At 43.7% G+C, this 123,502-nt stretch overlaps 2 protein-coding genes and 1 pseudogene across 2 annotated transcripts; 2 read left to right on the top strand and 1 right to left on the bottom strand.

The window, feature by feature from the left end:
• Window positions 1-7,269: 7,269 nt before the first annotated feature.
• LOC136659468 (scaffold attachment factor B2-like) lies at window positions 7,270-59,127 on the top strand. Its single transcript, XM_066636694.1, has 20 exons — window positions 7,270-7,558; window positions 8,957-9,044; window positions 11,744-11,808; window positions 15,297-15,359; window positions 18,419-18,446; window positions 19,452-19,968; window positions 20,411-20,457; window positions 23,605-23,705; window positions 26,231-26,380; window positions 33,570-33,673; window positions 34,638-34,789; window positions 37,623-37,714; window positions 38,824-38,960; window positions 49,745-50,050; window positions 50,845-50,982; window positions 51,946-51,985; window positions 55,358-55,479; window positions 56,601-56,713; window positions 57,679-57,745; window positions 58,797-59,127. The coding sequence occupies exons 1-20, from the start codon at window positions 7,364-7,366 to the stop codon at window positions 58,921-58,923; spliced, it is 2,652 nt and encodes an 883-aa protein (XP_066492791.1). The 5' UTR covers window positions 7,270-7,363; the 3' UTR covers window positions 58,924-59,127.
• A 101-nt stretch (window positions 59,128-59,228) lies between these two features.
• TINCR (TINCR ubiquitin domain containing) lies at window positions 59,229-108,300 on the top strand. The gene is made up of 3 exons (XM_066636700.1): window positions 59,229-60,957; window positions 98,063-98,345; window positions 108,251-108,300. The coding sequence occupies exons 2-3, from the start codon at window positions 98,086-98,088 to the stop codon at window positions 108,252-108,254; spliced, it is 264 nt and encodes an 87-aa protein (XP_066492797.1). The 5' UTR covers window positions 59,229-60,957; window positions 98,063-98,085; the 3' UTR covers window positions 108,255-108,300.
• Window positions 64,359-64,478, bottom strand: LOC136659506 (5S ribosomal RNA; annotated as a pseudogene).
• Window positions 108,301-123,502: the final 15,202 nt, after the last annotated feature.

Below are 123,502 nucleotides of genomic sequence, written 5' to 3'. Positions count from 1 at the left end.
CCCCAGGACCAGGCCGTGCTGCGAGGAGGGGCAGCTGGGGAGAGCCCTGCTCCAGGTCGCCTTTCTTGTCGTCTTTGTTTTTTAGTTATAGTTTTATTTTAAAAGATCAAAGATTAAAACTCACTAAACTCAGTAAATTAGAAATGCAAATGAGAAATAAATGAAAAGGGAAAAAAGAGGCATTGAAAGTTGTGTGGCAGCTGCAGAACTCTGTCTGCATTTCTCTGTTCCTTTGCAAAATCATCCATCTTAACACAGCCCCACACATTCTGCTTCCTCAAACGTTGCACCAATTCCTGGGTATATTTGGGGTGCTGATCCCCAAGATGGCATCTCTTTTGCCCTATCAATTCTCATTTTGGAGACACAGCATAACCCTATTAGTGAATGGTTCAAACAGCTTCCTCATGAGGGAGCCTACAGCATGGCAGATGGAATCTGAAGAAGCAAGATGAGTCAGAGGCTGTGTTATGCAAAGACCTTGCCACCATGTTGCAGGAGGAATATGTTTGGCAGAATCCCAGATTGCATTCCTGGACCAAATCTCTGAAGATGTTCTATATTCTGCAACATTTGAAAGTACTTTCCCAACATCAAGTCCTAAAGAACATCCTGATCAAAAACAGTGTTTCTCACACTCCTGGGTACTTTAAGATCTTCAACTTTTACTGTTTCTTGAAGATCTTCTTTGTTTTTTAGTAAACTTTCAAAGATCACCACTTCAGCCCACAGTTTGACTACAGAGCTTCAGTGTCATTTTATTCTTTGCATTTTTTTCTACTTACTTCTTGAAAACTACAGCTATGAGTACCTTTTACATGTTTTATAACTTCTTTTGCTCGTCTATAGATCATTTGAAGGGTGTCCCAGTTTCATATCATTAAGAAGCAAGCTGAGCCCATGAGATGCACATCCTATTGCAGTAATATGTGGATACTTCTCCATGAGGATCTCCCATGCTGCTTTCATATTGCTGGCATTGTCAGTCAGCACAGCAAATACTTTACCACTCCCAATTTTCTGTAGGACCACATATTTTACAGCTGATATACTCTGCAGTATGTCTGTTCTCTCCAGTTTCAATGCTGTTATAGCAAAATTTATAATTCCTTCTCTCACATTTGTCCATCCATCTGTAAGTAGTGCAAGACACAGTGCTTCATTAATTTTTCCTTGCACAGATTCCATGACACAGTCATATTCCGACTCCAAAAGAGGCTAGCTCAAAGAATGTCTGCTGGGCAAATGGTATGATGGTCTTAGTAATTTCAAAGCTTCCGGCCAGTATGTATTTTCAGTTATTGAAAATGGTGTTCCAGAAGAATACATTGCTCTTGCAAGACCTTGATCAATTTTTTTCCTGATCTTCAGGTGTCATCTTGTCTACAAATGAAGTTATTGAATAATTTTTGAATGCAGCTGTCTTCAGTTTACTTGAAGATGCTGCTGATGGGACAACACTTTGTGTTGCTGCTGATGTTACAGATGGAGTAGAATGAGGACTTCTTGAATGAGAAGGCTGAGAAAAACTATGTGCATTATCATCATTGTGGTCCTCTTCACTTAGATCCATGAAGGATTTTTTAATATCTACAGGACAATTGTTACATACAAGAATGTGTTTTGTCATCCTGGTAACATTTGGAAATGCATATTTCATCTGACAGTATTTGCAAATCACACTTTCCTTCTCAGAAGAACTTGTAATGTGAAAATGCCTCCATATGCTAGATGTTGATCTCACCATTTTCCTGAGGAGTAGGAAAGAAAAATAATTTAATGGTTAGTTTGCAAGAAGACACTAGTCTATGGTGGTGGGAAGGGGAAGCAAAGAACCAGATTAGTAGTAATTAAATCATTATTTACACAAAGGTTATAAAGATAAGCTAATGTAGCTAAATGGTTCAGTTTTCTGAAATCGAATAAATGTAAACTCTTACCTTTTTAAATTTTTAGGTCCTTTTTGTTGCTCTGTATTTTCTTCCAATGCTTTGAGACCTTGTGAAAAGGACAGAACAGAACCAAGCATACCCATGCAAAAACAACCATGCAAAAACAAAACTGAAACCTTTTTCTTTTTTTGTGACAATGGCAGCACCTCCTAAAGGAAGAAATGCATCTTGTCGTGCATTGGAGAGTTCAATTTGTAACCTAGGGCTTGCTTGTCCTCAGTATGCAGAAATTAGAATAATCTGATACTATTCATATTTTTTTAGAAATGATTTGGAAAATATTTGAACAGCTTGTCTTAAATATTTTATTCAACATGTTAAAATAAAACATTCCATAATCTTTTTTCTTTTTTCAATTTTTCCAACTTTTCAGAAAAAAAACAAAAAAGTCTTCAGGAAAAAACCAGAAAAAAACCGTTTTTTATCCAAATTTTTCCAGTTTTTTCCCGGGCATTCACATCTCTAAAGGTGGCACAAGCAGCAAAGCCTATCCCCCTGTTGGTGATCTGGGCGTAGTCTGGTGTGGTCCCAGCTGCATGCAGCTTGGCCAGGATGCCCCGCGTTGTTGAGAGTAGATGGGAATCAACACTTTTGGCCTTTGGCAGTAGCCACACCTGATGCACTTCATCCCACCCTGCCTCATCCTGCCACACCAAACACCACACCAAAGGTCCCATCAGTGACCCTCATTCCACCCAGAAATGCCTTCCCATGCCCTCCTGCCACCCTCCCTATGTCGCTCAGCACTTACCTGCTCCTTCCCAGCAGCTTGGGCTCCCACTGCAGTGTCAATGGGGTGGCGTAGGCCTGCCCACTGGTGCCACTTACTTCCTGGGTGGCACAAACATGCCTTACCAAACATTGCAGCACTGCCAGTAGGGTAGCATTGGATTGGGCTGTAAGGCAGCAAACATATAAATACACAATAAAAGCAACAGGCCAGATAAAAATAACTGGGAATATCCCACAGTTACCCATGTCCAAAAATGAATGTAAATAAAAATGTTTATTTTATGTAATTGAATATTTATGTAAGTAAAAAGTTTAAGTACACTTGTGCTATTGGTCTCTTCTAAAGAGCCATTTCATACAAGCCCTTACATATTGAACTGCATGAAAAAGGAAGCTATTCTACTATGTTGCTCTCAGAGCAAAAGAGACTACACCTCCCATATGCTTCTACAGGAAATTTACACTGATCAGATCTTTTGAACATGGTGGCAGGGGTGACATGAAGGCAAACAGGAGGTAAGTAAAAAATATGTTTACTTACCTCCATGGTTTACATATTTAAAAAAATATTTATTTATACTGGTATTTATATACCACCTTTCTTTGGTTGTCAGATTTCTCCTCAGACTTTAATCCAAGGTGGTTTACATAGGCAGGCTGTTCTAAACCCCCATAGGGATTTTTACAATTCAATAGTTCTAGTCTTTCATAGAACTCCTCGTTCCAGCTGGATTCCTTCCTGGTCTGGCCTCTCTCTGGCCCTTCGCCTCCCACGCTCCACTTGCCACCTAGGGTCAGCTCATCAGTATATCAGCATGTTGTCAGTTCTCTGGTACTTCCGGTTGTTTTGAACTGGCAGCCTCAGATCTTCAGGCATACAAGGCGGCAGCTCTACCAACTGAGCCAGACCTCCTGCCCAAAAAATATGTTTACTTACCTCAGGCTGCCTATGGGTCTCCTTGGACATACACCACCCATTTTGGTGGAGAAAAGAGGCAAGGAGGCTTTTAAAAAAGGAGATAAAATCTGGTGTGCTCAATGCTGCCAGATTCACCCCTTCCTTCCTCCCATTTCCTTCCTGTCCCTGCTCACAGCTCATTCTGCAGCTAACTTATTGGTGCCAGGGGATCTGGGAAGGCCACTGCTGTATGCCAGCACTGCTCGCTGTTTTCAGGAAGCACCTCATAGCAGTATGCAACAGATTTCATGAATGCCATTAGTTGACTGGGCTGCTAGAATGCAAGTTCTGGCAGCACAGCCCAGTGATATGATTGAGCCATCAAGGCCAGTACTGAAAAAGCTGAGAAACTCAGTTACCACTCAGTGAAATTTGTTTATTCAGAAGCTAAAAACACAAAGGGTTTTTCTGCTGTGAGGAATGAAACTGATTAAACATGCATGTGCGTGCATGCACACACATAGAGCCATATTATCCATTAGGCTGACAGGCTGAAGTCTAGGGGCTCTGCAGGAACTAGTGGGCCATCAATTTACATACCCCAATGTTGGGGCACAAGGCCCTGTTGCTCGCGGCAGGCAGCCATGAGCAGTCCACCCTAGCCACAGGGCGTCAAGCCATGGCAACATGAAGCACCCTTGAGGACCTGATCCAGTTTGCAGTGCTGGGGGCAGTCAGCTAGCCGGGGTTGAGCAGCTGCGTGGCTGGATGCCCAGCCCTGCTTCTGGGGGCAGGCAGAGTGGACACCACAGGCCCAGATGCATTCCATGCGCAAGGACTGAGCAGCACCTGTGCACTTGGCCACCTGCCAGCCCAGCTCACAGAGGCAGGTGGCACAACCTCCTCAGCTGACCAGGGCTCCCTACAGCACCAGTGAGACCTGTGGCACAAGCTGCCCACCGGCACACACCTTCCTCCTCAGCCAACCAGGGCTCCTCACAGTGCAGGAGTTGCTAAATGTATGTCCAGTTGAGAAGAAAATAAATTTATGAAATTTTCATCTCTGCTTGTGGGAGCTGACCAACCCCAGGTGCTGCCAAGCTTTAATTAAGAGTGTTGCACAAGACCTGAGGCCTGGCAAAGCTTTGGCAGCTTTAGGCTTGGACAAATGTTTATGAAAATATGTATAATAAAAAATATAGCAGGCAGCATCTCAGAATCGTATATAAAGTACACATTTACGGCACATGTATGTGTGTATATGCTGGAAACCTTGATAGTGAAGTTCAGATAAACAATTCTAGTTCCAGGTTGGTTCTGCTGATGTGGTTTAGGCTAAGACGCCTAGATGCCTTTAAAAGGGGATTGGACCAGTTTCTGGAGGAAAAATCCATTATGGGGTACAAGCCATGATGTGTATGCGCAACCTCCTGATTTTAGGAATGGGTTAAGTCAGAATGCCAGATGTAGGGGAGAGCACCAGGATGAGGTCTCTTGTTATCTGGTGTGCTCCCTGGGGCATTTGGTGGGCCGCTGTGAGATACAGGAAGCTGGACTAGATGGGCCTATGGCCTGATCCAGTGGGGCTGTTCTTATGTTCTTATGTTCTTAAGATTGTGAGCTGGGAAGGAAGAAATCTGATCAATTCTCATCTCAGCCATAAACTAGGCAAACCACTATTCCCTTAGCCCAGCGGTTTTCAAACTCTCAGGGAGAGTTTGAGCCACTCTTAAGTTCTTGCAGGGGAGGCAGCGGGGGCGGAGGGAAGGCAGTGGTGCGATCCTGAGGTTTGCACAGCTCAGGGGGGCTGCAGGGCCACTTACACAAACCTCCTGCAGCCTCCCCGGGAGTGTGGGGAGCCCTGCGCAACTTTCTGCAGGGCTCCCTACAGCTTCAGAAGTGAAAGTGGAGCAATTGTGCTCCACTTCCGCTTTAGTGGAGGCAGGGTGTGATCGATCCACTTTTGCTTTCCTGGGGATTGCGCTGCTGCCCCTTAAGGGGAAACAGGCCAGGGCCCACAGGCTGAGGCGTCATGACACCCCAGTTTGAAAAGCCCTGCCTTAGCTTCTCATTTGCTATATGAGGCAGTGGCCTTCTTTCTCTGCTCTCAAATGTGTGAAAAACTATTTACACTCTACGCTGAAAGATGAGGAACTTTAGGGTCAGCTGGGCCGGCATATGGATGCTGAATCCAGCCAGTGCACCTACCTTGACAGGGAGATTTGCATCTGCTGAGTTTGGCCCACGCAAGTGTCTGGAGTGGGTGAGGAGGAGGCAGGTGGAGGTGGTCCCAGGAGTTGGTGGGTGGGCAGGCAGGGAGCAGGAGGCAGGGCTGGGACCTGGCTGTTATAATGTCAGATCCCAACCCTGAGCAGTGCAGAGTGGCTGTAAGCTGCTCCACTCTCCTTGGACTTATGCCACCTGCAGACCCATTGGGGCTGCAGTGGTTTACCTGGGGGTAAGGGGAAGAGTTTCCCTTTGCCTCCAGCTGAGGCACTTTGGATCCCTATCCCATACCTCCTTGGCCTGCCTGTTCCAACACAAGATAGGATTGTGCTGCATGTCTGATGCATGTGGAATTGTCTGTGCTTAGGAAAAGTCAATTTCAGTCTTGTTTTTGATCAGTTTGTTGACCAAATTATGAGGTAAGTTTTAAATTGAAGATTGTTTTTTGTATACCTTGACTCAAAATATTATACTGTAATGTGTAAGTTTCAGCTGCCCAGCAGTGCATACAAGTCTGTGTTATTCAGGCTGCAATCCTAACCATGCTTTCCCGAGAGTAAGCCCCATTGAACAAAATGGGACTTACTTCTGAGTAGACCTGGCTAGGCTTGTGCCCTCACTTGAATATGTTGGGAAATGTTCTTGATCTTCCAACGGCAGAGTCCTAACCAGGTCTACTCAGAAGTATTGTGTTCAATGGGACTTACTCCCAGGAAAGCAAGGTTAGGACTGCAGCCTAAGGCTCTTGCATAGGAGAGCCAGGGCCCAGTCCCATCCAACTTTCCGATACCGTAGCAGCTGCAGTGCATCCTCAAGTATGGGAGCAAATGTTCCCTTGCCTTGAGGCCTCCGCCTGCCTCCCCACCACAGATGCAGCACACGCCCCACGCACTACCTCGTGGTCCTGGAAAGCCACGCCCTCAGACCCGCGCTTCTGGACCAGCGAGGCGGCTGCCGGGTCACGTCTGCACGTCGTTCCCCAGAGTTACGCAACCGAGAAGGAACAAGCGTGCTCGGCGCCTGGAAGGCTCCCCCGGCCTCTGCTCCGAACCGCGAGGCTCCGGCGCGTCTCTCTGGGGCGCGACCGCCGGCAGTTCTGCAACAGGACCCCGCGCAGCCCCAGAGAGCCCCACGGGAGGCGCTGAGGTCCTGAGGCGCCGCTCTGGGGGAGTGAGCGGCTCAGCATCCGGCCAGGCCGGACTCCGCACAGGTGGCGTCTCTTCAGCCGCGGAGGCTCCGGCTGGGCGCACTTCCGCGGGAGGGCGTTGACAGCGTCTCAGCGCGCGCCTGCCAGGTCCTCCTGTCACCAGCGTCTGCGCAGAAGTGCAGTCGCTGAGATGGGCCTCTTCCCAGGGAGCCAATCCGCCTCCCGCGTGGCCCCGCCCCCGCCCCACTCTCACATGCGCAGAAGTCGTCGGAGCCGGCGATTGGCGCGACGCGCGCGTGCGCATTTCGCCCTACCCGGGGCCGCGTAGCGCTTTGCCGCCATTTTGTCTGCTGCGGACGTCGAGAGGTTTCCTGAGCAGGGAGAAGGAGCTTTCTTCAGACGCGCTTCATGGCGATGGAAGCCTTCCCCGGGCCCACTGGAGAAGCGGCGGTCCCCCTCAGCGGCTCCGGCCCAGAGTGCCTCGCAGGCGGCGCGACGCGGCGCTTGGGCGACCTGCGGGTGATCGACCTGCGGGCCGAGCTGAAGCGCCGCAACTTGGACAGCGGCGGCAACAAGAGCGTCCTCCTCGAGCGTCTCCGGAGGGTAGGCGGGGCGCACCGGGGCGACGCAGACCAGCAGAGGCCTTCGCTGCCGCTCTGGTCTGGCCAGGCGAGGGAAATGGCGCCTGCCGCTGCCGCGCGCGGTCTCCTGTCCTCGGCGTGCCTCTTCCCTTCCCAGCCCTCTCGGACCTCTTTTAAGCAGCCGCCTGAGGACGCGCTGCTCCGCTTTCACAGGCCCGGCTTCTCTGAGCCGCCGCGGGGGTCTCGCGTCTGCAGCTGCCGCCGCCACGCGGGGTCCCCTGCGCGGCCTGAGCACGCAGGCGGTTCCCGGGCAACCTGGCGGGTGCTGAACCGCGGAACTCTTGGGCCAGCTCAGGGCTCTTCACCGGTCACTCTGCGAATCGGAAGCGTAGCTTGGTCAGGGGGTCCCGGTGCTCGCGAAGGCTCCTCGGCATCAGCGTCTGATGCTTCCTCCTCTGCCCCTCATCTCGTTGAGGGTTGCGAGGACTTCCTTCTGCTGGCTGCCCCCTCGCTCGCTGGAGGTTTGTGGCCTGAGAGTCCAGCAGTGGGGAGAGCTTCACCCGTCCTCTTCCTCCACATGCCTCTTGGCTCCTTCCTTGGGCCTGCCCCAGCCCCAGAGCAGCCCTCAGGTAGCCTTACAGAGACCTCTCATCACCAGGGTTATGAAGATTCAAGGCGGAGTCCCCAAGATGGTGGGGTAAGTCTGGAAGTGGATGATTCTCCACAGGCCAGTCCCAGTGTCCATTTGATGTGGAAGGCTGACCCAGTACAGATATTTGTTTAAAAAACGAGAAGCATAATTGTCTGGGTGCAGTTACTGCACCTTTTCCTCATTGGACCTGTACTGTACACTGTTTCTTCCTGTCCTCCCTACACAGCACTGGCACTGCCTTCTGCTCTTGAGGAAGCCACTGTCTCTTCTCTTCCCAAAACCTCCCCCTCCCCCACCTGCCTGCTCATAGCTCTACTGAGCCCCCACCCCCTCCCAAAAGCACTGGCACAATATTTACAGATAACAAGAACAGAGTTATTGATAACAAGCGGTAGGTTCTGTTTCTCACAGATAGTGAAATCAGGTATAAAGAAAACTGACTGTACTCTGTTACTGTTGGCTTTTCGGTTAAGAGAAAGGGGTAAAGAAGTTAGCTTGGTACTGTAACATGCATTCACAGCCAGTGGTATATCATCTCTATTATCTTATTGGGAGTCAGTACTAACCTTAAAACTGTTTCACTTGTGTGTGTGAAAAGTAAAACTGCGCTGGACTACATTGTGGGTAGGGGAGCTTCCTTAAGATCCTTGAGTATATATTTGCTGCAGATAGACTGTTATGGAATGGGTGGGGCTGTTTTTTTTTCTCTTGGATGATCTGTGCAGTGGTACTTGGTTAATAAACAGTGTCCTTATCTTTCTTTAATAGGCAATTGAGGAGGAAGGGGGTGACCCTGATGATATTACAGTGCCATCAGAAATAACTGCAAAGAAGACTGGCAAGAGAAGCAGCAAAGGTATGCAAGGGAGTAGAGTAGGAATTTAGTTTACTACAGTGGTGATCTTTGCAAGCCTGGAAGTGCCGCCCCCCTCCCCTTACAAGGCCTCTGGAGGACCTTAAAACATCACTTCTGGAAATGTCATTTGAAGGCCTTTAGAAGGCCCCTGGAAGCTCTTGCACCCACTGACACCCCCCTTCTAGTACACCTGTAGTTTCCTTATGGTACTTACTGTCACTTGTATTTAACTGAGAAATGAAATTTATTTATGGATGTTGGACTTCTGTGCCTGCTAAGTTGTTAAACTTTATAAGGGTGCAAGGTCCATACATTAGGTCCTGTTGTGTGAAGGATCACAGTTTAGGATGGTCTATGCCAAGACCATCTATGCCGCATTCATTGAAAGCTGTTTCCCAGATGCCCTTCACAGTTTGGCATTTCAATTAATGTAAATTTAATCTAGTTCAACCCCTGGGGGCTGGGGGATAAGAATAGGCCCTCAGTTTGGCTGTACTTGTTGTAAGAGGAGACTATAAACAGCCACTGGGTAGATGGGACTCGTCAGCCTGGGAAGGCAGCTCATCTGAGAGAAGGAAAACTCTGCTCCCAAACCTCCACTGCCTCATGGCTACATCCAGTTATGGAAAAGGCTTCAGGAGTCAACCTCGAGGCAAAATCCCGAGCCGGAGTCCCTGAGGCAGTTCATGGCTGAACACAGTCACGTTGTGGCAACTCCTGCGACGCCGCTAGAACCAACCGTATTGGCTTCTGTCTTTCCATTGGACCATTTCAGCGATGTAGAGAGGGGGGATTTGCTGCATGGGTAACAGCCTATCCTCCATATCTACTTTACCCAGGCTTTGCACACTGGAGAGGACACTCTGTTCCAGAACCACCATTCAGAGCGCAATACCATAGTCTTCTGAGACTGAAGAATGCCAACAATCTAATTCTCTTGAACAGCATGTAGATATTTAGACCCGTTTCATATTGCCCAATTTCAGGTTGCATGGGAGGAGGTTGCCTGATTGACTGGTCTGCCATACAAAAATGACAACAACAAAAAAACTTGCACATACAAAGCCAGGATGTTGAGGGAAAAGTTTCTATGTGAACCTACACCTTGGCACTATTGAATTTATATCTTTCATCCCACAGTCCTTTGATCTCACCCTTTATAGCTCCCTTGCCCCAGTTTTTGTGTGTGTTGTTGCCTTTGACTCACTTAAAGGCAGCATGAGGTTTGTTATCTCCAAATTTTTGCTACATCCCCATTTAACACTCAGAGGGAAGGTATAGCAGAAAACAGCTTGTTTATTGCTGGTACCAAAATAAGGCAGCAAGGAGGCCTGTTGCCTCAGATCATGCACAAGTGTAGCTAGATGCAGCTAGCTTTTTATACTCATTTCAAACATAGACAAGCTTAGACAAAGGGTCCTGTAAAATTCCATCCCTGCTACACTTAAACACCCCATTTACCCCTCCTGTCAGTTGTTGATTTGGCAAGATAACACAGACCAGCTCTGTCTGGTTTTCAAGGACTAGGGCACTAGAGAGCCAGGCACTGGGTCAGGGGTGGCTCACAGTTTCTTGCTAACAAGCATTTTAGGACCAGAGTCAGAACTGATGTTAAAATGGCGTTACTTTGGTGAGTTTAGTGAGAGTTCTTGGCCCACGGCATCAGTATGTATCAGAGGTTGCCAAACTTGCACAACATAAGAGCCACAAATAATAAACCAGATCTTTGAGAACCACAATATTTCAGAAGCATTTAAATTCTTAAATACACTTACTCACCAGGAACATTAAATTTAGGTTTTAATGTTAATGTACCATTTAATCCAATGTACTGTCCAATCCAATTATACCATACTGGTATAAACCCAGTAAATTAAAATGCTTGAAATTTTTTAATTTGCTTTTTACATTAATTGTGATGCAAAATGGAGCTCAGCCATCATATTGTAACATGCGGCTTGTGGAAATATTTTGGCTGAGCCCTACTTATCCAAGGGCTCCTCATAAGTGGATTTGATTATCCATGAATGTTGAGCCTGCAGCTGGAGGACTTCCCAGATGCAACTGGAAGTCACTTCTCAGAACACCTCCCAGATGTGATCAGGTGGGCAGGCCGCATGTGACTTCTGGAAAGCCAAACGTGGCCTTCAGGTAAGTAATTGTGGCACCACCTAAGCCCCCCCAATGTCATTAACTGTAGAATTTGGTAAGGGTCTTGGAACAGATCTCCCACTGATACTGAGGTCCCACTGTCAAAGAGCCATATGTGACTTGCGAGCTGTGGTTTGGCCACTCAATATATACTTTATTCTTGAGTGTTTCACTTTGCGTGTCTAATGAAGTGGATTGTAATCCAAAAAAACATGTGCCAGAACAAAATTTGTAAATGTTTTTAGGGTACTATAAATCTTTGTTCTTCCTGCCATTCTAGCTTGGAGATGATTTTGGACCCTTCCTTGATGAGCTGAAGTGGTACAACCAAGTAAAACATTAGCCAACTTGCAGTCCAATCCTATCCACACTTTCTTGGGAGTAAGCACCATTGATTCTAATGGGACTTACTTCTGAGTAGACATGCATAGGATTGGGCTATTATTTAATATTTGCAAGAACTGGACCTGATCCAATTCATGATTTTAGTTTGTATAGATCTTTGAATACGTGCTTGTTTTGTTTTAAATTAATTACTGTTTTATCAGGGCGTAAACTGGAGGGAGAGGGAGTTGAAGACAATGGGCTTGAAGAGGATTTTGGAGATGGTCAGGTATGACTAACTTGGCTTGGCACTGAAGTGCAACGATTTTGTGTTTGAGTCCCAGTGGTGGTTATATATGCTTTTTTTCTTTTCACAGGAGGATATTGAAGCAAGTTTGGATAACTTGCAGGATATTGACATGGATTTTAGTATGTTAGATGAAGCTGAAATAGATAACAGCAGTGCTGTAGACTGCCAAGAGGATGGCAGTGTTGATAGTAAACTTGACTCCCTCTCTGATAGTACGGAAAATGCTGGTGCAGAAAAGAGTGAACTTCCAGAACAGCTTGCAGGATGTCCTGTAGGTAACATGGAGGCACCTCCACATTTGTCACATATTAAAGAAAAACCAAGAGAAATACCAGTAACCGTGGTATGCATCTCTTAACGTGTACAGAATCAGATTAATAATCGTCATAAGTTTTATTTTTTAAATTTAAAATTGCAGACATAATTTGAGGATCTACCCAAAAATTACTGATTTTATTTCCTTTTTTTGTATCCACAGTCATGGCGTTTTTTACTAAAACCCATTAATAAATGCATGCCTTATAATCATTGTCTTATAAGGATCAAGAAAGTGTGGTGTTTTAGTGACTAAATGGTCTGTTTTTTTATATGCATTTCCATTTTTTTATTTTCCCGTGATTACAGTCCTAGGTGGATTGTAGCTCAACTGATGACTTGGCTGAACTGAAGTATTTAGATACAAGCAAGCATTAGCCCCATCTCTGGTTTGTTTTTATGATTAGGATACTCTGTTGGCTGCCAACCATATGCTTTGCAAATGAGATCAGAAATCCTACTTATAATCCTATTAAATAGGAGTAGTTCTGTTTAGTGTAGTCTTGTATGCAATTCTGAGTGTGTGAAACCCATACTTTGAAGTAAGTTGTGTTTTAGTTTGTAATTAAAGTGTTTTAAATTGGTGTGCCACTTCCACTAATTCATTGTTGAAATTCCAGTTCCTCTAAAGCATTTTACCTGCCTGAGATCTTGAGAGGGGGACAAGAGCCAACCTAGTTGAGTGAATACAAAGTTGAACTTGGATCTAGAAGTGGGTTTAAATCTCATCTCTACCTTGGGCAAATCTCTGAAAGTGCTATAGAAACTTTACTATAGAAAACTTTGCTATAAGAACAGAGAGGTAACGCCCAAGTGCACATGGTCCATAATAGTAAAACCATTGCTGCTATGTTTATTATAAAACATAAAGAGCTTGGTTGTTATGGGAAAGTATAATTTGGCTCCTGGATCTACATGTGGAGTATACTGCGACTCCTTGGCTGATAAATCTATGTGAAATGGGACTTAGGTTCCTCTTTTTCTGGTGAATATCTGTTGATGAGTGACTTCTTCCATCTACTTGTTGCTGAATGGGAGTTAGAAGGAAGAAAAATAAAAAATCTGTACCTTGAGGTTTCTTTCTGAAGCCTATAGGCTCAAATCACTCTGAAATTAAACAACCCTGTTTCATAAAATGGGGAGGGGGTGCCCGTTTCCCACCCATCAGGAATTAAGACTTCTGTAAGCCTTGCTTTTTACTACTGGATTTTTTCTTGCATTGGAAAGAAATGAGCATTCCTTGAAGGTAGAAGGTTTGAAAGCCTAGAAAATTGAATGGGTCCCTGTTCTGGTGAATAATTATTGACCTTGAATTTTATTGTGCCAGACATGATCTTCTTGAGTGGCCTTGATCAACCATTCCTGCTGCTTCTACTTGTCAAATTGCGAATGACAGCAACCTACTTTGCAGAGATGTTGAAAATAAATGGAAACAAACTGTAGGGCATCCTGTAGTTGACAATATGGAAAGAAATAATGCTATTATTATTAGGTGGTTAAGGGCGCAATCCTAACCTTGTGTTAGGCCGATGAAGTTGGCCCAAGGGGGTTGCAAATGTGCCACAAAACGTGTCATCACAAACATGCCATAAAGAGTGCCTCCACGCCAACCTGGAGAGGGAAGGTTGCATTGGCCAAGCTCGGCCAACACGGGTATGGGGAGGAGGCAGGAGGGAGGCATTCCAGGTTGGGCGGGGAGCAGGAGGCAGAACCTGGACCCAGCAGTTATGGTACACTCCACTGGTATGCCATGTGTTTATGCAGTTGCAAAAGTGCAATAAAGCGTTTTGCAACAGTGTGAAGCCTTCGCTCATTGATGAGAAATCCAGAATCTTCCTGCTGGCACCAGTGGACTGAGCAACAGCTGCTGAAGCAGGTGAGTCCAGTGCAGGGGCAGGGAGCAGGTGGAGGTGGGAGGATCAGGCCTGGGAGAAGGACAGGATTGGTGGTGCCAGCACATGCCCCTTTTCTGGGCATGCTCCACTGACACAGATCAACTTGGTCTTGTGCCAGCTGTTGCAGATCTGAATTGACAGCTGCAGTGGCTTACCCTGGGGCAAGGAGACACATGTCCCCTTACCTCCAGCAAGACCAGGTCTCCAGGAGACCTCCAGCAGCCAAAATTCCCCTGTGGGATGCAGCAGAAGCTGCACTGGCATCACTGCATCAGTGTGGGGGAATTTAGACAGGATTGAGTTGTAGGAGAGAATGTGTTTTAACTGGACTCCGTCTTGGGTGTAATCTGTTGATGCTGCATTTGCTTGGGTGCTGTTTTTTGGCTGTATGGTATTGGCAGAAAGGATCAAGCAAAACTTCTCTTTCTCATGCTGAATAGTGATGATTTTGTCTGTACTGATACAGTGTGAACCTTTTTTTTTAGATAAAAGCATTCTTCTTACTTGGATTTCTGTGATTTCTTAAAAAGCAACTCTAGTTTGAAGTTTTTGGCTGAATTGCAAATGGCATGTTGCATGCTAAATAGCTTAATTTTTTTGCATATGTCATAAAGCACAAGTAAAAGGTGGTGTAGAGAAAAAGTCTTTACTGCAGTGTGCTCCTGAGAATTAACCAATTGAAGTAAGAGTCCTACCAAAGAATTGCTATCTTTCATTGTGTTTTCCTCTCAGCTTCATTTATTGCTGTTTCTGAGAGCTAGCAAATGTTGGTCATTTATAAACAACTTTGGGGATAAGAGTGCAAAGAGAGGGCAATTGGTTTGCCTTTCTTCTAGTCTAGTGTTTCTCAAACTGTGTGTCAGGACACACCAGGTGGGTCGCGAGCCAATTTCAGGTGGGTCCACATTCATTTCAATATTTTATTTTTAATATATTAGACTTGATGCTACCATGGCATGTGACTGCATTTGGGAAAACAGGCTACTATATATATGCTTTTAACAACGATAGTAAATGAGACTAATTCCTGGGTAAGTGTGGGTGGGATTACAGCCTAGGATTGTTAAAAATATTCCTGTTTGATGATGTCACTTCTGTTCATGATGTCACTTCTAGTGGGTCCTGACATAATCGTTCTAAAAAGTGGGTTCCAGTGCTAAACCACTGAGAACCACTGATCTAGTCCATTATTCTGACTTCATCTTCAGTGGTAATGTGGTTTTTCAGTATGCTTCAAAGTGTTCTTATTGCTTTTAGGTAGACAATGAAGATGCTGGAAACACTTTGGAGCTGGCACCCTGTGCCTTTACAAATGTGAAGGTATTTTTTAAAACTTTATTTCCTCAAAATAAACTCTGAAGTTCACAAGTTAAAATTATACAGTATAAAGAGGCTGTGTTTTTAAACTTCAGGGTTTCTCAACGTTTGTCCCCCACTGATTACTTCGCATGGTCCAGCTATTGAAATTAGTCAGTTCATTTTATATGCAAATTCGCTATCTACAAATTTGCTTATCCATGAGGAGCAGAATTGTTACCTACCTTTCATTATCTGCGCCTCTATTCTTGTTATCCACTGTGCAGAGCTGGGACCTTCAAAATGACACCTATGGCCAGTGTTGACCCCTGCAAAATGGCTGGTAAAAGTTTCCGCTGGCCATTTTAAGGGGGTCCAAGGTGATCACCGGTGCCATTCTGGAGGTCCCTCCAATCTCTGCAGCATTCATAGATCTTCTGGCACTTCCTGCTGCACTCTGCTGGCTTCCTGAGTGCCTCTGCTGAATTCTTATGATGGCAGGTAAGGTACCCCTTGCACCTAACCCCATGGATCCCATAGGATCAATGGCTTGTTATCTGCAAACTCACTGTCAACTAGGGTTTCCAGGAACCTAACCCTAGGCAAATAATGAGAACTGACTATATCACCAAAGTAACTGGTGATGATATCATTGCCAGTTGCTTCCAAACTGGGAGGCCAGACAAGATGCAACAAACATTTGTATGAGGTGGGCAGATGAGAGGGCTTTCTCAAGTATGTGAAAAGTGCGTGCTGCCAAACCTCCTACCACTGCTTACCATGTTGAGTTGCTGGTCTCACAGCTAGGCGGCAGGGGTGTGCACGTTCTGTGTGTACCACCAGACACTGCTTCACGTACTACAAGAAACACTGTTCTAGTTTGAGGCTGCAGCAGATACAGTCTACTATTCCCCTGGAAGCGAATTATGAGCAATGATAAACTTAGCAAGGCAGCACTTAGCAAGGCAGCCCAGTGGTCTTCAACATTTTTCATGCCCTGCCTCCAACAAATAAATAAAATATGAGACTGAAACCCCACTGCTGATCCTACCTGCCTTCCATGACCGGATCCACCTACTCTCTGCCCCTGCCTGCCTTGTTTCCCGCTTCCTCTTACGTCATCACAACAATCCTGTGAAATAGCAGTCTGAGCAAAGATTCTCTTAGGAGCTGCTGGGCACGATGGCAAGAAGTAGCTGTGTAAGACAACATCAAGCACTCAATTTTGATAAGACAGTACTGTTATTGGATTGGATCCAAGCTCTCCTGCACAGGCTTTGAAAGGTTGCCATGACCCCCTAAGTGAGTCTTTGTGACTCCATTGGGGTCATGGCCCACAGGTTAAAGAATACTGTGTCTGATCACATAGGAACCCTCAGCAGATCCTGGATTAGTGGGTGTATTGCTTCTATTCTTAGACTAGGTGAGCACCACAATGCTGTATAGATTTTGAAGAAAAATTAACTGTTAGTAACATCTGTGTGAGGAATGAAAATTAATTGAAATTTTTGAAGTAGCTTGATGAATGATTCACTAATCACCCAATAAGTGATTTGTATTCTGAATTTTGTAAATACTTGACATCTTACCTCTGTAAATGAGCAGTAATGAAAATTGTATACTGAATAGAGGAGGTTTTCTGCTCATTTTTATCCTATGAAGGCAAATTGGCTGTTGTGCCATTCTAGTCTGCTACAGATGAAATGTTCTAGTCTTGAGCAAGTATTTGAAAGTACTTTGTGGGGGTGTCCACTTCTGTCCTCTGTGTGAGGGTTTTAGCGTTGAAGAAGATTATTGAGAATATTCATATAGTATACTGCTTTTCAACAAAAAATATTTTACAAAGTGATTTCTGTAGCTAGACAAATAAAGGGCTCACACTCCAATGGGTTTGCAATCTTAAAAATGGAGACCAGTGAAAGGCACTGGGAAAGCTGCCAGCTATAATTGGCATTCTGTATTTATTGTACTAGTGTTTTTAATCCCAAACTACAATTTACGAACCCATTTCTAACTATGCAGACACAACAAAAAGTCTGGTGATATCTTAATGCTTAATGTGATAGCTTAATGTGTGTGTTGTGGCATATGTATGCCTTCATTGGGCAGAGCTCCCTCTGCATATCGCAGTATTCTGACTGCATTGATGTACCTGAGGGGGGTCAGTGGGTGCAAGTGCTTCCAGGCAGCATGGCTGGGGGGGAGGCACACCACCATCCCCTGCCCCAAGCTGCAGCTCTGCCCTCTGAGCAGTTGCCCACTTTTTCCATCTTTTTCTTTAAAGTTTCAAAGAAGTTGAAAACATTCTGTTCTTTACATGAGCACAAAACAGGGACTAAAGCAGAGTATAAAGAACAGTTCACGGGAGTCGCTTTGAGCAGGGCCTGTGTGCTCTTTTCAAAGAAACAAATTATTGCAGGAGTGCATGGGTAGTGAAGATTTGCTTGGAATTATGGGAAAACGGAGAACTCTGGGATAGTTCCATAAGACTTCATTGAATTCAACTGCTGCAGTGGCACTGAGGCAAAAATTAAAAATATACTTGTATGTGCCATGTGTTCACATAATTCACATTAGTCTATGTATAGTCATTGCAGAAAATGTAATGCAGTCATTATAGCTTTCATCTGTTTGAACCAACACCTAAAATGTAGGTGGTTGAGAACTATACGCTAGTGACGGAGAGCAGGATTTTCTGTAATTCAAGCATTGTCTCACCCATTAGATCACCAGTTAGTTGTTGACAAGCAATTGTATGACAGCAGTTGACCTCAGCCTCCCATCTTTCTTATGGAGACATGATGTATCTTACTGAACTATTGGGAAGATTGGGGAAGTGGTTTGATACTTGAAGCATTCTGTATAAATGGCAAATATTAAAACGCACTTTTCAATATACTGTCAGTATAATGTTGATTCAGAAGTAAATAAATCCAATGAAGCTTTCTTCTCAAAATGTATGTTTTGAATTGTAGCATGGTTTATTTTGCTTTCTTTAACTAAGCTTGATTTCATCTTAACATTTTGATAGATTATGTTTTTGTAACATTTTTGTTGTTTCCCGTCCCCCCTTTTTACAATAGGAACGTGAAGAGTTTCCTTTGGAATCAGGTACTGTTCTTTAAAAACATTCTGCCCTAACCTTCCACATCAGCTGCACACACAAATCTCTTTAGTTACTCAAAATGTGGTTTTATTCCGTTAATATCTAATGGTACATAATTCTGCACAGTCATACATGCACTAAAAGCCACAGAGATTGGAACTCTGGTCGTATCACCAGATCTGCAACAGCACCCTCTCTTCTTGTGCAAGACTACTCTTCTGAGAGTGATGAACTGTCTCCTTTAAATTAATGCAGGGGTCTCCAAACTGTAGCCTAAGGGCCACATCCGATCCTCAACACCATGTTAAGATATATGATGTGGCCCTGGGTCCAAAAAGATTGGAGATGCCTACTCTAACGAATGAGTGAACAGAGCCTTGCAAGAAGCAGGGTCCATGTGTAGAGCAGATCTTGTGATATTGCACAGTGCTTTGATTCTGTAACTTTGGCTAGAAAAGTGCAGTTGAGTGTAAAAGCGGAGAGCAGGGAACTAAAACTTAAGTGGATCCTGAAGACAGAAGATGGGTTGTTCATGGAAACTTCTTCCACTTTGCTTTAAGGACTACAAAAACATTCCTATTACAACTGAAGGTGTTCTGGTTTTCACGCATGGACTCATCTTAAAGAATTTCAGTAAAACTTGGAAGTGGAACTGTCAAAGAATTGACACAATCTGTATAAGCATCCTGGACTCTGGAAGCTAGTTTCTGGAAGAATTGAAAAAATTGCAGCTATGTGAAGAGAGCCAAGAACCAAGCTGGGAATGTTTCACTTAAAGGTTTCTAGACGATTTTCTTCCTTCTCTCTTTCAGGCAGTGCTCTGCTAGCCATGTAAGACTGCAGTTAGTTTAGGCATGTGAATGTAATAGACACAAGAGTTTTCCAATCTCTGTGTAGTGTTAGCCATTCTCTCCATGTTAGTCTGGCAGCCATGCCCGTTCCGCATTTGTCTTTGCTGTATTTCCCTGGTGATTAAATCTTGTGCCATTCTATTCCTGTTAAATCCATAGAAAATGAGAAAATGCTCGACATTTTGGGTGACACTTGTAAAACTGAGCCCCTTAAAGAAGACGCTTCTGAAGTGGAGCAGGCACAGGAAGCGAATAACCCGTTGCCAGGCAAAAAGGCAGCCGAGGAAGACGCATTTGCCGCCGCCACTCAGTCAGAAGAAGACCTTTTAGTTATGGACAGTCAGGCCAAGCTGTGGCCAGAAATGAGGAAGGACGAAGAGGAGAAGGAAGCGAAGCATTTAGTGATAGCGAAAGGGGAGACAAGCAAGGAGACAGTAGAGGAAGCCAAACTGGACTCTGACTCGTTAGCAGTAGAGAGCAGGAATGGTGGAGGTGGTGAGAATAGCAAAGCAGCCCAGACTCTGGAGGCCGATAGTGAGGAAACTGCGAAGACGAACTCAGGTCCCCAAGTTGTTAGCCAAGATGCTGAGAAGATGGAAACGAAGGCTAATTGTGAGGAAGACTCCTCTGCCACTAGAGAGTCCTCTGCCAAAGAGGGTGGTGATCAGAACATGAGGTTTGTTTTTCTCCGTTTTAGACCAGATGCTGTATTTTTTTCTTCCCCGTTGGTCATTTATGAATGCAAATACTTTGTGATTCCTCAGGTGACCCTATAAAAGCATTAACAAAAATAATAGCTTATTCTGAATAGAACCTCTTTTTAGTTGTCCTTGCACACTTTTTTGTAGAAGATGGCTTGCATTTTTTTCCTTAAGATTTCTTTTATTTCTCAAGCTTCCAAGGTTTATTATTAACTTTTATCTTTTATAAGTAGTTAGCACTGTTAGTCACATCTGACCTTCTTGTCAAGTTTTAAAAGGCTTTTCCCCCAAAGGGTTAATTCTCCTTTCACAACTGATTTTTCTGGTAGGTATCTGATCTTAGCACATGCAGTCTTGCCTGCCAACTCTTGTGCTACCTGTTTCTAGTTGACTAATGTGTCTTTTTTCTGTTTCTAGCTCTAATGAGGATTCAGAGGCTAAAATTGCTTCAAAAGATGAAAAGGGTAGGTTATAGAAATGGGAATTCTTATTCCAGTGTTGCTAGGTGTAACTGATTAACTTGTCTGAACTTTGGGAGAAACAATACCAAATTATTTTTTTCAGTAATGTTATCCACCCAGTCTTTGTAGTTGGAAATTTCCTTAGAGCTGCATGGCACTGTGTTGATGCTATTGGTTTGTCTCTAACCCAATCTGTTTCATTGATCTTGACTTGATGGGATGGAGCTCATTTTGTACCCTGAAGGTGGTTCACACCAGTGGTGCCCCCCATTTTTATTTTTGGTAAAACTTTCTTAAAGCAAAGGAGAGACAAAGAAACAGGTGAGCAGACGGACAGAGCACCTTTATATTATAATTACTGTACATAGGTGTGTTCCATATCCTGAATCCACAGATATGGGGGGATGCCTGCCCCCACCCTCCAAAGAGCTCCCCTCGCCTCTGGAGGGTCCTCTGAGTCCAGCAGAGGCCACTGATGTCCTCTGCAAGGCTCAGACTAAGCCTTAGAGTTGAAAAACCTCACTTTTTGTTTTATAAATAAAACGAAGTGATTTTTTTTCGACTGAGGCTCAGTCTGAGCCTGGCAGTGGCCACAGATGGATGTCCACAGCCTCTGCTGGGCTCACAGGACCCTCCGGAGGCCAGGGGGCGTGCGTGCGGAATCGCCCGCAGACCTGATCCGCAGATAAGTGAATCTGGATACAGGAGACCCCGTAGTTAGTTGTGGTATAAAAGTGTCTAGCTTTGTTCTTAAGTTTTTCTTTCTGCATTTAGTGAATGAGTTTTGTATGTGCAACCTCTGACCACTAACTTTTAAAAGATTATTGGACAAACTCCTAGAGGGTGGATCCATCTTTGGCTATTGACCTTGATGGTTATTATGGAATCTTTATGTTCAGAGGCAGTTATTCCATGGAGTACCACAAATTTGGGAGCAACAGGGGAAGGCTGGTATCTTAATGCTTGCTTATTAGACTTCTAGTTGGTCACTTGGGAAACAAGACTAGATTGATCAGTCATCTGATTCAACAAGGCTGCTTTTAATAAAATTCTGAAAGCTAATGGTCCACTCTGTTTGGTGGTGACATTTGAATATCTCAGACATTACCTAATATTACCTAATTCTGCTCTTGGAAATGCCAAGTATTGAACCTCTAACCTTCTACACTAAGTCCTCTTGTTGAAGGAGAGGCGTGTTACTTGCCAGAACACCTCTGCAGAATCTACCTTCCTGTAAACAAGGAGTGCCCAAACTCCAACTCGGGGGCCATTTGCAACCCTCAGGGACTCCCAATCCAGCTCACGGAGAGCCCCCAGTCTCCAGTGAGCCTCTGGCCCTCTAGAGACTTGCTGGAGCCCATGCTGGCCTGACACAACTGTTCTCAGTATGAGGGCGACTGTTTGATCTCTTGCGTGAGCTGCGGGCCAAGGGCTCCCTCCACTGTTCGTTGTTTCATGTCTGTGATACAGCAGCGGCAGTGAAGGAAAGTCCGGTCTTGCTTTGTGCAAGGCCTTTTATGTAAATTTATTTGAATTCAAATTTGAATTGTTAATCTTCCCCCCCCCCGACCCTCGACTCAGAGAGATGATGTGACCCTCCTGCCAAAAAGTTTGGACACCCCTGCTGTAAATAAAACTAATTCAGTGGGAAGATACCTTTATGGATGGAAATGCATTTAAACAATATACAGGTCTAGGAAAGCTGGGCAATTCTGTATTTTAGTTAATAAAATAAATATCCAAAAATAACCATCCATTGCTACTACCCCTCCCTCATTTTATTTATTTTTTGGTGAGGGCTCAAAACATTTTATCTGTTATTTGGGTGCTGGGCTGACGTCTGGCCTCTAAGCCTCTGTAATAGTGATGTGGCTTCTCTGCTTCTTTCTGGACCAAATACTGGTGGAACCTTTTTATGCACAGGGGTTTGTTCCCTGAACTTATGCGATTGGGAAAATCCGCGTTGCACCAAAGCAACCAGAAACATGTGATTTTTCACAAATTGCATAGTTATGCAAATTGTGTGCAGTTAAGCAAATAGCACTACAACCTGACACTTAGGGATGGAAGAAAAGTAAGGCAGCAGTTCTCAATTGCCTCCCCCATCACCATGTCCCTGCTCACATGTCCCTCCCCTATTGGCAGGATGCTGAGCTTTTGAGTCCAGTCCTATGCATTCTACTTAGAAGTAAGTCCCAATTGGGTTTACTCCCAGGAAAGTGTGGAGAGGATTGTAGCCTAAATCTCATGCTTGGGATTGCTGGGAAGACTTGCTTGCTACGCTGTTTTGCTTGTGTAGGCTGGAGCGTAGAGAGCCTGCAGCATCTCAGTTTGAAGGAGGGGGGAATTCGGCAGAGGGTGCCTGGTTTTCTTTCTCATTTTTGGCTTTGAGAAAGGCAAACCAAACAAGCTGGAGGAAAGCGCTCCATGGGTTTTTTAAAGCAGAGTAACCCCTCTGTTACTACTGCATGTGTGTGAGAGAGAGAGTGAGTGCGAGAGAGTGCGCTTCTCTTGGCTGCACTCATTCTGACTACTGATGTTTTTCCCTTGGCTGCCCCTCTCCCCACAAGATTCTCATGGATTCTTGCAGAGTCTTCTGCACGTGCCTCTTTAATGGCTCAGGGGCTCCAACAAGGTACGCAGTGTTCCAGAGCTTCCAGGGCTGTGCCTGTGCAAGGCACAGCTTTTTTGCAATATTTTGGGCTGCCTTGAAATGGAGCAAGACACCAGGCAAAGGAGGCAAAGGTGTGTGTGACTTCGAATTCCCCCTCATTCACATTGAGATGAATCCCCAGATAAAAAAGTCCATGTATAAAAAGGTTGCACCTGTAGTTACTTACACACACACACCCTGGTTTTACTTATTGTTATACAGTGTTTATTGTGGAACTTTGTAAGCCACCTTGGGCATTTGCCTTGGCAAGGGAAAGGTTGGATATAAATTTTTCTGATATTTTATGAATTATAAACATCATAGTGTCATTCCCCCATTCCCCTGCCAGTTTCTTTTATTACTGAAATTCAAACAAGAGTTCTGTATTGTCTTTCATATGGGCTATAACTAAACAGCGCTTTCAGGGTTATTAAATTTTTTTTGCTACTTTATTTTCTTGATGTAAAAATGTCTCTCCTTCCCCCCTTCCCCCTTAGGCCGTTCCTGTAGTAGTTCTGGCAGAAATCTGTGGGTTAGTGGACTTTCCTCATTGACCAGAGCTACAGATCTGAAGAATCTATTCAGCAAATATGGAAAGGTATGGATTTCTGAAATAAACAGACTTGCTAGGCTAAATTTTAAAATGTATTAGGCTTCATTTAAATGATCTTTAAAGTTCAAGGGGTCTGTCTCTTCTTGTTTTCAATCTGTTTTCGTGCATTTAATTGAAATGAAAATGTCTGGTTACTGAAATGGAATTGGCTTTCTTCAAACCAGGACTTCTGATTAGCTTTGGAGCAGTGATTTGCTTTGAAGTAGTAGTATAGTTTGTTTTCTAATGGACACGTGTCTTGCTCCAGTTCCAGATGAGAGCTTTCTCTTCCAGTCCCCTTCTCTCGAGTAAGGGAAGCAGCCCCACAATGGGGCTACTCACTTTACTGCCGACCAAAAGGTCGGCAGTAAGGTAAAGCCGTTTGTGTAGGGCACCAAGCCCTCCACGAACAGACAGGATCCAGTGGAGCGGAGCTCCACGGGCCGGCCTCCCTGCTCCCTCACCCCAGCATGCCTCCCACCCTCCCCATCTCCCTGTCATGCCTTCCCCCGCCCTCTCTCCACCCCCCTGTCAGTCTCCCCCCTCCCCAGAATGCCTCCCCCCCACCCCTTTCCCTGCCTCTACTTACCGTGCTGCGACTCAGCAGTGCATGAGATTGCCAAGTGGCGGAGGCTGGGTGCCCGACCTGCACTAGCTGCATGAAAAAGAAACCCTTGCATTTAACTGTGGAAAGAAGCAGAAACCACCAAATCGTCTCATTTGGTGCTGAAAAAGGAAGTGATCTCCACTGTCAACAACTTTGAGTTCCCTCCAGTCATCCCATTTTGGTTAAGGAGACAATTTCTGTTTTGGTTTTTCCCTCCCTCCATTTTAAAAACAGGCAATATTTGGCTCTTCAGATCTGGATTACTCTGCTTCTGCCCTCCCCCTTAGGAAGAGAAACTCACCTTTTCTCTGGACAGTGTTGCTGAGTCTCTTAAATGGCACCCTTTCTCTTAGTTCTTTTATGGAAGCAGTTCTTGTGAGTGTCTTTTATTTTAAGGTGGAAGCATTAAGTAATTTGCTTTGAACAATCCCTCCAGATCACTGTTTTATTCTTGCTCATTTGTGTGCCCACCATGGGCGCCTTTTCTCACCTTCCCTCCCAGCTACTCTGCAGCTATAAAGATAGTGAAATGCATGCATCCACTACCCAATTGTTGCTATCCCTGTCCTTCTGTTTAAGGGCTGAGGGTGCTTTGTGCCTGCATGCAGTGGAGCAAAAGGCATCTGCATTTAGCTGAATGCTGGCTGGGGGACCTGCTTAAGGGGATCACAGAGGGTGGCACAGTGGAGCTGTGACTGCAGTGGAGCTGTGACTGCAGTGGAGCTGAAAATATTGTGTAGCTGTGGGAGGGGAGGGGAGAAAAAGTGCCCCTGGTGGGTATGCAAGTGCGCATGTACCAGATAATCCTCCCCACTTGCGTCAACCACTGTGGGAAGCTGAGCAACTCCTCAAATGGATTGGCACCACAGCTTACTTGGTAAGCACATACCTATGCTCTCCTCTAAACGCTCAGTCTTGCCTCAGGGCAAGGGGTCCCCTAGAGAAGACCTGTCCCCACTCTCCAGGTGGAGCTTTCCATGCTGCGGCTCTTCAGAGTATAGTTTGCACTTTTTTCCTGGGATTCCTCTGTCATCCCCATGACTTCTGTACCTGTGTAACAAAGTCAAAGCCTTAACTGATTCAGCTTTTATTCACAGAAGAGGTGAAATTGGGGAGAAAGCTTCACCTAGTGAATTTCTGCCTGTCATGTAACAAAACAGCAGCAGCCAGTGGCTGCCAATTGTCAAGAGAGCCATAGGACAAAAAATTTTGAGGAGCACTGCCCTATAGGGACTGGTGCGCCTTCCTATCTTATCAGATTTTCTCTTTGCTTCTTTTTCTCTCCCTTTGGTCTTTCTAACCCCCCCTTCCTCTGTCTGTCCTTTCTCTTTTCCTTCTCTTGTAGCCCTTTTTGAGGGCTGGTACCAGTACTCAGCTGTCATCAGCCCCTGCTGATTAGCAACTGAGGACCTGTCAGTTACAGTTATATTGGAATCACCTGGTTAATATGTAATCACTAAGCATCTCCAGGGCTGTTAGGAGCTGGACATGATAATGTGAAGTTTGTGCTCTTCTGCAGCGCTTCATAAAGCTGTGTTGTCTAGTTCAGTAATTCCCGAATTAGTGTCACGTAAGAATGAAAGGCTTTTGTGAGCATAAAGTGACCATTCACAGAGGAGGATGCTTGCTGAGTCTCTGTTCTGGCTTTCTTCTAGTCAAGAGGCATGTCCAGATCAGTAACTTGTGCAGAAACTTAGTATGGGCTTCTCTTAAGAGCTGACCATGTTTATTAGTAAGAATGAAGTATGCTTCCAAGTTTTATTTCGGTAAACTGGTTTCTTGGTTATGAGAGGTTTGAGAAACGCTGCCTCAGTCAGCTGGTTGAAACCAAATTCTATAACTGGTCTGTTATATTTAATAGACTATGTTTGGACTTACACAGGCCTTGCCATGCTCTACAGCTTCTTCTCTCAACCCCCTCCAGGTGGTGGGTGCAAAAGTGGTGACAAATGCCCGCAGCCCTGGTGCTCGTTGTTATGGCTTTGTCACAATGTCTTCATCTGAAGAAGCAACCAAGTGCATCAGTCATCTGCACAGAACAGAACTGCATGGGAAAATGATCTCTGTAGAGAAAGTAAGTGACTCCTTTTTCCATAACTAGCATCATGATGAGAATCCCGGAGTCTATGACCAGTGTTAATGGTTTCTTTTAGTCAACATAATTGATTAACCCTTTTCCTGGGCTGTAGGAGTGTTTAGTTTAGTAACCTTTATTGGCATAACACACATCAAAAACCTTGGCCCTGAATAATAATACTGAAATGATCAAAATTCTCCCACCAATGATCCCACGTACCTTGTAACCATACCTTCATTAGCGTTCACTAATCCAGCTTTTAACAATCTCCCACAGAAAAGCTCTCTCCACTATATCCACTAACTCTGTAGATAAAAGTAATCAAACCTTTTTGTGTTGTGATTTTCCTTTCATGTTAAGCAAGATCAAACCTAAATATTTAAAGCGCGCCTCCTCAAAGAGTGTACATTCTAAAAGTAAATGAGCTACTGCAGCAATTTTCAACCCCTGTGCCGCAGCACTTTGGTGTGCGGCAAATGTGCTATAGGTATGCCATGGGAGTTTTGAGAAGGTCTTTTATTAGTAGGGCCATTGGGGGATGTGACCTAACTGAGATTCAGAAATGCAAAGGGGAGCAGGTTTTGTTGGCCAGGTTCAACAGTTCATGCAGTTCAATATCCAATACTATTGTTTTAATTGTTTGAAATTCTTGTGTTTGGTTTAAATTCTTGTGTTTGACTTAAATGTCCTCATAAATCCAAATCAATACCCCAGTACTTGAGCTTGTTAATTAATGGGGGAACCTGGGATTACCAGGTCTGAGATTAGATAGAATGATTAATTATCTTTGTCTGCCGCGTACAATAAACATAGCTAGAACCTAACAGTGTTCAACCAGACCGTTTCCAGCCTGGGTTATCCTATCTCTAAGCACGATTCCGCGTAAGGAACACACCCTGGCATTCCTGGGGTTTTCCACAGAAATAATGGTTGTATCCTTTCAATGGTATGGTCTAGCCAGTGTTTCTCAAACTATGGGTCAGGACCCACTAGACTGTGTTGAGAGCTTAGCCACATTAACTACCATTTTCCAGTGAGGTACTTAATAAATACTTACCTTATGGTCCAGTTCTCACTTCTCCTTATCTCCGGGTCAATCAGAGGGCAGAGCCTTTCAACTCTGAACAGGTTCTTTCTCTGCTAAGCTTAGGCAGGCAGCTGGTTAGTTGCTATAGTTACTTTCCTGGGACATTTCAGCCAAAGTTAACCTTTTATTCCCCTCCATTCCGTCTTGCTGCTGCAACCCGATTCCCTTTTGCAAAGGCTTTGCATTTGGCAGAGGTCAAACAACAATTCCCAGGCTACAATTCAATGCAGCATTACTTAAGAATAACACCCATGGAAAGCAGTGGGTCTACTTCTAAGTAAAAAGGATTGCAAATATATGCAGCTGCATCTCTCTGCTGTGAATTGAATTGCACACTCTCAGTTATGTGTTATGGGTTGTATGTTGTATGTAGAGCTTCTGGCTTAACACACCAGACACCTTAAAGGTGGATTTGATTCATGGTTCTCCCGCAGTGGTTCCCAACCTTTTTCACTTGCATATCCCTTGGCAATAATAAATTGTACCCTTCATATTAGCAAAATGTTTGTAATAATACAAGCCCTCATTTCCTCTCTATGAAAACCCAGACCATGTATTCATCACTGTGTTTTCTCTTTTTATCTGTTTGAGGAACAGAAGATTCTGCCTTTGCACTGTTTTGCACCAGAAGTGTGCTGAGAAATTCTGGGTGATTGATTACATATTATGCTTCAGCTTTTTTACTGTGCTGGTTTTCAATCACTGGTTCATACATGAATTGATGACCAAAAACTAGCTATTGGTGGGGCTTTCAAAGCCAACTTGCTACTTCCCTTCCTGCCTTGCTGGTACCTTGCAAGGCATTCTGGAGCATGACCTGCCTTTTTCTACCATTACTCCATTCTTTTTCAAGTACCCCTAAAGGTCCTGTTGAGTGTCCCTGGGAGTACATGAATACCAGGTTGGGAACCACTGATTTACTGGTATGTTGTTTACAGTGCACTTACTCTGATAGTGTTTACAAAAAGGTGGTGAAGACCAGAATTTAAAAAGAATAAAAATGTATCTTGTGATCTTTTACTATGTTTTTAATAAATTAGAGGCTACAGTTCTTAGGTAACAATTAGTGGTAGGTTATTTTTCAGGATCTGGCCTCAAGCAAAATCAGACAAAACTATAGTCAGACACCCCTCTGAGTTTAACCCCCGATTTATCTGAGGGTCATAGAAAATTCCATGGTTGTTGGCTCAAAGCCTGCCCTCGACTTATCTGCGGGGTCAACTTATAGACGAGTATCTGCGGTAATTCTCAAGTGCTTAAATTTTACAAGATTTCTACAAGATTTCCTTTGAATTTCCAATTCAATTGAATTTCCCTTCTACCTCCTCCCCTTCCCCCTGGGAAGGTGCTTGAGGACAGTCTTGCCTTGTCTTGGCTCTCCCTCCCCCTTGGGAGCTCTTGGGAGATGCCTTGGGGCGTCTGCCCCTTCCAGCTGATTGCCGCCTGATCTCCCTCCCCACAGCTGTCCATTCCTCTCCCCCCCCCCCCGGCCTCGCCCTTCCCTCCTCCGCCCCAGAGGCTGCCAAGCAGGAGGCGGCAGGCTTTATAGCTGCATGGACTCCTCTGCCTTCCAAGGCAGGCGTACCGCAGGCGCTGGCGCCTCCCAAGCCTGGAGGCTTGCACCTGGCCATGGGGCTGGGCTTCCCCCCTGGCTCCAAAGTGGCTTTGGGTTTGTGGTGGAGGAGCACCCCTCGGCGGGTTGCCGGCATCACCCCATCCCCCCTGGACCAGGCAATGCCCCTGACTGCTTCCCAGGGCTCCTGACACAGGGTTGAAGGCTCCCCTCACTCCTGCTGTAAGGCGGGGCAGGCAGGGGACAGCTCACCCCAACAGTGGTATTCTCAGTTCATGTTCAAAACCTTTGCATATAATTCTCAGTATATATCTGGTCCTGGAGCTTTGTCTACATTTATTTTTTATCGTGTCAGTGTAATTCTATCATTTACTATGGCCCTTTGCTCCTCCATCACTTTCAGTAACTTTTGTTTTTTAATATATACCTCTAGTTTTACCAGGTCTACCCTTTGACAAGTTTACATTGACAAGTTTCTGATTACTTTTTGTAGACCCAGTTGATCTGTATACATTTGTCCATTTTCTTGGAAACTTAAAATTAATCTCTTCTCCTTTCTAAGTTTGTAGGCTAGCCATCTGCCTGGTTTATTTGCATGCGCAAAGTATTTTTGTTTTGCAAAGGTTAATTGTTTCTCCGTCTGTCTTGTGGTCATCGTTGCTAATTGTTTCTGTAAAACTTTAAGCTATTGTAGTATATTGAAATCTCTTGGCGATGCTACCAACTCTTGCTTCTTTTTCTTAATTTCCTCATTAAACTTTTGAAATATCTCTCACCCTTGTTTTGTCCATTCACCGTTTTTCTGTATAAACAGTATTCTCGTAAAGGCTAAAGCCTGGAATCCCAAATGGTATGCAAATCAGTGCTGTTCAGGTTGTTCTCCAAAAGTTCTTTCAATTTCTGCTTAGCCTCTTTTACTATTAATTCTTTTTGCAATAATATTTCATTTAACCTCTAATTCTTAATTTTCTTCTTTATTACCAATGTTATTGGATTATGATCTGAGAGTTTTTGGCAATATTTTTGCTTTTATAACATTAAGAACTAAGTTCTTGCATATCCAGAACTTGTCAATTCATGAGAAAGATTTGGTCTTTCAGAAAAATGAGTAATTCCTTTGCATTTCCATTTGTCTGTCTCTGGATATCCACTAGGTCTAAAGATTCGTCCAAATTAAAAAAAGTCTTGGGCAATTTTCCTTGAGTAATGTTTATCTCTTTATCAGATACTTTATCTTTCAATGAAGATATGCCTTTCCAATCCCCCATCAGGCAATAAGAGCTATATGAGTAATTTAATATTTTGTCCAGCAGTTCTTTAAAAAATTCGGTCCTCCCCTAATGTGGTACGTAAACTCCAACCACTAAAGTTCTAATTCCAGATAAAATCACTTGCACTGCTATCCACCTACCTTTCTGATCTGTGAAAAATAATACAGGTTTCAGATGGGTCTTAATGTACACTATATCATTTTTTTCTTCCTCTTATTTGCTGAGAAAAATTCTTCTCTCAAATCTTTACAGATTAAATATTTTGTGTCCACTCTTCTGATATGGGTTTCTTAAAGACAGATTATATCCTGTTTTAGTTTTTTTCAAATAATTAATGAAAAAATCTATTTCTGTTCTTTGAAGCATTTGCTCCATGATAACCATAGGCCCATCTAGTCCAACTTCCTGTATCTCACAGTGGCCCACCAAATACCTCAGGGAACACGCAAGACCACAAGAGACCTGCCTTCCCTTGCATCTGGCATTTTGACATAACCCATTTTTTAAATCAGGAGGTTGCACATACATGGCTTGTAACCCTTGATGAATTTTTCCTCCAGAAATTTATCCAATCCCCTTTTAAATGCATCTAGGCCCTATACCATCACCACATCCTGTGGTAAAGAGTTCCACAGATTAACTGCATGCTGAGTAAAGCATGTAGTTAAGCGTTAATATTCCATGATAAAAATTTGTAATTCATCTTAGTGATTTTGGGATTTAGCAACACTGTCCATCAAGATGTCTTCCTCCTGAGAAAGTTGAACCTGTTGTATTTCTTCTAGTTTTCCTCTTGTTCTCCTGAATCTTCCCATTCTTTTAAATTATTGCGTAAAATCTTGCCTTTTGAACTGTATCCATCCTGTAGGTTCTTTGTTGAAATCTGAAAATAACATCCTCCAACTTTCCCCATCTGAACATAATCTTCCTCTTTTTCAACTCCTCTACCAGGAATGCATAGTCCTTTTTCTTCCAGAAGATTCTGAGAGGAATCTCCTTTAAAATTATAATACATGTTCCTTCTATCTGCAGACTTACATTCTCCATCCAAACATGCCCTGTTTACACCTGGTATTACTATAATTGCGTATTGTCATATTATTTCCTACTGTATTACAAATATAGTCTATTAGTCCTCCTATTCTATATGATCCTCACTGGAGTGGCAAAGCTGTTCAAAACCACTACATCCTTTATCTATTAGCCTGGATGGAATCTCAAGACATTATAGCCGATATTCAGGTAGCCTTTTGCCCTGGAAGATCACCCCTTGATCAGACTTTGGTGCTGCAATTTCTTGTCGAGAAACATCTGGCCACTTAGGGGCTCTAGACATTTTTCCAGCCTTTGTTGATTTTAAGCCTGCTTTTGACCTAATCCCTAGATCAAGGCTATGGGATAAGTTTGCAGCTTCATCTATTGATCGTCGATTATTGTTGCTTATGGTTAGCTTATATAGCAACTCTGGCATAAGGATTAGGTGTTCATCTAGTGGTCATTTAACAAAACCAAATTTGGTTAATAAAGGGGTCAGACGGGGTCAGACTTCTTGCCCCCCTTTTATTTAATTTTTATATAAATTCACTGATTACTTCTTTTGATGATCTGGCCTTACATCCTCCAAAGCTTGCTGATCGTCATGTCCCTGTTCTGGCATATGCCGACAATGTACTTATATTATCGAGAACACAGGTCAGCATGAGGAGGGCTCTTTGCCATTTAGCCCTGGTCAGCTCACAGGAGAAATTGATCATTAATTCTGATAAAACAAAGGTGTTGGTCTGATAAAACAAAGGTATAGGCCCATCGATGGCTCCTAAATGGGAAACCCATTGAGCAGGTTAAATTAATAAAATACCTGGGGGTGATTTTTCACTATCAAGGTGGCCGCTTGGCCCATAAAAACTATGTCAGTCAATCAGCACAGAAAACATCCAGTGCCATTTATCATTTTTATTCATCCAAAGTTGCCAAATTTCTCCCTGCGGCTTTAAGGCTACATAATGCTAAAACCAGGGCTCAATTGCTTTATGGTTCTGAGATCGCCCCATACTTAAATACCAGGTCTCTAGAGGTGATCTAGACCAAATTTTTGCATCAGCTGATGTATGTTCTCTGATGTGTGCCAAATACTGTGGTTAGGCTGGAATCCGGTACCCCAGGTATAGAGATGTCGATATGGCTAAACGCCTTGCATTATTTTTTGAAGATTCTCTCGAGGCAGGATAACTTTACTTATTTGATCGTTTTGGATCATTTTGTAGGCACCTGGGAAAAGAGGTGCCTGGACTATTTTAATCTTTGCAATCTCTCCCCAGAGTCTTTAATGATGATGAGCCCGGGAGACGCAAAAGAAATTTTGTGTCAGAGGTTGGTGGGCCTTGAAATGAGATCTGCGAGAGCCAGACTTTCTGCATATGTTTTTCTTGGGGATCAAGCTCTTATACTTTCTCCTGCCAGATATTTTTATAATATCGTTATTCCAAAATTCAGGATTGCCTTTACTAAAGCCAGATGTAATGTACTCTTCTCAGCAGTCCTTTTGGGACATTATGCAAGGCGTCCCTATTCAGAGACTGTGCCCCTGCCATTATAATGTGGTGGAGACAACTGCCCACATTATTCTGCAATGTCCAAATTATGACAATTTGCTATCTAAATTTATTTCTCCAATTTTTGGCGCTATAATGGGGATGCAGGTGGAGGAGCAGCTTGCTTTTCTGCTATCTGATGTAAATTCTGATATATCATTCAGGGTGGCCCATTTCTGTCATGCTGCGCAGTTGGTAAGAAAGAAAATTGAGAGTATAAATCTATGATTTTATATATGTGTAAAGGGATGTTGGTTTAAATTTTGTGTATTTTTTTGTTTGTGAGTAGCTGGTTGGATGATCGTAAATAAAGTATCTTATCTATCTACATCCTTTATCTAGTATCAGTTACTGAAACCTAAGTGCCGCTGTAGGAGTGTATGTGGTCATGGTAGAGTGCTACAAAGCTGAATTACACTCTTGCACTTACAGTACATTGCAAAAGGTACTGCATGTTTGGAATGGGGTTTGGCCTTTCTGCATATCCTGCTGTGTTTTCTGTGTACAGGGAACATTCAGATATGCAACCTGAAGTGGTACAGCTTAGGACAAATTCTACTACTTGGTTTATGCAGTCAGCAAAATTAGTAAAAAACTGAACATCGTCTCAGTTTCAGCAAAATCATTGTAAAGAAAATTAAACATTTCTTTAATTTAATTCTAGGCCAAAAATGAACCTGCTGGGAAAAAGACATCATCTGACAAGAAAGAAAATGAAGGGAAGAAAGAAAAGGACAGACACCATTCTACAGACTCGAGACTGGAAAAGTAAAATGACTTCTAATAATCTCTTGCACGTTATTAAAGGAAAAAGGCTTTGCTAAGGGTTCCTTAATAGTAGATATCATTTAATAGCTCTCTTTTGTTAGTCTAGTTCTGCAGATGCCTTGCCAAAGGCTAATGCTGACCTAGTACTTGTGACTTTGATGCAAGCTATTTGGAACATAGATCTTGGTCTGAGGTGCATGTGATGTATTCTCTGGTTCTAATGCTATATTTGTGTGTGCACTTTTCTTCTGTTTTTCCTCACTTCTGCCTTTATTTGATTTGTGCAAGGCCTTGCTTGATGCAGTTGTGGTGGTGGTGTCAAACTAGTGCAGTTGCATTTGCTCATCAGTTCATGCAGGTACCTTCTCTTGGGTACAACACTGCTATTTGTGATTCTGCATTGGTGCCAGGGTCTGTGCATCTGATCTACTCATTTTATGTACATTTTGCCAGTATTCTATATAGTTAGACAGTTGGGTTTAACTGTGGTTGATAGTTACATTAGTACCTGAAGAGAGGAAGGGATTGTAACTGTGCATTCTAGCACTGCAAGGTAGAAAGGAATTAGGACTAGGGCTGTTTCTAGCATTACCAGATCCAAGCTGACTTGCATTAATATTTTACCTTGCATTCAGTTCCTCTTTGGTGAGTGAAGGCAAAGGCGTCTCTCCTATGGGTGAGTGAAGGCAAAGGCGCATTGGCTCAGAGGGAGAGGCACTCCTTTCCCCTAACATGGCCCTACTTGGTGTGTTACACATACTTTGCCAGCTCCTTCTTTGGGAACATCAGAAGTGCTCCATGGCCAAACTCCCTAGAGAATTGGAAGTGCAGTGCACCAGAATCCCCAGCCTTTCTCCAGTGTATTTAGCATTGCTGTGTCTTTAGATTGCAAGTTGTTTGAGTTGAGGTGTGTACGTGGGCATTTAGCCACTTTGGGACATTATAAGCATGTTCCGTTTGTTAGGTCTATCAACCTTAAGAAAGAAGAGAAAGCAGACAAAAAGGATGACTCCAAAAAGTCAGAAGGGACAGATGGTGGAGAAGAAAAAGATGGAAAAGAAGTGACAGATGAGCAGAAAATGGGATCTTCAGACCGTTCACGTTCTGTCAAATCAGGTCACTGACGCTTCTGTTGTAGTGTGGTTTAAGGTGCTGCTGGAGGCTTGATTCACCCTCTCACGTTAAGGGGATGTGGGTGGGTTAGACATTCAGAGACTTTCTGAATAATCTTTTGCTTTCCTTGGAAAAGTGAAGGAAGGATTGTTAGAAATCAGTTTGCAGCTTTTCCAAAAGGATGAGCAGGGGATTTAATCCCAGCCTCTGAACATATGCTCCAACTGTGATTCTTAAACTGCATACCATGGGAAATAAGTGTGCAACTTATTATAAGCTCCTATAGAAGCACCAAGGGGGGGCCACCTGCTGTATATTTTTTTGCTTTATTTATTGTTCTGGCCTTGTCTCTTTTCAGTCAGCCACTGCTGGGGACAAATAATTATGTCTCTGCATTGGTTGTGATTTGATCATCCTGATGCAGCTGAATTATCTGGCCTTGGAGGAGGCTATTTGTTTATGCAGGAGTTGCTGTTCTAGGCCTGACATCATCCAGTGAATTGACATGCTCAGCATATTGGCTTGCATGGAAATGCAATAGAGCCTTCTCTGAGAAGCAGGTAGTTCCTGCACACCTTAAAATCAGATTTTTCAGTATAAGAGCAGTCCTAATTCAGAAAAAACATGTATAGTTATTGCCCATTTGGGAAACGTTGTGCTGCATGCTTGAATGTGTCAGAGGTGTCCTCTGGATATTTGTTTTGACTTTTTTCATTTTAAATTATTGATTTGTCTCTAGAATCTGCTATTGTAAGATCAAGAAAGCAATACAGTTGGGCCTCGCGGGCGATCCATTTCTGGACTCCCCACAGATATCAAAACCTGTCTGAGGATATCAAAACGCAGGTCTGAGCCATCGAAGAACCCCTGGACCAGCCAGAAGTGCAGTCTTAGAAATCTCCAGCAGGCCTCCTAAAATGGAGTGGTGGTGGTTGCACGTGGCCTTCCTGTGCTTCAGAACACTTGCTGGAGCCTTCTGAGATGTTCTTTTGGTTTAGCAAAAATGCCTCCGAAGGCCTTCCTCCCAACATGACTCTTCCAGCCATGTTCAGGAAGTATAGTGGGGCCCTTCTGACCTGCACTGGGTCAAACCCACAGATTCCGAACCTGTGGATAAGGAGGGCTGACCTGTACACATTTTGTTTTAGCTCTCAGGTTTCATCTGCTTCATAGATTCCCTGCAGTTTATCTTGTTTGGTTTGCATCTGCTATCCATTTTCTCCTAAGCATAACTACCCTTGGAGATTAATAGCATTAGTTATTACAAATCAGGCCCCAGAATCTGTGGGCGTTCTTGTCCTAGAACCCCTGCAGATGCCGAAAACAGATAATAAAATCCACTGTCCTATTTTCTGAGGCGCAGGAAGGCCACATTCGACCTTCCCTGCAACTCAGAATGTCTGCCGGAGCCTTCTGAAACAGGTGTGTCAAATTCATTTCATGTAGTAGGCCACATAGCATTCACAGCACTTGCTAAGGGCCAGAAGTGACATCATTAAAAAAAGAAGTGACATTATGAAGCAGATGATGGCCAGAAATAAGCACTTTGTTCTCACACAGAAACTCATTAGCTACAAATGACAGAAGAGAAAATGTGCAAATCTTGTTCATATTTTCAAGGTATAAGAGATCTCATTTATCAAGCTGGGGTGAGCCCAAATAAATTGTTCCCAGGGGCTGCATCTGGCCCACAGGCCTTATGTTTGACACCCCTGTTCTAGATGCTTCTAGAAAGGTTCTCGGAGGTCCTCTGTGATTTCTCCAGATGCAGATTCAGAACCCACGGTGGGTCAAATCTGCAGGTTCCTAATCTGCAGATAAAGAGGACCCACTATATTAGTAAGTTCTTGCTGGTGCCACATCCATGCTGTTAGTCTACTCCAGTATGTGTATCCCCAGGGGTACCTTTAGGGTTACTTGAATAAGAACTGGAATTATCCAGTTGGCCATTAGGTGGAAAGAGGCTGGTGTGTATTAAAATATCTTGCAGGGCTGGCAAAGTGGGAAGAAAGGCAGCTAGCTAGCTGCAAAACCCCTGGCAGCTGCTAGTTTCTAGTCATCAATTTGTTATTATCAGACATGGATCAGTGGTTGAAAACACATAAATTTGAAAAAACAGCAACTATATTAATTACAAACATTTTGCTAATACGAGGGGTACAATCTATAGAAATGAGCTGTCAAGGGGGTACGCAAGTGAAAAAACACTGGTAAGCACTAGTCTACTCAAAAATATTGAATATGGGTTTGAACAGGAGTGTCCAAAGTTTTTGCAGGAGGGCCACGTCATCACTGACACTTGTGTCGGGGGGCCAGGGTAGAAAATAATTAATTTACATTTAAAATTTGAATAAATGTACATAAGTTTACATAAATGAGAATATTAAAGATGGACTTAAATGAATGAATGAAGGTCTTGCCTATTTTTATTGCTTGCTCAGAGCAAGGCTGGCCTTTCCTTTGCTGCTGCTACTGTATCACAGACGTGAAACAGCAACCAGTGGAGGGAGCCCTCATCCCACAGCTCATGCGAGAGGTCAAACATCCACCCTCACACTGAGAGCAGTTGCGCCAGGCCAGTGCGGGCTCCAGCAAGTCTCCGGAGGGCCAGAGGCTCATTGGAGACTGGGGGCTCCCTAAGGGCCACATTGGGAGTCCTCAAGGGCTGCAAGTGGCCAGCGTTTGGGCACCCCTGGGTTTGAAGATAAGCAGATAATCTTAATTGGTTGTGTGTTCCACGAGGCTCATCTCCCTAACTTTTGCATTTGTTTAGAGAATACCATGTCTCATGATATCCTAAACATGCCTAATATGTTATCCTTTTGTGTTGATACAGCATGCCAAGGAACTGAGCGGACAGTTGTCATGGATAAGTCCAAAGGAGAACCAGTTATCAGTGTGAAAACAACAAGTGCATCAAAAGAGAGAGTGTGTTTTTAGTTTTATTTCTGAATGTTGGGTATCTGGAACAAAAGCTGGGGAAAGTTCCAACATTATTGTGGCTCTAAGTGATGAAAACATACTTTTTGACAGCACAAAAGTTATCAGAGGTGGCAGAGTGTTTATTTATTTCAATTTCTTTAAGTACTAGGTAGGTGATAATCATGTCAGCAGATGCAACCACAGTATTATTTCTAAGTGGAAAAGTAATCTATTTTAACTTCTGGAAAATATGTTAAAACACCAACATACAGAGTTTTGTGTTTTTGACCAAAAAAAACCCACACATCTCTAGTAATTAGATGGGTTACAGCCATACTAACATGGTGTGACTATGAGGAACTCCTGCTTGGCCAACAAGTGATTGGCCAACAAGTTAAGATTGAATGTTGTAATGTTCGTCAATGTGCTTCTAAAACTCAGATGTGGGACTAGATGGGTGTTGATCTTGCCTAGTATGACTCTGCCTTCATTCAGAAATGCTACTTATCAAAATTTCCCCTTGAGTCTAACACCACTGTTTATGGAAGGAACTCTGGAGCGTGACTCCTGTGTTGTTCCTCACAGTAGGAAAATGCGTACAGGGTTAAATGTTACCTCAAAAAATCATACTTAGTAATTATTCAGCAATTTAATATATCCTTATTCAGGTGAGAAGACCATGGTTGTGTCAAAGAATTAGAATTCATGTTGTTAAAAGTCCGTTTTGTTCTGTAACTTTTTCAGAACTTCATCAGGGAAACTCACCTAGTCAGGGCACATTACTAGAGAGCAAGCCAGAAACAGCAATTCAAAAACCAGTACCCTCCAGGTACATAGAGTTCCATTTTACTGCTGCATTCTTAAAGCAAACTCAGCCTAATCGCAGTATCCCATCTCTGCTGGAAACCTCTTCCTTATAAAACTCTTTCATGTCTGTTCTTTTTAGGAAATGTTGGACATTTTAACAGCATGAATTCGAATTCTTTGACACAACCATTGCTTTCTTACTCAATGTTAAATTGTTAGATTATTGCTGGCCATGAAAACCTACAAACATACTTAGTAATTATTAGATTTCGAGCATATGGTTTTGTTTTTTTTCTGCCTAACCTCAGAGCACAAAGAGCCATGATCGTAAGTCGGAGAGCAAAGAGAAACAAGATATTCTATCTTTTGATAAAATCAAAGAGCAGCGTGAACGTGAGCGGCAGAGACAGCGAGAGAGAGAAATCCGAGAGACTGAACGCCGCAGGTAGGTTGAAACCCCCCTTCCATTCTGCAGAATTTTGTTTTTTCCAAAATGGGTACCAATTCTTTAGCAAAATTATCCACCCTGACATTAGCAGGTGATTCAAGCAGCCCCAGTCCATGAATTTCTTCTGGTGTTAGTGGAGCTGGGCTTCTTATATTTGTTCACATTGATCCAAGATTATATGAACCCTGGAGGTAAGCTTAAGCAAGAGTGTACCATGATTCTTATGCTTGTGACTTTCAAGAGTACTTAAAAGGCCCCACAATATAGTCATTGGATTGGAAAGAACTTTTGGGTCATCTCTCCGGCCCTGCCTTGAAGCTGAACATCCTACCCAAGAAAGTGTGTGTTAATGGGGAAAGAGTTACTACAAGCACTGTTTTAATATCAGAAGGAAAATGGAGAAGGTACAGGTGAACCTTGGTTTCCAGACCTCCATGGCTATTGAATCCATATGTGGGGTCCATCAGAGGACCTCCAGAATCATCTTCTGGTCACAACTGGAGGAGTTCTGAGACCCAGAGGGGCCACACATGGCCTTCCCAGGTCTCAGAAAGCCTCCCAGATGTGACCAGAAGGTGCTTCCAGTCACAACTGGGACGTCAGGTGAGAGACTCCAGTATGGGATCTGGCACCCATGCGAAGTCAAATCCATGGATAAAGAAGCCCCACCTGTATAAACTTTGCTAGCAAACTAGTCAGGTTGTCACTACCTGAAGATAATATTCCGGTGATGAGTAGAGGTGCTGGTCCCCTGGTTGGTAACTTATAGAGGTTACTTCAAGAAGAGTTTGGTGGAGAACTGTGCCCAGGCCTCAACAGTTATAATAGCCTGCTGGCAAACCATATTGCTATATAATAGCTGCCCTTCTCTGTGCCTTTTTTCCAATTGGTAGGGGGAGCACAATTCATCCTTTGAGAGCTGGTTTTGGCTCAGAAGTCTCCAGTAGCCAACCTTCACATTAGTTCTTTTTGAACACTGTCTCACATTGGAGTGAATATCATTGGTGGAACAACCCTGGAGAAATATTTGCTGCTTCTCCTTTGTAATTGCCATTTGAACTTATTTTACCTTTGCTGCACAGCACTTAGTGGTGCTGCTGGCTACTATGGTACTTGGCTATTTGTGTGTTTTCAATTTTGAGATACGGACACTGATGTTATACTGCCAGTGTTAATTACGCTTGTAAGCAAACAGAAGTCAAATTTAAAATTTCACAAACGCAAGTCTCTCTTTAAAAAGCAGGGATGTTTTCTGTGTAGCTTGTAGTGTTTCTTCTGAGGGACATGGCTATTTTTTTAGGATGTGCTTAAATCTAAAAACCTGTGAAAACAGTGTTGGAATGACAGTGTCACTATTAGGAGCAAATCTGGGGAGCAGTTCCAAAGGCTAGTCCTCTTCTCTAGGGACAGCTGATCTCTGTGTTCCCCAGAGCCAGAAGAGTGTGTTACAAATACAGTATTTAGACTTCCTAATAAAGTTTGGGTCATCTAACTCTGGGGGTCTTTGCAGTTATGCATGAACCTGCTTTTTCCTGAGTCCACGTAGCTCAGTCTACACTGACCGGTAGCAGCTCTCCAGGGTCTCAGGCAGGGGTTTTTCTTATTGCCAAGTACCAGATCCTTCTTTTCAACAGAAGTTGCCAAGAATTAAACAAGGGATTGTCTGTATCCAAAGCATGTTTTCTATCACTGAGCCTCTTGCTTGAGCTCCTTCATGCATGCACAGCTGAGTTATTTCCTACAGCTTATTGCATACAGAAACCCATGGGTGATGTCATGTTAAGGTTTGGGCTTCTTTCTCTTAGAACTTGGAAATCTCTTTCTATTCCTTATAAGTGAAACTGTGGGTGGATATTTTCCTGCCGTGTGACTTAAAATTTGGTGGGGCCTCAGGATGGAGGAACCAGAGAAAATGGCAGGGCTCGCCACCTATGCTATGGAAGTCTGGTACCCTCAGTTTCTTCCAAAGATAATATGAAAAGCAGTTATCGGCCAACACACTGTACAAATGGTAACAGCATGTCTCCATGAGCATATTGATTCAAGTCTCCAGCTTTATCACAAAGGAGGAACTGAACAGATTTTTTTGCACCGAGTGGAACTGGAATGCTTCTTTAAAGCTGTCTCTTTATTTTGCCCTTGTTGTCATGCTTTGTCAGGATTTTCATTTATTTGTGTAGCGTATACTAAGTCTCTAACATATAAGAAAAGACCCCCTGGATCAGGCCAAAGGCCCATCTAGTTCAGCTTCCTGCATCTCACAGTGACCCACCAAATGCTTCAGGGAGCACACAAGACAACAAGACACAACCTGTGTCCTTTTGCCCTCCCCTGCTTCTGATGTAGCCTAAAATCAGGAGATATACATGATAGGTATACATGATACATATGATACATGATACATGATACATATACACGATAGGTATTATCATGACCTGTAACCTGTAATGGAGTTCTCCACCAGAAATGTGTCCGATCCCCTGTCCAATTTGTCGATTAGGTCTGAAACATCTTCTCTTTTAACCTCTATCTGACTTAATTCCTTACTCAAGAGGGGCTGTTTGGACAGTGGTATCTGCTCAAGGTCTTCTGCCATAAAGATAGATGCAAATAACTCATTTAATTTCTCTGCCATCTCTCCACCACCAATGCGCCCCTCTCTGTCCCTCCTATAGAGTTCATAGCCTGGGATTGTGGTGTCCCACTGGTTACAAAATTATGTATGGGAAGGATAGAATGGATAGAGTGACTCTTTTCCCTCTCACACAACACCAGAACCAGGGGACACCCACTAAAATTGAGTGTTAGGAGAGTTAGGACAGACAAAAAAAAATATTTCTTTACTCAGCATGTAATTGGTCTGTGGAACTCCTTGCCTCAGGATGTGGTGATGGCATCCGGCCTAGACGCCTTTAAAAAGGAGTTGGACAAATTTCTGGAGGAAAAATCCATCATGCGTTACAAGCCATGATGTGTATGTGCAAACTCCTGATTTTAGAAATGGGTTATGTCAGAAAGCCAGATGCAAGAGAGGGCACCAGGATGCAGGTCTTTTGCTGTCTTGTGTGCTCCCTGGGGCATTTGGTGGGCTACTGTGAGATACAGGAAGCTGGACTAGATGGGCCTATGGCCTGATCCAGCAGGGCTGTTTTTATGTTCTCCGCATTCCACCATGTTTCCGTTTTACCCACTATATCAATGTTTTCCCTAGCCACCAAATATTCCAGTTTTCCCATCTTTGCTTGGAGACTTATTATTATTAACAGTATTTATATCCCTTTTCAACAAAAAGTTCACAAAGCGGATTACAGAGGAAATCAAACAACTAATGGTTCCCTTTCCCAGAAGGGCTCACAATCTAAAAAGATGCAAAAGAACACCAGCAGACAGTCACTGGAAAAGACACTGCTGGGGTGAGGAGGGCTAGTTATTCTCCTCCTGCTAAATAAAAGAGAGCACTTACTTGAAATAGTGCATCTTACCCAGTTAGAAGGGACTTTGGGCATTAGCATAAAAACAATTGTATAAGAAGTCCCCCAAGATGGGCTGCTTATTCGCTCCTTTATCCCTGCAGTCTCTTGTTCTGTTGGATGTGCTATCGCATCCCATCATGCTTCCACTCCCAATTCCTACTCCTGCTGTCCCTGCCTTGCTCTCTAACCTCCTCATCCTCATTTCATAGGGATGAGGAGTCCCAAACTGGATGCCCCTCAGCTCATATTGGCTTTCCCCAAGGAATCAACTTAAAAGCTGCTCTTTTTAATACTTAACATTAAAAAGGTGGCACCTTTTATTATTAATATAATATAAAAATATAAATTAATAATAATTTATTATTAAGCAGTCTGGTTCCGTTTTGGTTCAAGTGAAGCCTGTCCCTCTTGTACAGGCTCCGCTTGTCCCAAAAACATGTCCCCAGTGCCTAACAAATTTAAACCCCTCCTCCCACCAATGTCTCATCCACACACTGAGACCCCTGATCTCAGCCTGCCTTGTGCAGGAACAGGCAGCACTTCCAAGAATGCTACCTTTGGGGTCCTAGCTTTAAGGTTCCTACCTAGCAGCCTAAATTTGGCCTCCTGGACCTCCCAGATACATTTCCTCATATTTTATTGGTGCTGACCTGCACTGCAAACTCTACCTCCTCCCCAGCACTCTGTACCAGTCTGTCTAGACTAGACATGATGTCTGCAACCTTCACAACAATCAGGCAAGTCCTCACATCCATCACAGACCCCCCCATGTTCCTGACAATCTAATCGCCCACTACAAGAAAGCCCCCACCCCACCACCACAGAGGAAAGTCCTTAGTGCAACAGAATACAGACTGAATACAACCATCCCCTGAAGAAGGTGTCCCCTCACGGGATCGTTTCCCTCCTCTCCAGAATGAAGTCCTCCAGCCCTGAAACTTCCTAGTCCAGCAGCTAGGGAGCTGCCCACCTGAGGGTGGGATGAAGCCTGAACATCCCTGAAAGTCTCCCCATGGTCCCTCTCTTCCTGCCTCTGCTTCTCCAGCTTAGCAACCAAGGGTTCAAGGGAGCAGACCCCTGGAGCTCCTTGCACCGTGGGCACACCCCACACCCATGACCCCAGAGGCATATAGTCATACATGTGACACGCAGTGCCAAACACTGAATAGCCTCCTACCTGCTGCTGGCTGTCTGACTGCATAGTTTTATGTCTTTGTTTGGGGATCCTTAGAACAGATGCTTACCGCCTCCAATTGCTCTGGAGTTCACAGGCTCTAATCCACGGCCGAAGAGCCACAGGCAAAGAGCCATTTAGCTCTTTTTGGTTCTAACCTCTGGCAGACCTTTGTGAGGGATATTCACCTGGTATACAGGAGGAGAACACTTAATTCCCATGGCAGCAGGTGTGGAGCCCCAGCGGTCTTGCTTGCTCTCTTGCAGCTGTTCTGCAATGGAGTCTCTTCCTACTTCTCTCAGTCTCTGGCAGACCTTTGTAAGAGATATTCACCTGGCATACAGGAGGAAAATGGAAAACAATCAATCCCCCCAACAACAGGCCCCACCCCCAGCAGTTTTGCTTGCTCTCCTACAGTTGATCTACAGTGTAGTGTCTTCCTCCTTTTTCCAGCCTCTGGCAGACCTTTGTACTGGTTCATTTGTCTAGAAGTCAGAACAAATGCTACTATGGTGGTTTTCCTGAAGTTATTTTATTGGTACTATGCTTGTGTATGCAACCATGGACAATATATTATTTGGTGCCAGGTAGCTCCACTCATGGCAACTACTTGCCGTCATGAACTTGGCATGAACTACTTGCCATCACGTAGTGCAGGGGTGTCAAACTCGTTTCATACAGTGAACTGAATAGCATTCATGGCACCTGTTGAGGGCCAGAAGTGATGTCATTAAACAGGAAGTGATGTCATTAAACGAGTGAGGACCAGATATGAGCACTTTGTTCTTTGTTAGAAACTGATTAATTGCAAATAACAGAAGAGAAAATATGCAAATATTGAGCCATCGTAAAGTAACTACAAGTCAGCAACTTGATGACGCCTCAAAGAAAGCAAAGGGGAACTTCCCAGTGAGTTAACAGTATAGTACACAGTGATGGTTTCATGAAGACTGTTTAGCTTCTTTTGCATAAGATGGAACATCAAAGTCATTCTTACTGAATAGTGGGAAACAGAACAAAAAATGCTATTTATGACAACCTCCTCTTAACCTCTCCCTCCAGAATTTCAATCAGTTGAAGGCTACTACAATCAATATGCTCCATATAATTTCAAAGCATAAAATTGTACAAATGAAATGTTTTTCACCCTTCCATGAAAGCTCAATTCCTAAAAAACTGAGATTTGCCAAGAATGCTCAACTTTGAGATTTTGAGAAACTGTCCTGGGCCCAGTTCTTTTGCTATTTCTCACTCAGACTGGAGGCTTTGATGCTAGGACACCAAACAGGTTTGCTCAGGCTACAATCTTGCATGCCTGGGAGTAAGTCCCACTGAAATAGTGGGCAGGCATATGATTGTACTATCAGTGACATGTAGGGTGTCAGAAATTCCTTGCCAGCTCTGTAAATAACCCAGCACAGATATTGCCTTTACTACTTTGTACTTGTCAATCTTTGTAATTTCCATTATGTAGTCTGACATTTTTTGGACATGCAGACTGGAGCAGTGACCTGCCCAGAGCCAAGAAAAGGTTTTTGAAAACTTTTGCTGGTTGTTTCCTGGTCTGAGCTGAAGCTATTTGCTTCCTGCTGGCTGTGAGCAGGAAAGAAAATCTGGAGAGGTGGTGAGGGTGGAGGAGGACATAAAGCTTTTCCAGATTTTTCATGAAAACAACCTCAGTCATACTCACCCTGCATGCCTGTCTATGTGTTTGGACCCTCTCTTTCTGCCTGGTTACTGCAAGCAACTTTTCCTGCTCTCCCTGTCATTTTTCACAAAGTCTGGGTCATTTTTCACAAAGTCTACCTCGGTCTTGCTGCTTCTGTGTTCGCACGCACGCGCACGCACACACATGCCTTCCCCTTTTGCCTGGTTGCTATTAGCAACTTCTCCTTGGCTCCCCCTGCTTATCAGCATGGCAAATCGCTATCAGTGTATGCAAACAGAGATTGCTGGTGCTGCTTCTGCTGTTGCTAGCTGGGAAAGGAGCCATGCACCACAGGGGTCAAATTATTAGCTTCCGTGGGCCACATGTTTGATATCCCTGGTATAATGGATCAATATGTGGCTTCTCCAGGCCTCAGAACATCTCCAAATGTGACCAGAATGTGTTTCCAGTCACATCCAGAGGTCCTCTATGGCCCATACCCATGAATTCTCTTATCTGCAGGTTTTGGTATCCGCAGGGAGTCCAGAAAAGGATTCCCGCAGATACAGAGGGTCTACTGTGCTCCAAAATTGACAATATGAACACTGAACACTGGTTTCCTTGAAAGTCATTCAGGTCAAGCCCAAGAACTCTGTTTGCCATCTCATGCTGCACACCCTAGGAAGAGAAGATAATCCCATCATGCAACCTCCAGCTTCCAGTGTCACCTTTCAATACATCTGTTTCGTATTGTCCCCCCTAAATGCAGTATTTCAGTAGCTTGTAATTTCCACATCCTGCCTGCAACTCTGTATCAAGACATCTGCATTCTTCCTGTACATCAATGGAAATTGATGTAACCTCTTGCTTGTACCTTCACTTTGCATGCAACTCCTTGAATGATGTAACCCCATTCCACTTTGCTACAATAGTTTTCACCATCTCTTGGTATCTATCATCCCTATCACATCTGCATTATGAAACTGTATTTGTCTTTTGCATCTGCATTTTAGTTGTTACTATGAAAGTGTTGGATTGATCCCTGAGGCAATATCCCCATCTATCTGTGTTCTGATTAGAAGGGTTTCCCTTGATTATGTGCCAAGAACAGGCACTCTTGTCCATTCATCTGTCAAGTTACGTAATTGCATGTTACTGCAGAAGACTCCAGAGCCCCTTTCTCACCTTGATAGCAAGATTCATCTGCTCACTCCCAGAGTTGTGTGTACATAAGAAGAGCCCCACTGGATCAGCCCAAAGGCCCACCTAATCCAGGTTCCTGTATCTCACAGTGCCCAACCAAGTGCTTCAGGGAGCACACAAGACAAACACCACCTGTGTCCTGGCGCCTTCCCCTGTATCTGGCATTCTGAGGTAACCTAAAATCAGGAGGTTGCACATTGCCTGACCCATGAAATTCCAACCCGTCCAATTCCCTCTTAAAGCATCTAGGTGAGATGTGGCAACTTCCTGTGGCAAGGAGTTCCAGAGACTGATTACACACTAGGTAAAGAAATATTTTCTTTTTTCTGTCCTGACTCTCCCAACACTCAATTTTCATGGGTGTCCCCTGGTTCTGGTGTTGTATGAGAGGGAAAAGAACTTCTCTCTATCCATCCCCTGCGTAATTCTATATGCCTCAATCATGTCCCTCTTTTCTAGACTGAAGAGCCCGAAATGCGGTAGCCTTTCCTCGTAAGGGAGGTGTTCCAGCCCAGTAATCATTTTGGTCGCTCTCTTCTGCACCTTTTCCATTTTCACTATATCTTTTTTGAGATGTGGTGATCAGAACGACACAATACTCCAGTTGTGGCCTTACCATCAATTTATACAACAGCATTATAATATTAGCCGTCTTATTCTCAGTACCTATTCTAATGATCCCCAACATGGAATTAGTCTTCTTCACTACCACTGCACATTGGGTTGACAGCTTCATCAAGCTGTCCACCATTACCCCAAGATTTCTCTCCTGATCTGTCACAGACAGCTCAGAACACATTAGCCTATATGTAAAGTTTTAATTCTTTGCCCCAATGTGCATGACTTTACATTTACTTAAATTGAAATGCACCTGCCATTTTGCTACCCATTCTCCCAGTTTAGATAGATCCTTCTGGAACACTTCACATTCTCTTCTAGTCTTCACCACTCAGAAAAGTTCGGTGTTGTCTGCCTACTGGGCCACCTCACTGCTTAACCTTGTCTCCAGGTCATTTATGGACAGGTTGAAAAGCACCAGTCCCAGGACAGATCCTTGGGGCACACCGCTTTTCTGCTCTCTCCACTGTGAAAGTTGTCTGTGCTTCCTGGTCCTCAACTAGTTCCTAGTTCCTAATCCAGGAGAGAACCTGCCCTCTAATTCCCTGACTATGGAGTTTTCTCAGTTGTCTTTGGTGAGGGACCATGTCAAACTCCTTCTGAAAGTTCAGATATATAATGTCCATGGGTTCTCCCGCATCCACATGCCTGTTGACCTTTTCAAAGAATTCTAAAAGTTTTGTGAGGCAAGACTTACCCGTACAGAAGCCATGCTGATTCTCCCTCAGCAAGGCTTGTTCATCTATGTGTTTTGAGATTGTGTGTTCTATGTGTTTTGAGATCTTCATCCTCTTAATATATTCATTACTAATCTTCCTTTTAACTTCTGCATGTTTAATGGCTTCTGCCTGAAAAATGCCTAAATACTTGTAGTGATCTTCTTCTTTTCCTGTCTCACTTCTTTTTCCTGTCTTGAGTTTAGACACGATGATAGAAATGTAGGGTTCCCTAAGCCTCCTTCCCTGAAAATCATTCCTTTTCCTTTCTTACAGTTGCATTAATTACAGGTGCATACACACACGCCATAGCCATTCCGCACAAATGCACCTGTTTAGGGTGTCTAGACTGTTTTATTGAATCTGTATCTTTGCAGTTGCAGGTTCCTTTAATCTCATAACTTTGCAGATGGTCCCTTGCCTATCTTTTGAATTGATTCTTGCTGATGCTGGTTTTTGCTGATGCTGATCCCTTTTTTCACTGGCTGCTCCTTTAAGGAAAGTATAATCTTGCCCAGTTAGCCATCACAGTCTGTTGACACCAGCTCTGCGCCAAATAAATAATTTGAGCCCCAGTAACACATGCATACCTTGAAATGATCAACTCTTTCTGGTTCAGCACTGTATTTGTACAAAAGCAACAGAAAGGACATACGGGGGGGATCCCTCTATCTGGAGATCCTGTATGCGCAGTTTCACTTAATCCCGGATGCAGGAGGGCCTCCCACCCTCTGGACACAAGGGGAGCTGTAGGGAGGGTATTTTGAACCCTGCAGATGCCGTGCGTGTCCATCCATGGTCTCGGTGGGCCTCAGAATGGCTGTTTAGACCAGGGGTCTCCAAGTTTTTTGGCCAGAAAGCCGCATCAAATATCTGGCGTGGTGTTGAGGGCCAGAAAAAAAAGTAAATATAAAATTTAAATAAATAAATTAGAGATAGAACTTAGATGAATGAATGAATGAATGGGTTCATTCATTCAACCTCTCTGACCCTCAGAACACCCTCCAGACACAACCAGAGCACAGCTGTGGTCATTTTCAGTTGAGTGGGCCAGAGGTTTTCAGGGGACAAGAAGCTGGCTGTGGGCCGGCTAGAGGCTTGCTGTGGGCCTCACCTGGCCCCTGGGCCGAGGTTTGGAGACCTCTGGTTTAGACCAAAAAAGTCACTTCTGGTTTCTTTTGTAAAACCAAAAGTGATTTTTTTCTACCTTTAAATTGTATTAAGAGGACCTAATATAATATACACTGTAGATACTCGTCTAAAAGGTGAGAAATTTCTACCAATAAATCAGGCATAGATTGACACCTCGTCTAATCTGCGGGTCACTTGGGGCAGGGCTGTTCAGGTGTGTCTCAGCAGCCAGAAGAAACCTGCAGAAGGTTTAAAAGTGTCTGTGAAGCATCTGAGAAATATTCTGAGTGATTACAGAAAGCTTACAAACACACAGTATTGTTTACATTTATCAAGCTTTGTTGTAGAGTCTTCTCAGCAAGCTTGTTAACTCCAAACCCAGAAGAACACACAGTATTATATAAGCACCTTGTTAATGTCTTCAAAAACTGGTGTGGCTCAGATTCATTACCCCCTTTCAATCAGGCTCCAGGGTGATCAGGCTTTGCAGCTCCTTTTCACTCCCCAAGTGAAACTCCTTTTCACTCCCCATCATTCCCCAAGTTTTCCCTCCCCCTCCCCACCACTGACTTATCCGAGGTTCATGGAACATGCCATTAATTTTGGCTGAAAACCTGTGCTCGCCTGATATATGACTTATAGGCGAGTATCTACAGTATTGTACTATAAGGGATTAAAATTGTAATGAACAATAAATTTACAGCATTAATGAATACCATTTCAAAAACAAAACATCTTTAATTGCAGCAAATTATCCTAACACTGAAAGCTAATAAATACTTTCATGCATATAAAAAGTTGGCATTTGTGTTAAACAGGGAGCGGGAACGGCGGGAGCGAGAGCAGCGTATCCAGTTTGTCCGTGAACGGGATGAAAGGCAAAGGCTTCAGCGAGAAGTTTCACTCCAACGGGAGCGCCTCGAATTTCAAAGGCAGCGATTGGAGCGAGAGCGGATGGCACGGGAGCGACTGGAGAGGGAGCGAATGCATATTGAGCAAGAAAGGAGGCGAGAGCAGGAACGCATCCAGCGGGAGAGGGATGAATTGCGGCGACAGCAAGAGCAGCTGCGCTTTGAGCAAGAGCGCCGCTCTGCATTGAGGAGGCCGTATGATACAGATGGGAGGTGAGAGCAATTGGGCTGAGATCCCAAAGACAGAGAGAGTCTCTTGGGAGTATGGGGTGGGGGTAATATGGCTGTGAGAGTAACATTAAAGTAGAACTCCAGTTTCTTTAGAACCATTGGATATAGTTAGATACAGTTATCTTTAGGTTGGAATATGTCTGCAGCTGGTCTTGTTCCCTAAGGGTACCTCTTCTGAAATTTCATTTTTCTCTTTTTGGTTGGATCCTATGTCCTCCCTTAAAACTGTTGTCTTGAGACTTTATCAGTAATTGCACATATTCCCACAGCATGTCCTTGCTATCAGTGGCTTGGATATATGTAATGACCAGAGCAGATCAAGCATCCAGTTGCCACAGAAATTTGTATGCACAAATATCGAAATCCAAAGCAAAGGTATATTCTGAATTATAGAGGAATGGTTGTCTACTTCTCTTCTTTCACTTTAGAACATTGATTGTATTTCTCTCAAACCCATTTATCAATAATTCAGTTCTACATGAAACCTCCCAGTAGTAGATCCAATAGTAGATCTCTTCCCATGATGTCTTGCTTCCCGTGCAATTCAATTGGCACCTCCCATTTCCATCTGAATGTAGACGGTGAAGTGGCAACCATTACCAAGGCAAAAAGCCTTTGCATGAACAAAGAGACTGTCTTGAAGAATTATAGTTTTGCTGTCAAATGGCAGATTTTGGATGGGAGAGATGTATTGCTGTTCCCTGTCATTGCTTCAGCACTTTTTAAGCGGAAGAAATAAAAAGTCTAAGCTGGTGTTGAATTTCCATTTATTGCAGGCGTGATGATTCATACTGGCCTGAAGCAAAGCGGATGGCCACAGATGATCACTACCATTCTGACTTCAGTCGACAAAATCGCTTCCACAATTTTGATCACAGAGATCGTGGCCGGTACCAGAATCATGCAGTGGACAGGTCAGCAACACCCTACCTTTATTATTATTAACAGTACTGATTTTCAACTAAAAGTTCACAAGCGGTTACAGAGAAAAATCAAATAACTAAATGGCTCCATGCCACTCTTGGCACTTCAAATAGAATTGGCCATGTTGTAGAGGCTGGTAAGCCACTCTTGGCTTTGACTATCAGGCTAAGGAATTTCCCTACATCAGTTTTTTTAGTTGTATATTTAAAAGATGTGATGTGTGAATGTGGTAGTGGTTTCAAAACATTTATGCCTACAAATGAGCTTTATTTCCTCAGTAAATGTTTGCAGGGGAGGGACTAGAAATGCGAGAGGGGGTGCTTTGCGCTTACTTTTAAACTAGGTAGATCTACTGGAAGCAGCAGGAGATGCAGGGAGCCCTGCACAGCCCTTCGCAGCACTCCCTGAGGCTTGGAATCCTCAGTAAAAGCAGGCACAAAGCACTTCTGTTTTTGCACAGGGCTCCCCGCAGCTCCTGCAGCCCTACCTACTTGAATGTAAGTGAAAGCACCCCCTGCCCCCCCCTTAGCGATGCGATCCTGGGGATAGTGTCAGTCCCTTCCCCCACCCCTTCACACCTTAAAGGGACAGGGGAAGCATTACACAAACTGGAGGGTCAGGACCCACCAGTTTGAGAACCACTGAATCAGAGAATCAGATGTGTCTTTGTTCTTTGCTTTGTAATGTGTGAAACAGTCTTAAGTTGTTTTACTAATATTAGATGGAAGAGGCCATTATGGCACACACTGGCTTATTGGAAGACTAAGGGTATAAGAATTACCAAGTTCGCCTGTTGCAACAGTGTCTGGCCCTGAAAGGCGGTCAAATAGGACAGGATGGCATTAGCAGTTTCCTGTTAGTTTATTCCAAGAAACCGGGCACACAGCAGCATAACTCTGTTTCAAGGCCTATCCATCTCTGTGTGTAATGTTTAATTCTCTCTTTCTCTATAGGAGAGAAAGTTCAAGAACAGTGCCAGATCGAGATGGACAGGTATGCACTCCTTAAGCATAGAGTTTAACTAGAGTTTTCACAAATGCTTCTGGTCTGGCCCAGGAGGCTCCCACAATTTTCTGTCAAGATCCAAGTCAGCAGTTCCCAGACTGTGTGTGCCACAAGAACAGAATTCATTAAATCAGTATTTCTCAACCAGTGGTACTTCAGGTGGTGTTTAGTGCAGGGGTGTCCAAACTTTTTGGCAGGAGGGCCGCATCATCTCTCTGACACTGTGTCGGGGGCCGGGGGGTGGGAATTTACTTTTCAAGTTTGAATAAATTTACATAAATGAATATATTAGAGATGTAACTTTTATGAATGAATGAATTTTACTGAGCTTTTTTGTAATACACATGAGATCCAGAAAATGGGGGTTGTTAAAATAATTCCTGACGCATATAACATACCTCTTCTTAGGGAAAAGTACAGAACAAACTTAAGAGGAGTCAGAGTGGGCTCCTTCCCCCCCATGCAGGAGCATGTTTTTACTCTCACTCTCCCCCCCCCCCCAATCCTGGCAACAAGCAACAGCAAAGGAACACAGTCAGTCGGAGCTGGTGGGCACCTGCCCCCTCAGGACAGGAGTTTGTTTCTCCTCATTCACACAGAGAAGGGAGCTGCCTGTCTCCCTCTTTCAGTCCCTCCCCCAGCCTGCACCCAGCACCAAACAAACTTAGAAGCAGGCAGAGAGCTATGTGTATTTCCCCATCCCCCACCTTCCTCCCTCCCTGCCAGCAACCCCAACAAGCAAAAGCAGTAGGTTTCCTCCCCATTTAAACATCCCATGAGTTCTTTTTCATGCCCAATCAGATCCACACTTTCCTGGGAGTAAACCCCACTGAGTCTGATCGGATTTACTGCTGAGTAGACATGCTCTCCAGCAGCATTCAAACATCCCACAATTTCTCCCTTGCAGTACCCGCCCCAGCACACGCAAGCAGCACAAATAGACTCACAGTTTCCCCTCCCTCCTCAGTGCCTGCCCCCCCCAAGCCAAACTCAAGTAGGACAAACAGACCCAGGACTTCTCACCCCCATCCGATGCCTGCACTCAGCTGCAGCCTCCCCAGACTAATGGGAGGGTTGTGGGTGGGCAGGGCTCCTGCTCTCCTGTGAGTGCTTAGCCTTTTCCTCGCTGTAGCTTCGAAGAGCAGTCGCGTGGGGGCAGTGAGGGCTCCAGTGGGTTGAGTGCTCATTGGAGATGGGGGGCTCCCTGGAGCCCTGGATTAGGGCCCTCTGCAGGCCGCAAGTGGCCCGGGGGCTGGGGTTTGGGCGGCCCTGGTCTAGTGGTACAGATGGGATCCCCCAGACCCCTGCTGCAAGTCCAACAAGACCAGCAACACAATGCAACAAGCAGTGATAGGAGGCTTGGCTCAGCAGGCAAGTGTGTGCTTTCCTCATGCTTGAAAAAGCCCTCCCTTCCACTCTGAGCCTCTAACCAGTGTTTGTTGCTTTGTGTCTGGCCTCTAATCAGGAGGTAACTGGTAGTGACACCAGTTACTTCCAGTGTGGTACTTACCGAAGTGGTACAGAAGACTGTACAAAGTGGTACAACAGGACAAACATTGAGAAAAGCTGCATTAAATCATTAAGGACTGCTGCATCAAAGTGCCCACTCACCCACGGGATTTGTCACTACATCTCTGCATTAGCTCTTGCCTGCCTCCTTCCCATCATGATTCTACCACCTCTGTATCAGTTGTGACTGAATCATTCAGTTGCTCCTGATTCTACAGAGTTACCTGCTCCAGTATGCTTGGATCAGTGACTTCTGTAGAATCTTCTGTAAGAAAGCATTCCTCTGGTGATTTAGTTCTTGCACTCTATAAATAAACCCATTGAGATATAAGAATGAAGCATGACCTCCAAATGAGGAAAGAGAGTGCTTCTGATATCAGAAGCTTGGAAAATGCTGAACATTTTCTGATACAGAAAGTGTTTTCTGTATTTGAGAAGTGTTTTCCAGTCACATTTTGTGAAGTACAGGTGCAACCTTTTTATACACGGATTTTTTATCTTCAGATTTATCTCAAAGCGATTGGGGGGGGATTTAAAGTCACACACACCTTTGCCTGCATTATGCCACACAGGTGTCTTGCTCTGTTTCAAAGTAGCCCAAAACAATGAAAAAAGGCTGCTCCTCACACAGGCACAGAAATAGCCCTGGAGCCATGGAAGAGGCTCCCTTCCTGCCTTGTGAAGGAACAGATACCTGTAGTCCCTGAGCCAGCAAAAAGGCTGAAGAGGGGAAGCCAAGGGAAAAACCTCTGCAGCAAGGTGGAGTGTTCTTGCCCTCTATCTCTCTCTCTCTCTCTCTCTTTCACACACACACACACACACACACACGCACACACACACACACACACACGTAGGTGCAGTAGTGACAGAGTGGATTGCTTTTTAAAACCCACTGTGTTTGCTTAATTCCCCCCTCCTTCAGACTGAGATGGTGCATTCTCTCTGTGCTCCAAACTGCACAAACAAAGCAGCCCAGGAGGCAAGTCTTCCCAGCAAGCCAAAGCATGAGATTTAGGCTACAATCCAATCCACACTTTCCTGGGAGTAAGCCCCATTGACTAGAATGGGACTTACTTCTGAGTAGACAGGCATAGGAGTGGGCTCACAGGCTACAGTCTGATCCACACTTTCCTGGGAGTAAGCCCCATTGACTAGAATAGGACTTACTTCTGAGTAGAAATGCATAGGACTGGACTCTTAAAAGTATCCCAACTGTGGTGAAAGAAGCTGGGGACAGCAGGCATCAAGGAGGGCTGAGTACAGAGCAGAGGGGGGAGGCGATTGAGAACTGCTGCTACAGTTTCCTTCCATCCCCAAGTGTTAGTCTGTAGCGCTATTAACCTAACTACGCAATTTGCGTAACTCTATGCAATTTGTGTAAAATCACGTTGTTTCTTGGTCTGATTTAGCAAAACACGAATTTTCCCAATCATGATGGGTCAGGGAATGGAACTCCTGCATATAAAAAGGTTCCACCTGTTTGTGTCCCTATTGCATCCAAAATACCTGAGAATGAAACCTCATGTGCAAGACTGAGATTCATGAAAGAGAGAAACATATGACAGGACTGTACAAGGATATGTTTTCTCTCAGCTTACAGCAGTTCTCACTACTGAAGAAATCTTTTTTTTTTTTAAGTTCCCAAAACAAATAGTAGCTAGTCTCTGGGAATTATACGCATCAAAAAGGGAACATGACCCTCTGGTTGTACATGTGGCGAGCTGTCTCAGGGAGAGGCAGAGGTCTGGGTTGTTGTGTCTGTCCAATGGCATGGATATAGCATCCCATTTGATACATCCTTGCTCCAACTTGGATTGGGGAGTTTCATCCTCTTGTGGTTCTCCTTTTCAGCACTACCCTGAGGAGCGGCATGGAGGACCCGATCGCCACTCACGAGACTCCAGGGGTGGCTGGGGAAGTTATGGGTCTGACAGGAGGCTAAGTGAAGGACGTGGACTACCTCCACAGTCCCGGTGAGTGCACTTTGAGGAAAGCAGTTGTGCTGGTGTGATAGTGCCTCTAGATCAAACTGTGTGAGCCAGTTTCAGATGGGTTTCCATTCATTTCAATGTTTTTATTTTAATATATTAGACTTGATGCTGCCATGGTATATGACTGCATTTGGGGAAATGTTATATATCTGTATATCTGAACAGGCTACTATGTATATGCTTTTAACAATGATAGTCAGTGGGACTTACTCCTGGGTAAGTGTGGGTTACAGCCTAGGATTGTTGAAAATTTACCTGCCTAATGATGCCATATTGGGTCATGACATCACTTCCAGTGGGTCCTGACAGATTCTCATTCTAAAAAGTGGGTCCCAGTGCTAAATGTGTGAGAACCACTGCTCTAGATGGTTCCTGGTGTTCTAGTGTAGACCTTGACTTTCCTACCCATAAACAAATCAAGTTATGAGGATTGTAGTTGGAATCAGATCATGAAGTCTCTTGCTTGTGGGTGTCTGCTCTAGAAGAGGTTGCTGTAAGTACAGGATGCACTTTCACCATGAGTCAGGTTCATGGGAAATTACAGGTCCAACCTTCTTATACAAGGATTTTTTATACACAAATTTGATTCAACCTGAATGGCCACTACAAATGAGAAGGAATGTGATAAAAAATGCATCTCTTTAAAATCACAGTTTAAAAAACCGCTTTTCTTATTGTTAGAGAGAGAGTCATGCAAGCAATCATTCCATTCTTCAGCTGAGTCAGGCAAAGGCAGGGGGTCCTGCTAACTGCCTCTCTACACTAGTAAGAAAAGCTGTTTTTAAACCACAGATGTAAAGGAATGCACTCTTTAATTTTTTTTTAAACTGCTTTTATTTAGCACGCTTTATGGTATCCGCAGGGATTCCCAGAATCAAACCCCTGCAAATGTGAGACACAACCTTATTCTTGTGCAAGAAACCTGGAGGGGCAAGAAACCTGGAAGTGGGTCTTTAAATCTATTTTTCTGGGGGTTTTTTATTCACTGGTTTGTTTTTTTTATCCACTACGGTTTCTAGAACGGAACCCTAGCAGATAAGGAGGGGCGACCTGTACTGTTAATGATGCATCTAGATCTCCTTCTGGGTTTTCCTCCCCTGCAGAGATGGACATGACTGGAGTGATCATAGCCACAAGCTTGAAGGGCACCAAGATCGATCCTGGCAGGGCAATGCAGATGGAGGGATGATGGGACGTGACCATGAAAGATGGCAAGGTATGTTTCTGGCAATGTTTTTTCCTAGTTCAACATGGCATCTCAGGTCGGAAGACACATCTCAAGGCTGAGTACACTGCATATTCAGGTTGCAGAGGCTGGGTAAGATGGTGTTCTTGATGGTACATGCATTTGAAAAGGATTCCCCCCTCCCAGTGTGTTCATGGATCTGCTGGCAATAAGTTTCAAATTGTAGCAGTGCTGTTCGTAAGCCCATGTCCTCGCCTCTCATTGGATCCATCAGAAAACAGCACTCTAAACTTTCCCAAGCTGGTTCATGCCCACCTGACAGCGTTGGGAGTGGGTTGATGACCCTTTTGAAGGAGCAGGAGAGTGGATAAGCCTTAAATATTTAAGGATACAAAGTTATGCAGGGAATTGACAGAGTGGATAGAGAGATGCTCTTTACACTCTCACATAACACCAAAACCAGGGGACATCCACAAAAACTGAGAGTTGGGAGAGTTAGAACAGACAAAAGAAAATATTTCTTAGTATGTGGTTGGTCTGTGGAACTCCTTGCCACAGGATGTGGTGATGGCATCTGGCCTGGACGTCTTTTAAAGGGGATTGGACATGTTTCTGGAGAAAAAATCCATTACAGGTTACAAGCCATGATGTGTATGTGCAACCTCCTGATTTTAGAAATGGGCTATGTCAGAATGCCAGATGCAAGGGAGGGCACCAGGATGCAGGTCTCTTGTTATCTGGTGTGCTCCCTGGGGCATTTGGTGGGCCGTTGTGAGATACAGGATAGATGGGCCTATGGCCTGATCCAGTGGGGCTGTTCGTATGTTCTTACGATTAAAGGCTTGAATTGTGCTCAGAAGACTGTAGGAAGTTAGTACAGCCCTTGGAGAACCAGTATTGTATTACGTTTGTGATTTCCCACTTCCTGCCGTTTAACAAAATACAGGAATATATTGGTGTTTTTACCTGCCCTGTGATATCTCTTCATTTTTTAGCTAGCGACAAAGGAGTTGCTGGCCAGTCAGAACCCAGTCATGTGATGAGCAGAGGAGGAATGTCTGGGTAAGAGCTCTCAAATGGTTCTGCTGATCCTATTCCCATGTGAAATTCTTCCTCAATTTGAGGGGATCCCAGATCACAAATTCTGTAAATCTCCAATGGAAAAATTCAGTAGGCTCACAGTGATGGGGGGGAGGATTCAAGAGACTGTCAAGTTATACAACTGTTGACTTGATTTAGAAGAGGGTATTCAAGACAAGACGATGCTCATATGTCTTTCCTCCAGGCCTCCTTTTGAGGTTTTCTGTAATTATCTACATGCCTGTATTTGGGCTACATGTAAAAAGGACCCTTCATGCTGTTGTTGTACTATGCCCAAGTGGGCGTGCACTCTCCTTTCAGGTGCTGGCATTTGTGCCAGCAATGGCTCTTGAACTGGATTCAGGACAAAGAAGGAAAACAGCAAGATAGACAACTAAGGGAGCCTTCTTGCACCAGTGGGTCAAAGCAAGTTGTATCACCTTCCCTGATTCTTATGAAACTTTTTGATCAGGCTTTCTCATTTACCTAAGAAACTGACTGACTTGTTCTTTCAAAAGCAGGCTGCATTCAGCTTTTCTTCCTTGCTGTGATTGCCTCACCTTTCCCTCAATGGCACAAGAGCCAGTTCTGACAGCAGGCTGCTATAGCCACATCTCTGCCCAGTGGCATGGGATCGGTTGCCTCATGGCATTATCCCGTATCACTGGAGTGAGCTTATGTGTGTGGGGGCAAAGTGTAATGGTGCATTTTATCTTGCCCTTTCTCCAAGGAGCTTAGGGCAACAAGAATGGTCCTCTTGCCCCTTTTATTCTCACAACTTTGAAGTAAGTCAGGCTGAAAAATTGAGATTTTATTTTTACGTATGTATTTAAACTCTGCTTTTCTCCTGTAGCTATAAAATATAGCAACCAATTAGTTCTGACTTTTCAGAAAATATATGAATTAAGGAAGGTAGAAAACAAGGTTTTAATCAAAGTGCTACTTAATTCATATTTGTTTGTGATCAAGAGAATGCAGGCTCTTAGGGTGAAAAGGAGGAGGTTAACAGAAAACTAAGCATTTTTGTCCTTAGGCGTGGAGGGTTTGAACAAGGCGAATCAGAGAACACAGCGGTTGAAGGATCTGGTGTACAAGGCGGCTTTGCAAGCCAGGATAGAACAAACCGGCCCAGCGACCCTCGTTTCACCCGGCGTTATTGAAGACTTTCATACAACATTACATTTCTCTGCTTGGTTACCTTGAACTTTTGTCACTGAAAAAGAAAAACATGGCACCTGTCGTAGCTTGCATATGATGTGAACTCTATCTTTTTCTTTTCCAATATGTTATATCTGAACACCACTCAACTGTTACTGAGGAAGCATTCCATTTTCCATAAACAATAAAATCTGTATTTTATTGCACTTGTAGTGAAACCTTTTGTTTCTGATTGGTTTTGCTGGTGTGATGACTTGGAATGCTTGATTGCTCAGGAAACTCAACTGTTTACAGCCCATCCTCTGTGAGGGCAGGGGAAGTTTGGCTGGGAATAAAACATCTAATACTGAGTACTTGGAAGAAGTCCAAAGGACAGGGACTCCAGAGTTAAGGATCCAAAAGTGGAGAGAGCAAAGTAGGTATGTGTGGTTTTTTTTCCATGTTTTGCTGTATTTTATACTGTTTTGTGTAATTCATCTGGCCCCAGGTAGCCCTACCAAATTTAACTCATAGTGAGGTTTCATTTGCACGGCAGAGGGAATTTTGTTCGCTTGTTCCTGGGGTGTCTGTGACTTAATGTTGCATCCCTCTTGATTTGGGATGCAGTTTCTCCCTGCCCCAAATCTTTTGAAACACTGGGAGTTAGCCAAGTGGTTTTCTTTGGGAAGAAATGCTGAAGGTGGTGTGTTGCAACCAAGCAAGCTCTTATACCAGCAGGCAGCCATGACAATGATTTGAAAGGCTTCTCAACAGCTTGTGAAGAACATGAGGGAGGGAGCAACTCCAGGCCGGAGGAGGGGGAAATTAGGACAAAACAATTAAAATTGTGGCCACCCTTTGAAAATTCCATGTGTTGCAGCATTTGCAGAAATGTTATGTTTCACTAAATGCAAATATGTATCAATTGAAAGAGAATTTAATGCTGAATTAAATCCAAAAAACAGTTCAAATATCTACAGTACAAAAAAAGTTATGCTGTGAATCTACGCTGATAAATCTACACTACTATCAGTATTTAGTAGGGTAGCCTTTGTTTAAAATAGCGATGTCTCCTTGAGCCAACAAGTGGCAGGATTGTTGTATTATGTTGACTCAATGCTGAAATTGCAAGGCAAGTAGCAATCGGATCATGACCCACGGTTTGGCAAACACTGCTCTAGATGTACCAAGGACATACTGTGTTTTACTTCTGACACTTACTTATACTTTTTTTATTCTAATTCCACATTTTACTGGGTCACAATTTAAAACAACTTGGATGGATGTCAAGATTTTAATTTTCAGGAAGTGTTTAATACTTTCAGGATTTGGGCAATACTTCATAAAATACAAAATCTGTTGGATTACTCTGAAATATTTTAATTCAATATTTCCATGTTCTGGCTTAAATAATTTTATGAACCTCAATCTGCCTGTATTTTAGGTGGTGCGTCACTATGCCAAAGGTTTTCTTTGCCAAAGGTTTTTTTTTCACTGAAGTCGTCTTTCTAGGTTAATGGGAAATCTGTGTGTCATGAATATTTACATGTTAGGCCTAGGTTAGCATGTGAAGCCTGAACCAAACTAAGTCAGTAACGGAGAAGTGGCTAGCAGTTGCTAGCTGCAAGAATAAACAAACAAAAAGATTGTTGTCGCTCCTTTGCTAGCCAGAAAGGACAGACAACAAGAATTACAACCCATTGGAATGTTTAACACCTCAGTAGACTGAGAGGCGCCTGATCAAGCGGAATGGAATGCAGCTATGGATCTCCAGTTGGGAGGGGTAAAGAACTATGAGGGGCTAGCAACCAGGCCAACTTTAAGAAGATTTTGTCCTCAAAAGTTTCTGATTGGACAGTCACCAAGTATGAAGTCACCTCAGCACTATTAGCATAAGAAGTATAATAATGAGTGCCCCAAGGGGTGTGTGTGTTCCTTCTTGTACAGAGTTTTTGGGTGCAACATCCTGCACGCTTGTGAGCTCCAATTGTCCACCATGGGCACCTGGCCTCACAGGTAGCCTGGAGCTAAAAGATCTACAAGAGAAGCTGACCCAGGTGAGAGATAGGGATTAATAGAGATAGCCAGCTAGCTTTATTATTTTATTGCTGATATGTTTCCTAGATGTTTATGCCTCTAGCATTTGCTGCCTTATGTACTTAATAAACTAAAATCTGTTTTGCTAAGTTATTCATTGTTGGGGACAAAGGTTCAGAATCCTGCCTAGCCATTCAGCAAGCTACCAAGTACTCATTGAGGTCTAGTAACTTGAGGACTGAAGCTTTAATTGGAGAAAGTGCTCAGTGCCTGCAAGGGATAGAATTAAGCCTAGAGGGTCTCACTGTCCCTTGAGGGCTTTAGGGTTCGAGAACCAAGAACTCTGAGCACACCAAGCCCCCCTAAGTTTGTGACATGGTGGCCTAGCGCTGGGATTTTGACTGAACTTTGTTCCCAAAAGTGGTTAAGGCAAACCTCTACAAAGATTTCAGTGGTTTGTTATTTTGGCAGTAAGGGCTGTTCTGCCTCAGCAACATTAAGCAAAAGTAGCATAGAGTAGAAGACTGCTGTCTTCTGAACATGATGTTCAGAAATCAGTTGCTTGATTTTCAAGAGGTGGAGACCAATGTCAGTCAACATACTGGATTTCCAAGCCCTAGTAGAAGAGGCTAACAGATATGAGTCTGTACCACCTATGACCATGGAGGATGAGAGGCCCCTGAGAGGACACTCAGGGATGTGCTGAGCTCAACTCGTGGAGGAAGAAAGACAGTGGTTCAAAGTACATGCGTCATGGAGTACAGAGAACCAGAGCAATCCGCAGAGGCACAACATGCCAAGTTCGGCTGCCAGCAGGTCTGCTCTCAAATTTCAACAAGAGTTGGAGTGAGAAAGTTTTGCAGAAAGTGATGAGGACCCTTGGATGTTGCTCATGGGAAGGAACTATTGTAAAAGGACAAAAGGATGAGTGGCCTGCCATGCAAAAGCCAGCATCGCGTTCCACGGTAAGAGCACAACAGACATCTGAGCCTGCTGTTGTGGACCCTGTGTTGCCAGCGGCAGTGCAAACAGTTTCCACACCATCTCCACCCACTCCTGCACCAACAGCCCCACCACCAACACATGTGGCGGGGGATGGGAATGCTGCTAGAGCTTCCCAGGAACAGCAATGCCCTCTGCAGGAGACTGGGCTACAGTTATTGCCATGCAGCAGCGCCTCATAGAAATGCAGATGGAGGATCGGAGAGGAAAAAGGAAGCATCTCAGAGCAATGGGACCAACACGTTTCCAAGGTACGTCCCTGATGGGGATGCGATGTCTTATCTTGCTATGTTTGAACAAGCATGTGAGGATGAGCAAGTTCCTAAGAAGTTATGGCTGCGTGTACTCCGTTCACAATGTGTGGGTATAGAACTAGCATATACACTTGCAGGACTACGTAAAGAACAAAGGCACAATTACAAACTGTTTAAGTCATTAGTCAAGGAGAATCTGGCCATAAATGAGCAAATGGCAAGGCAGAAGTTCTGCAATGAAACCAGATGAAACATATACTAATTTCCAACTGTGTTTAGAGAGAGTTTTGACAATTTGGGCAGAGACTGCAAGAGCAGAAACAGCAGCAGTGGAGAGAGTTGATGGTGTAAACACTTTTTCTCATATTTACCGCCAGCATTGTCAGACTGGGTAGCTCAAAGACAGCCTGCCACCGCTCTGCAAGCTGCAAGAATCGCAGATGAAATTGCATCATGAAGGCAGCATCAATGAGCCAGCATCAGAAGCCAACCAAATGGGCAGCCTAAAAGCTTTCAGCAGCAAAGAAAGGAGGGGGAGGTGAGCAGCAGAGATCCTGGCCAGCCAACAAAGAAACAGTCGTTGCCAGGCAACCAAAGCCAGCTGACTTCTGCAAATTCCCAGGAAATACTATAAGTAAACTGTTAGGGCCCTGGGTAAAGCTTGTTGCAGGATATGCCCCAAAAATTAGCTTGTTGCAGGAGCCCAAAAATTAGCAAGAGAAGACCAGCCTTAAACAGACTGCTTTTAGCTGCAGCAGGCCCCTGAGGGAAGATAGGGAGGGGCCAGGCCAGACCTCCCTTGGGAGAATTTCCCAAGTACTTGTAAGCGCCCTAGTAGGGGGAGGGAGGAGTGAAACCATCTCAGAAAACAATAGAGAAAACTCTACCTGTTGCTATGGCAACATATTGGTCTACAGAGCCACTGCCAGGATGCTAAGTATTGGAGATGGACAACTTAATTTTCCAGGAGCAGCAAAAATGGGTGAATGACAAGCAAAAGCAACCCATTTCACTGTGGAGGAAAAATTCAAACCATAGGGTATGAAGATTTTGGCAGTGACTTTTCATTCGTTTCTCAAGAGTTGTTAGACTCTTTAGGGAATGAAACAGCACAAAAATCCAAGTATTGTACAGCCGTATATTTGTTTGACTCACTAATTCCCCGCTTCTATAAGTTAATAACTTTAAATTGTGAGTATAAAGCAGAACCCTACTTCTTTCTAGTTCATGCATCTAGCTCTCCTTCAGTGCTGATTGGGTCAGACCTAGCGTTCACAGATGAACAAGCATGAAACCAAGCAGAGGGAACAGATATCCTGGGCTGTACAGTCTGTACAGACCAGAAGTCAACTAAAAATGCAACAACAGCCAGCTAACGAGTCTGATGAGACTGACCTCCAATTGCCGGGAAGTATCAGCCTTACAGTGCTTACAAGACCCTGAAAAAAAGCAGGTTTATTGCAGCCACTAAATCCGACCCTGCCTTAAAAGACTGGGTGGAAAAAGCACAGAAGGGGGAGGGAGAGTCCGAAGATGCTCATTTCTTCTTCCAGAATGATTTGCTCTATAGAAGTTATGTGTTAGCCGGCACTGCCCCCTCGTGGTAAAGGAAAATACAGCTTGTAGTTCTAACTCCATATAGAAATCTGGTGTTACAGCAAGCGCATGATTTGTTGTTTGGAGGGCATATGGGTCAAAAAAGAACTTATCACAGAGTGACTGAGTTCTATTGGCCAAAATGCAGGCAATCAGGCAAAGAGTACATTAGGAGCTGGAAACATGCCAAATTGTTGGAAGAAATGCAGATGAAGAGGCAAGGCTTGCAACAAGTAAAATTTTTCAAGCTTGTGATGTAGTCTGCTACTTATCTTTCATATCCTGTAATGAGCTGGAGACAAAAAATTTCATTACACTCATTGACCTTTGGATGCCCTGTACATAGCTTGAAAACAAATCTTTTTTTTTTTTTTTACATTAAGCTCACGCCAAAAGCTCAGCTCAACCTCAATGTAGCAGCAGCCACCTGTCAACACCATGGCTAGAAGCAGAAAACACAATAATACAAGTCTGAAAGGAGGGGGTGGCTTGACTTGTGAATGCCCTGGGAACAACTTGGGGGGAGGCTCTATGGTTGGCAACCTTCAGTCTCGAAAGACTATGGTATAAGCCTACAGCACCTGGTATTCCCAGGTAGTCTCCCATCCAAGTACTAACCAGGCCTGACCCTGCTTAGCTTCCGAGATCAGACGAGATTGGGCATGTGCAAGGTAACAGTTGCTGTTGGTGAGGCTCTATGTGATGATACATTGCTATCTGCTGCAAACCTTGTTGAGTCCCTTTCTGCAGCCTGAGAAATGTACCATCCAAGTACTTTTGCTCACCTTGTCTTTTGCTGGACACAGATTCCTTCAATAAAGCAAGGGTGCACCAGTTTGACTTCTGTAGAACCTGTAAACAGCCTTAGGGTGGGGAAAAAAACTTGGTATTGTACATAGAGCTGCCTAATCTGTTTTGCTGCCTCAGAGTAAGAAACAAACTCATCAGCCTGTCATTTGGTGGAAACTGAAGTCTGCAGTGAGGCAAACCTAGAAATTCCCCCTGAGAAACCTGCACATTGCTGTAAGCATAAGTTTTCAATAAAGAACTCTGTTCAATGTGATGATATTGAGGGGGTGCTTATTTCTTTTGCAGATACCTCTGTGTACCTGTTTCACTGAGAGGGGGTGATTGTTAGTCATTTCAGATGTGCTTGTAAGAAGTTTAGCCTGGCATCTTCATCCAGTTTCATTGCTGGTGTGAGGCTACTGAGGACCTGAAACTCTGCTTGCTCTAACCCTAACTCTAATCTGATAACATGACAATAGAGGTGATAAAATACCTTCTCACTGAAGCTAGATCCTGAAACTGAGGCTGATTTCACATTGTGCTCCCCAAATGTAACCAGGTTATAACCAGCACAATTTGCCCAAGCAACAAGAGGAAATTATGAAAAGTAAAAATATGACTGAGTCTTGCAGGTTTTCTAAATTTCTCCAGCTGTTGCATTTGCATGCAAGTTCCAAAATTGATTACAAGCTTTTCAGCCAAGTCCTGGACCTCCTTCTGGTGGAGAACCGGGACAAACACAAAGTGCTCCCCGTGACCTGTGAGGACACTAGCAAGTCTGGCACGTCCTTTAACTCCTTTCATTCCATCTTTTGTCCCAAAGACACCCCTGCCTGAAAGCATAGATGGGGCAAATCCAGATACTTCCCTAAGGGCATTCCTTCCACAGGAGGTGAGTCTACCTCCCTGGTAAGTTCAGCAAGTTCGCTCACCTGTCCTGATGCCAGGACACAGTGGGGAGGGGGGGCTCCCAATAGACAACCCTCTTCACCCCCCAGTGGCACAGGGTCACCTCAGATGCCTCGGTCCTGGAGATGGTAACCAAGGGGTTTGCCGTAGAGTTCAGAACCAAGCCCAAGAATCACTTCTGAAAGGTGCCATTATCCAGGGACCCCCCAGAAGCATCAGGGCTTGCAGGATGCCATGCAACACCTATTGGTAGAGATGCAAAGGCCTGGAAAAACAGAAAAATTCCCCCCAAAAAACTTTTTTTCCTGAAGCCTTTTTAATTTTTTTCTGAAAAAATGAGAGAAAATTGAATATGGAATGTTTTATTTTAACATGATGAATAAAATGTTTTAAGACAAGGTGTTCAAATATTTTCCAAATCATTTCTAAAAAATACATATGGTATCAGATTATTCTGATTTCTGTGCGCTGAGGACAAGCAAGTCACATTTAGGACTTGATGTTGGGAAGGTACTTTTAAATGTTACAAACTATAGAACATCTTCAGGGATTTGGTTCAGGAATGCAATCTGGGATTCTGCCAAACATATTCCTCCTGCAACATGGTGGCAAGGTCTTTGCACAACACAGTCTCTGAGTCCTTTTCTCGCCTTCTTCAGATTCCTCCATCTTCTGCAGCATGTCTATGTTTGGAATCTGTTCTATGTTTGGAAACACAGTAAATCAAGAAATAAACTGATGTGAAAGTGTAGAGAAGCTTGTTTCAATCTCGGCAAACCTTCAGTTTTTAGCAATCCATAATAGCTGTGATAATGACAGACACAACAGAGTAGCTGCAGAAGCAGATTGGTAGTACTGGCTGCCACCGGATCCTGCACGCTTAGGGCTATTGCAGGCAGCACCTCAGGAGAAGGGGACTTTTCTCCTGGGTAAGGGAAGGAGCCCCGCAATGGGAAAGCTGTTTGTGCAGGGCGCCGAGCCTTCCATGAACAGACAGGATCCGGTGGAGCAGAGCTCCCACCGTCCCCCTAGCATGCCTCCCACCACCAGCAGAGGCTGGGCGCCCAACCCTGCACTAGCCCAGCACTAGTCTAGCAGCACTAAGCCCAGGATTGGGCTCTGACACTGATCATTACACCTCAGAAAATGATTCTGATTAGATTCAGATTCAGATTCAGACACCTTTATTAGGCATTATTGAGCATACAACAACAACAACAAAAACATACAAAAGTGCACAAGCATAACATAGCAAACTACAAATATCACCTATAACCAAACACTTCAGAGAGTAGGGGCACGCTTCAGATTAGTCGCCACGATTTGTGAGATAAATTTAGCTATCTGAGAAACAATGTCAAAATCAGTGGAGGCTAATAAAAATTGCAATCTAGCAAAATCCTCAGCAAGGGTGTTAAGGGGAAATTGAAGGGCCAGACATTTCCTTCTGGCCTCATTGTGAAGCGGACAATGAAGAAGAAGGTGATCTAACGTTTCTACAGCCCGCTGAGGACAGGGACAAATTCTTTCCTGGAAAGGAATGCCATTAAATCTACCCCAAAGAACAGAAGATGGAATAGAATTACAACGGGCCATAGAAAAGGCCCTTCTAATCTTTGGGCATTCCAAAATATAGAGATAATTGGGAATTTCGCCTACTTTAACTGGTAAGTGATAAAATAAAGGTGAACAAGTTTTATTGGCTGCAGATAAAATATTGGAGGAGTGACTATCCAGGAGTCTCCCTTTAATGAGCCTAAAAGCCTCGGCTTGGGGCAAATGACCAAGTAAGTCAGGCTCAACTCCCAATTGTTTTATTTTTGCACTCCAAAGTTTATCAGAGAAGTAAGGGTCAACAAGGAGGTGATATAAAAGAGTGTTAGGGTCAGAATTATAGAATATTTTGAGCCAAAATTTAATCGCTCTAATCCACGCAAGTGTTTCAAGTTGGATTTGGCCTGATTCAAGACAGAGCACCGCATAAGACACACACCGGGGCAAACCCAGTGTGCTTCTTAAGAAAGTTGATTGAATCTGCTCTAGTGAATTATTGAATGACCCAATCCAAAGTGGAACCCCATGTAATAATTGGGGGGAGCATTTCGCATTGAAGGCCTTCAACGCCGCCGGAATAAACTTGCCACCTTTACTGTGAAAGAAGCTGACAATGGCTTGCGAAGAGGCTTTAGCAAGAGAACGAGCCATATAACAATGGGACGTCCATGCTAAATTGTACGCAAAAAGAATGCCCAAATATTTAAATGTTTTAACCTGTTCTATAATTTGGCCATTGAATCTCCAAACACTTGGACTCCAGGATCTTCCAAAAACTATAATTTTAGATTTGGTATAGTTAATTTGTAACTTGTTAGCACAAAAAAATTCTATACACTTACCGATCAGACGTTTGAGACCCAGGCTAGAACGGGATAAAATGACCGCATCATCAGCGTAAAGTAAAATTGGAACCTGCAAATCCCCCAACCTAGGGGGGTGACCGTCAACAGTAGCCAGGGAAGGAGCCAGGTCATTTAAAAAAAGATTAAACAGTGTGGGAGCCAGCACACAGCCTTGCTTCACCCCCTTGTTGGTGGGGAATTCATCAGTATAGTTGCCTCCTGGGGTGTATCTGACCTGGGCAGATGTGTTGGAATATAGGCCCCGAATAAGAGCAAGTAGTTTAGAATCTAGCCCCATACTAGCTAGTTTTGTCCATAAGAGATTTCTATTCACATTGTCAAAAGCCCCTTTAAGGTCCAAAAATGCGACAAAAAGTTTTGATTTCATTTGAATAGAATACTTTTGTGCTAGATGTTGAAGAATAAGGGCATGGTCCATAGTGGATTGCCCCTGTCTAAAGCCTATTTGTTCTATACCCATGATATTAGAATGGGTAATCCATTAGGTAAGGCGCTGAAGAAGAAATTTAGCGTACAACTTACCAACTACAGAGATAAGACTAATGGGTCTGTAGTTATCCGGCTTACTAGGGTCGCCTTTTTTAAAAATGGGAATCACTGTGGCTTTAAGCCAAACTTTAGGGAAACAACCAGAGGCATTAATGGATGAAAAAAGCGGGGCGAGAATAGATGTCCAGAACGAAGGATCTTCTTTGAGCCAGATGGTAGGAATGGCATCAGGCCCCGGAGCCTTGCCCGACTTTAAGGCTACAATTAAATCAAGGATTTCCTCTTCCGATACGTCACACATTTTAGGAATTTTTAGGAACACATTTTAGGAATTTTAATATAATTATTCAGAGAACTTTTTTACAGTCCGGTAGCCAAATGCTTTTCAATTCTAAACCTCACAAGCAATCTGTTCCAACTAGGAGATCGTCTTCCAGTTCTCAAACAAATGTTTCTTCCAGGATCCCCTCATGCAATTTAGTGCACAACATTAGTCGAACCTCACCTGTGGTGGATCCTGTGGATACAGGTATTATGTCCATGAAATGTCAACATACGAAGACCCTCTCCTGTCCTCAACAGGACTCCCTGTTTCATCCCCCTCGTGCTGGTCCAGGAACGCTTCCTTAGGATGATCCTCTTTTGGTCTCAAACTCACAGACTTCAGACAAGCCTTTGATGCCCAATATAGCTGACAGGCTGCTACTTCCGCCTTCCTTGTCTAATTCAACCTCTGACAACCTGATTAATTTTATGGGCCCTAATCTACAACTAGAGAGGACCAGTGTGCATTTAGCCGGAAATGATCCAGGGAATTTGCACACTAATGTGTTCGGGGTGTGTGAGTTCCAGCAGTGTGAGTGTCTCCCTTCTTCAGAGATCGTGGCGGGTCAGCCTTTGCCAATTGCAACTTCTTCGATCACACCTGATTTGGATGCCCGTCCCAAGGCATCTTTTTATCGATCTCCTCCTAGACAATCCTTCTGCCCAACTTCTCCAGTGCAGAAGGAACTGTTAGGTGGTTCTAATATGTTTATTATGAAGTCTGATCCAGCTGGAAGTTATCTTGATCCAGTAATAACTAATTCTGGCCGGCTCTTCAAACGCCCTGCTACGCCTTCACTGAACTCTAATGTCTCGCAACAGTGACTAAGGCAACTTTCGGCTGATAGCCATTCTTTTAATAGCCCCGATGTTGCCATATACTTACCCAAGCAGGTAAAGCTGGTGTCCTGGAACATTGCGGGCTGGAAACGGAAGTGCCTCGACAAGGAATTTTTAACTTATTTAGCATCCTTTGACATTATACTTTTGCAAGAAACGTGGTCTACTGAACCAATTTTCTTTGAGGATTATCAAACTTTCTATCTACCAGCATATAGACTTAATAAGATGGGCCGCGCTCAAGCGGGTTTAGCAGTACTAATTAACCCGCTTCTGCCAGCGACTCTGGTGGAGGCATCAAAAAACTTATGTAATTTATTAATCATCAAATTGGTTGTTCAGCAGCGGACATTTCTTGTTTTTAATGTTTATTTACCCCCTTGTCAAAATAGTTCACAGAGGGAGCAAGCTTGGAATTTTCTTTCAGAACAATGTAATGCGATGACTAGTATTTTTCCCAATGCTATAGTAATTCTTGGCGCAGATTTTAACTCAAGAGTTGGGGTTGGTAATGAGATTTTTCTTAAGATGGCTTGTGAGGACTGTGAACCTTTTTTTATCTACTCATGGACACTTAGTGAGATTTTCTAAAGACACCAGTTTTAATGCTGCCGGGTTTTTTCTGGCAAATTTTAGTCTCCAGTTTAATTTGATTTGGCTTAATGGCCTATGTAATTTTTCTGGGGCTTCGGAATTTACCTATGTTTCCCCAGCAGGTACCAGTGTCATTGATTATGTTTTAATCTCAGCTTCTTTTTTGCCTTTTGTTTCTACTTTTAAAGTTGATGATTTTAAATTGAGTGACCATCTGCCTCTATGTACTGTTTTTAACGTAGGTCTACCTTGTATTGAGCCTCCTTTGTGTGATAGGGATAGTTCTATTCGTTTGGCTAAAATTAGGTGGAATGACTCCACTCTTTCTGAAATTCAATTATTGTTGAACAACTCGAGTGGTAAGATTTTATGGGAACATGTTCTGACTTTAACAGATCCTGAACTTATTGTGTCTGCCTTTGAATCCTTAATGAACTATGTTCATGTTAACATTGCCAATTCTTCGGCCGTGACTGAGGCTAAAGGCAGACCCAATAATGATAACCCAGGATGGTATGATCAGGACTGCAAACATGCTAAGGCCCATGCCAGGGTGTGTTTTGGGAACTTTAGAGCCAGCAATTCTAAGGATGATTTAAAAACTTATTTTACAGCCCTTGCTTTCCTAAAGGATCTGACTCAGTCCAAGCGACATGAGTTTATTAAAAAGTCCTGGGGAAGATTGATTCAAGCCACAATTAGCAATAACCATAAGTTATTCTGGGACATTGTCGCTAGAGCCTCCAATAAAGGTATAGGTAAGCCTAATTTGATCTCTAATCACATCTGGCGCCAACATTTTTCGGATCTTTTTTATGATCCAGCGGATGTCTGCAACGGGGGCCCAGAGATTTCTTTCTCTAATTTTGATTCTGATTAAATTTCATGCCCTTTCATTGTAACCTAGTCCCATTCCCTATACATTTCCCCCTCTTCAATTCTTTTTAGGAGAATGGGTTTTTTATTTTTATTTAATACTGGTGGAGAGGAAATATGAATAATTGTTACTTCTGGGTATTTAAAAATTGTTTTGAGGTGGGTTTTTGTCTGTTCCACATAAACTAGTAAACAGTTCAGGAGATTGTTGCTCCATTTGTTAAAATTACAAGAATATTAAAAAATAAATTCTGTTGTAATAATTGTTTGGATACACTATATTTTTAATGTGCTAGTTGTGATAATTTTATGCCAAGTCAAATTGTCCATAATCATATTTTATGTTCTAAAATGACTTTCAATCTGGAAAAGAAAGAAAAAAGTACCAATGCATTTTTTTTCAATTTTTCAAAAAATTTCCGTTTTCTTCCGGAAAAAAAGCCAGAAAAAAACTGGATTTTTTTTCTGATTTTCAAAATTTCTGGAAATTTTACATCTCTACCTATTGGACATCAAGGCCATAGAACCAGTGCTGATTTTGCAGAAGAGCAAGGGTGTTTACTCCATCTTCTTCCTCATTTCAAAGAAAAACGAGGATGTAAGAGCAATCCTCGACATTAAGTGGCTGAACAGGTTCCTGCTGAGACTGCAATTCAAGATGGAGACCTAGACGTCTATAGTCCTAGCTCTGGAGACGAGTGACTACCTGGTGTCGATCAACTTACCAGAAGCTTACCTGCACATTCCCATCCTTTACGCAGCATGTGGTTGGTCTGTGGAACTCATTGCCACAGGATGTGGTGATGGCTTCTGGCCTAGATGCCTTTAAAAGGGGATTGAACAAATTTCTGGAGGAAAAATCAGTTACGGGTTACAAGCCATGATGTATATGTGCAACCTCCTGTGTTTGACAGATACATAGCCCTCATAGAGATATGCAGGGTGGCGATGTGGGCCTCAGTGCACATGTTTGCCAAACACTGCAGGGTAACCACAGCTACCTCATCAAACGCCACACTGGGATGTAAGGTGTTGCAACAGGTGGTGAGACCTTGAGTAAGCCTGGTCCCACCCATCTGTACGGCTCTAGTATAGCAGTCAGGAATGCCACCCCCTTCCTCCTCCAGAGAAAAACAGAATTTCTTGTCGAGAATTCAGGAAGAGGAAGGGTGGCATTCTGCCCATGCTGGGGGGGGGGGCTCCAGCCACCTGTTTACACATAGGAGAAGGCAGAGCAAAGCCTGGCCTCAGTCTCCACAGCGTATCACCTCCCTCAGTCTGCCTCAAGTGAGCAGGGGTGAATAGTTAAATGTTTTCTAGTTATAGTTGAGTTGCTGCAACCCTTGAAGCGTGGAACAGTGACCTGCTGCAAGTCAAGGATTGTTGCGGTCCTGCTTTTCCAAGCCCAGTCTGGGGAAGAGAGGGACACCCAAAGGGAGGCTCCTTCTTCAAGAACTGACCCTGCCTCCTAAGGAGAGGGGCATCCCAGCAGTCAGGAATGCCACACTTTCCCAGAACAGTCAGTCAGTCAGTCAATTTTATGGTCAAAGACCAGCATAAACAAAATGTAACAACATTGCCTGTACAACAAAATTTAAAAATTTTTAACAATTAAATACTGAAAACAGAGAAGATAACCATTAGAATTTTTTCTCATAACAAATGATACCCTTGCGGGTTTTACAGGTGGCTGCCAAGAAACTAGCACTCCCTCTTGTTTAGTGCGGTTTAGCTCCCTTCCTTGGCTTTCTCCTCATCGGGCAGGCCTGAAAATTTCCTAGTCAGGGGAGTAATAAACATAGCACGTATCCCGTGATAAAATGAGCAAAGGAACAAAACATGTTCAATTGTTTCCACCTTGCCTGAGTCACAAGGCAAATCCTTTCAGGGATAGGGATCTTTCTATAACAACCCTCAACATATGCTGAGGGGAGAGCTCTCCATCAAGCTAAAAAGAAAGTTATCTTATGCCCTGGAAGCTCAAAAAGCGAGAGATAGGTCTAGATACCTTGGGTATGCCACTGTCTGAGGCGGCAGAGCAAATGGGTGGCGAGCTACTGGGGGGAGGAGGTGGGTTTCCCTCAATTTTCATTTTTTAAAAAGCCCAGGTGTGACATCACTTCTGGTTGTGTTGTCACTTCTGGGGCATCATTTTAAACTTGGCACCGGGCTACATGATCATTAGCTACACCACTGCTTACAATCCAAGGAGTGGGGGGGGGGGGGGTGAGCAGCAGCAGAGATGAATGCATTGGCTGAAGTTCGTGCCCAAACCAATTTGCTTCCTGAGGTGATTGCCTGAGGTGGACTGGCCCTGCCCTTGTTTGTGAAATGTTGTTAGGTATGCTACCAGTGTTCAGTCGCACAGAATGACCTCATCCACTTCTGAATTTTTCCAGTTGGGTGGATTTCCTCCATTATTTCCTGATCAGACACCAGATGGCACTGTGTATTAACAAATCTTGTCCATTTATACTTAAACAGATATTTATCTGTTTATGTTTGGCAAAGTATACAACAATCTCTTTCTCCCACAAAGAAATTAGCAGCCTAAATTATATCTAGCTATAAAACAGTAGCCATTCAAAAGGGCTTCCAGAACTGTCAGGACAAAGAATGTAAGCAAGACAAAGAAGCATTTATTGGCATATTTAAAATACAAACAGTGTAAAACAAAAGATTGGATGGAAGGATGCTCTGTTTTCACATATAAGTAAAATGTAAGAAAAGTCCCACTGGTTCAAGGCTAAAGGCCTATTAGACCAGCTTCCTGTATGCCTCAACCCACCAGTTCTCTGGAAGCAATAAGATAGCAAAATGCCTGTATCCTGTTGGCATACAGGATACAGGCATACAGGATACATATGGTATTCAGAGATAGGCTACCTAAAGCTGGAGGCTGCACAGAGTCTTGTAACCAGTGACTGACTTTCCCTTCATAAATCTGCCCAACATTTTGTGCCTTAATTCACTAGAGTTACAGTAAAAACTGACCTATCCTAATAGTTAGCTTAGTAAGACTTAGCACCTATACTTTGTAACCCTTTTAGAGGATACAAAACATTTTGCTTCCATTGGCTCCATCATCCTGACCACAACCCCACAAGGTTAGTCTGTCTACCACCCTTCTAACCTGGTGCATCATTACACAGAAGTGCATTATTGTAAAATGCAGTACTGGACAACCTTTCAGATTGTCTTCAATTTATTTTTAAAAAGTCGTTTCATCCTTTGGACATATATATCCAGTGAGCTGTAGGCATATGCAAAAAAATTTTTTGTTCAATCTACACTTTTTTTCTTATTTGTTAGTAGTCTTTTGGTTTTGATGTACTTCCATTGACCTGTGTGTCTTTTACCAGTAGCAGCTCCCCTGCAAAGCTACTTTTTTGTAGTGACTACTTATGACCTGGGCTGCAGTTTTGTTGCAAGGCAGGGGGACAGCACCACCAGTGAACTTCTGTTATTTACCATTTGTTCCAGGGCATGTTCTGTTCAAAATGAACAGAACCAGATATGATAGTGCATCACTATGGTTGGTGTCACCCAGTGTTCCATTTCCAAGTTCTTCCAGGTGCTGCCATCTTGGTTAGGCTGAGATCTCCCAAGAGTGCTTTGAGATCTCAATTTGAGATCTCTGTTTGCAAGATCTTAGCAGAGTATTGTTCAGCTCCTGTGGGGCAGCACCACTACAACACAGAGTGGCTTAGGCAGAGACTAATCTTTTCCCTTTACCCCTGGGTTAAGGGCTGCTTGCCCCAGTGGTCCTAATGGGTCTCCTTGGACTGAGACCAATGGGTCTCCTCATCTGGAGGTGGCACAAGGAGAGCAGAACAGCTTGAAGCTGCTCTGTTCTCCCCGGGAACAGGGATTGGATTCAGCATAACCATTGGGTCCCAGCCCCACCTCCCTCTCCCTGCCCGTTGGCCCTTGGGGCTGCCCACAGCCTGCCCAGGAAAGCCTCCCTCCTTCCTCCTTCCCATCTCCCCCGTGCCTACCTTTCATCCTTGTGTCGGCTCATCTGAGCCAACTCAAGGAGCTCGGGGGAAGACGGCACAGAAGTATATGTCAGCCTCCGCAGGCCGGGGCTTCTTGGAGCACCGACCCAGCTTCCCCTTGAGGAGGCGCAAATGTGCTGTACAAGGCCAGCAAAGGGTGCAGTTAGGATTGTGTCGTTTGGCTGTCACTTCCTCTGATGGTGTCACAAGATGTGGTGACAATCACTAATTAGAATGGTTTTAAAAGAGGATTCATGGAGGACCAATCTATCAGTGGCTCTAGTTTTCATGATGATGTGCTACTTCTAGATCCATTGGGAGTATGCAGCAGCTGCAGGGGAGTTATGATGGGCTGAGTAGGCCTTTTTCTCCTGCTTATGGCCTTCTCAGAGGCAGCTGCTGTGCCACTGTGGGAAACAGGAAGCTGGAACAGATGGGCATTTGGTCTGATCCAGCAGGGTTTTACTTATGTTCTCCATTTTCAGTTAGCATTTAGGCAATATAGCGTTTGGGGGATTGCTACCTAGCAACCTCTTTGCTCCACCCTAGGACTAGAAAAATAAAAATAAATTATGTAAGCAGAAAAAATAGAACACTGAGATACAAAGTTGTGTATTTGCATAATTCCGGTCCACTGGTTTAGAATGCCTTTGTGTCATGTTGGAGGGGTGAGACAGAACAGGGATTTTGTTGGTGTACTGCCTGCCTCTCTGCCTGAGTTGACCAGGGTGGTCTCAGTTGTGGTGTTGGAGTGCTAGACCCTGAAAGGGTCCATCACTGACTACCACTGTAAGTTGTATGTTCCCTGGGGAGGTTAATCCCTGATGTCATTCCCCCATCAAAACAGCTAAGTCAAGCAGGCAATTGTCTGTCCCCTTGCTTCCAGCCCTCATACTGAAATTTGTTTATATACAGCAGACCTGGCCAACACCCTGCAAGAACGTTGTATATACAGTTCTCCCCAGAATCCTCTGCACCATGCTAAAGTTCCAGGGTAGATATTACATCTAGAAAGCTTTCCCCAAAGGTAGTACATTTTAAAAGTATTTGCAATAATTGGGGTACAGGATCAATAATTGTAATAATTGGGGTACAGGGTGCATGGGAGGCCTGAAGTTTGGAAAATGGTGACTTCTCTAAGCATACCCCCAATGGTTTCCAGAAATCATTTTCACCCTTCTTGCTTTTCATGTTCTGAGGGGAAAATCTAGCTTGAAAAACAGTAATCTCATTTCAAGGCTTAAACAGGTCTAAAGTTCATGGCCAGACATATGTTGTTTTGTTATGCAAGCTTCGTCCAATGATTTTTTTCTTATTAGTATTTCTGCAGTATGGTGAGAATAATTTTCTCTTACCTCAGCTGCCCCTGCAATCTTTGCTCCTTTTTAAATCTTGCAACTGCCATGGTTTGCAACAGTTTTTATGCATTCCCAAACCATACCCATAAAGTATATATAAACCTATACCTATAAAGCTGTAAGCTGTAAATATCACCCATATTGCATTATTGGAGTCTTTTTATCTTTACTTTATAAATGTATTTTTAATGTTGTTTGTAAAAAAACAAACATTAAAATTTTTTATTTATTATTTTATTTTGTGTTTTATTTTTCTTTTCTTTTTTCTTTTATTATAATAAATAAAGAAAAAAAATAAAAAAGAGATTCAAAGCTTCCCTCTAAAACTGCCATCACCCCAAAGTGATAATGAGAGGAAATGGGGAAGGGGGAGTAGACTGGAAAGACAACAACCCTTTCCAATAATGCAGTAGTTCTCAAAACTTTTAGTACCAAACCCACTGTTTAAAATGACAAACGTTCAGGACCCAAGTAGCTTTACAAGTCTAAAAAAAGAAAAAGAAATTAACCTTACCAGTTCAAGTAAAGGTAGAGCTTTATCCCCATAGGATGTATAAGGAATGCTCAGTCTGAATATCAGAAGGGGCCTGCATAGGGGGCAACTTCCCAGGGGTGTGTCAAACTTGGGTTGGCAGCAGGCCTTGGTAGGCCAGGCCATCCCTGGGAGTCAGGAACCACCTGTATTCCCTGGTGGTGGAACCTGCATGCTAAAGGCCAGGGGCCTGCTAGGCCAGCAATGACTGGGCCAAATTGGGCTCAAACAACCCTCCAGTGGACAAATCCAGGACAAACCAGGAGGGAAGTACCCCTGACACTCTGGGTAGGGAAAAAACCAGGGGTGTGTCAACCCCACACACTCCTGTTCATCCTGGAGACTCTGCCAAGGACTAAAGCCACGACCTTCTGCATGGAAAGACTTTCCCACTGAGCTGCAGTTCCTCTCCTCCCCGTTGGTTGGTTTCTGTTTCTGTTGGACTAGAATTTTTCTTTTTAGTTGTTATGATGTTTTTGTTGGTGGTTACATGTAAGCAGCTTTGGGGACTTCTTTGTGGGAGCTGAAAAACAGTGTAAAACGTCAATAAATAAATACATATACGTGTTTTAAAAATGTCTTGAAGAGGGGCAGCCCAACCCTGAGCTCCTGGTGGCACGCAGCTTCGGTGGCACCAAAAACGGCTGCCGCCAGATCCTGCACACCACAGGCTACCACATGCAGCACCTCGGGAGAGCCCTGCAATGGGAACGCCGCAATGGGTTCATGTAGGGCACCGAAACCCACACGAATGGACAGGATCATGTGGAGCTCTCCACTCCACTGGACACGCCTCCCTCCCTCCCAGCTCCCTCCTCCCTGGCCCACCCCCGCCTCCCTGTCACACCTCCTCCCTGCCCTCTCGCTGCCCTACACCTGCCTCCCCCCTTCCTGGAACGCCTCCTCCCTGGAGCACTCACCGTACTGCAGCTGTGTGGCAGAGGCTGGGCGCCTGCCCAATGCTAGCCCACCACCAGCCAGCCCCTTGGTAGCATGGGTGGTAGCATGGGCATACCCAGCAGTATGGCTTGCAAACATGCCTTACGGCACATTTGTGACAGTGCGAGCCAGCAGTAAGCCAGCCCCAGAGAAGATAAAGAAGAGAAGATGCAGTTGCTAATCTGGTGATGTTTTTATGTTTGTGCATGAGATTAGGAGAGACTGTGGATTCTAGGCAGCCTTGAAATCTGGTGACCCTCATCTCTGAAATTAAGTACACTGGACCTTAACTCAACCAACTCTCTCTCTCTCTCTCTCTCTCTCTCTCTCTCTGCTACAAAAGATTATTCTTCCTTTTCCCAGGGGACTGAGATGTACATGTACAGTATCAAACTTCTTTTTGTTTTATGAATATTGATGTGTTGTTCCCCCTGCCCCCTGTGTATAAATACATAAATACATACCATGTGTTGTCTCCTAGGCTCTAAATTGCTTTTGTTTTTGTAATGTATGTTTCTCCTGTGATGCTCACACCCATATCTTGTTTGTAAGATGGGGAAAGTATTAAGTCAATAAGGTTGGATTTGATTTGTAAATAACACCAAAGCAGAGGGAGGAAAGGAGGGATGCAATCACACCAGCTTCAGGTTTGTTCTTCCAGTCTTACACTGAATGTGCAACACATTCTATAGCAAGAAGAAGGAAATCGAAAATGCACACTATGAGAGCAATATCAAACTTCTGTGTTCAAGTATAGTCTACTTCAGAAGACTCCTGATTGCTTCAGGGAACACTTTCCACATTGACTTTGCCTTCATTTGCGGAGTATTCTGCGAAATGGGCTGTGCAGGGCCAGCTCAAGCTTCAAGCTATGCCTGTGGCAGCCTCTTGGAATGTTAAGTGCACCTGGAATGCTCCCTTCTCTCTCCGTTCAAAGAGGATGCAGGGAAGCAACAGATGCCACCCTACACACACTGACTGAGTGATAACTTCCCCTTGCATAATGGAAAGCCCCAGGTTTTGTGACTGTATTTTTTGTTTATGCAAGGCCTAAACCAAACCTATTGAATTTCCCTTTTGTCCTGCTGAACCAATAAATTCTCAGAGAAGAATTCTGAGCCAAATTGGGATGGCAAGCAAAATATGGTAAGACCAACTGCCATTATTTCCCTCCAGCAAGCTATATAAATGACTGCATCATGAGAAAGTGTCATTCTGAAGGGGGTTCTGGAGAAAAAAATGACCCCTACCGGTGGGCTGTGGCCTGATAAACTGTGCAGTTCCCCCTGAAAAACTGCCAGAAATGGCACCTCATTTTTGCAGCCTGAGAATGGGGGCAGGGGGAGAAAAAGGGGCATATTCCAGATCACACTTATCAAGGCTTTTCAAAGGAAAGCCAGTTTGTGTGGGTTAGTCGGAGACAGCATGACCAGCAATGGCACTTGATGCCACCTCAGGTCTGCTGCAGCCACCTCTGGGGTGTGTGTGTGAGTGAGTGAGTGAGAAAATCCCCTCACAGCACACTCCTTGTGCAGTTTCTTCTAATGCGAGTGTGCAGGATTGCAGCGTTTAAACAGGGACTGTATAAATGAAGGAGCTCCTTCATTCATGGGATAGTTGTAAATCAAACCAGAAGCCCCATACTTCTGCAATTGAATAAACTCTGTGGCACAGTAAAGATTACACAGGTCAACACACATTTTGCTTCCTTAAACAGTACACCAATTCCTGGGTATATTTGGGATGCTGATTCAAAAAATGACATCCATTTTGCCCTATCACATCTAGTTTTGGAGACATGGCATAGCCTCTTTAGTGAATGGTTCAAGCAGCTTCCTCATGAGGAAGCCTAATGAGGCTCCTCCACCACCACCTTCTCTACAATCTACTGCTGATATACTGCCACATCACCTTGCCTAGGCCATCCCTAGGGGCAACCCCTAGGGCCAGGTGTCTCACAGTGAAGATTGATCTCCTCACTGATCTTTTCACTGAGGATCCTCTTCACTTCAGAAGAATCACAAGGTATCCCAGGCCATGAAAATAACAATGGTTTTAAATAATACAGCAGCCCAAATGCTCCTTCCTCTCCTGTACCGCCAGTTAACCTGAGAAACCATCAGGACAGTCACATAAGAACAGCCCTACTGGATCAGGCCATAGGCCCATCTAGTCCAGCTTCCTGTATCTCACAGCGGCCCACCAAATGCCCCAGGGAGCACACCTGATAACAAGAGACCTGCATCCTGGTGCCCCCCCCTTGCAACTGGCATTCCGACATAGCCCATTTCTAAAATCAGGAGGTTGCACATACACATCATGGCTTGTAACCCATAATGGATTTTTCCTCCAGAAACTTGTCCAAATCCAATTTTTTAAGGCATCTAGGCCAGATACCATCACGACATCCTGCAGCAAGGAGTTCCACAGACCAACCACACGCTGAGTAAATAAATATTTTCTTTTGTCTGTCCTAACCCTCCCAACACTCAATTTTAGTGGATGTCCCCTGGTTCTGTTGTTATGTGGGAGTGTAAAGAGCATCTCGCTATCCACTTTATCCTTCCCATGCATAATTTTGTATGTCTCAATCATGTCCCCCCTCAGGTGTCTCTTTTCTAGGCTGAAGAGGCCCAAACAAGAGGCCTTTCCTCATAAGGAAGGTGCCCCAGCCCAGTAATCATCTTAGTCACTCTCTTTTGCACCTTTTCCATTTCCACTATGTCCTTTTTGAGATGTGGCAACCAGAACTGGACACAATACTCCAGGTGTGGCCTTACCATCGATTTGTACAACGGCATTATAATATTAGCTGTTTTGTTCTCAATACCCTCAATACTCTATTGTTCTCAATAGATCAATTTTCTAATGATCCCAAGCATAGAATTGGCCTTCTTTACTGCTGCCGCACATTGAGTCAACACTTTCATTGAACTGTCCACCACCACCCCAAGATCTCTCCCCTGATCTGTCACAGACAGCTTAGAACCCATTAGCCAATAGGATTTCTGCATAGAAAATCCTATGCACCCTGAGACGCCCTGTGGTGCTGGCAGATGCTGTAGTGCCCACACTTCTCCTGGCTGAGCCTCTCCTGGCTGAGCGTGTGCCAGGAGAGATGTCTGCACTCAGCCTCCACCGCCACCAACGGGCTCCACATCAGGGTGCTTCTCCACACTCCCTCTTGCTTGGGTTGCCTTGAGTGCGGTTGCTGCCACTGCTGCCCTCCTAAGGGCTCCATGGATGCACATCTCCCTGCAAGCGAGGGAGCCTGAAGGGGCACCCGGTTGGTCCCTGGTCCATCACCAGGTGTGCCCCTTGCCTGTTGCTGCTGCTGGTGGTGGTCATGGTCCTTGCAGCCCCCCCCCCACCGCCCTCTGCAAAGCTGACCCTGCTGCTACTGCTGCGAAGGGGAGCCCTTGTCCCTATGTGCTTGTATCTTGCCAGCTAGGCTATCATGGAGACCCCTCAGTCTTTGCGCCTCGCCACCTCTCCCAGCCACAAGCGAGTGCTCCCTTCCAATGTAGCTACCCCACTGTTTGGCTTCTTTTAGCAACTGGGAGGAGAAGAGTAGGCACCCCTATCTTCCTTCTTCAACTGTGAGGGGGATGCTTTACTTCCCCCCCCCCCGCTTTGATGCACACTATTAAAAGTAAAACAGGTGTGATACATCTCTCCTACTTGGCCATCTTGGCACTGAGCAGAAAAGAAAGGGGGTTGGCCTAAATGACGTTTTAGGTCATTCCATGATTTTGGTGATCTTCAGGGATGTATGTGAAATGGGCTGAAAGTTAAGTCAAAGTGTGTGACTGAGAGCATTTTGGTGATCTTCAGGGTTGTATGTCAAATGGGTTGAAAGTAAGCACTGAGCATATATCTAAGAAGCTACAGCTAGGGGGTTGGACTAGATTACCTCTTACATCCCTTCCAGTTTGTTGATATTTGGGGTTGTAAGTGAAATTGAATGAAAGTAAAGTCAGTGTGTGGCAGAGGAGTATTTCGAATCTTCAGGGTAATTTGTAAAATAGGGTTCGTTTCTGATAATGGGAATGGTGGTTGTCCTGGCAGCTGAGTGATTTCATAGCCCACACTCCTTGCTTATATCTCTAGTTCAATCTTCAGAGAACTACAGTTCTGCCATGGTCTTTCACCATGGCTGAACCTTTGTTTTTTGTTGTTATTTTTTTGCAACAAAGTTTATTTATTTATTTATTAGAGATACAGGTAAGGAAAATAGGTTAGACTTAGGGCTGGGACTACACAGGTTATACATGAGGGTATTGGCCATCGATTACAACATACATTAGTAAAAAAAAAAAATTAATGTCTAAAAACAAAATTATTCATCAATACAAAAATTATCATATTTTTAAGCTACTGATTAATAATTAACTAAACCATCAATATTTTTTATCTAAAATTATCTATCCAAATCATAAAAAGGCTTCAAATTTTACTTATACACTATTCTTGCCACTAAACTAATATTTAAAATAAAATATTTCTTATCTGATTCTTAATTTCTGATGTCACATTTAAGAGGAATGTTTCCAGTTTGAATGGTAATACATAATTCAATATGTAACAGTTTATATATCATTTTCCAATATTTCTTTGCTTTTTCGCATATCCACCACATATAATAAAAGGTTCCCTCAATTCTTTACTTATCCAACATTTGTTTGATGATCCAGGATACATTTTTACTATTTTCTCTGGAATTAAATACCATCTATAAAACATTTTATATAATTTCTCTTTTAAAAAATAACCCTTTTAGTTATCTTAATAGCACTCTAATTATCGCAATATTTATGTTCCAAGTTTGTTTTCATTTACATCTGCTTTGATTTGATATAATTAATGGGATACTCTTCACTTCTAAAGAGAGTTTGGGCCATTAATACCTACCAAAAAATAAAAATAAAAAATTCTACTTGTTGTTCAGCCATTTTCACGTTCTGTCTTAGTACTTTCTTTGTTTTCTGTCTTGTGGTGTTTTCCTTCTTGCTCTTCCCACTGCTCCTTCCACTTCTTTTTCTTCTTAACTCTTAAATTTCTTAATCTGTCTCTTTTCTTCTTTATTTTTCTTCATTCTGTTCTTTTTGGATTTAATCCAAAAATTCTTCCTCTTCTTGAAACGACGTGCTCTCTGAAAGTTCCGTTTGTTCTTGTTAAAATTCTTAATTCTGATAATAATGGTTGCTTTTTTCCATCTCCTGTCTCATTTAAAAAATCTCCACTTCTTTAGTTTCATCCGACATTTGATCCATTCTTTTTTCTTGTCTGTTATTTGTAATCTGCTATTTGTAATGCTCAGGGAGGAGTTTATTTGCTTCAGATAATTTTCTGACCTGTTGCTTCATTTCACTTCTGAAATCCCACAACAAATCCATTAATAAGGACTGGCTTTTACTAACATCCTTTAAATTTTGTAATGCCATTCTTATCAATATCAAAACAAGCCAATATGCTTCTGGCTGTAAAAATAGAGATAAAATTGTCCAACAATTAAAAAAAATCAACCAACTCTCATTATCTTGTTTCACCTTCTTGTAAGGCTACTTTCCAATTTTTATATCCAAAAGGGATAAGAAAATATTCCACTTCCAGTCAATAAACATGTCAAATCAGTCAAACAATTAAAGAGTCATCCAAATCTTATTATCTTGCATCCCATCTTCTCCGAGGTAATCCTTAATTTTTAATATCCAAAAGGGGTGGATAAGTAATCCAGGTCAATAACACTGTCAAATTAAGTTAATATGCCTTTAAATGACCAAGCCTGAATAGAGCCTTCTTGCTAGGAAAGTGAAAGCAGCAGTTAAAAGCAGTTAAAAGTTATTTATTTCTTTTCCATGCATACCATTTCAGCCAGGTGATCTTTAATCATCTTATCATCCTTTTCTTCCAGTCACCCTTATTACAAAAAAGAAAAAAAATACTCCAGCAAGGGTTTCTTTAAATCCGGGTTCGCTCTTTTCCCTTCTGGGTGGCTACCAGCCAACTTAAATAATCTTAATCTTTCCCTCCTTCCAACCTCTTGATTGCAGTTCTTTTTATAGCCTTTTACTGAACTGGTTACTAACAGTTTAAAGCTTTTTTAGCTGTCATGTTGTTGTGATAGGCCGTGGGGGGGGGGGGTACCCAGTTATTCGAATCTGTCTTCTCCATTTGCCCATTCAACTATCCCTAGCTCCTCCCCTTTTCATGTCTTCGCCTAAGAAATCTTCATTACAGCCTCCGCCCCGCATTAAATGGTCCCTTAGGACAGAGGACGCCTATTATCATTGGACCATATTGGATGAGTCCATTAATTTAAGTCGTATGTTGGCAGAGACTGACTTTCCTTCTACTGGTGTTCTAACCTATGACTCCCTCTCCGAATCACTAATCCAATTTCTCAGAGCTTCTCTTACCCCTCACTCTGATAACCGTGTCCCTACTTGGTTTGATTTGGAGTGCTGGTTAGCCAAGGCTCAAGTCAGGCATTCTTTCCTTTTAGTACATTGTAACCCTACTCTTGACTCTTTAAGATCCTACTTTTACTTGAGGAAATGTTGCTAGACCCTTTTGGAGGAAAAAAAACACTATTTTGCCCAGCACAAATGGCTACGTCTTTATGAGGCAATTTTATCCAATGACCATAAATCCTTTTGGTTTCTAGTTACCCATTCCAACTCGCCTTCCTTTAGCAATGTTCCCTCCCCTATCTCTCCGCCAATTTGGGTAGCCCATTTTCCAGAAATTTTCTCTGCTACTGACTCTTGTGATCCCCCTATCCTTATTCCATCAAATTTCCCGGAATGGCCTCCCGTGACCCCAGACGAGGTGGTGGGGCTAATGACCGCAGACACTCGCCTATAAGATGATCTCACAGATAAGACGAGGGCAGGTTTTGAGCCAAAAATCATGGAATTTGCTATGTCCCTTGGATAAGTCAGGGGTTTAACTTAGGGAGGTGTCTGACTATAATTTTGTCTGATTTTACTCGAGGCCAGATCCTGAAAAATAACCTCCCAGTAATTGTTACCTAAGAAATGTACAGTCACTAATTTATTAAAAACACAGTATATATACATAGTATACATACATACATACATACATACATACATACATACATACATACATACATACACTATTTTTATCTAGTGTACTATGTAATTGTATATATTATTATATGTAATATATGTAATAATATTATATGTATTATATGTAATATAATTGTATATATTTATTTATGTGAATGCTCAGCAGCACCCCAGCCTGCATAGCTTCTTCTCAGCAGAAGATCACTTGCTCCCTTCCTCCCTCCCTCCCACAATAGTGATTGGCTGGCTCACTCGCCTCCCCCCCCCTCGCTGCTTGCCTGCCCCAGAGATAAGGCGGGGCAATGATTCAGGCTGCTTTTCTGGGAAGAAATTTTTCGCCTTATAGGTGAGTATCTATGGTAGTAACTTGAAACCCAGGAAAGCTCCCGGCCCCGATAACATTCCATGTGAAATTTTAACCAGCAACCATTCCTGGTGGTTGGAACCCCATCTAACCTTTTCACCTTAATTACTCAATCTGGTCTTTTTCCCGTTTCCTGGCTTTCTTCAACTCTCGTCTCTATTTTTAAGAAGGTTGACCCTTCCCACCTGGGAAATTATCTACCAAACAGCCTTCTTTCCTTTATTGGGAAGCCTTATTCTAAACACTTACCAGACTATCATCTTGGACTCTCTCTAAAGCCCTTCTGGGTAGAGAACAAATTGGCTTTCGTCCTGGTGCTTCCACTGTAGATCACGCCTTTCTGCTTTCTTACGTGGCCGAGAAGTAAGCATCTGTCCACCATGGTGCCAAACTCTTCGTGGCTTTTATAGACCTCTGTGGAGCGTTTAATTCCATCAATAGGGCCATGTTGTGGAAAAAATTGGCCAGCTTTGGGATAGATCCCCACCTACTTTTTCTAATTCGCCACCTTCACTCATCTAATTTTTGTAGGGTTCAGCTTGACGGCCGGGGTACCACACCAATAAAATTTCCATCGATAAAGGAATACACCAAGGCTGTATACTCACCCCTCTCCTTTTTAATTTATTTTTGGCAGATTTACCCCCTCACCTCTCTAGTGGCCAGAATTCTGCTCCCTGCCTCAATGGTGTCCTTCTTCCTATGCTTCTTTGTGCAGATGATGCAGTCTTCTTATCCGTTACAAGATTGGGCCTCCGTCACTCATTGTCTTCCTTTCAAGATTATTGTTTAGCTAATGATTTCTGGGCCGATTGGCCGAGTTGGGAGTTGGAGGCACTGTTTTGCGGTGGTTCCGCTCCTACTTGGAAGGTCGGTCCCAGATGGTGGTGCTGGGGGATGCCTGTTCGACACCCTGGCCATTGAGGTGCGGGGTGCCACAGGGCTCAATTCTGTCCCCCATGCTATTTAATATCTACATGAAACCGCTGGGAGAGGTCATCTGGGGGTTTGGAGTGGGATGTCATCAATATGCTGATGACACCCAGCTTTATCTCTCCTTTCCTCCAGACTCCAGGGTGGCGGTTGAGGGCCTGGAGCGCTGCCTGGAAGCAGTAAGGATCTGGATGGGAGCTAACAAGCTGAAATTAAATCCGGATAAGACAGAGGCTTTCCTGGTTCAGAAATCCTCGATGCAGGTGCTGGATTATCAGCTTGCTCTGAATGGGGTTGCACTCCCTCTGAAGGAGCAGGTCCGCAGCTTGGGGGTCCACCTGGACTCGCAGCTGCTCCTGGATTCCCAGGTGGCGGCTGTGGCTAGGGGGGCCTTTGCTCAGCTTCGGCTGGTGCGCCAGCTGTGTCCGTACTTGGATCGTGCAGACCTGGCCACGGTGATCCATGCCACGGTGACATCGAGGTTAGATTATTGTAACGCGCTTTATGTGGGGCTGCCCCTGAAGACGGTTCGGAAACTGCAATTAGTGCAGAATGCGTCGGCCCGTGTGGTCACTGGAGCTAGGCGGTTTGACTCTGTCAGCCCGCTTCTCCGGGGGCTACATTGGCTGCCCATTCGTTTCCGGGCCCAATTCAAGGTGCTGGTTTTGACCTTTAAAGCCCTATACTGCTCTGGGCCAGGTTATCTTAGAGATCGCCTACTCCCATACAATCCGGCTCGTCCTCTCAGGTCATCAGAGAAGGCCTTTTTACAAGTGCCGCCGCCTAAGGAGGTACGTGGGGCGGCGGCAAGAAATAGGGCCTTCTCAGTAGTGGCACCAACGTTGTGGAACTCCCTTCCCCTTGACTTGAGAATGGCTCCCTCTCTTGAGTCCTTTCGGCGAGGCCTGAAGACCTTGTTGTTTAACCAAGCCTTCTGACGTTCTGGCCTTTTTAACATCTTTTATATATCTTTTAGTTGCTTTTTTACAGGCCCGATTCCTCTAAGAACTGCTGTTTTATGCTCTTTTATTCTGACTCTTCTGACTACTGTTTTTATCGGTTCTGCTAATGTGTTTTTTAATATGTTTTTATCTGTGAAATTATGTTTTAATTTGTTTTATATGTTGTTAGCCGCCCTGGGTCCCTTTTTGGGAGAAGGGCGGGATAAAAATAAAGTTTTATTATTATTTATTATGATGATGATGATTTAATAATTAATTCGGAGAAAACTAAAATGTTAGTTTTCGCTAAATCCTGGGCCCCGTCTCCCTGGAAGATAGGTAATCTTCTTTTCAGCAAGTCCAAACTTTTAAATATCTGGGGATTACCTTCCGGCACAGCTGGCTCCCTCACTGTTATCTCTTTAACATCACTACACTTAAACGTGATTGCCCGTTTTCACTATTCTAGCAGCAACCAGTATGTCCCCGCTGCTCTCCATATATTTAAAACTAAAATCCTTTCCCAATTGTGGTATGGTGTCCCTATTTGGATAGAGGCCGCAAATCTTGATTTGGATAAAGTCGCAGCCTCTTTCCTTAGACGAATTCTTGGGGTCCCCAACTCAATTAGATTATCCACCCTCATGCTTGAATTAGGGATCCACCTTCCTTCCACCATCTCGTGGTCCCTTTTAAATTTTGGCTTCGCTTACTTTTAACACTCACTCTGAGTCCCTTTTAAAAGACCTATTAAAGGACTCATATCTCAAGTGGACTCAAGTGGTTCCAACTTATTGATCTCAAGTTTTTATCTTTGGATTTGTCCCCTGAATTTCTCACCAATATTAATCTCCATAGGGCCCATTCAATCATTAAATCCAAACTTTGGGAATCTGAATCCAATCAATTCTTTTCCAATCTTAATCCTATCTGTTCCCCTCAGTTTTTTGGCCTTCTCCCCTCACTCGGCCGCCCTTTTAACTATTTTAGTAATTAACCCTTAACTTATTTAAGGGAGAGTGTTTATGCTCACGAGATTTAACATCAGCTGTTCACTCTAGCAGATTCTCCAAGATCCCACATGATTACAGATTATGCCCTTTCTGTTCTCTAGAACCGGACACAGTGGCTCACATACTACTTCGTTGTCCAGCCCACCAAGCTCTTCGAGACACATATCTGAACCCTTTCCTGTCTTCTTTCTCTGGTTTCTCCACTGAACCTTTACTTGTCCTTTTAAATGATAGCTCTGTGGCTATCACTCATGCTGTAGCAGATTGTCTTTCCGCTGTTTCCAAGTTAAAATTCCCCCCTGGCCTTATATTTTTTCCTTGTTTCCCTCCTTTCTCCCCTCATTAGTTCCTTGTTGTGATTTTTTATTTGGTAACATAGCCACTGTGTTGGCTCTTATTATTGTTATTACTGTTATTAACTGTTTTTAATGCCAATAAAGGATGGATGGATGGATGGATGGATGGATGGATGGATGGATGGATGGATGGATGGATTGTCATTCTCAGAAGTGCATCCCAGGCTGAAAAGGGTGAGAACCACTGCCTTGGGGGGGCCTCCTCAAGCTAAGGACATGTTTGTGAGCTTAACTTGGGGGCTGCCTGTTAGGACTACCATATATTTAATCATATGCAGAAATTCAATAGGCTAATGTACCTCAATAGGTACAGAAAGAGCAAATTTGAATTCCAACAACCTTTATTGGCATCATGCATAGTCAAGTCAACCTTTATATGGCTAATAAAGAGCAATTCATGTTTGAATCATACATAATAAATACACGGTCGCAATGAACCCACTAATAAAAACACAAAAAACAACAAACCACATATAAAATGCACACTCAACCTTACCAGACAGGGCTACCTTAGAAATAAAAACTTTTGCAAGAAACTTGGCAACAAGTGACGTTGTTTCTTGCGAAAAGTGGTGTAGAAGAAATGCTGCAAGAAGATGGGAGGGGCCAGAATAGCTAGAAAGAACATGGTCTAGAATAGAGCTGCGGAGCTTGCTGAACGCAGGACAAATGCAGAAGAAATTAATAACAGAATCAGGCTCAATGCCGCAATGGTTACAACACCTTTGGTCAAGGGTATCCGCGAGTAGCGACCGCTCAACACTGCAGAGGGGAAGATATTCAACCGGGCTAACATAAAAGCCCTCCTCTCGAGGGGATTTGTAAGGGAATGAAGAATACCGATTGGCAAAGGAAGGGAAAATACCATAATAAATATGAGAACATACCCAATTCAGATCAGACGATAACCATAAAAATTCAGACTCACCAAGTCTTTCATAAATAAGAGATAGCGCCTGGTTGAAGTCACTGTTAAAAAGAGAGACTAGAGAAATACCAATAGATGCTAATTTAGATGTACAGAACAAAGACCAAGAGGATTGGAAGGGGTCTTTAAGAAAGTGGGCAAGAAAGGAATCAGGATCAGACTTAACCAAACCAAACCAAACCTAAGCCGTAACCAAAATTTAAAAGTAAATTTCCAGGCCAAAATTGAAGGGGGATGTGTACCCAACTCAAAAGACAAAGTAGACAATTTGATATAATTAGGAACCCCAAGAATTCATCTGTAAAAGGAGGCGGCCAACTGATCAACTTTATTAGACATGGCATGGATCCAAATAGGAACCCCATAAAGCAGGCGGCTAACCAATATTGTATTAAAGATATGAAGCGCAGTACTGGTTCCCGGCTATATGGTGAAATTTGGTAATTGCCCCAATTAGGTGTAAAGAAGAGGCTGTCACAGACTTTCTATGAAAGGACCACTTAAGTTTGTAATGTTAATGAATGCCAAGAGATTTAAATGATTGATCAATAGGCAATATTGATTGCCCAGTGGCCTCCAAGACTTGGAAAAAACTAATATTTTGGTTTTTTCCTCATTGATAGATAAATTGTTCTGCAGACAGTAAGTTTGAAATAGAACCAAAAAGTGCCTAAGACCTGAAGTAGAAACAGAGAGAAGGGCAGCAGCATCTGCGTATAATAAAATAGGGACAGGCATTTTGTTCAAAAAAGGGGCATTTCTGAGATTTCTCAGCCACTGATAAGAGAGCCCGAAGATCAGCTAAAAAATTAAACAAAAAAGGGGCTGGAATACAACCTTGTCTGACCCCTTTAGTAATTGAAATCTTCCCAGTGAAAAAGTAAACGGGGAGGGATATCCCACGAAGCTAATTTCTCCAATAAAATGTCTCTGCAGATTGAATCAAATGCAGCTCTTAAGTCTATAAAGGCAACAAACAAATTTCCCTTAAAATGGATAGAATATTTCTCAGCTAAATAAGAGAGAATAAAGACATGATCCAATGTAGTGGAACCAGACCAAAATCCAATTTGTTCACCCACTGGCAGGTTCTTAGAGGAGGCCCAGTTGGCAAGGTGGACTAAGAGGTACTTAGCATATAACTTCCCAAGAGCCGAAAATAGACAGATAGGCCTATAATTACCAGGGACTGAGGGGTCACCTTTTTTAAAAAGAGGGACTAAGATGGAAGTGAGCCAGTCGTCTGGAATAACCCCATACATATTAATAAGGGTGAACAAATTTGCCAATGGGGCAGCCCACCAGTGGGTGTTGTTAATTAAAAGATCATTGGCGATCCCATCTGGGCCAGGGGCCTTACCCACCTTCAGTGAAGAGATAAGCTCAATAATTTCCTCACTAGTGACAGGAAGCCACTGTGGGAGCTCTTGGGGTAAAGCACGCAATACCAATGATGGCGATTGAGATGAAAAAACCTTAGAGTAATAAGATGACCAATCACAGGGAGAAATAAATATAGGAGAATGAAAGGGAGCTCTAAGATTAGAGTTTCCAAAAAAGTTTACTGTTGTTGGATGAGATCGCCCAAAGTAGCTGATCCCAATTACGTAAAGCAAAGTCATGTTTCTTAGTGGCTAAAAGTTGTCAACAATACCTTCTGGCACGAAAATCAAAAGCTCAATAGAGTTATGGGACTGGGATAAGAGAAACAGAAGATGAACAGAGCATTTAGCGGCCCAGCATTCGGCATCAAACCATGAGGGGTTGGTAACCTTGCTGTTAGAGACAGCTGCAGACCTGAGAAGATCTGCCAACGAGTGGGTAATCAAATGGTATGATGTGTCAGCCAGCGACAGGATAGTGGTATAGCTAATTATTAGCCTTAAAAACGCTATATCCGGGTTAGAGGACCATTGTTCGACAACTAAGTTAATCCTAGGGGACCATCTGGGCCAAAGACAGGACTGATTAATAGATTCCTTGTTTAATAGATTCCTTGTTTAATAGATTCCTTGTTTAATAGATTCCCTGGCTATCCATGGGGAAAAATTCCTAAGCTTAATTGACAAGGGGAAATGATCACTTTCCACACAGGCATCAACTGAATTTCCTGAATAATTTCCTGAATTTCCTGAATAACAGGAAAATAATAATTCAGAAGAAACCAAAACATAATCAATCACACTAGAGCCAATAGGGGGAAAAATGCCAGTCGAAATAATGGACCCATTAATAATGTGAAGGTCATAAGATGAGCAAAGAGAAGCTAAAAAGTGGGCATTTTCATTAAAAAATTTGTCTTGGGACCATCTATCAGAGCAAAGCCAGGCCGGGGGGGGGGGTATATCTTCGGAATCCCAATTCCGAAATTTAGCCAAAGTCTCATTGCTAGGGCCAATTCTGGAGTTAAAATCAGCCATTAAGATAAAGGGAATTGCTGGGTGGGAAACCAACACTGGGTCTAACAGAGTCATCAAATCAGACCAAATAGCAGAGGCCAAAGGCCCACTAGGAGGAATATATACATTGACAAGGAACATAGTTAACTCAGTACCATTAAAAATGAACGATTGACTATATGATGACTTACAAGGGAAGGGAGTCATAACAGAACTCAGGGAAGAATGAGTAAAACACCAGAGTGATGACGACCCATCTGGTGAGATTTAAAAGCAGGAACATGGCAAGTAATAAAACCTGGGAAATACGGGATAGTCGGGGACCAGGTTTCCTGCAAAAGAATGATATTAAACTTTTCCAAAAAGTTAACAAAATCAGGATCCAGCGATATGTTCCCCAAACCCGCAATATTCCAGAACAAAAGCAAATCCATATGGGCGAACGCAAGGGAAGATCTAGGCTTAATCAGTCAACCATTAGGGTCTGGAATCTCTTCCGGTCCACTTCCAGTTTCTTGAGATGCCTGAGTAAGATGTACCAGGTCCATTACAGGATCAGGAGATACCACTGAACAAGGTTGGTTAATCGTGGAAGGGGTTTGCTTAGAGGAAATATAATCAAAATTTAGTGGAGGCTCAGTTTGAGCATTAGCATCCACCAAAGTAAAACTCCCCCCCCCCCAAGGACCTTTGTCAATAATACAAACTGGAGAGAGTACGGAATTTGAAGGAAAAGAGGCAGAGGGAAACTCCAGGCAGGTCTCCTGGTCACAGGTCGTCCCGTCGCGCAGGAGGCCAGGTCTAAAGGCAAGGCTCACCTAGGAGATAAGATCTGCTCCAGAAATTGAAGGGGGAGCCACTTGAGCCTTTGATAAAACTTGACTGGACGCAACTGCATCTACTTTTGCACTGAAGGGCACTGCCACTGTAGTATCAAGGTGGTGGAGACCAGAACTGCAGCGATTTTCAGGTGGAAACCATGTTTTGAGATTAGTGATGCTGCTTTCCAGCGGAGCCATCACTGCATCGCAATTAGAGAGGGAAGACAAAGAATCCGCGGCAAGTTTGCATGGAGTCTCAGAAATCAAGGCTGGCAAGGGGGGGTTATCGGCACCAACAAAGGACCGGGAGCCTCGGCACCGGAAGAGAACGGCGTCTTGATTGGATACGTATACAAGCTTCTGGGAAACAAAGGCTTAACCTCAGGCATTTGGAATACCCTCCTGGTCCGTATTCCCTTAGCACACAAGGAATGTTTCCTTTCATGGCAAAGTTTGGGAATACGACTAGAGGCAAAGTTTAACAAAGTCCTATAGGCAAGCCGAAAAAAAGGCAAATATTCCACAGAAATTAAATCGATATCCGACCAGTCCAGGGCTAAAAGTTTGGATAGAGAAGAGTGAATTTGAGATTTGCTGTCCACTTATAGGCCTTATAAGAAGAGGGAAAATTTTCTAAAGTAATCTAATCAGGGAGAAAAAAAACATGATCCCTTGGGGGGCTCTGTTGAATCTGGGCACACCTGAACCAACTCAGGAAGTAGTGAAGAGGCCTTATCATATTGAGCCACCCTAGGCATTTGGAGAACCAAATTTAGTTGTTTGCTAATAAAAAGTACAGTATCTCCAATGTTGTAACAAAAGGTTGCAAGGGTTGAGAAATAATCGTCTGGAAGTCGGTTAACACCAGGCATTCCCCCTTTGGACAGAAAAGAGGGCTCGTTAGACCCAGCATACTCAGACTGCAGGAGGGACTGCTGTAGTTGTTCCGAGGCATCCAGTGTAATAGCAGGCATTGGATTCTTAAGGGTACAGGAAGATTGTTTAGGAAAACTATGCATAGATTCAGATGCAGTAAGGGGGGGATTTTAGCCCCAATATCAGTCCAAGAAGGTAAATCCCCCAGCCCGAGCTGCTTAGACTGTTTAGAAAATAGCAGCCCAGCTTCAGAAGAATGCCTTGAGCAGCGTCTCTTCCCCATTGGGATGGCTGCTGGCCAAAATCAAGCACAATTAGTCATAAAGCTCACTCCCACAAGATAAGGGGGAGAAAAAAACTTACAGTTGGTGAATGTTCTTCAAATAAGACAACAGTATCAAGAAACTGCTTATAGCTGTAGACAACCATAAAAAAAATAAGATAAAAAGGAGCTAAAAGCCAGAGAGCAATCAGAACATACAGCAAGCTCGGTTGCCATCTTGCCGGCGATCTATGTTATCTCCCTTGCATGCCCTTGAGGGGCTATTTTAAGGGTTATAACCAAAGTTATGTTATCCTATCTAATAACCAGTTCTGTATCCAGTGGGGGGGTGGAGGACAAGGAGGCTTCAGAGGTGAAATGGGACTTCCTACTCTGCAATGGGTCTGCAGGAAAGGTTTTTCTGCATGCACATGGGAAAAACCAGGAAAGGCTACTACATGACATGTAAGAGAGTCAGAACTCATCGGCTGGATTTGGAGATTTGTGTTTTTCCAGCCCTCTCTATCTAATGGTACATGACTCTAAAAATGAGCAGAAGAGCAGAGCAGGCAGCACCAGAGCAGGTGCTTGGTGTCAATAGCTTAGCTAGAGGGTGGCAAAATGTAATGTAGGTGCCAAAATACACCAAGAAAGTGACCCCTCTCACTTGCCTGCATAGCCATTTCAGGCAGTGACAACAGCGGCCGAGCCAGACAGCTTCTACTGCTCCTGTTGCGTTGAGTTGCTGCCCAGAATGGTTCCAAGAGAAAGTGGGAGGGGTTGGTTACATGGCACATTGTGGCACCTGCAGTTCTTACTGTTTCTCCCCACCCCCAAACTCTGCTACTACTTGGTGTCACCTTGGCCTCATGCCTGGAGCTTAAGGTGAATTTTATGAACCACCCTATCTAACAACATTCTTATGGGTGAGGTGTGTGTGTAGATTCACAACCAAGCCCTAAATCATTATTGGACCCAGATTCCAATAATGGTACAATTGGTACAGAAGAAATATCTCTCTGCTGGGGACAAGTGGTGTGGATGTCTCAATTTTGCCATGCTTGTGAAGTACCCAAAGCACAGTTGGCTCCAGTTGTTGGTCGTGTAAGGACAAATACCCTTGAGGTATATAGGCTACCTATGGCACAGATGGGGACCATCTCAGGACCAGATGGGGAAACTTACTTGGAACCAGTAGGGAACAGGCCACAGGGAGCCACAACCTCATGCTATCTAACAATTACTGAAAGCTCCAACCTTCAAAGGCAGGGTGCCTGACAGCTAGCATTAGGTCTGGGCTAAGTTGCCTGAAGTTCCCTTTTGCATTGTATAATTTGTTTTGTCATAACCCTGCCACCCTGGAAGCCTAAGCCCTGGGGATTTTGTCCTTTCCAGAGGCATAGCTGAAAGGTGGGCTGCCTGCGGCACACCTTCCAGGGCCACCTCTGATCTGGACCAACCCCACTCCTCCTCAAAAAACTGTGCTCCAGTTATGTGCTGAGGTGTTAGAATTTCACTTCCAGTTTTTCGTCTTGGATCTCCCTGGGCCTCAGAAGATGTTGTGAGACCTTAAAATGTCACTTCTGGTTTTCCCCAAAAATGCCTATGGGGCCTATGACCCCTCTCAGCTACACTACTGCCCCTCCTACTTCCCCAACCACATACAGGAATTGTAAAATAATAATAATTATTATTATTAAAAATTAAAAATAATAAAAATAAAAGTATTAAAAATAATACTGCAGTGGATCTGTTGCTTGCCACTGCCTCCCAGCAATCAACTGGTAAGCATCCTAATGAGATGATTTTAATTGAAAGGTGGTGGGTAGACCCTCATTGCCTCATTGCCTCAACCCTTTAGCACTCAATCCATGCCCAACTTAAAGGCATCTGGCTGGCTGCTGCTGGACCAGATGGACCCTTGCTCTGATCCAGCCCTGCTGCGGACATCTGCATTCAGAGCTAGTCTGCCTCTGCCAACGGAGAAGATTATGGCTAAGCAGTTCAGCATGCTTTGCGTACACCAGACATGTTTTGCATCTGAAACAGGGCTCTTCTTATGATCCTGTCAGGAGATTTTTAAATTTATAAAAGAGGACAACTCTATCAAAAGCTATTTCCCATGATAGCTAAATGAAGCCCCATATTCAGAGGTAATATACTGGTTACTGTAGAGTACTCTAAGTACTGGTTGCTAGAGAGGAAGCAGTAGGGGAAGACTGTTGCCTGCATGCTCTATTTGGTAGCTTTCTGGAGAAGTGAGGGATTAAATGTGGGCTATGCAAAGCACAATGAGCTATGGATGCTCCAGATGAGTATATAAAACTGCTGTCTACTGACGCATGAAGCTGCTGCTGGGCAGGGGCAGTCTTTGTTTGTGGGGACAAACTTTAACTCCAGAGCCCAGGTCAACCAGGCGGGTAGAGCTGGGCTCCCCTTGAACTTCAGCCTCTGGCCAAGGTTTGCTAGACAGACAGCATTCCCTCTGGAGTCACCTTTTCCAGGCGGGTCCACTTTTTCCAAAATACCTGGAAAGCTGGGTGGGCAGGTGCTCAGCAGCAGCAGGGCTCAGTCCTCCTCCCAGGGTATTTGGAGGGTGAGAAGAGTTCAGAGGGGCTGCACAAGGGAGAGGTGTGCGAGGAAGGGGGTGGGAGAGCTGGGCACACTCAAGGCAAGGGAGTGGACTTTAGGGGGCGAGCACTGCAGTGGCAGTGCAGTGTTGAGCCACATCACTCTTCCTGGACTGCTGGGGATGGCTTGCATGAGCAGAGGCAGCAGCAGCTGCAATCAGGGCCAGGGGCTGGGTGTGCCCCAGGAAGCTGTCCCTGTGCAAGAGTTCTGCCTACGCTGCCTATTCAACGTAATGGACAATGCTTCTCTGCCTGGACTCCTGTCTGGACTTGGAGCCCAGATCTACCTGCCAGGTAGACCTGGGCTCCCATTTCAACTGCCATCTGGAGCCCCTTTCCCATTTCAACTGCCATCTGGAGCCAACTATTGCAGACCTGCCCTCTTGCCCCACTCAGTAGGTGTTCCCCTGGCATCTGAAGCAGTCCCCATCCCAGCAGGCACCCTTTCCTGCTGGTGCAACAGTTTGGGGGGCCCACAGGTGTTGCTAGGGGGTTGCGGGCTGCACCGGGTGCACAGGGGGGTGACGCGCACTGGAGTGGTGACATGCTAAAATCGCGGTGGTTAGGAGTTACCCCATCATATTATATACCGTTAGATGTGGAATTTCAAGTAGAATGCAGTGCAAAAACCAGAGTGAAATTGTTCTTAAACTGAACTGGGCACTGGGTGAGGCTGAAAACCCTACTGATTTTGGAGGGGGAGGGTATTGCAGGCAGGCTACAGAGGAAAATCACTTGGTGGAACAGGGCTGGCTTCTGCTTATTTAATTATTTGTTTTACATTAACTATTTATACTTATTTTAATTTGCCTGATGATGTCATTTCCACCAGGTCAGTGATGACCTGGAAGCTAAGCAGGGTCAGGCCTGGTGACCGCCTGGGAATCCGAGACCGCCTGGGAATACCTGGTGCTGTAGGCTTATACAGTCTTTTGAGACTGAAGGTTGCCAACCATGGGCAGATTATCATTCTAAAAAGTGGGTCCCAGGCCTAAAAGTTTGAGAACTGTTGCAACAAGGTGTTAGTAAGTTAACACCCTGGAGGATGTGTGTGTGTGTGACACCACTAGTGACCAAAATAATAAAATCACAGTTTGGAGGAATAATACCATCATGTTATATGCGTAATTTTAGGAATAATATCATCAATTCCTACCATTTAGGAATGTATTTTTATGCAGAATGTGTCCTATCTTTGTTCAATCAAAAGCTACAGACAAAAAACAAGTGGGGGGTGGGGTGATGGTTCATCTCCACGCCCGCCAACTGGGGTGTTGCCCCGCCCACTGCATGGAAGTCCCTCACCGGGTGACGCAAACCCTAGTGCACACCCACATCCATAGGTATCTAAAATCCTGGGGTTTTAGTTATGCAAAGATTCTTCCTTTGGTTATCATCAGGAAAGTCATCCTGTGATTCTCAGAGACAAGGTGAGCTCTTCCCTGGAGCACACTGCTGGTGTTGAGCACATTGCTCAACACCTAGTTGGAACCGGTTTGACCAGCCCCACTGGGTGGTGATTCCTTCTGAAACCTTGCTGGGAGGTTCTTCTCTCTGCCAAGCTTCATGCTCTTGTTTGCTGTTGTTTCAGCCACTGCTTGGAAGTCAGATGGGATGGAGACCCTACGGAGAAGCCTCTCTCGATGGAAGAAGTACCACATCAAAGTCCATCTTGCTGAGGATGATGTGCTGCTCCCCTTAACAGTGCGACCCACTGATAACATGATGGACCTGCGGGCTCATCTGGTGAGGGAGGGGATCACCTCTTGGAAAAAGTCATTTCATTACAATGCTCGACAACTTGAGGAACATGAGACGGTGAAGGAGGCCAAAATTCAGAATGGATCTGTTGTCTTGCTCATCAGTGACAAAAGGTACAGTGTCTTCAGTGGTATGGGAAAAGCTGAGGTGCATTTGTTAGACAAGTTAGAATTGTTGAAGTCTAACTGGGGGATGGTGGTTGTTGGTTCAGGGCTAAACAAACCATAGCAGAAGCCTTTCTTTGTGGCTTTTTTTCCCTACATAGTTGTGGAGCTCCTGTTCACAGATGTGGCAAGTTCCAAGCTGAAGCATGTTTTAGAATACTTAAAGAAATTATTTAGAATCATGATTATTTGCTGGAGTAAGAAAACCTGGATAAATACCAGGGCTGACTCCAGTTTTGAGAATGCCCCCATTCCTTTGTTATTAGTGGTAATTTTATTTTCCCCGCAATGCCCTTGATGCTCTTGGGCATTTGAGAAATAAAAATAGTAGCCTCCACTGACTGTTGCCACCTTAAAAAAAAATAATAGAGGGCTCCTATTTCTGAAAATGTCCTGGAGGTGCACATCATAATATGAGCCTTAGAAAACAGACATAGGAAAACAAAATGGTGGTGGAGCACCAAAACAGATTGCAGTGGTGGTTGATGTTGAGCTTAGGAAATGTTAGTGACTTTGATTGAAATGTTTTTGTATTCCACTAGGATGTTTGTGCATTGGCTATCTACTTCAGGCCTTTTGGGATGGGACAGTATAGGTATCAATAAGAGCCAGACTCAAATACCTGCAAAAAGAACCACTTTTTCATGAACACATGTTCATGATGTTACTGCTAGGCAGCAGTGTAAGATGGTTCTGATGGTGGAAGAGCAAAGTAAATTGTTTATGAATTAATTCACACCAACTCAGAGTGCATGGTGCACAATTTTGCTTTCCTTTCCATGTTCACAAAAGTCAGAATTCCTGAGCTATGGCTAGACTGCTATGGCCCTTTTTTAAAAGGGACAGTTCATATGCTCTATGGAATCTAGAAATAAAGCTTTTCCTGGATTGTATGTCAGGATTTCGACGTGGTAGAATTTGTATGATGTAGAGATGTCAGGTGATTATTTAAGGTGCAAAATGAAAAAGCATCTCCAGAGTTGGGTCACACCTACACCACTGATTCATCCTGCTTGGCATTGTCTCTAACATTACCTGGAGATCCTGCCAGTGAATGAATGTGCTATAACCCGCACCTCAAAATGAGGTACATACACTTTGTGTCATACACAGGAACGTGATCTCCACATATAAAAATATATGCAAATGGTTACTATTGAAAATCAACTCTCTGTACAGTTCCTTACTATGCCTTGTGTTTTGATCCACTGTTGATTAACACTGTAGTGCAGTGGTATTCAAACTGGGGTGTTGTGATGCCCCAGCCTGAAGGCCTCTGCCCCCCTTAAGGGGCAGGGGTAGGGGGGAAGGCCTCCTCAAGGTAAAGGAACAGTTGTTCCCTTAACTTGAGGCTGCATTGTGGCTGCATCAGTGCTGAAAAGTTGGATAGAATTGGACCCTTAGGCTGCAATCCTGTATACACTTACCTGGGAGTCAATTGAAATGAATGGGGCTTAGCTCTGAGTCAACATATATAACTAGAACTAGAAAGGAGATTGGTCAGTATGCCTATTAAATTTGAACTTATTTATGAATGTATAAATTCAGTTCAACCCACCAACCTAGAAAACCTGTATCTGCCCCCTTAATGCAGTGACACAATCCCTATTGATTGCAATGCTGCCAGGGGCAAGGCGGGGTTTACACTAACCTGCAACCGGCAGAGCCTCTGGTGGGGGAACCCCTCTGCAGAACTCCCCAAGACTCCAAATGTATCAAATTCATGATTGGAACCCATTTCTAGTTTCTCAAACCAGGAAGTTATGGAGTTATTAAGGAACTGAAGAACGAAGTTGCTGATCTCTTGACTAAAATATGCAAAATGGCCACAGTGCCAGAAGATTGGAGTATAGCAAATGTCACGCCTATTTTTAAAAAGGGAAAGAGGGGGGACCCAGGAAACTATAGGCCGGTCAGCCTAACATCCATACCGGGTAAGATGGTGGAAAGCCTCATCAAAGATAGGATCTCAAAACACATAGATGAACAGGCCTTGCTGAGAGAGATTCAACATGGCTTCTGTAAGGGTAAGTCTTGCCTCACGAACCTTATAGAATTCTTTGAAAAGCTCAACAGGCATGTGGATGCGGGAGAACCCGTGGACTTTCAGACTGGACTTTCAGAAGGCGTTTGACATGGTCCCTCTCACCAAAGGCTACTGAAAAAACTCCACAGTCAGGGAATTAGAGGACAGGTCCTCTCATGGATTGAGAACTGGTTGGAGGCCAGGAAGCAGAGAGTGGGTGTCAATGGGCAATTTTCACAATGGAGAGAGGTGAAAAGCGGTGTGCCCCAAGGATCTGTCCTGGGACCGGTGCTTTTCAACCTCTTCATAAATGACCTGGAGACAGGGGTAGGTGGCAAAGTTTGCAGATGACACCAAACTTTTCCGAGTGGTGAAGACCAGAAGTGATTGTGAGGAGCTCCAGAAGGATCTCTCCAGACTGGCAGAATGGGCAGCAAAATGGCAGATGCGCTTCAATGTCAGTAAGGTCATGCACATTGGGGCAAAAAATCAAAACTTTAGATCTGTGACAGATCAGGAGAGAGACCTTGGGGTGGTGGTGGACAGGTCAATGAAAGTGTCGACCCAATGTGCGGCGGCAGTGAAGAAGGCCAATTCTATGCTTGGGATCATTAGGAAGGGTATTGAGAACAAAACGGCTAGTATTATAATGCCGTTGTACAAATCGATGGTAAGGCCACACCTGGAGTATTGTGTCCAGTTCTGGTCGCCGCATCTCAAAAAAGACATAGTGGAAATGCAAAAGGTGCAAGAGCGACTAAGATGACTAAGGCTGGGGCACCTACCTTACAAGTAAAGGCTATGGCTTGGGCCTCTTCAGCCTAGAAAAGACATGCCTGAGGGGGGACATGATTGAGATATACAAAATTATGCAGTGGATGGACAGAGTAGATAGAGAGATGCTCTTTACACTCTCACATAACACCAGAACCAGGGGACACCACTAAAATTGAGTGTTGGGAGAGTTAGAACAGACAAGAGAAAATATTTCTTTACTCAGCGTGTGGTACCGACCTTGGAACTCCTTGCCACAGGATGTGGTGCTGGCATCTAGCCTGGACGCCTTTAAAAGGGGATTGGACAAGTTTCTGGAGGAAAAATCCATTACGGGTATGTGTATACATGATGTGTATGCGCAACCTCCTAATTTTAGAAATGTCAGAATGCCAGATGCAAGGGAGGCACCAGGATGAGGTTATCTGGTGTGCTCCTTGGGGCATTTGGTGGGCCGCTATTTGGTGGGGCATACAGGGAGCTGGACTAGATGGGCCTATGGCCTGATCCAGTGGGGCTTTTCTTATGTTCTTATGACAATATAAATGCAAATTATTCATAGCCGTGATGCTATAATTCTATAAAGTCTATAATATAAAGAATTATAATTCTATAAAGTCTCTTTGATTATAAAGAGGTGCTATAAAGTCGCTGTATGGTAGCAGTCAAAGAGTGGGAAGACCATGTTTGACTTCTTCACTCAGCCACAAAGCTTGCTGGGTGATTTTGGTTCTGTTTCTCTCAGTGTAACCTACCTGGTTACAGAGAAAAGGGGGTGAATTGCGCACTAGCCTTGGGCGAATGGAATAGAAATGCAACTGATATTATTGTAACGATGATGATGATGATGAGATCAATAATGTGGAACCTCCAAAATTTGTAAAACATTGATAAAAAAAAATCCAGTTCTGTGAAGCAAATTCTGTAACATATAGATTGCTGTTCTTCTGAACAATTTGTAATAAATTCATTTCAGAGGCTGTTGGCAAAGCACTTGAGAAAAAATCACATGGCATATATGGATCGATTGTTATAGTGATTTAACACCAGCCACCATTTTCCAGACAAAATAGTATGTTCTTATTACATTCTATTTCTCACACCTTGTCCCCTCCACAGATTTCACATTGAATCATTTATTCTGTAGTCACTTTTCTTTTACCATCCTAAAAGCCAGGAAAGACTGTTTTGCTGTATTTGTTATACATAGGGAGGCCCCCCCCATCGCCAAGGATTCAGCGGATTCAGTTGATTCAGTTATCTGTGGATTAGTCCATGGCCCCGAAAGTTACATTTTTAATGCCATAATAATAATCACTGGGGAAGCCCCAATCTGGGGAAGCCCCAGGGGTAAGATATTTGAAACTGAAATATCTTTGAAACTGGAAGTTATGTTTTTTTGAGCTTAGTCTGAGCGTGGCAGAGGCCATTGACATCTGTGTGCAGCCTCTGCTGGGCACCAGAGTTTTGGAGGCAGGCATTCACTCATATCCACAGTTTCAGGTAACTTCAGATGTTCCAGAACAGAACACCCAGAGGTACAAGGGCACACTTGTACTAGAAAATCACAATTGTCCTACAGTATTTTCCTTCCTAGGAAAGTAAGCACAAAGTGCTGGGAGAATTGCCTGGGACATTGCTGTGCATAGCAACCATCATAAAAGCTCCTCAGAAAGCTCAAAATAAAGCTGAACTGGAATGTGTTACTGCATTTTCTACAGATAATGTTTGAATATTTAGTAGGTTTGGGTGTATTTAAAGATCGCAGAGCGAAGCAAAGAAGTCTGTTGCCTTTGCATTGCCTGAGAAGTTCTCCTATTGAAATTAATTGTCAAAGAACACTCTCAGCTTCAGTCGTTTTGAAGGCACTTCTTTGTGGCCAATTGTCATAATCACAATGAATAATAACTGAAATAATTTGTCATTTGTTGTCCCTCAATATGACTTCCCCAAAGGTGCAGGTAAAGGTGCATTTTGGACCCCCTTCGGGAGGGATTTGATGTATATTAAGTCCTGGTTCATGAAGATGTCTGTCACAACAAACTGGTTTAAGGTGTCACAAGAATCTTTCTTTGTTTTTCCTCAGGGAAAATTCTTTTCTTTCTCTCTGCCTTCTGAATGGTGAATGAAAGGAGAGCATTCAGAAGGTTGGGAGAAACGAAATGAGCCTTCAGTTTTTGAATTCCCTGAGGAAAGAGCCTCTAGCAACTCCAGATATGTTGGATGTCTAAAGATAAATTGTAATTTACAAGCATCTTCTTGAATGCTTTATGAGGGTGTGTTGTAAATATGTGCAAAAAATTAATTTCAAATTTCACTGTTTGCCACAAATTTTTCACATAAAAGTAAATTTCAGGCTTCCTCCAAGGCAAGGTAAAACATCCAAGATTTTTCAAGGGAAGCCAGTTGGGTTTCTGTCAAGTATGTGAAATTTCTCAGGGGTCTCTGTACATATTTTTCCGGGATAGTATTCATTTTCTGACTTCAGGACCAATCTTCCCCCTGTTCTTACCTTCCCCTGCCCCAAAATCCCCCTTCCTGCCTCTTAATTGCCCTCCCAGGCCATCCAGTGTGAACTTACCCCCATGGATACGGGGGCATACCTGTACTATAAAAACAATGCTTTAAAACCTGTACTATAAAAACAAGGTTCTTCAATGCCTTTGCCTTTGATCAGCATCAATACAGCATCAGAATCTAGCTCTACCAAGTTGGCACAGGCCTCCACGCCAGCCCAACTGGCTCTTGAGTAGGTGCAAACTTGCCTTTCAGCATGTTTGAGCTAGTGCAGGTATGGCTTTGCCAGCTTGACTTCAACCTGGGAGTGCTGTAAATTGATTAGCAGCGCAATTCCAAGGAGTCTTATTGTTTTCAGTGGATCTTACTCCCAGGAAAGTTTCTATAGGATTATAGTTTAACCATTCCCTGTGAAAAAAAATCCCAGGATTATCAAGCAGCAGTTTACTTTTTAAATGGTTTTAATATAGGAACTGTAGATATCAGGTGCAATTTAAGAAGAGACATCACTCACAAATGCCTCCTTTAATAGCATACCGGTATGTCCCCTTATCTTCAGGGGTTCTGTTTTGGAACCTCCCCTGCAACAGGTAGCTGAAACTGCAGCTATGGACACAGGATACACCTTTTTTCATATACAGATTTAGTCAATTGATTAATCAACAAAAATTTGTATGAGTAACCAGATCAGGTTTCTGAAAGCTGGATCAAAACTCAGGCTTCCTAAAGATATATTCTTTTAGTGTTCTGAGAGCACTATCTCTCCTTCAGTTAATTTTCTTGTGACTGGAGCCAAGGAAGGACATGAGAAATGAGGGGACATGATGAAGACTGAGGGGAAGCAGATGGGGGAAAGCTTGGCAGTCGGAGCCTCACTTGGCATCTGCTTCTCAATTAGTTCCTTGTTGTGTGCCAGCTTGGGGGGGGGGGGAAGTACACTCAGTAAGTCCTTTCTGCCATATCTGAGAGCAGCTGGGATGAATGAGGAACTAAATGGAAAACAAGTAGACTGTTCTTTGTCCTCATGCTGTGTGCATGAACTAATTGTGGAATTCAGGGTTGTCCCATTCCCCCACCCCCCCCGGCCATGGACAGCTGTGCTGGGAACAAACACTGGAATTGGTCTTCTCCAATCCTTGTAGTTAGAACAAATCTTAAACTGCAGCCTCAAGTGCAAGAGATCCTGCTCTGCTGATCAGGCAGAATTGGAGATAGTTGCACACATGGGGCCTGACATATGCCAGAAGCCCATGGGTACATGTCATGGGCCACACCTCTTGAGAGAGTCCATGGCTGCTCCCCATTACTGCCTACTAAGCACTTAGTGGGTGACTGTGAGGGGGCAGCAGATTCGCACCCTTTTTATGCGATTCAGATATTCTGTCCCTATATAGTGCTGGGGAAAGAGAGGGTGATGGTGCTGCCTGTTCCTTAAGGCCTCCTGTCATGCCCAGGGCCCATTTTGTGCCCAGCTGCGAAGGCTATCTGGGAATTAGGCAGCAAAGCAAGAGCACAGAAGAGTACTTCTTTACAGCCACCGCTGTAGCTGTGGGTGGTAGAAGGAAGGAAGACTTGTTTTTGCCTGCTGCCCAGTTCCTTGAGGAGCTATCTGGTCCATACATTGCCAGAGCATGACGGAACAGCATTGAGGACTTTGACTCCAGGACCCACCAAAAGTGGAGACTGCTGCTGAGAATGCCCTTTATATTATCCAATGCTTTTTATCTCCAGCTATGTTTATTTGTCCAGCCCTGACTGCAAGTGAGGACCCATGGCAAGACATTTAAAAAGCCATAAACTGCTAGCAGGCATTAGAGCCTGCCCCCCAATAATTCCAAGGCTTGTAACTGAACGAGTCTTTATGTTCTCCACAGCTCAGACTTCTTGGGGAAGGGGCCACTTCCCTCTTAAGGGGCAGCCCTCTGGCAATTGAAGGCAACAGTAGTGATGTGATTTTGGCTGGTCAAAGGTGGAATGCACATGGAGATTGCACAGAGATGTTTTGGCTGGCAGTGATGGGTTCTCCTGTTGTTTCCTTCCTCATTCAGAAGCAGCTGTTGTTAACAGAATGTGCTGTTAATGCTTCACCCCAACTGACAACCCATGTGCCTCTGATCCTGTTCATCAGCAGGGACAGGGACAGTCCAGTCCACCTACAGGGACAGAAAGCAGAAGACTCTGTTGTTGCAACAGACAGGTATTCTCTTCTAGCTGTGGAATGGGATAGGCCTGGGATGGCAACTCAGTTGCCAGGAAACAGCAGGGAACAGGGTCTGTTACTATGGGAATGCTTTAACAGGAGTGCTATTTACCAGGAGATGCTACTTACTATGGGAATGCTGTCCTACATTATCGTGAGACCATGTGAGACTTCCATGAGTGCATGGGACAGGATGGGGAAACAGTGGAGTAGTGCAGCTAGTAAGTCATGCTTAAGAATGCTGAGACCCTGAGAAAGAGCAAGCCCTGCACCTTTTGACTAGATGAGAAGGCGGCAGGGTATTAACAACCCTCCAGTGAAACTCCATTTAGAACCATATTTCTGCTGTCCCTAAGGTGTGAAAGACACATCATTCATATCAATTGTTCACCCCTGCATTAGAGAATATGAATTTCTGCACATGTATTAGAAAACGGGCTGTAGTATTATATAAAGCAATTTTTCAGTTGTGCATTCTTCAGTTTAACTTCTACTGAGTTAGACCCATTTGTTCTGCTAGCTCAGTGAGCTATCTCAGTGAGTGAGTTTTGCTAGCTTATCCGTGATCAAACTGTGAGGCACAGCTCTTTAGGGCAGCACCAGGAACTCAAAGCACCGGATGTCCTCTAGCAGCAATACAGTCACACCTCTGGCCAGAATACAGTCACATCCCTGGGCAGAAGCCCCTCTTCTGCCCCTCCTTAGCTTTTTTTTAAAGTGGAAGAAATAGGAGTTGCTCAGCTGCAAGAGTGGCTGCTGCTGTCCACCCTCTTCCGAGCATGCTCGGCTTGCAGTCCCTTGTCTGGTTGGTTCCTAGTTCTCAGCCTGAGATCGCTTCTCATCAAAGTGAAATCTCTCTTTTCAACCCCCTTCCCCCTTGTTTGAATGTTTGGAAACATTCCCACTTTCCTCCCACTCCCCTTAAAGTTGTTTCCATGCAGTTGGCAAAGGGGGAGGGGAGTGACAAGCACACACTTTACTTGGCCAGGAGCAGAAAAAGGGTACTGTTTTTAAAGTGATTTATTAATCGTTGTTTGACTGAAGAGGAAAGGCTGTATTTTGAAAGTGATAAATCTTGCTATTTGAAGGGAATACTTATCAGCCATTGATGAAGTGATTGCCTGCCCAATCCTATCCACACTTTCCTGGGAGTAAGCCCCATTGACTCTAATGGGACTTACTTCTGAGTAGACATGCACAGGCTTGAGCTGTGCATCTCCTAGTATAGGATACTTTATAGGAGCATAGGAGTATAGGAGCTTCCTAACCAAACCCTTATCAGCTCCGATATATTTTCATTGTCTATTTTTGTTTTCCCCACCAGCTGCTGGAAAAATTCGATTTCATTACATTAATAAAGGGTTCAGTCCTATCCAAGGAGAATGGGAGAAATGACTAGTTGGATTGGGGTCCACAGGGCTGTGTGTGTGTGTAATGTTGGTCAGACTGGTTGTTCACAAAGTTCATTTGATAAAACAATTCTATTGGTATGTTTACAAAGTTAAAAAAAATGTCTACCTGGACCAGACAAAATCTACCTACTCCAGTATTCTGTCTCCAACAGTGATCAGCAGCTGATCATTTATAAAGCATGTATATTGCTGTTTATTAATAATATATTTTTAAGATCTGCATTTAATTAATGAAATCATTATCATTAATATTATATTATATATATAATATATATTGATTAATATCAATATAGTTAATATATTAATATTTAATATTATATTATAAATATAATATTATAATATAATATAGTTAATATTTCTGGCCACTTCCTGTTTAATGATGTCCCTCAGGAACATGATGGGGAGTCATGGCCAACAGCCACAGGGGTCAAGGGAGCCACTGGCCGAAAGGTTTGAGTACCACTGGCTTACCTGATTGGCAGCAGCAATTCAAGATTTGGTCAGTACAGGTCTGAGATTGAACCAGTGACTTGTCACTTTCTTTTCTATGTATTGGTGGGGTTAAAAAATTGCCATTAAGGTGGGTGGTGTATTGTGGGTCCCACGCAATTGTGGGTCCTTCTCCTCACCAACACCTCATGGTCAGCATTCAGAACTTAGCTTTCCCACCCTCTCTCCTGAATGGTTGCAGACATCACAGAATGGTTGCAGACATCTCCTGAATGGTTATGACATCACAGTATTTTGACCAAAGCAGAGGTCTTTTTCTCATCCTGTGGAGCCTGGAGCTTATTTTCTTTATCTCTTTTCAGGGGGAGAGAGACAGATTTCTCTCTAGAGGTCTGGGAGAGCCACTTGATGTGCTTTTATTTCCTTTTTTGATTGTTGCTGTGTGCTGTCTGACAATCTTTTCTTCTAAACATAGGTGATGTGAGGAGCGTGAGGAACCACTTGGTATGGTGCCATCATTCAGAAGGAAAATTTTATCTTGCTTGCAGGAAGAAAAAGAAAATTATTGAATCCCCCAAAACAACTAGGTAAAAAAAGAAAAAAGTAAACATGCAAAAATGATGGGGGAAGAGTTGAGGTGGACCAAATAGAACCTCATTTTTAGAGGCAGTAGATGGTGTGAGAAAGCTGTTGCCTCTGAATGTCCCAGAGGCAACTGGATGGCCACTGTGGGAACAGGAATATTAGATTATTGGTTCCGTGGACTCCATGGCATTAAAAAATCAGGAGGAGGCTCCTGAGGCCATTCAGTCTCTTTTAATTATCTAGAAGAGTTAGGTTCCTAGAAAATCTAGTGGATTCCAAACTAGTGGATACTGAGCCTATGGAAAAAATGGGCTTAGGTTCCAGAGGACCCTCTTCACTATATACAATGAACTTGGTGAACCTGAATCTTGAGGTCTATGGAGTTCATAAATGTAAATGAGGGCTCATTAACATCTTCAACACCTGTTCTTATACCCCTCCTTGCTCCTCCAAGGACGGAACTGAATGTTGTGGCGATGGTGATTTCTCCATTGCTGGCTATCTCTCTACTTGTTGAAGGCCTCAGGGTTCATCATTGGTAGGTTGCTTCACCTTCTCCTTCCCTGGGCTTGCCGCACCCCATAGCAGGTACTCTTTCAGAGACTCTCATTAATCAAGTTCAACCTCTCTTCACTAACAGGGTTGTGGTCCCCAGCTGGAGTCCCCAAGATATTGGGGCGGGTCTGAAAGCACAATGTGTCTGATGTGTCCATGCACCACGAATGCTTCTTTTAAGAGAAAAATTGACCCAATCCAGACAACTGTCAACAAAGTATAATTGACTGGATGTGATCCCCTCCCCTGTTGATAGCCATACTGTATGCCATGGTTTCTCATGACCCGTTTGGCGGGTCGCAAAGCTTTAGCCAATAAGCTTGAGGAGGCAAATGCATGGAGGAGGGAAATGCATGGAGCCCTACAAAAGAGAAACTGAACTATATTGGCAAAATTTCAGAAAAAGTTTCAGAAAAGTGAAACGGAACACATGGTTCATTGCAAAGGACAGGCCAAGAGATGCTAGCAGAATGGTTTGGCCTCACTAGATGAACATTAAAAGCACCTGAAAAGGAAGTGCCTCCCTCCAAGCTAAATGTATTGAGACCTACAGAAAGTGAAACTAAGGGCACAATTCTAATCAACTTTCCTTTTGATTGATCCTCATGAGGCCTCCATGACTGCCACCCAACTGCTGGATGCAGCACCTGCCCAATTGGCACCTCTGTGTCAGTGCTGAAAAATTGGTTAGGATTTGGGCCTAAAGCTCCACATGAATAAGCAGATGTGCCTGGAAGGTCCCCCTCCCCACTAAAAAGGATAAAACCAGAGGCTTCAGCTGTTTAGGTGAATTTTTGTCTTGAAAAGCTACAGTCTTGCATGTAAAGAATTTGTAAAGACTTGCAGCTGGGTCCTGAAAATCCAAACCCAACCCCCCCCCCCCATCCTCTCCTCATCACTCTGGGTTTTTAACGCTGTTTAGAGGGAAGATTTGAAAATCAACCATGCTTTCATCCCAAAACACTGAATTGGTTTAAATAGATGAACTTAAATTGAATTGGGTAGGACTAAAAATCTTATTCTTTGGGTAGGAGATTTGAGGTTATTGCAGGCATGCTTCATTGTCCCTTATTTAATTTTTTTATTACTTCAATTTGTTTACAATTATTTTTGTTTTCTTGCTAATGTCACTTCCAACCATGACATCACTTCCTGTGGGTCCCAGTCAGTTGTCATTCTAACAAGTGGGTTCTGACCTAAAAAGCTTGAGAACCACTGGTATAGGCAACTCTTCCCCCCCAAACAGTGCTAGTGGAGGCCACTGTCTCTCCTTTTCTCCTCTTGCAACCAATTTGCTTCCACCCGGCTGCTGCTGCCCACCTTTAGAAAGGGCTCTTCTTAGGCTACCTCATGCGGCACCCTCTAGCCCTCCAAAAGTTATCTGTGGCCTCTGGAAGGCCATTAAACATCCCTTTCTGTTTTCCAACAAAAACCAGAAGTAAATGTTTAAAGGCCCTCTGGAGAACTCAGAAGGCTTTCAGAGGGCTAGAGGATACTGTGCCGAGGCTCTGGAAGTGACCAGTAAGTGGGGGAGTTCCTTGGGGGGGGAGGCGGCATTCAATGGTCCTGGCCCCAGATGGCATATGAGCCAGGATTGCAATTGTTTCATGTTTAATGAGTGGTAGATGTTAATTCTGCCCCTCACATGAATTCATGTGTAGCAATTCGCTTTTAAAGAAAATCGTTTGTACGAATAAAAGGTTTGTACCTCAGTCTACTCAACAGCCAGTGGTTCAAGGTCAAACAGAAGTCTGTTACCAGGAGATACTGCCAAGAATTGAGCCTGGGACTTTCTGCAGGTTCCAATAGTACTATACTACTATAGTGTACTATACTATACTAATAGTAGTACTATACTACTACTATAAGAACTATTGTTCTTTCCTTTTGCTTATGGAATTATAGGCCTGACAGCAGTTTAGCCAATTGCTGCTGCCTTTTATTGCTTTTTGAGGCATTCTTAATGTTCATTTTTTATATTTTTATATTTTTATTGTATTTGGAAGCCTCTTTGATTAGGGAGAGAGTGGGGTATAAATTTGTAAATAAATAAATGAGGGCAGAAGCTACTCCCAAAGTATTGTATACTGTCCAATGGATGTGAAGATAGTAGAATGATTATTACTTGGGCAATTTTAAAAAATATATAAACTAAATTAGAGAATTTAGGACACTGTCTATGGAAGAAATACTCAGTTCGCTTTTGGTAATTCTTAGAGAAGGCTAGAGATAGCCTGTATGAAAATAGCCCTTACATTTGGCCCCTCATCTTAAGATTACCATTCTTCCTCCCGGTCCTACTCATGATGGATTTTGGGGCAAAAAAAATCAGCTTCCAGCCAATAGGAGCCGGGAGAAAATCTGGTGAGTTTCAAAAATAATGGGTAATGAAAAAACAGAGTATTTTGGCTTAATGCCTTCCCTTGAAAACTCTGAGTAGCAGGCGAAATTCTTGAAACTCTTAAACTAGGAGATCTGGCAACCCTGTGAGTTTTTTATACATGCGTAACAGAAAGCTCTGAGCACTCTAACATCTGATTTGTTATTCCAGATTAATGTAGAAAACTTATCAACCTCATCTATTGTTTTGGGAGCAATACACAATACACAATGTCTCTCCTAGACTGTGACCCTAGTCAATTGTAGCTTGCTACATGCTTGTCAAACAGTTCTGTTTTTGACAGACCCAGACAGGAAGCAAAAACCAGTTTATTATGTTCCTCCTGCTGTAACATGATCATCCACATCATCCCTGTGTAATTCTGTTGACTTTCAACATCCTGTGACTGGCCCTTCCTCCTTAATTGTTAGAACATTCCCAAACATATTGTGATAGTAGCTCAGCTGTCAACTGATTACTGGCAGGTGGCAGAGAGCCCTTTAATTTTTTGCCTATGTCTTTGGCTAACTGAATGATAATCATCGGTTCATTTGAGCAATTAGGTCATTGTGAACATCATAGTGAGCAGCCTCAACTAAAGCTGAGATACCAAGCCCCACAACATGGCCTTGAACCCATGCTTCTTGAATAATCTAATGCAACAGTTCTCAAAACCGGAACCCACTTTTTAGAATTACAATCTGTCAAGACCCACCAGGTCATTAATCTGGAAGTGATTTGAGAAATATGTTTGGGAAATATGGAAAAGTTTAATCTTGTGCACTAGACTATGCCAGCTCTGAGCAGTTATTATTATTATATATTATTATTCCAACTTTGCCCCACTTATTATTATATATTATTATTCCAACTTTCTCCCACTCTCACAATATTAGAATTCTTAGAATTTATGCCTTCTCAGGAGGAAGCCAGGCTGGCACTCAAAGAAACAGTGGCCTGCGGAGGCTGATGCCAGCTTCCTCTGTGTGGATGGTGTTGGCCCAGCTGGGCCGATAAAAGAAGCAAAAGGTAGGCTGGGGAAGGTGGGAAGGAGGCATTCCTTCAGGCATTCCTGAGAGCGAGTGGGTGGCAGGGCTGGCAGTTATGCTGCATCCCAACCCCCATTCCCAAGGAGAATGAAGCTGCTTCAAGTTGCTCCGCTCACCTCAAACTTGTGCCACAAGAAAGTCCAAGGAGACCCATGGGGAAAGGGCACCTTTCCCAGCAGTAAGGGGAAATATTTCCCCTTGTCTCTGGGGGAGCTGATCTTGGCCCCTATCCTGTGCTGGATACAGCTCAAGCCTCCTGGCTTGTCAGTTCCAGTGCAGGGTAGGATTGCGCCATTATTGCCACAAGATTTGATGACAACTAGCATGGATTTTAAAAAATTTATATGAAACTGCTTTTTAGTGAATCTGGCCCATCCTGCTCAATACTGTTTACACTGGAGTGCAACAGCACTCCAGAATTTCAGAATGGGGACTAGAGCTACTACATGGGGCCTTCTACACTCAAAGCAGGTGCACTACCACAGACCCACTCCCTGTTTATGGAGAGGGAGATTGTCTGTGCCATGATTGCACAGATCATGCACCTGTTTGGGAATCAAACAGGGCTGATGCTTTAATGTGTGGCTTTTATGCACCCACAATCCTCTGCCTGGTCATAGCTGGGAACAGCATGATGAGATAATTTGAACTTTTGGACATCCAGCAGACTTGGTGCTGTTCTTAGTTCTGTATGACTAAATAGCTGACTGTCTCTATTGCATCTTGCTAATTTGCAGGTCTTGGGCAAGGAGGAGGCAAGGAAGATAAAAGGGAAAATGCACCTCTACTCTCATTCCATGAACAGAATGGTGTTCTGGAGCCAAGACTCAAAGGTGATGCTGGGATACTGGCTACTTTAAGAGTGTTTCTACTTTAAGAGTGTTTGCAGTCACACCCTCTTTTCTCAAATTTTTGCAACACGCGTCCTTGCTTGAAGATTAGAACAGGTTCAGGCAGAATAGTTTCGCCCACTTGCTTGTCAGAAAGAGGAATTTCAAGCTAAGTGTGGGTGGAGGGTTTCAGTCTCCTACAAAGAGAATGATGGGGGGGGGAGTAAGAGGGAATGGAACAATAGAAACGGAAGAGGGAATGGAATAAGAGGGAATGGAACAACAGAAACTGCCCTGTAGACAGCTCCTATCCATCTGTTTAAATTTTATTCCTACTTTCAATCTATAGGATCTGTATAGGATCATGGTTTAAGCAATGGCACTGAGATTTATGAGTTTCACAGTGCATCTGTGAGTCTCACATCTTCTCATTTGTGCCTGATAAATAATTTTTTTAAAAATCTCTGCCACACTTCCAGCACAGGTTGTTTTGAGTATATAATGTTGAGGATAATGTTAGGTGAGAGGAAGAAGCAGATATGCAAACGTGAGCTTCTTGGAGGAAATATAGGTTAAAAATGTAGCAGGTGGTTGTGGTATTGGACAGCCTTGGATTAGCCAGGTTCAAATCCATGCTCAATGAAGCTTCATTGTGACGTTGGGCCATTCAATATATCTCAGCGTAACCTACCTCACAGGGATGTTGTGAGGAAAAAAAGGAGAAGAGGAACCTTATCACCACCGTGACCTCCATAGAGGAAGGGCAGTATAAAAATGTGAAAAACAAATTAAAGTGTTTTTTTTAATATTCTACCTTCATGTGTATTCTACCTTCACAAGAATCCTTAGAATAGCTCAGGCAGCCCAGCTGCTAAACACAAACATGGTAATACTGCAAAACTGTTTCAGTAAATGCCTTCTGAGGATGGTGAGGCTCTGGTTATATGCTGGTGAGCCATCAGAAATTAGTGGGGAGTCTTCCCTGGTGGATGCTTGCCATTGTTGACAACAACAGAATGTTGTCCAGCAGCAATGCAGCAATGTAAAAGATTCTGGCACTATATGTATTTTGTAACAACCTTTTTAAAATAATAAAAAGCATACAGAAAAACTAAATATTTATGTCAAGTGAAATAGTTAACACTGTACTTATTCTATTGCAAATAAAAAAAGCACTGTGAAAAAAAAGCTCTGTTAAAAAAAAAGTACTGTGATTCACGTGTTTCACGTCTGTGATGCAGCAGTGGCAATGAAGACTGGCCTTGCTTTCAGGCTCCACAAAGAATGTGTCAGTTTTTCTTACCCTTCAAGTATTATTACCACCGGGCCTAATTATCATCGTCACTCTTTGTGTTTAAGACATTGTGTCATCCCAGAATGCCCTCCTCTTGGGTTCTGTCTTGATTGCTTGCTCTTTTTAAATAAAAACAATATTTTGCTTATTTACCAGGCGAGCAACTGTTCCTGCAAACAGCAAACCAATACTGCTTCCTCGTCAGACATGGCCATATATACACACAGCATGTTTCTTCCACTGACGTGCAGGGAAAGGTCAGAAGCTGAATGTCCACAACAAAGCCAGCCAAACAAGAAGGGAGGGGACACAATGGGGATAGGAAACTGATCACCACCATTGCATCTCATGTCTACCACTGCTCACCCTGGCTTAGTTGTGCTTCCGCTGGTAGCTGACTGCGTGTGGCAGTGGTTCCAGAAAGGCTGTCAGTGGCAATGCACAACACCGCCATCTGGCCATTTACAATGGAGGGAATCCTGTTCCGCTAGTATAAAACCAGGGCTTTTTTTCTAATGGAACAGAGTTCAGGCACCTTTCTGCAGGGGCCCCTCCTCTTTGGAGGCATTCCAGGAGGGGGGGAGCAAAACAGAGGCATTCACTGGGTGGGTGCTGTGGGGGTGCAGGCTGCCCCCATCTCCAAGCTGAGCCCAGCCCGCCTCCCCTCCCCCTGTGCTCTGCTTCCCTGCGCAGCTTCCAAGCTGGTGGGAAGGTGCGGGGGAAACGCGCCGATGCCGAGGAGGACGGACAGCCAGCCAGCCAGGGAGATGGGCTGCAGCACCCATGGAATGCCCAGGTACTGGCTTGGCGGAGGAGGAGGGGAAGGAAGCTGGCTGGTGCAGCCCCCGTGTCAATCTGCAGCAGGAGCCTAGGCATGTCTACTCAGAAGTAAGGCTTCAATTGTGCTCAGTGGGGCTTGCTCCTGGGAAAGGAGCCTTGCAGCCTGAGCCTATGCATGTCTACTCAGAAGTAAGTTCCATTGTGTTCGATGGGGCTTACTCCTAGGACAGTGTCATAGCCTTGCAGCCTGAGTAGACAGGCCGAGGAGGGGCTCTGAGGCTGCAGTCCTCTCCAGACTTTCCTGGGAGCAAGCCCCACTGCTTCTAATGGGACTGACTTATGTATGAGGAGACAGGCACAAGGAGGGGCTCTGAGGCTGCAGTCCTGTCCACACTTTCCTGGGAGAAAGCCCCACTGCCTCTAATGGGACTGACTCCTGAGTAGACAGCCATAGGCTTGGCTCTGAGACTGCAGTCCTGTCCACACTTTCCTGGGAGGGAAGCCCCATTGACTCTAATGGGACTGATCTGAGTAGACAAGCACAGGATTGGGCCCTGAGGCTGCCATCCTATCCACAGTAAGCCCCATTCACTGTAATGTAACTTACTTCTGAGTAGACAGGCACAGGATTGGATTCTAAGGCTGCCATCCTATCCACTAAAGCGAACTTCTGAGAAGACATGCATAGATTGGGCTCTTAGGCTGCAATCCTAGGCACTTTCCTGGAAGTAAGCTCCATTGACTAGAACAAGACTTACTTCAGACATACCTAGGATTGGGCTCTTAATCCTGGCAGAGATATATATCTTCACCTGTTTTCACATGCTAAGGGCAGGTGAAAAGGGATTCTACATGTGCTATCCAGCCTTGCCAGAGATCCTCCTCATCCTTCCCCCACAAGCATGCCCTCCGCTAGTCAGCATTTGCAGCTCCTCTCCAGCAATTCACAGCAGCTCAGGGCAGCAGAGAACATACAATTGCATGCAAATTGCCTTCCCAAAGACACAGAGTATTCTGATACAGCTATCAGAATTAAACCATATTTAATTGCTTGTTTGCAAACGTAGCTGTTTTTATGTGCACCTCTTGTGTAAGAATTCCTTTTTTGTTCTTACTCCCACAGTTGCTTAGAGTAATTTTACTACATGGAACTCATGTAAGCCATTTTTCAGAATCCATTCACTGCTTCCTCTCCTTGAAGTAATGCCACACTGTAGTGCCACACTGTAGTACATGCTACAAGTGCACCTGCACTTGTAATTTTTCCCATGTGTAGAAAAAGTAGCTAGGGGGAAGGGGATGTGGAGCCCAATCCTATGCATGTCTACTCAGAAGTTCATCTTTATTTTAGCACATAAAAAATATTTTATTTCTTCAATAAAAAATGGTTTAAAAATAAATAAGAATAACAAGTTGTGAATTTTTGGTTTGTTTGTTTGTTTGTTTGTTTTTACAAAAAAGCACTGCATAAAACCCAGTTAGGTGATTGAACCATTTAATTTAAGATGCCTGTTTACTCCAGGTCAAAGGTTTGGTCCATCTAGGCTTGTCCCATCTTTACTAATCAGCATGTCATGGGCAGAAAGGCCATTCCCAGTCTTGCTGCTTAATAGACAGTTTACAGAGCTATTACCTATGGATGGAGGGGCTGAAGTTCAGTGGAAGAGCACAGCATTGTTTGTAGACCCAGGGTCAATTCCTTGTATCTTCTGGTTGAGCTTGGAGACCCCTGGCAGTTTCATATTACCAAATAATTGCAGCTACTGCTATGAAGGAAGAAAGGGGTGCAGTGCTTAGCAAAAGCTGATGCTCACTTCTTCACCTTCTTACTGGTCGGTCTGGGATTTACTGGGAATTTAGTATTCTTCCCATTGCCATTACCTAAGGCTAGGAGATAAATAAGAAAGAAAACCCCCTCTCCCAGGTAAATGGAGATACCCAAGATTGAAAGGATCTCTTTAAAACAGTGATTTCCAAACTGCTTGGTTGGGACCTACCAGCCAGAGAAGCACCTTTTCCAAGGTTTTCAAGGGGGGTCAAGGGTTCCATAGGGCTCCCCTTGCCTGCAAAAGTTTGAAAGAAAGGGGGGCACTTTCAGTTTTTGCCATATCTTTCATTTAAAAAGTCTTTTGTAGGCACAGAGAGCTCTGTGGATAGCTCCCTGGACTCAATAGATGACAAACACTGGCTGCAGGGAAGTTCCCATCCCCAGCAGCAGCACATTTCTGGGAATCGTGTAGCTGCCTTCCTCCCCCCCCCCCCCGCAAATGCTTCCAATGCTCCCAACTGTTGTTGGGAAGCACCACTTTTGAAAATAAACGATGAACTATCACAGTTTGGTAGGCAAGATGTTTTGCCAAATTCCTGTTCCACGAAAAATGAGGTTCCAAAAGAACTTATGCCCACAACTAAGTAAATGAGTTCCACTTCTTTTCCCATCAATGGCTCTAGTTACCGCAGCATCACCACCACCATCATGGTGGCTTGCTAGTTCAACCTAGTCTTCCTTCCCTCTTCTGCATATCTTTCTCAGCATATCTTGGGTTCAACGCACCATTCACTGTTCCAGCAGTCTGTAGTAGTCCAGCAATCCTCAGTAGTCCATTCACCACCAATCAAGCAGTCAATAGGTCCTGCAATCTATCCATTATCTATCCTCAGTCAGTCTTCTCACCTCCAAGCTCCTTCCTTCTGCTTTCTCAGTTGCTCCAACCTCCTCCAACTGCACCCCACAGTCTCCTCCTCCAGGTGCTGCTTTTATCCTTGAAGACCTAGTTGCCTCTAGTGGTTGCAGTTATGTAGCACCCCAGCAGTGAAGCAATCAAGTGGTGCTGTCAAGTGGTGCTGTCAAAAACTCCCTGTGTTTTGAAGAACCACTGATTTAGCATATTCATTGAATAGTTGTACAACTTACAGTGCAATCCCCAGGTTAGACTTGTGCTGACCAGTGGGTATCGCGTAAGGCACATTTGCCTCTTCAGGAGCTGGGGATGCCAGTGGCAAGGAGTTGCAGTAGCCTCCTCACACCACATTGATAAATTTGTGCCAGCTGAGCTCAGACAACATTGGAAGGCTGGGGGATTGTGAGGCGGAGGTTTGCAGCAGGAGATGAGTGGGCAATCAGTGGGAGGTGGGGCCAGGATCTGGCACTTATGCAAGATACTGACCCTGTTCCCAAGCAGCCAATGACCGCTCTGTTCTACTCAGATTTGCACCACCTCAAGAGGTGAGGCTAGTGCACTAACAAGGGGTAAGCATCTTGCCTTGTTGTGGCAACACTGCCCCAAACTTTCCCTGGATGCAGCGCAGGCCCACCCCTGCCTGTTCCAGAGGAAGTTAGGATTGCGCTCTTCAATTTTCACCCTCTCCTTCATACAATGCTATAATACAGTGAATACATATATAGAATTCTATATATGTATTCATATATAGAATTCTAGAATACAATGCAGTGAAGAAGGCCAATTCTATGCTTGGGATCATTAGGAAAGTTATTGAGAACAAAACGGCTAGTATTATAATGACGTTGTACAAATCTATGGTAAGGCCACACCTGGAGTATTGTGTCCAGTTCTGGTCAAACCATTGGCAATCACTGCAGTGCAGATCCCTTGTTGCAAGCCGCATGTTTTACAAAGCAGAGTTTAGTTGCTTGGTAAGCTTGATTTCTACTGGAGTCCCTCTACTTGTGCAAAAGACACAAGGTGAACATGTTTTCCTTCTAGACCTCTAGCGTATTCACTGTACTTCAGGTTTGGCACATGTCAAGCTACTGCTTTCTATGTCTGGTGGAAGCACCTTTCAATTCCCTCTCTTTTTAAATGATGCAAATTTGTGCACAGCCAACTTTCAAATGGACTGTACATAGTAGCTGCTTTGTATATGGCACAGCTATGGTCTTGCTACTGTTCTTTTGATGCTGGTACTCTTCTTCTAGAGTTCTTTTGATGTTAGTAGAATGAAAACAACATTTCTCTGTGCCTGACCCCTTTTAATCTCTGACATCAACAGCAATACATTGAATTCACCACCATTGCGGGGGAAGAGTAATCGCTCATCTATCCAGATATGTCATTTGTGTGAGACGTTTCTCATTCTGTATCCAAGATTGAGGTTTAGTAACATGAACATGATGTTACTAAAACATCATGCAGGCTAAACTTCTCCCAGCACACATTTCCAAAACTCTGGTAAAGTCACCAGCTCATGGTTACACAACAACCATCTTCCCATGGTCACATTAATGGGAGGATGTCTGGCATCTTAAATCATTACTTAATTGTCTCCTATATTTATTGTATTGTTTTAACCCAATCACTGCTTATGCAAACTTGCTGCCTTCTTGTGTTACTGATTCATTGTATTGTTTATAGGAAGCCAACCATAGACACCATTGATTTTGCTGATAACTGACATCTTGATCCTTTCAATGTTTTACTTTGTAAAGTACCAAAGTACCAGTACCACGCTGTGTGGTAGTAAGCAAGCTACAATCCAGTTCAAACAATTAGCAAACCCCTTTTTAAGAGAGGGCTTCCTTCCACATGCTCTCTCTCAAAGGACCAACACATCTGTGTTGTGTCAGAGGGTCCTCCAAACAGGACCCCCCCCCAATCCAAGTACTCTTGTATAGGACATGTGCCTGAAACTTTTCCCTTCTCCCCCCCCTTTTCTCCCCATCTTTAGTCAGCTGCTGGGTTTGGCAGATCAGGGACCCCTAAAATCCTTCCCTACAACCTTTCCTTTACTCTTTACATGCAACTACCATACACTAGATTCTAGTACTTGTAAACAGCTTGAATTACTGTTTCAAGTACTTGTAAGACTTGTAAGTCTGTTTACAAGTACTTGAAGTAATTAGTAATTCAAACTGTTTTGTTTAGAGGAATTATTATACTGCCCTTATTGGAACCTTAGGATCACAAATTGGTATAATGCAGAGATGAATTATAATGGATCCTAAGGTTCCAATAAGGGCAGTATAATAATTTCCCTAAACAAAACAGCCCTTTTGGCAATCCTTCCCAGACTTGCCAAGAAATCATACTGAAAAATAACTATGTTCATGAACACATAGTTATTACTAGCATACAAATTACTTTCCTTTGAAAATGTTCCAAAATACATTCATTTGCAGAGTACTTTACTTTTATAATGCTAGTAAGGTGCATTCAATGAGAATTTTTCCCTGAGCTTGCTGTAACCAGTGCATGTGGCTCGCAACCCCATTCATATTTCACTGCCTGTCACAGAGTAAGTAATGAAATTCTTTTTGGAAACTGACAGTCTCTTCAAAACAACCAGCCCTGTTGAAGAGATTGCAACATAAAACAGATGAGTGCCCTCCCTGACATATAATTGTGTCTGCCTTAATTACAACAAGAAGAATTTAATCAGCTGTGCAGAAAAGGGTTTTTAGGATGAGAAAGCCATCTGGAAACTATCTTGCCCTCTTGACTGATGGGAATACTTTGAAGGGAGGGAAAGGGTTCAGGGTGTTTTGAAACACAAGTTTGATAAGCTCTGGGCTTGAAGCCAACCTTTGGCTCATGGTTTCAAAACAGCACATGAATTTCAGGCTTCTGCATAATTCTCTCATAATAAGCCTGGGTCAAAATGGCCTCACTGATGTTATGGCCCCATGCAGAGGCCACAAGGGGGCATCCTCTTTTCTTAGTCCCCCACCTTCCAAGTATTGCTTTTCAGAAGTTCCATGGCACTTGTGGCTGTGGAACTTGTGGAACCCACTTTTTAGAATGATAATCTAAGGGCCCACATGAACATCATTAAACATATTTAACAATCCTACCCACCAGAAATCCCATTTACTATCATTGTATATAGCTAAAATTACAGGTGTGTCATATTTGCCCAAATGCAGTCACATAGCTCGGTGGTCTACTAATAATAAAATATTGAAATGAATGGGGCCCCATCTGACAGTGGCTTGCAACCCACTCACAGTTTGACCTCAGTGACATAAGACACTGAGTCTTATGGCACCTCCAATCCACTTGTTTCAGCATAAATTGTTGTAGATTGCAGTCTATCACATGCATGAGGAGGTCTGATCATTTGTTATTTAGGGTTCAAGAAAAAGAAATTATTCCAGTGTAGAAAGTGGTGGATGGAGAGTTGATCTTTTTTTTAAATAAGAGGCATAAGGGTGCAAAGAGTGGCATTTTCTCCCCACCCTGCATTTGTAGCTTCAGAGGGCATTTCTTCTGTTCTATTGGGTCAGTATTGCAACTCAGTTGAGGAAACTTGGGGGCTTTCTGTATTAACTACTGATTTAGTACCATTTTGTTTCATCTTCTGTTTGCTGTTTCTCTGCACAAAGGTCTCGTAACTGGCAGCCATTGTCTTTGATAGGTCTCTTTCAGCCCTTAATCACTTGGAAAGGGATGTACAATTTTGTATTCATCAAATCTTTGTTTAAATATAGGATTTACCAGCTTTCACGCTCCAGGCATGAATTACAGTTTAAAAAGAACTGCACCACTAGCATTTGGCCACTTGGGATGTGAGGGGGAACCCACAAATGGGCCAGATATAAAAACTGCATTGCTGCTGTTATTGAATGCTAATGCAGCTAATGCACAAGCCAGTTTGCAATTATTTCTGTTGGCTGCAGGCCAGCAATTACTATGCCTGCTTCATTGGGGTATTACAGACAATCACCAAGGCAGATGACAAACTGTACTAATGGAATAATAACAGTAAGACTACAAATAAAATGTCTTCCAGTTACACTTTTCCATTTCCCAAAGAATGGGGGTCATTTGGTAAGTGGTTCTCAAACTTTTTAGCATGCACTTTTTAGAATGACAATTTCTCAGGACGCACCAGAAGTGATGTAATTAACCTGGAAGTTTGTCATTGCTGGAAGTGACATAATCAACAGGAAATATGTTTGTAGGTGTTTACCTACACATTGGGAGGGTGGGAGGAACAAGGCTGGCACAGTAGGTGTTTACCTAGTACCCAATTGTAAGTGTAACAAAAAGAATTTTTTTTCCTTTACTACACCATAAGAGGGGGGGCATGACAGATATAAATTACGTGGTTGGAGAGGAATTTCTGTCCCATTTGGTTCTACCACACCAGATATTGGTCACTGAAATTGATTGGGAATAGTGCTGAGACAGAGAACAGGAACAATTCCTTCATGCTATGGTATGGAATCCATTGCTCTGTAGGGAAGGACTCCCACTGTAGCATCTGCTCTGCACGCAGTTCCTGGTGCAATCCTAAGCTTCTCCAGGTGGCTGAGAGCAGTCCGTGCATCTGTGATGTAGCAGCAGAAGCAAAAGAAAGACTAGCCTTGCTTTGTGCAAGGCCTTTTATAGGGCTTGAGCTACTGCAAGACCTTCATTCATTCATATGTTCCATTTATGTACATTTATTCAAATTTGAAAAGTAAATTAATTTTTTTTTCCTGGCCCACAGTGTCAGAGGGCCTTTTGTGGCCCTCCTGCCAAAAAGTTTGGACACCCCTGATTAATAAATTTATAAACAAAAGCTGTGCTATGATTCAAGTTTAGCAGTACAGAAAAAGCAACCCCCCTCTCCCTGTTCACATCATGATTCTGCTTTCAGAAGGCACACCAGGCACACTGAACAGCATGGAAAAGGGAAAGCGGTAGACCACAGCTGAGATACATCTGCAGGAGGGATCTGAAGGCTTTACTGACAGGGACCTCAACAGGTCAACAGACTACATCCCAGTGTGGAAGGGATTGTCACTCCCGAATTGGCCTTTTTAGCCACACTAGACGCTATTCCAGAACCACTTTTCAGAGTCCTACCATAGTAAGTAAGACTTACCATAGTCCTCCGAGACTTATGGATGCCATAGGTTATATGGCTTAATTAGAGGCAGCCTTAAAATGGTGAAAGAAAATTGGGTAGGGGAAAATGGGGTAGTCATGAAAAGGGGAAAGGGTTGTAGTATGCTTTAGGGGGCTATAGATACCCCTATCTTCCAGCTTTTATTAAAACAAAGACAGTACAATTCAGTGCTGGTTGTTTGCCAGTACAGCAGCTGCTCCACCAACTGGGATTTATGTGAATGAGCTATAAAGCATGCTTCTGCTAATTTTGAGTAATAATAATAACAGGTATTTATATACCGCCTTTCTTGGTCTTTATTCAAGACTTTATTCAAGGCTTTATTTAAACCCCTATAGGCAGGCTTTATTTAAATCCCTATTATTAAATAGGGATTTACAATTGAAAGAAAGTTCTTTCTTTC

Source organism: Tiliqua scincoides, chromosome 8, assembly GCF_035046505.1.
Source record: "Tiliqua scincoides isolate rTilSci1 chromosome 8, rTilSci1.hap2, whole genome shotgun sequence".
Lineage (NCBI taxonomy): Eukaryota > Metazoa > Chordata > Lepidosauria > Squamata > Scincidae > Tiliqua > Tiliqua scincoides.
This window is presented reverse-complemented; position numbering and strand designations above follow the sequence as displayed.

Excerpts from the sequence above, each read along its gene's own strand:
- LOC136659468 (XM_066636694.1), top strand. The coding sequence starts at position 7,364 with ATGGCGATGGAAGCCTTCCCCGGGCCCACTGGAGAAGCGGCGGTCCCC. Across the intron at positions 9,045-11,743 it reads TGGCAAGAGAAGCAGCAAAG|GGCGTAAACTGGAGGGAGAG; the intron begins GTATGCAAGGGA and ends CTGTTTTATCAG. Across the intron at positions 19,969-20,410 it reads GGTGGTGATCAGAACATGAG|CTCTAATGAGGATTCAGAGG; the intron begins GTTTGTTTTTCT and ends TTCTGTTTCTAG.
- TINCR (XM_066636700.1), top strand. The coding sequence starts at position 98,086 with ATGGAGACCCTACGGAGAAGCCTCTCTCGATGGAAGAAGTACCACATC.